Source organism: Vombatus ursinus, unplaced genomic scaffold (assembly GCF_900497805.2).
Source record: "Vombatus ursinus unplaced genomic scaffold, bare-nosed wombat genome assembly UNPS02014852.1, whole genome shotgun sequence".
Lineage (NCBI taxonomy): Eukaryota > Metazoa > Chordata > Mammalia > Diprotodontia > Vombatidae > Vombatus > Vombatus ursinus.
Genome location: NW_020954630.1, coordinates 1,031,496 through 1,147,902, shown reverse-complemented (window position 1 = coordinate 1,147,902; position 116,407 = coordinate 1,031,496). Strand labels below are relative to the sequence as shown.

At 38.2% G+C, this 116,407-nt stretch overlaps 3 protein-coding genes and 2 pseudogenes across 7 annotated transcripts in view; 2 read left to right on the top strand and 3 right to left on the bottom strand.

Moving 5' to 3' along the window:
* Nucleotides 1–12,393: 12,393 nt before the first annotated feature.
* LOC114027088 (GTPase IMAP family member 5-like) lies at nt 12,394–36,253 on the top strand. 3 transcript variants are annotated; one of them, XM_027840938.1, is made up of 5 exons: nt 12,404–12,472; nt 28,942–29,010; nt 31,792–31,862; nt 33,048–33,096; nt 34,313–36,253. In XM_027840938.1, exons 3-5 carry the CDS (start codon nt 31,827–31,829, stop codon nt 35,188–35,190), a joined length of 963 nt encoding a protein of 320 aa, XP_027696739.1. In that variant the 5' UTR covers nt 12,404–12,472; nt 28,942–29,010; nt 31,792–31,826; the 3' UTR covers nt 35,191–36,253. The 3 variants fall into 3 exon arrangements, with proteins under 3 accessions (XP_027696740.1, XP_027696739.1, XP_027696738.1); XM_027840939.1 differs by lacking the exon at nt 28,942–29,010 and having other exon boundaries at nt 12,394–12,472; XM_027840937.1 differs by lacking the exon at nt 12,404–12,472 and having other exon boundaries at nt 28,707–29,010.
* Nucleotides 34,453–88,899, top strand: LOC114027089 (GTPase IMAP family member 4-like). The gene is made up of 5 exons (XM_027840940.1): nt 34,453–34,522; nt 72,332–72,512; nt 78,675–78,747; nt 83,061–84,404; nt 87,866–88,899. The coding sequence occupies exons 3-4, from the start codon at nt 78,726–78,728 to the stop codon at nt 83,990–83,992; spliced, it is 954 nt and encodes a 317-aa protein (XP_027696741.1). The 5' UTR covers nt 34,453–34,522; nt 72,332–72,512; nt 78,675–78,725; the 3' UTR covers nt 83,993–84,404; nt 87,866–88,899.
* LOC114027102 lies at nt 46,827–50,435 on the bottom strand (annotated as a pseudogene).
* On the bottom strand, nt 54,312–56,709 carry LOC114027101 (annotated as a pseudogene).
* A 19,610-nt stretch (nt 88,900–108,509) lies between the features above and the next one.
* The window catches only part of LOC114027120 (GTPase IMAP family member 8-like), a 20,880-nt gene continuing 12,982 nt past the window's right edge, over nt 108,510–116,407 (bottom strand). For all 3 annotated transcript variants that reach the window (XM_027840975.1, XM_027840976.1, XM_027840977.1), the window contains 2 exons: nt 112,282–112,929; nt 108,510–109,298 (listed from right to left, as the gene is read on the bottom strand). In XM_027840975.1, the coding sequence (XP_027696776.1) occupies nt 108,703–109,298; nt 112,282–112,929 (1,244 nt within the window). In that variant the 3' untranslated portion in view covers nt 108,510–108,702. The remainder of the gene's footprint in view (nt 109,299–112,281; nt 112,930–116,407) is intronic.

The window sequence follows — 116,407 nt, the reverse complement described above, 5'->3', positions numbered from 1 at the left end:
TCTCTCCTTAATCTGTTCTCCAGATGTGTTGTTTTTCTGATGAGATAGTTCACATTTTAAAATTTTTTTTTATTTTTTTCATTTTTTATTATTGTTTGATGTCTTAAAATGTCATTAGCTTCCCCTCGCCCAATTCTAGTTTTCAAGGAATTATTTTCTTCCTTAAGTTTTTGATTCTCTATTTCCAGTTTGTTGACTTTCTTTTCATAATTTTCTTGGATTGATTTTACTATCTTTTCTAATTTTTCCTTAATCTCTCTTATTTTATTCTTAAAGTCCTTTTTAAGTTTTTTCAAGAACTCTTTTTGGGCTTGTGACCTTTTGATGTTTCTCATTGAAAAAAGAGTATCTTTTTTTTTTTTAGGTCCACTATCTTCCTCTGAATATGAACTCGGATCTCCTCTATCCCATAGTAGCTATCTATGGTTGGGTTCTTTCTCCTTTGCTTACTTATTTTTATTTTGTTTTGTTTCATTTTTAGCAGCTTATTATTATAGTCAAATTCTAGTCCTGAAGTGGGGGGAATGATGTCCCAGACCTCAGGTCCTTTTTACTGTTATTTTCTGAGCTCTGTCCCAGGGTCCAACCTTGGGTACTTCTCTCCCCCACTAGTGCATGAGTAGGGCCCACAGCCACACTATCCTGCAAATACTCTTGCTCCCTATGGTCCCTCTAGCAGCCATGAAGTACAACTGTCCTCTCTGCCTTTGAACTGAAACCAGAGATTGCTCTCCTGCAAATGCCCATAGCCAGCAGGGTCCCTGTCCCTCTGTTATCACACTCACCAGGCATGTGCCAGCTCCCAGAACCACATCTGGTCAGCACAGCTGTGCTTGGCATCCCTTAATAGCTGAAGGTCCTTCAATCTTCTCCTACTCAGCCATCAACCCCCACATTATCCTTGAGGTGAAAGTCCCTGAGGCTGAGGCTGCTTCCCAGCTTAGCTGTCCCCAGGGCTTATTGTTTGTTGATTCAGTAGAGGTGGCCTGGAGGCGTTTGCGCTTTACTCAGGCCAAACCTCCACCCCTGGAAGTCTAGTCTTTCCCAGGATCTTCTCAAGTTGTCTTAGAAGGACACCTACTTTTACCTTTTACCCTGACTTGCTTATTTTTGCTGCTCTGCATTCACTTTGAGGTAATATTCTGTCTTCTTTGTGGAGCAAATTTGGAGAGCCTAAAATTTTCTGACCTACTCTACTATCTTCCCAGAATCCTTTCAAAGAAATTGATTTTTGATATGGTGCTGAGGGGTAGCTAGGTGAGCCAGTGCCTAGGTAGGGATTGGAATCAGGAAGACTCATTTTCATGAATTTAAATCTAGCCTCAGACACTTACTAGCTGTGTGACCTTGGGCAAGTCACTTAACCTTGTTTGTCTTAGTTCCTCATTTTCAAATGAGCTGGAGAAGAAAATGGCAAAGCACTCCAGTTTCTTTGTTAAGAAAACTCCAGATAAGGTCGCCAGAAGTTAGACAAGGCTGAAAATAATTAAACAACAAAGAGACTGATTTTTGATATGCTACTGAGGTGGATATGAGAGTATGTCCAAAAGACTGCAAAGGGGAATGCTCAGCTCTTTCCCTTTTCTTGGTGGTAAGCAAAGAGGATGAGCTGCTGAGAACCTCTTCTAGGCAAGAGATGGACCTCAGCCCATCTGTGAGCCAAAGTCCACATGAACCTAAGAGTGCACAATCATGCTATTGCTGAGAAAAAGGTATAGCAATAGGGGCAGTGGCCTCATCCTGCCAGCTACCTAGCTCCCACCTGGTCTCATGAGGCTCATATTCTTTGCCTCTTTGTATTTTTTTGCTCTCAGGTAAAGGAATATCAGAGTAGGCTGCAACCTCATGAACTCTGAAGGGTTGAGAGGAGCCACCAAAGGTCTAGGAGCCGGAGTCCATGTCACATTTTGCAGACAGCTGAGATTGGTGGGGAACAGAGTCCCGAGTGATAAATGTTTGGTTGGCATAGTAGTTGCTCTACTGAAGGGAGTGACCACAATTCATCCGTTGACTTCAACTTTCATAAGTGAACTTAGAGGTGAAAATATTTAATAGAAACTGCTTTGGGGTTAAGCCCACTCTCTCCAGGGACAGAGCTATTATAGGGAAGAGTATTGAGAAGAAATGATTTGTAACTTCTGCCCTTGCTATACTTTCTCAGTAAATATCTCTTCATAAATGCTAACTGATATTAATTGGTTAAACGATTTGTTGTTTAGTCATGGCAACTCTTTGTAATCCCATTTGGGGTTTTCTTGGCAAAGACACTAGGAGTAGTTTGTCATTTAACTGCACCTATTGGTGAAGGCATCATTCCTGACCCTGCAGAGTCTAGAGGAACATGAACATCAAATACCTATGGAACCAGGCAATATGAGACAATGTTTCAAGCAGCTGGACTCCATTTATGAACTTGGTGTAATCCTTCAGGAAACCTCACCCAAGATCTTCTTTGCGGGTGAAGATAATGACTGTGTGCTTCATGACATTATTCCCAAAGATCTCCTTAACCTTCTTCTCGGTGTCCTGGTCCTCCTTAGTGTGGAGACCTTGGTAGGTCACTAGGACCAGTGTGTCTTGCCCTGGTGAGGAGAGGAGATGACATTGAATGCTTTCTTGAGAAGTTAGACCTTCAGTAGATACCTCTAAGTTAAGGATATCAGGGATGCCAATGATTTCAATTTCTTCTCTACCCCAGTTCTGGTTCCCTTTGCTGCAGATCTTAGTTACTGGTAGTGCCCCATAAACATGTTCTCCCTAAGGATGCTGTTTCCTGTCACACTGCTCCCAGTTCCCATTTTCCCCACCAGGAATTGCCTCCGCTTGGGCTCTCACAGGGGCTTTCTCTCTTCTCCTGAGTCTGCATGGAGCAAACACTATTACTGGGAGCTCACGTCTACCTTTTCAGGTTGATCTGGGTTCTCTCTGGGGCTCAGTTTCTCCATTTAACCAAAAAAATTTTTTTTAACAATAGAATACTCATTGTGAGGGTTAGCCCTCAGAATTGACTCCCCTGCCTTCTTCTCAGTGTCCTTACCCAGAGACCTAGAATTGCCTTTGCCGCTCAGGCTTGTGCCCTTCAGCAAAGCTCCATGCTATGTCCTGGGCTCTGGACCTAGTTCTGCTACTAACACCATATATAGCCTCCAATATTGAGTATCTTCTCCTCTCTAAATTATCCCAGGGGTCCCCTCCAGCTCTTACCTTCTTTGAGTCCACAGATATGTGCCTTGATCATTAGCTTCATTGTGAACTTGCATTAAATATGACTTTACTGTTAGTGATAAAAAAAATGATAATACATGACACATGACAGAGGCAGCTGAGTGATACAACGTGCTCTTTGTGGAGTCAGGAAGATGTGTGTTTGAATTCTTCCTCAGGGACTGAGTGGGTCTATGACCCTGGACAAATCCCTTAAACAATCTCAGTGTCAGATTCTTCACTTGTAAAAAGGAGGTTAATAGTAACACCTATATCACAAGATTGTCATGAGGATCAAATAAGATAATGTGGGCAAAGTGTTTTGCAAACCCTAAAAGGCTAAACCTTGCTACCCACTGCTAATACTGGTTTAGGTGGCCATGTTACTAACCTTGAATATCCCTCAAATATCTGAGCTGACAGAGAACATGCTGAATGGAGCACCTCTTCCTCAACATAGCAGTAGGTATTTCCTGTTAGCCTTGACATCTTGGGCTGGGAGGGGGGTGGACATAGTACCTAACCTAGAAGCTTTCTGCCACCTAAAATTCTAGCAGAAAGTGGGCATTTTCATTTTTTCAAAAACATTCCTTACCGTAGGAATTTTCTTCATCTTTTGTCACTTTTTCCCCTTTCATATTTACCTGGAACAGCCACAGAAACAATATGGTTTAAACAAATAGTGGAAACTTTGTGTGGAGTCCTTCCTCTTGGGATTATGGATTTGGACAGAGGAAGGGCAGGGTAGAGAAACAGTGGGTATGATCAGCAGTCAACTATGGATATTTCATGGACTGAGGCCATTATGCATAATAGGAAGCACACTGAGATTGAGGTTAGGAGACTTTGTAATCCTGCAGGACTTTGAACAAGTCAATCTTTCTATCTAGGTCTCAGTTTCCTCATCTGTAACTTGGACCAGATAATCTCTCAGAATCCTTCTTGCTCTATGATCCTCTTTTCCATCACTGTGTGCCTAAAGTTCAACCACAATTAATTCATTCCTTTGGGTAAGAATTATCATCTTTTAAAATAAAAATGCCCAGTATGGCTAATCCACTAATGCATAATACCTTATCAGATGGTAGGTGGAGATTAAAATCCTACAGCAGGCAATTAATAGTTATGTGATATAAAGCAAGTACCTTAACTTCTCAGAATCTCCTAACCTGCAAAATAGAGGAATTTGTTAGAGGCAATAGGAAGCCCCTAATGATGTTGGAGTATGGGAGTGACATCATTAGATGTCAGGAATTTGTCAGATGCTTTAGGAATATCAATTGGGCAGCTATGTGGAGGATTGAATGGAGGTGTTGTCCCTTATTAAAGGGAATACAGGGATAAGCCAAAAAGGAGAAGTTTTAGATCTGGGAAAGTTCCAGAACCCCTGGAATCATGGATTCTGACAGAACACCACTCTCATTCTATATAAAACTGTCCCTGTCAAACAGGAAAAATTTCTGATGAGTCAGTTTTTGCCTTATATCCAACATAAAACTGAGATGCTGGAGGCTTCTAAAAAGTGAATAGTAAATGTTACTCAAGTCCCTCTTGCCTAGATATCACATTTCAAGAAATTGTAAAAGAAAACTGCCCTGATATCTTAGATCCAGAGGATGAAATAGAAATTGAAAGAATCCACTGATCACCTCCTGAAAGAGATCCAAAATGAAGACTCCCAGGACTATTTATAGCCAACTTCCAGAGCTCTCAGGTCAAAGAGAAAATATTGCAAGCAGTCAGAAGGAAACAATTAAAATATCATGGAGCCACAGTCAGGATCACACAAAATTTAGCAGCTTCCACATTAAATGATCAGAGGGCTTGGAGTATGGTATTGTGGAGGGCAAAGGAGCTAGAATTACAACCAAGAATCCCCTATCTAGCAAAACTGAATATAATCTTTTGGTGGGGGGAAATGGATATTTAATGAAATAGAGGACTTTCAAACATTCCCTGATGAAAGGTCTAGAGCTAAATAGAAAATTTGACTTTCAAATATAAGACTCAAGAGAGGCATAAAAAAGTAAACATGCAAGATATGTCAAAAAGGAATCAACTAGGTTAACATGTTTACCTTCCTATAGGGGAAGATGATGATTGTAGCCTCTAAGAATTTATCAGTATTAGGGCAGTTAGAAGGATCATACATAGACATAGGGTATGGGTTTGAGGTGACTATGATGGGATTTCAAAAAAATAAAATTAAGTAGTGACAGAGATGCACTGGGAGAAGTGGGAAGGAACTATATGAACACAATTACAAAACACTTTTCATACAAATAAAGTCAGATCTAAAAAACTGGAGACATATTAATTACTCATGGACAGGCTTAGCTAATATAACAAAAATGACAATTCTCCCTAAATTAATTTACTTATTCAATGACATAGCAATCAAATTACCAAAAAAAATTTTTTGAGCTAGAAAAAATAATAGCAAAATTCGTTTTGGTGAACAAAAGGTCAAGAATATAAAAAGCACCAATAAAAAAAATGTGAGGGAAAGTGATTTAGCAGTAGCAGATCTCAAACTGTATTACAGAACAATAATCATCAAAACATTCTGGTACTGGCTAGAAAAAGAGTGATGGAGCAGTGAAATAGATTGGGTACACGATACACAGTAATAAATGCTCATATTGATTTAGTGTTTGACACACCCAAAGATCCAAGATTTGGGGACACAAAATCACTATTTGACAGAAATTGCCAGGAAAACTGGAAATCAGTTTGGTAGAAACAAGGTGTAGACCAACATCTCATACCATATACCAAGATAAGGTCAAAATGGGCATATGATTTAGACACAAAGGGTGATGCCATAAGCAAAATTGGAGAGCATGGAAGAGTTTACCTGTCAGATCTATGGATATGGGAAGAATTTAGGACCAAACAAGAGATAGAGAGCATTATATGTAAAATGGATAATTTTGATTACATCAAATTAAAAAGTTTTTGCATAAACAAAACCAATGCTACCAAGATTAGAATGGAAGCTAGAAACTGAGAAAAAATCTTTACAACAAATTTTTCTGATAAAAGCCTCATTTCTCAAATATGTGGAGAATTGAGTCAAATTTATAAGACTAGGAGACATTCCCCAATTGATAAGTGGTCAAAGGATATTTTCTTTCTTTCTTTCTTTTTTTACTTAATTCATTTTTAGTTTTCAACAATCACTTCCATAAGCTTTAGAGTTTAAAATTTTTCTCCCCTTCCCTCCCCACCTCCCTTCTCAAGATGGTGTGCAATCTGCTATAGGCTCTACATATACTTTCCTATTAAACATATTTTTACATTAGTCACGTTGTAAGGAAGAATTAGAACCAATAGGAGAAACTACAAGAAAGAGGAAACAAAACAAAACAGAAGAAAAAAAAGAGCAAATAGTATACTTCAATCTGCATTCAAACTCCATAGTTCTTTCTCTGGATGTGGATAACATGTTCCATCATGAGACTTTTGGAGATGTCTTAGATCCTTACATTGCTGAGAAGAGTTAAGTCTGTCAAAGTTAGTCATTGCACAACATGGCTGTTACTGTGTACAACATTCTCTTGGTTCTGCTAACTTCACTCAGAATCAGTACATACAAGTTTTTCCAGGTTCAAAGGATATTTTCAGGGAAAAAAAAATCAAAGCTATATATAGTCATATGACAAAATGCTCTAATTCACTACTGATTAGAGAAATGGAAATTAAAATAACTCTGAGATACCACCTCACACCTATGAGATGGACTGAAATGACAGAAAAAGAAAATGACAAATGTAGGAGGGGATGTGGAAGAATAGGGTCACTAATGCACTTTTGGTGGAGTTGTGAACTGATCCAACCATTCTGGAGAGCAAAGGGCTATAACCCTTTATCCCAGTGATACCACTACAAAGTCTGTATCCCAAAGAAATTAAAAAAAAAGAAAAAGGACTTACCTATATGTACAAAAATATGTACAGCAGGTCTTTTTGTGGTTGTGAAGAATAGGAAATTGAGAGGATGCTTTTTCTGCATCTACTGATGTAATCATAAGATTTTATTACTTTTATTATTGATATAATCAATTATGTTAATAGTTTTTTAATCTTTGTAAAGGTATTATGAACCCCTGAGAAAAAGGTGTATTCCTATTCCCACTGAATTCTTTCCAGATAGCTATCATATCTAGCTTGTCTAAAATTCTACTCATTTCCTTGACTTCTTTCATATTTCATTTTTGGATAGATTCATCTAGTTCTGAGAGGGGAAGATTAAAGTCCACTATTATAGTACTACTTTCTATCTCGAACTGTAATTCATTTAACTTTTCTTTGAAAAATTTAGATGCTATAGTATTTGGTGTATATAGGTTCAGTATGGATATTGCTTCATTGTTTATAGTACCTTTTATCAAAATGTAGTTACTCTGTTTACCTTTTTAAATTAAATTTATTTAGCCATAACTTTATCTGAGATCATAATGGCTACTCCTACCTTTTTTTTTTGCATCAGATGAAGCATAATAAATTCTATTCCAACCCTTCATTTTAACTCCGTATGTGTCTCTCATTCTTTTTTTTTTAATGGTGCGGTTGGGGTTAAGTGACTTGCCCACAATCACAACAGCTAGTGAGTATTATGGGTCTGAGGCCGGATTTAAGCTCAGGTCCTCCTGACTCCAGAGTCCGTGCCCTATCTACTGTGCCACCTAGCTGCCTCTGTGTCTCTCATTCTTAAATGTGCTTCTTGTAAAGAACATATTGTTGAATTCTGATTTTTAATGCATTCTGCTATCTGTTTCCATTTTATGGGTGAGTATCCCATTTACATGCAAGGTTGTAATTATTATTTGTGAATTTCCCTCCATCTTATTTTTATTCACTATTGTCCTTTTCAGCCTCTCTTTTTACTCTACCCCAGTTACCTTATCTTCTTCCCTTCCCTTTCTTTCCCTTATTCTACTCCACTAAGAGTCCCTCCCTTATCTTTCCCTCCACCTGGTCATATTAGCCAGACTCTGGCTAATATGGAATCTGAGCATCTGTGGGCTATAGGCTAGATTGTAAAAATCTGAGCAGTGGCTAGATTATAAGAATCTAGACAAAATAGACCTTATCTACTGAAAGACTATGGGAGGGATCTAGGAATGGCCAAAGGAGAATGGAGCCTAGAAAGGATTAAGGGTGGGAAGTGGCTGGGGAACATTGGGAGGTCTAGGCTAAATTAAGAGTAACAGAGAATTGAGAGATTGAGTGTTGCCACAAAGAAAGGCCAGTTGATGGGATTATAGCCTCAGGCAAATGCCAGAGATTTGGCCACGTGGGAAAGTCCAGAGTTTTTCCTTTTTGGGATTTAGCTCCCATCCTCATCATGCCTACTGGTTTACCTAGATTTCTTTAAATTCAGCTAAAATCCCATCTTCTACAAGAAGCCTTTCCCAACCCCTCTTAATTCTACTGCCTTCCTTCTCATAATTATTTCCTATTTATTCTGTATATAGCTTGTTTGTACATATTTGTTTGCTTCATGTCTCTTCCATTAGATTGTGAGCTCTTTGAGGTCAGGGATTGTCATTTGCTTCTTCTTGTATTCCCAGGGATTAGCACAGTACCTGGCATATAGTAGGAGATTAAATGTTTGACTGACTGAGAGTGAGAGTTGTGTGTGAAAGTGAAAAGACCCACCAGAGCGAAAGAAATGGCTACACCATGCTCAAATAGGACAATGTCTCTAATTGACCCAGTAAAATTGCAGCCCTCAGGAGATAGCAATAACTTTACCTGAAATTATATTGAGATTGGCAGGGTCCTGATGGCAATTGCTACACTAATGAAAGGAATTGCAATTTGTAAATAATAAACACAAACAAAAGGGAATGGAGTCTAAATAAAGAGGAACCAAACACAAGAATATATTAATGTTTCTTCATCATTGTCCCATAGGGTCAGGGTGGTAGAATGGGGAAAGAATCAAATTTGTAATCAAGGAAACTGGGGTTAACCAGGTATTCTGCTTACAGGCTTGTGACCCTGCACAAATCTCTATATGCCTACCCTTTTCCATCTATAAATTTTTAAGTTAAATTTGATGATCTGCAATGTCACAGCACTAAATTTTATAATCCTTAGATTCTAATGACTAATACCAATTACTGCTCAGAAATATCCATAGAGCAAGATGGGCAACTCCTCTAGCAATGACAGAGGGAAATTTCCTTAAAGAACATCTCACTACTTTTTCACAGTAGCAAAGAACTAGAAATAAAAAAAAGTTGGGGAATAGCTAAACATACTGTGGAACATGAATTTATGGAATATTACTGTACTATAAGAAACAGTGGTGAGAAGGGAATTATGATTTCATATTTATTGATATTACATATATATACTAATAGGTTAGATTTTTCAGAATTGCCTCTCTTGTGAGTCAGACTTACAATGCAATTTGAAAAGATTAATCAAACCCTTGACATTGCTCTCACCATCACTGCATTCTTGTTCCTGTGTACCTTAAATGAAGTGAATCAAAGATTGTAGAACCTGTTCCCATCATATACTCTGGTTCTGTGCCTTGGGAGCAGGGGGTTGGTCCCGACCCTCAGAGATTTCACTCCAAAATTGTTGTATTGTGGGATTTGTAGGTTTTTCATGGGACACCACTCTGGCCTTGGAAAACTATTGTTTGTAATCCACTTTCCCCCCTCACTTACCATTGTGATATACCATTGTGTGTATAACCTCTGTCTTCCTCTCAGCAAGGTGGAATTCTGATAAGGAGAATTCTCGATTTGTGAATCTGTTCCTCATAATGAAATTAATTAATTAAAGGCTACCTGGTTACTGCACTTTGTCTCTGGCCTCTGTTTCCTCATTTTCAGGTTAGAGACTGGCTTAGTAAAACCCTGTTAACAATGGTCATAATGAATCCAGAGAAGCTTGAAAATACATAAACTGATACAAAGGGGAAATGAGCAGTAACAGGAAAACAACATATATAATAATTACAACAAAGTAAATGGAAATAACAACCACTACAAAACAATTAAAATTGAATGATAGGAAATAATGAATAACAAGTTTGGCCTGAAAAAGAGAACAAGAGATCAACGTTCACAGGTGTGGAACATGAGATATGACATCTTTCCCCCCCCCCCCAATATGTCAATTGGTTTTGGTGAATTTCTTTTCCTCCTTCTTCCTCTATTTCTTTCTTTTTTTAAATGCATCTGTCTTGAGGTTTTACTCTCAGGAGGAGGAGAGGGGAAAGAGGATTTGGAGACAAGGAAATTTAGGTGATGAAAACACAAAAAGATACCAATAAAAATGTCATTTAAAAAAAGAACCTCCTGCTGTATTTGATCTAATCCCAAGTTCACCAAGATCACTTCTGATCTATAATTTGCTCTCCTTAATGAAACAGCTCCAGGAATTGTCAACCCAGAGGATCTGCATTTATTATCCTACTGGAGCAATCCCCTATTTGAAATCAATTGTCATTCTAATTTAGCAATTAGTCTCTAGTGAGTTTATGAATCATTCCCCCAAGGCCCAATTGCTCCTGACTCATACTGATCAAGTTCAGGTTTTTAACCTGGAAAGCTGAGGCCCTAGATCAGCTATGAAGCCACTAAGATTCACACAGTCAATAAGCCAGCCAATCAGCCAGCCTTTCTCTTTCTTTAATGGGTCTTTTTTTTTTTTAGGCCGGTAATTCCTTATTTATTCTTCACTTACAAAAAAACACGAGGACATTTTGAACAAATGACACAAAACGATGTGTAATATCACAATGGACAACAAGTTGTCTCGTACATATTTTATATAGTAATATTATAGTAGATTGGTCGTGAAGTATTCAGAAACATAATTACCCTTCCAACAGGAGCCCTCCCCCAAATGTATTCCATTATTTTCATTCCCCACAATATCTTTTCATTAGATACTCATAGTAGGAAATAAGGGACTGGCCTTGTCACCAATACATCCACGAAGGAACAAAGCGGGGATATGGTCTAGGTTGCACATTGCCACTGAAGTACAGTCCTTTTTAGCTGTTATAGTCTAATATCTTGCAACTTGTTTGGATAAGGAGTCTTTTCCATTCAAAACAACATGACAGACAAAATTGTTTTAATTAGGTAGTCACACATAGTATACACATTTTCCTGCCTAAATAGACAGCATACACTTTCATATAAGAATAGATGGATATCCAGTAAACATGCGATGAATTCTCCCAAAGCAGATTAAATTCTCTTTTCATATATCTGCCTTGAGGTGATACAGTAAAAGGTAGAGGATTTCCTTAATAGTTTAATGGGTCTTTTCCCTGAAGCACTAGGGTAGTTGGGGCAAAGTTGCCCCAAAGAGCAGAGGGTAGTTCTGATCACCTGGCCTTCTTAGGCTGACTCTGGTTCCCCTGTGCACTGAGTAAAGCTGCCGTTTAGATTCTGGGATAAAGCAGAGCAAGGCAACCCCCATCGGCTGCTACTCATCTGTACTACACTGAGGATCATCATGGAAGTGTAGAGTTAGCGCTTGACAGGACCTTAGACACAATGAAGTCCAAATCCTTTATTTTATAGATGAGGAAACTGAGGCCCAGGGAGGCCCACTGACTTAAGGTCATATAGCTTGCAAATGTCTGAGATAAGATTTGAATCCACATCTTCCTAGTCCAAAATTCTATCCATACGAAATTGTCCATTCTGTCCACACCAGCCCAAGCCCAACATTCCTTTGCTCTCATTCACCATACACTGCAGATCACACTAGGGTATTTCAAAGATTCATTTGTAAGAAAAAAGACAATATACCAATTCAGAAATAACACACGGGATAAGGCACTTAGAAGCATATATACAAAGAAACTGACTCTGAGCTGACTAGCTGGGTGACCCTGGGCAAGTCCCTTAACCCTGTTTGCCTCAGTTTCCTCATCTATAAAATGAGCTGGAGGAGGAAATGACAAAACATTTCAGTATCTCTGCCAAGAAAACCCCAAATGGGGTCACCAAGAATTGGACATGACTGAACAACAGCAACAACAGCAAGGCCTTGAAGAACTCATCACATCATCCCAGAAACACTGCTGATCTTTCCATCACGTATCATGAGGTTTCATTATGGTATACTGCCCCAGGAGGGCTCCAGAGTGCGTTGTTTAAGGCCACTCTGTGAGCATTCTGAAGGATAAACAGCTTGTAGTTTTGGAAGCAAAAGTGAAAGCAGCAGCTCAGATTGCTTTACCAGGCCAGTGGAGAAGACGATTCCTCCCTCTGTGGAAGAAGGTGAGCCTGCTCAGAGGCAGGGGAATAGCAGAAGACCTAGGAAAAGATTTGATGGGTTAGAGGAGTCAGGGGAGGGAATGCTGGAAGAAAAGGAGCAGGGATTTTGGGGCTTGGGATTGTGGGAGGAAGGGTGGGTTAGTTTAATGCAATGTTTGGTTAATTTGTCAGTCTACCTCTTCCTATTTAATAGTTTTCTTTCATTGTACATTAATGAAGGCAATGGTCTGTTACAATGATTTTTAGAAAAAAATATTCTCTCCATGATTACCCTTCTCCTGAATGATTTTTTTCTAGGACTGTACATATTTACTGATGCCTTATGTGGATGATAAATATGGATAGGATTTTGGACTAGGAAGATGTGGATGGATTCAAATTCTATCCCAGACATTTGCAAACTGTGTGACCTCAAGTCACTTAACCTTCCTGGGCCTCAGTTTATAAAGTAAGGGATTTGGAGTTCATAGTCTCTCAGGTCCCATTGAACATAGCAGTAGATGGGGGCTGCCCTGCTTAGCTTTATCCCAGAATCCAAATGGCAACTTTACTCAGTGCACAGGGGAGCCATAGAGCTTCTATTTCCTTGAATATCCATTTTTCACCCTGAAGGACTATACTCAGTTTTGCCGGGTAGGTTTTTGTTGGTTGTAATCCTAGCTCTTTTGCCTTCCAGAATATCATATTTTAAGCCCTCTGCTCCTTTAACATGGAAATGGCTAAATTTTGTGTGATCTTGACTGTAGCTCCATGATATTTGAATTGTTTCTTTCTGACTGCTTGAAATATTTTCTTCTTCCAAAGCCTAGGGGCTTTGGAATTTGGCTATAATATTCCTAGGGGTTTTCATTTTGAATTTCTGTTAGGTGGCATCTGTGGATTCTTTCAATTTTTATTTTACCCTCTGGACCTAAGATATCAGGTCATTTTTCCTTATAATTTCCTGAAAGATGATTTCTAGGCTCTTTTTTTGATCGTGGCTTTCAGGTAATCCAATAATTCTTAAATGTTCTCTCCTTAATCTATTTCCCAGGTCAGTTGTTTTTCCAATGAGATATCTTACATTTTCTTCAATTTTTTTTCATTCTTTTGACTTTGTCTTACTGTTTCTTGAAGTCTCATGGAGTCATTAGCTTCCACTTGCCTAGACTAATTTTTCAGGAATTATTTTCTCAGTGAGCTTTTGTACTCCTTCCCCCACCCATTTAGCCAATTCTCCTTTTTTATTTTTTATTTTTTTTTAAGGCAGTTGGGGTTAAGTGACTTGCCCAGGGTCACACAGCTAGTAAGTGTCAAGTGTTTGATCTGAGGCTGGATTTGAACTCAAGTACTCCTGACTTCAGGGCCAGTGCTCTATCCACTGTGCCACCTAGCTGCCCCCCCCCACTCCATTCTCCTTTTTAAAGAGTTCTTTTTTTCAGTGAATCTTTTATTTCCTTTTCCATTTAACCTATTCTGCTTTCAAAGACATTTTTTTCTTCATCGAATTTTTGTACCTCTTGTATCATTAGGCCAATACTTTTTTTAAGGTGTTATTTTCTTCAGTATTTTTTTTTTGTGCCTCGTTTACCAAGCTGCTAATTCTCTTTTTATAATTTTCTTGCAACACTTTCATTTCTTTTTTGAATTTTCTCTCTAACACTCTTATCCTTCTTTAACTCTTCCAGGAATTTTTGATGGCCTTGGGTCCAATTAGCATTTTTCTTTGAGGCTTTGCTTGTAGCTGCTTTCACATTATTTTCTTCCAAGTCTATGTCTTGGTCTTCCCTGTCATCATAGTAGTGTTAACAGGATTTTACTGAGCCAGTCTCTAACCTGAAAATGACAAAACAGCAGGCCAGAGACAAAGTGCCAGTAATCAAGTAACAGTTAAATTAATTAGTTTCATTATGAAGAACAGATTTGCAAATCAGGAATTCTCCTGATCATAATTCCACCTTGCTAAAGTGAAGACAGATTATATTCGTAAATTACAAGTGGGAAGGGAGAGGGTAAAATGGATTACAAACAATTATTTCCCAGGGCTTGAGTGGTTTCCCAGGACAAGCTCACAAGTGGAGGACAATACAACAATTCTGGACTCCTGTGGAAGCAATATTATTCAAGTCTTTGGGGATCATTACTTAGTGGCATATAGGATCAGAGTATAGTGACAGGAACAGGTTCTATAATCTTTCATTTGATTCATTTAAGGTACACAGGCACAAGAATGCAATGATTGTGACACTGTTGTCGAGGGTTTGATTGATCATTTCAAGCCATATTGTGAGCTTCTGACTCAGAAACTAGAAGAGGCAATTCTGAAAACTCTAAATTATTAGTATATTCATTACACATATCATATTGAATAACATGAAAATCACAATTCCCTTCACAGTAACTTTTTATGGTCATTTGCTCATTTTCTCAGTCTATTTCTTCATGAAGGATTTTGTTAAATTTGAGCTCTGCCTACCTGGGTTGGGGAGGCACTGTGCCAAGCTTCGGGTTTTTTTTTTTTTTTTTTTTTGGTGTTTCTGTTTTCAAAGCTTGTTCTTGAGGTCTGCAGGATAACACAGTAGTGTTATCCTGGGAGAGGTATGGTCACTACTTTCCTGGTTTGCACTCTGTTCTTTACCCAAGGAAGTCCTCTGTTCCTATGCAGTCACAATTACTAGCTCTCTTCTTGGCCCTGCAACAGTGACCAGATCCATTGCTCTCCTGCAGCTGCAATACTAGTGCTCGTCTTGGCTTGGAAATGTGACCAAGGTTCCTGCTCTCTTGTGACTGATAACAGTTGCTCACCTCTGTCCTTGAACTGCAACTCAGAACTATTTATGGGCAATAGAGTTGCCAATAAGCACCAGTTGCACTCAGTGCCAGCAAAGGGTCCCCTGTAATCTCTTTCTGCAGCTATTGTAATCACCTCCAAGGTCCACCACTGGTGCTGCTGCATTGCATTGTAGGTTGGCTTCCCCTGAAAGGAAGGATAGGATTTGGAGGAGAGGAGAGGAAGATAAACATTAAGAGAGGGAGAGGAAGACAGAATGAGCAGGAATGAGTCAGTCAAATATGAGGGAACAATGCAGAGACAGGTCTAGGCAGTTATGAGGATGTGTCTTGAGAACCATAGGTAATAAGATTGTATTTCATCAAATATTCATCAAGCTCCATGAAATTCACAAGGAACAAACCTGTGGGATCTGTAGTGGAAATATAATTGTGCCAGAAGGAAGTTAAAGATTATGCATTTTATAGATGAGGAAAATTGATTTCCAGAGAAGTTAAACAACTTTCCCAGTATTGCACAGGTAGTAAATAGTAAAGCCAGGATTTAAACTCAGTTTTAAAAACTGCTTCCTTTCTTTTCTAGCCTTATCCAATCCGTATTTTTTTCCTACTAATATTACTACTTTGGAAATATTTCCAAAGGATAAGATATTAATCAAATATTCCCCTGCTCCCCTTGATAAACTTCTCTTAATTCTTAGGGATGTATGTACCTTAGTTCTGGAGCCTGGTATAGAAGGTAATATTTGAATTACGTCTTTAAGGAAGAGAGGGATATTGTGTGGTGGAGGTAGTAAGAAAGTACATTCCAAGCTTGAGGGATAGGTGTTGCAAAGGCACAGAGTTAAGTGATGGACCAATGCTTTCTAAAATTTCAAGTCAGTTTTCTTAAGTGCCATTTATGAAGTCTGTGCCTTGCTTCTCCTGCTACCATTGATACGGCTGTCAGGAAACGATTATTACTCTTTTTATAGGGAGATACCTTCTTCCCCACACTATCCAACAACATGCCCCCAGAAAATAAACACGTCTTAAGCTCTATCAGTTCCACCAAGTTGGCACATCATTAGGATGTTACGTGCTTTGAGAGTGTTGAGAGCACCCAGCCCTTATTCTTAGTCAAGTTAGGGTGACTGAATTCCACTCACTTGTTCCCCTGCCTCATGATGCAGGCAGTCTTGTGCCTACACATGATCAGTGCCTTCTGCTGTGTTTCTTTGAGGCTAAGGATAAACCCCAATATCCCCTTTCTCTTAATCTTTTTAGCTTTTGTCCCGTCCTGTCATGCAAATATTACTTTTACCTCCTAATTTTAATCTTTAAATGCTAGAGTATAAACCAGGTAAGGGTTATTTGTAGTTATGTATCTCTGTAGCTGGTAGTTAAGATTTTCCTAGTTTTTGAATCCTAATGCTCTTCTGTTTTCTCAAGTAAATGAGTTGGTGGGGAAAAGGAACAATCCCAGGTGGAAGTCCCTCTTCACCAGTTCAGTCACATTCCAGGACTTTTTATCCCCAGAGACTAAGACTCTTGTATCTTGTTATTTCAATAAATCTCAGGAATGCATTAACAACACTCCTTTCTAGGCTCATTCCACATCAATTTCCTTTAGGCTGTCTGTTAACAAGTCAAATTGACTTTTGTATTCTTCCTCATAGATAGCACTGCTTCCAGCTCATCTGGACTGATTGTTCCCCACGCTTGCAATGCATTCCCTTCTTTCTGCCCCCTCTCAGAATTCCTAATTTCTATTTCAAACATTGCCTTCTACGTGAAGTCTTTCCCAAGGCTCTTTGCTGTTTGTGACTTTCCAAATTAGCTGGTATCTAATTCGACATCTACTATCTATTTTGTATATACTTCTATATGTACTTGTCTCTGACTAAAATGTAAGCTTTCTTTTTGTTTTTGTACCCCCATTTATTAATGCTTATTAGTACTTACAGAATGCTTGCTAATTGATTGCAGTAGAGAAGCAGCTACTATTGTGAAAAAGTTTGTCCCTTTCTGCCTTTACAGTAATTCAAATTAAAATATGATATTTGTGTATTTTTATGATCTTCCCCATTTACTAGACTGTAAGCTCCTTCAGGGCATGGGCTATATCTTGTTTCATCTTTGTATCCCATTGCTTTGTATAGGGTATTCCAAAATCTTAGGGCAGTTTTAACCTTTTGTAGCTATTAAAAGCTCAAAACTCCCTCAAAACTTTTGGCACACTATGTACATTGCATTGTACAGAGTAGGTGCTTAATAATGTTGTTTTGATTACAATCAAACTGAATTGGACTTCCTTTTCTATGACTCTAGTTTCACTAAGAGAATGATTAATATTTATTTGGTTTCCCCAAAGACTTCCTTTTAGAGAATGTACGGAACAGCAGAGTTGAGAATCCTAGGCTGAGAATCCACTAGGCCATTATGGGTCTTTGCATACTTTATTGAATTGTCTTCCTAAATCATCATACTTGTACCAATTAACATTTTTTTTGACCTGATGTGGAGGCTGTTTACTGCTGTCTATAAAAGCTGTGTGCAATTTGTAAATCAGGATTGGTTGTACCCTACTGCATTTTGCCTTGAGTGCTAATAAATTACCTTTTGCCTTATTTCCTATGTTTGCCTTATTGACCAGGCTGAGACCTGAACTTAACAATCTGGCAGAACTGTGGCAGGACCTTTTGCTCACATGACTGTCAGTGGGTGAGCCACTGTCTGATTCTGCAGCCAGCACACAGATTTTTGTCTCTTAGGGGACCCACTCAGTGGTTAGTCAAGTGTTTAAGGGGTCAGAGAATTAAACTTTCCAAACTCAGGAAAGATAAGTAGAAACCTATACTGAGTCAAAACAAAAACAAACCTGTTCTCTTTCATTGTGCACAAAGATATGGGAATGGTGCCACAAAAAGGAGAAGGCAATAATAAGTAACTGATCTTGACTTGGTGCTAGGTTGCCAAGGGACATGATGATCAAGGGATACTAGTATCATTATAGGATCAGGACAGAATAAGCCTCCTGCTAACTTTCCATTAGGCAAGTTATTAAGAACATGGGACAAGGGAAAACTTTCACTTCAACTGGGAATGTCCAAAACTCGAGCAGTAAAGCTCAGTTTGGACTCAACTTGGGACTTAGATAATTGTGGGAAAAAGATTTGGCCAGGTAAATACAGGACTTTCGATTACTGTCAGCTGCATATGCTAAAAACCGGACCTAGAGCCTAGGCAAATGTATTATTGGTACTGCTAGGTGGAACTTTCAAACCAAGACTACCCCTCATTGCTACTTACATTAGAGGTGTCAGTCTGAAACCACATCCCATATAATCTGCACCACTCCCATATAATCCCCATTTCTCAGAACCAAAGACCATGCCACTCTTAAGAATTACTTTTGCAGGGAGTAAGAAGAGGAATGCACAAGTTCCCTTTTCACCGGGTGACATTTATGGCAGGAGACACAATTACTTTAATAAATTCTGCTCCAGCCGGAGCGAAAAAACTATTAGTGAACTCAAGGGAATTGTGTCATATGTGTTTGGACACAGGAGAAGGTGAAAGGAGAAGGAACTTAGAAAAGAGAAGGAAGGTAAGTATAAGGTGAAATTTTGGTAGCCACCATGAAGGGGGCTATGTCAGAAGACCCAGAAGAAGGGATTAAGGACCCAAAAGAGAGATTTAAAACAAGGACTAGGGCCAGGATGTTTTCACTGTAAAAAGCAGGGGCACTTTAAGAGGGATTGCCGGAAACATGATTGGGATGAGGCCTCTGGAAGAGGGAGACATCCTCCAAGTTATCTAAAACACCCTCCACCCCCTACCCTGTGAAGAACCAGTTGTCAGGTAGACCCCAATCCTCACCTTCACCTTGGAGTCCGCAATCACCATGAACACACCAAACAGTCTGTACCCTGTTTCGAATGCTGAGGATGAGTATTTGCAGTGACTAGAGGAGGGAGATTGTTGGAAACTAGAGGTGTTTTTTGGGAATGTGTAAGGGGATGTGGTACAGTTAAGGAGTCCTTACTCGAAACCACTATTAATAGGACACCCTCTGTTTACTTGGTGGACACAGAGGGGACTTTCTCAGCGCTTCAGTACCCCCTTAGGGGTTTCCTGGTGTCGAAGTCTGAAAGGGCAATAGACATCTCAGGGAAAAGTGAAATGTGTGCTTTAATCACTCAGCTTAAAGTAATTGGAGCAGTAATGTGTTTTTACTTCTTTTTGTTAATGCCTAACTCTCCCATCTCACTGTGTGGAAGGGGCCTGTTATGTAAACTTTAGTCCGTTAGGCCCTTATTCACTAAGATCTGGGAGGGGTTAGGTTAGGATAAAAAAGAAAGTGGTTAGACTCATTGGGTGGTTTTAAAGGAACCTAACAAGTTTTTTTGGGGGCCCTCGTGTCTGATTTGCCTTCCTTGTTATGAAACTTACCTGCTGCTTTGTGGAGATGGAACCCAGTTCATGAAGTAGCCAACTCTGTGCAGATCCTCTCCTATGGAGGATGGACCTCCCCCGTGTATGCAACAATATAATATAATATCAATTTAGAAACTATTGAACCTATTGAAAAACTCATCAATGCTTATGGTCATCTGGGAGTGAGAATACTGTGTCAATCACCTTGTAATATCTCTGTGCTGCCAGAGAGGGAAAAAAATGAGTTGAATGAAGAAGGTCTACTTGCATACCATTTTTGTAACAGAATGTAATTGTTTAGGTAAAGTAGAAGCAAAGTCAGTGAAAGAAATTTGAAAAGACTTAATATTTGAAATTCAAGCAATATGTTTAGAAACTTCAAAGTAACTGTGGTTAAAAGAATAATTGGATCAAAATTACTCCATGTAGGTTTTAGAATGACAAGAGTGATAAAAATGAATACAGTGATTTTCTATGTAAGATAACGTGGAAATGCATTCGACTTGAATTGATGTCTTTTAACTGGCAAAATTGTGTTTCATGTTTTAAATACATGATGTTGTATATGCTATTATTGTGTTTCCAAATTTTCTTATATTGTGAATTTTGCCTTATTGACCAGGGCAAGACCTGAACCAAGATTCCCTTTTAAAATGTCTCTTACTCATAGAAATTTGAATCATTTCCTCATATACCTTAGAAATGAGATCTTTATCACAGAAATTGCAAATATTTTCTTCTAGCTAACTTTCTCTTCTAAACTTATCTTCACCAGAGGAATTTGTGCAAACACTTTTTATTCTGTTATCAAAATTGTCCGTGGCTTCTTCTGTGATCCTCTCTATCTCTCTCTGTCTTTCTTTTATTCTTTGCATTTGCTGTTCTGGGCTCCTCAAAAGAACTGCTTGGCTGAGATAATTTCTTAGTGACTTCCTGTCCTTCTGGTGCCCTCAGCCCCCTCCATCCTTTGCAGCTAGTTTCTCTTTCCATTCTTTTATTCTCCAGAGCTTACTAGAAGGAATTTGGTTTCTATGGTGATTACCTCGCCCAGTGAGTGACTTTGTCTAGAGGAAAAAAAAAGATACCTTAGGTCTTAAGAACAAATCTATAGCCCTTGAAGTGACCTTAGAAATTATCCAGTCCAATGCTCTAATTTTATGGGTGAGGAAACAGGCTCAGTGAGACTAAATGATTTACTTATGATGGCAAATCAAGTGAAAGAGCTGGAATTTGCATTCAGGTCCTCTGACCCCAAATCCAGTGTTCTGTTATCATTTCTTGCCTGAGGTGAGGTGAGGAAATAATAAAAAAGAAAAGAAAAGAGAAGAAACTGACATCTCCTCCTTCCTATCTAGATACCCTGGGTCATATCTCAAACCTGTTCCTACTGGCTATGAGGCCAAGGGCCAAACATCATCACTTGCCATGAAGTTTCCACAGTTCATTTCCCCTCATGTCTCATATTCAATCATTTTCCAAGTCTTGTCATTTCTATTTTCATAACAATTATACCTTAGATTGGGGTCAGGTTGAGAAGGGTTTTAAATACCAAACAGAGGCAATTTCAGCACTTAGCACAGAGCCTGGCACTTAGAAGGTGCTTAATTTTTATTTATTGATGATGATGATGATGATTTTATATTTAATCCTAGAGATAACAGGGAGCAACAGGAGTTTGAAGGGAGAAGAGGATAAGCATTTATGGTAATATCTACTATGTACCAGGCACTGTGCTAAGTGCTTTACAAATATTATCTCATTTGATCCTCACAATAACTCTGAGAGGCTAATGGTTTTATTATTCTCATTTTGCAATTGAAGAAACAGGTGAACAAAGTGAAGTGACTCAACTAGAGTCACACAGCTAGTAAGTGTCTGAGGCTGGATTTGAACTTAAGTCTTCCTTATTCCAGGCCCAGCACTCTATCCGCTGGGCCACCAGCTGCCTCTAGACAGAAATTATGAGACAAATAGCTGGCCTCACAAAATTACAGAATCTCAGTTGTCAAAACAACTTTAGAGGCTATCAAATCCAAACTCTCCCGAGTAGAAATTCCCTCTACAACATCCTCAACATGTGGTTAACCATCTTTCATGTGAAGACCTCCAGGAATGGGGAATTCACTACCTATTAATGCAATCCATTGCACTTTGTGATAGATAAGAGAGAAAAGCTTTGTTGGCAGAGTCCACCAGCATGTACCTTTCCCTTCCCTTTGCCTGATACCTTCTTGAAGCTAATCAATATTCAAAGACAATTGTCATAGCTGGGTACAGGAATTAAAAGGGCAAACAAGGAAGGACATGTACTTGTCCCTCTAGCCTTAGTAGAAGGTTCTGTGTAATAGTGGGGACACTCTGCCTATAGCACAAGGCAGGGAAAAGGTAAATTGAATTCAGTCTGATTCAGCCAAAAGTAAAGGATAGGGATTTTTCATTTAGAGAGGTAATAAATGGAAATATCATAGCCCCCTGAGCAATACCCATTTCCACATTAGCCATGTTGTAGGCGGAAAAGCAAGAAAAATAAAAGGAAAGAAAATATACTTCAATTTGCAGCCAGAGTTCCTTAGTTATTTTTCTCTGTGGATGTGAATAGCATTTTTCTTCATGCATCTTTTGGAGTTGTGAATCATAATGTTGATTAGAGTGGCTAAGACCTTCACAGTTGATGGTCATTATAATATTGCTGTTACCACATACAATGTTTTCCTAATTCTGCTCACCTCAATCTGTATTAGTCCATATAAATTTTTTTGCCAGGTTTTTCTGAAACCATCCTCTTCATCATTTTTTACAACACAATAGTATCCTATCACAATCATGCACCATAATTTGTTTGACCATTTGTTACTTGATGGACATTCCCCCAGTTTCTACTTCTTTCCCATCACAAAAGAGCTGCTATAATTATTTTTGTACATATAGGTCATTTTACTTTTTCTTTGATCTCTTTGGAGTACATACCTAGTAGTGGTATTGCTACATCAAAAGGTATGCACAGTTTTATAGCCCTTGGAACATAATTTCAAATTGTTCTCCAGAACGGTTAGACCAGTTCACAATTCCATCAACAATGTATGTGCACCTATTTTTCCACATCTCTTCTTGCAGTTGTCATTTTCCTTTTCTGTCATCTTAGCAAATCTGATAGGTGTGAGTTGGTACTTCAGAGTTGTTCTAGTATACATTTCTCTAATTATTAATGAATTAAATCATTTTTGTCTATTGATAACTTTAATTTCTTCTGAAAACTGCCTGCTCATATCCTTTGACCATTTATCATTTGGGGAATGGCTCTTATTTTTAAAAGTTTATTTCAGTTCCTTATATATTTGAGAAATGATAGCTTTATCAGAGAAACTAGCTGTAAAAACATGTTCCCATTTTCTTGCTCTCTAATTTTGGCTGCATTGATTTTGTTTGTGCAAAACTTTTTAAATTTAAATGTAATTCAAATTATGCATTTTACATCCCATGATTCTCTCTTTTTCTCATTTGGTCATGAATTCTTCTTTTTTCCATAGATCTGACAGGTAATTTTTTCTATGCCTTCCCATTTGTTTATGATATTATTCTTTATGTTCTTTATGTCTAATCATGCACTTATTTTGATAAGTGAGATGTTGGTCTATGCCTAGTTCCTGCCAGACTGCTTTCCAGTTTTCTCAGCTGTTTTTGTTGACTAGTGAGTTCTTGCCCCAATAGCTTGGATCTTTGGGTTTATCAAACTCTAGATTACTGTGATCATTTGCTTTTGTATATTATGTACCTAATCTATTTCATTGATTAACCGCTCTATTTATTATCAAGAACCTGATTGTTTTGATGATTACCACTTTTTAGTACAATTTGAAATCTGGTGCTGCTAGTTTGCCTTCTTTCACTTTTTCTCCCATTAATTTCCTTGATATTCTTGATCTTTTGTTCCTCCCGATGAAAATTATTGTTATTTTTCTAGCTCTATAAAATAATTTTTTGGTAGTTTGGTATGTCACTGAAGAAGTACATTAATTTAGGTAGCATTGTAATATTTATTATATTGATTCAGGCCATCCAAGAACAATTAATTTTTTTCAATTATTAAGATCTGTCTTTATTGTGTGAAGTATTCTGTAATTGTGTTCAGACAGTTCCTGTGTGTCTTGGCAGGTAGACTCTCATACATTTTATCCTGTCTGCAGTTATTTAAAATAGTATTTCTCTGTCTCTGCTGTGTTTGTTGTTAATATATGGAAATGCTAATGATTTATGTGGACTTATTTTATATCCTATAACTTTACTAAAGTTGTGGGGAGACAGGAGTAACCAAATAACTGGACCAGAAATTTTAAATCAATGCAAGGTTTATTGAGTTCAACAGTGAGGGTGACTCTCCTGCTCACATAGAGTCACATTGGTCAGGGAGAGCTCAGTATTTTTATAGAGCTGGAGAGAAGTAGTGTTGGGGGATCTTTTTCTAGGGCTCTGGGGCAGATCTTGCATCATACATTTTGTCCATAGAACTCAGGACATTGCTGTTAAGTTACTTCTCAGAATTGGGGTGCAAAATGTTTCTCATGCAATATTGAATAATAATCAATAATGACATCTTTGCTTAACTCCTTATCTTAATGGAAAGGCTTCTAATTTATCCCCATTACAGATAATGCTTGCTCTTGATTTTAGATAAATATTGTTTATTATTTTAAGAAAAGCTCCATTCAACAATGCCCAAAAGGCTATAAAGCTGTGAATACCCTTTGATTCAGCACTACCTCTACTAGGTCTCTATCCCAAAGAGTTCAAAGTAAAAGGAAAAGGACCTATCTGTACAAAATCTTTATAGCAGCAATTTTTGTGAGAGTGAAGAATTGGAAAGTAAGGGGATGCCTCTCAATTAGGAAATGGCTGAACAAGTCGTGGTAAAAGATTGTGGTCGAATATTATTGTACTATAAGAAATGACAAAGAGGACAGTTTCAGAAAAACCTGAGAAGACTTACGTGAACTGATGCAAAGTGAAGTGAGCAGAATCAGGAGATCATGATACACAGCAATATGCTAACAATAATCAACTGTGAAAGACTTAGCTATTCTGATCAAATAAAACAATCCAAGACAATTACAAATGATTGATGCTGAAAAATGTTATCCACCTTGAGAGAGAGAACTGATGAACTCTGGGTGCAGATTAAAGCATTTATTTCTCTCTCTCTTTCTTTTATTTTTTGGTAACACAACTAATATGGAAATGTTTTGCTTGACTTCACATCTATAATGGATACCATAATACTTGTCTTCTCAGTGGGAGAGGAAGGGATAGAGGACAGGAAAAAATTTGCAACTCAAAATTAAAAAGAATGTAAAATTTTTTAAATTTAATTTGTAAAAAAAAGCTACATTTATTCTTATTCTTTCAAGTGTCTTAAATAGGAATGGGTGTTGTAGCTTGTCAAAAGCCTTTTCTGCATCTATTGAGATAATCATATGATTTTTGTTGTTTTTGTTATTGATAAGGTCCATTTTACTTATAATTTTCCTAATGATGAATGAACCTAACAATTCTGGTAAAAATCCAATTTGGTCATGGTGATGTATCTTTGTGATATGTTGGTATAATCTTGCCAGTTTTAATTTAAAAATTTTGCAAACATATTCACTAGAGAAATTGGTCTATAGTTTTCTTTCATGTTTTTTTGCTGTCCCTGGTTTAGTTACCAAAACCATACTTGTATTATAGAAGGAATTAGTTAGGATGCCTTCTTTACCTATTTTTTTTTAACAAACAGTTTATATAATACTAAAATTAATTATTCTTTAAATATTTAGTAGAATTTAGTTGTAACTGGAGATGTTTTCTTAGGGAGTTCATTTATAGCATGTTCAATTTCTTTTACTAAGATAAGGTTATTTAAATATCCTATTTACCCTTCTGTTGATCTGGGCAATTTATATTTTTGTAAATATTTATCCATTTCATTTACACTGTCAGTTTTATTTACTTGTAGTTGGACAAATAGCTCCTAATAATTGCTTTAGTTTCATCTTGTTTGGTGGTGCATTCATCCTTTTTATTTTTGATACTGGTAATTTGGATTTCTTTTTTTACAAAAATCAAGTTAGACAACAGTTTATTTATTTTATTATTATTTAAAAAACCAAAATCAGCTCCTGGTTCTCCTAGTTTTTTTATTCAATGACTTTTTAACTTCCAATTTTATTAATTTCTACCTTGGGTTTTTAGAAATTTTAATTGGGCGTTTAATTTTGGGGATTTTTAGTTTGTTCTTTTTCTATTTATTTGCATGCCTGATTTGCTGATTTGCTCTCTCTTTTTTATTGATGTAAACATTTAAATGTATAAATTTCTTCCTAAATATTGTTTTGGCTATATTACACAAATGTTGTCTGATATTGCCATCATTTTTAATGAATTTATTGTCTCTCTATTTATTCTTTGACACACTCATTCTTTAGGATTAGGTTATTGAAAGTCTAATTGATTTTTAGTCTTTGCTTCAAAGGCCCTTTATTAAATGTAGTTTTTATAGCATTATGGTTTGAAAAGGGCACATTTAACGTTTCTGCATTTTTTGCATTTGTTTATGATCTTCTGCCCTAAGACATAGTTAACTTTGTGATGGTGCCATGTGTAGCTGAGAAAAAAGTATGCCACTTTCTCTACCCATTCAATATTCTCCAGAGATCTATCATATCTAACTCAAAATAAAAACAACAAAACCCCACCTCTATTCATCTCCAGAACTTCTTTCTTGTTTATGGTTAGATTTATCTAAGTCTGAGAGTGGGTAAAGTGAGGAACTCCACTAGTATAGTTTTACTGGCTATTTTATTCTATAACTTATTTAACTTTTCATTTAAGAATTTGGATGCTCTACTATTTGGTGCATATATATTCAGCGTTGATATTGTTTCATTATCTGTGGTACCTTTTAGCAAAATGTAGTTTTAATTAGGTCTATTTTTGCTTTTGCTTCATCTGAGATCATAATTTAACTCTGACTAACCCCTTATTTTAACTGAGTATGTCCTTCTCTTTGACATGGGAGCTCTGGAATTTGGGTATAGAATTTCTGAAAGTTTTAATTTGGAGATTTTTGTCAAGAGATGATCAGTGAATTCTTTCAATTTCTACTTTGCCCTCTGCTTCTATCTGAGCAGTTTTCCTTTATAATTTCTTGAAATACAGTGTCTAGGCTCTTTTTTTTTTGATCGTGCTTTTCACATAGTCCAATAATTCTTAAATTATCTTTCTTTGATCTGTTTTCCAGGTCAGTTGTTTTTTGATGAACTATTTCATATTTTCTTTTTTTTTCCCTTCAGTATTTTGATTTTGTTTTATTGTTTCTCAATGTCTCATGGAGTCATTAATTACCATTCAACCAACTCTAATTTTGAAGGAGTTATTTTCTTCAGTTAGGTTTTATGCCCCCTTTACCAAACTGTTAATATTCTTCTTAATTTTCTTGTACTGCTCTCATTTCATTCCCCAGGTTTTTCTCTTCTGCTCTTATTTGATTTTTAAAGTAATTTTTTTTCTTTTTATTTCTTTCTTTAGCAATCCTAGGAATTCTTGTTGGGCTTGTGCCCAATCTGCAATTTTTTTCCTTTGAGGCTTTGCTTGAAGATATTTTCAAGTCATCGCCTTCTTCTGGATCTGTGTCTTGAACTTCCTTATCACCATAGTAAGCATCAAAGGATAAAAAAATCATAAAAACAACAGAACAGGCAATCTCAATTATAGAAAATTCAAAAGCTTTTACCCAAATAAAATCCATATATCTAGAATCAGAAAAATGGTATGAATTTTTGGGGAAATCTTTATACTAAATTCTTCTGGCAAATGTTTGATGTGTATATATTATTATTGTCATTATGAATTATTATTCCCAGTTTAAGATAAGGAAATAAAGACTGAGAGAGGTTAAATAACTTTCCCAAGGTCACACACCTCATAAATATCTGAGGTGAGATTTCACATGAGGTCTGAATTTTGGGTCCAGTGCTTTTACTAGTTGTACCATCTGCCTACTTTTAATTCTTCTGTTTGCACTAGGATGTAAGCTTTTCCAGGGCAAGTTCTCTCCTTCCCTCAGTCCTCCTCCTCCTCCTCCTCCTCCTCCTCCTTCTTCTCCTCTCTCTCTTTCTCTTTCCCCCTCTTTCTTCCTCTCTTTCTCTCTCTCTCCATCTTTTTCCTCTCTCTCCCTCTTTTTCCTCTCTCTCTTTCTCTTTCTCTCCACCTCCCTCTCTCTTCTTCTGCTCTCCTCCCCTCCTCTTCTCTCTTTCTCTCTCTTTCTATCAACTTTCTCTTTCCCTTTCTCCCTCCCTCTCCCCCTTTTCTTTTCTCCTCTCTCCGTCTCTCAGGGGTGGGGGAAAGGGGGTAGTCTTTATATTCCCAGTGCCTTTCAGTGTGACTTAAACATAGTAGAGGCTTGATAAATGTTGCTGAATTAAATTCATAGCCAACTGACAGCAGGGCCCTGAGGAAAAGGGATATAGGATGGTAGTAGAGACAGAATCAGGGCAATTTGGAATTTAGATTTGGATCCTATCAAAGACAAACTTCATTGACTTCATAGGTTTCTTGAGATGGCCCCTATTTCGCAGAATGGCCTCTCAACTGTCAAGACAACACTCCTGAAAAGAAATCCTAGCATCCCCTCCTGCACCCTCTCTAGACATAGCTAGCCCTTACCTTTCCAAGGGTCATTTGAACAACAGTGATTAAAAAGGAAATGGGGGAACTTTGTTAAGGTGGCAGACAGAGGAGTATTTGCTGGACCCCTTTGAGGTTCTGATTTCTCCCTCTCTCCTGACTGAAGACCTTACTGAGTGTCTAACTTGATGGAGAGGAGGGAGTGTCTCTATAAAATTCCCTTATTTCTTTTATCCCCTCTCTCTGAAAACCAGAAACTCAGGGATCTTCTCCTCCTTAATGCAGCCCAGCTGAGGTGCAGGGAGAGCAAACATTTCCTGGTGAACATTTCAGCCTTCCCTCCCTTTCTTCCCCACCCACCTTGTGTCACCAGATCAGAGGTTGCTCTGCTTTTGGTGCTATCTTGTTCTGCTAAACAGCACTTGCAGAGACAGGCTACTGGGGAGGCAAGTTTTGACCTCAGTTAGCAAAGAGGCAGGTATTCCTGGGCTTATCTGGTAAAGATGAATCAGCTTGTTTTTAGGGTCTCATCAAAAGTCTAGAAACCTACACTCCGGTCCCTGCTGCTGCCACTCTGTCTCTCTCTGTATGATCTTGGACAATTGCTGGTCTCCTTTGCTCCTCAGTTTCTCATCTGTCAATTGGGGATAACCTGCCTACTTCAAGGAATCTGTGAAGATCAAAGGAGAATGAATGTGAGTGTACTTTGAAATGCATAAAGGACTTCACAAATGAGAGTTAGTTGTTTTGTTACTATTACTGTGCATAGCTGAAAAAAAATTTGACCAGGCTGGAGACAAAGAAGTGTGTATGTGTGTGTGTGTGTGTGTGTGTGTGTGTGTGTGTGAGAGAGAGAGAGAGAGAGGAATTAGAATAAGTGAGGCAGATATCCACTGATTAGTCCACTGTAGGGAGAAGACCCTTCTGGGACAAGAGGTAGAATTATAAATGTTTGAAACTGAACTGTGACTGAGCTATTACTCCCTGTAACCACATCCTCTTAGCACAAACAGGAACTTTGCAAACTGAAAGTTATTTCAGTTAGCAAAGAAGGAAGGTGAGGAGGATGGGGGAAGCCACAGATGGAAATCACATAACAATTTCTTATCTTTTACTTTTGTAGCTCACTGTGTCTGACCTCTCTCTCCCAATCTCTGCTGAAACTCACAGGCTGGGTCCTCAGGGGGAGATTGACAACTTCTCTCATCTCAGGATTCCAGGAGTAATCCTGAGGGATTGAGGTTTCTCATACTATTACTTATGAGTTCCAATTTGGTGTGTCTCACTCACTCACATATCAATTAACCAGATGATATCAGCTAGGTTTTTCCAAAGGATATTTACCAAGAGGGTAGAGCAAGGCCTGAAATGACAAAAATGTCCCTCCCACTCCCCCAACCCTCTGCACACACTTGGTCCCTGGAAATACTAGGCTCAAACTTGAAGCACAGAGGCACCTGCACAAGGAACACCTGTGGCCTAGGGGTGCCCCCTGGTTCTGAGAGTCCTGTTCTCCTTCCAAAGGGTCCTCACAATGACATAACTGATGGATGAATCACTCCCTCGTTTAGCTCCTTGTAAGGCTCATTGTCCCAGCTGTCCAGTCATTCCATTGCTAGACTGGATTAATCAGGTTTCTTATTGGCTGCCATGGTTCCTCATTGGACTCAATCGTTGCTGCCACTGACTCTGGACTGCAGTGGTAGATGAAACCTCAGAGGGTTTGATGAATTTCCTGGTCTCCCTAGTCTCCTGGGTGCTCCCCTCTCAGAATACTCATACACTGAAGATCAGAAAAGAGCAAACACAAAGGAATAGATGTCCTTCCCTCAGGGATACATGGCATCTGGGTGAGGAATGAGGTAATCGAAGCTGCTCCCCTTCCCCACCTGGAGGCCCATAGCAGCTCCTCCTCACTCAGACATGGCTGGGGAGAGAGAAGTGCATGAAGGGCCTTGTGGGAGACTACTCAGCTCAGGCTCAACCTCTGTTCAGTCATTAGTCCTTCCACTTCCTCAGAGACCCATGAGACTTCACCACCACAAAGCACCAGTCCCTTATTTACCCATGGCCAGAAGAAGTCTCCCCATAAGCCCACGTGTTGGGTGAAACCAAGTAGGGAATCATGGGCAAGCTCTAAGGACTGGGGCCTTGTGGGACAGTCTCCCATTGTACCTCTTTTTATATTTATGATAAAGAAACATCCCTTTTCTTATCCTTTTTTTTGTAACCCTCTTAAAGGACATTAGGATAGAGCTGTGAACATCAATGAGTGATCTTAACTGAGCACAGGCTTTAGACCTGGAAGGAACCCCTAGAGAACTTGTCATCTAATCCTCTTATTTTACAGATGAGGCAACTGGGGGCCGATGAGGTATAGTGAGTTGTCAAAGCCTGCAGAGCTAAGAAGTAGCATATGTGAGGCCCTTTCCCCTCAGCTTTCTGACTCCAAATTCAGGGCACATGCCACTGTCATCTATTGTTGTCAGTATCACTCATCCATAATGAGCCCCACCAGTCTATCAGCATGTTATACTTTTTAATGAACTTTCCTTGCTCATATTTTTAACAGAGATCATCTGATGACAGTGTCCTGACTTAAAGAAAGGACTTCAAAAACAAAGATTTTAGATACCACATTAGGCCAATAGAGGAACTATATTATGGGACAAGGGAAGCTTTAATTATTCTCTCATAAAAAGCCATAGAGGTAATTACCTTTACTTGATTTTATAATGAGCAGGTTGCATCAAATTATAATCATCAGATCTTAAGAGTTGGAAGGTCCTGAGTTCACCTTTTCCAATGTCCTACACAATACAGGAATCACTTCTGCAACCCACCTCATAGATGGTCATCCAACCTCTACTTGACCATTTCCAGTGACAGGGAATTCAGTACTTTTCAAACCATTCCATTGAAAAGCTCTATTAGCAAGAAAATAACAATGGGATTGAGAGACAAAGGATTTTAGAAATGTCATAGTGATTTTGGGCCTCAAGATATGGACAGTATTCAAAACTATCATGATGTTAGGAGTTAGAATTGGAGTAGAAGATTATAAGTCATTTTGTTTTTACTTGTGGAAGGACATGCAGAAGAATTCTCTTTGGGAGGGAGTGGGAAGAGATGATCAGAAAACCAAGGTGAAATGTCATTTTTATTTGAGAGACAGGTCCAAACTGGCTGATACTGCTACTCTATGGGTCAGACAGTCAGTTATTCAATCCTGAACCTCTTCCAAGATATCCTGGCCCCAGGACAGTGCTAAGCCTTGGGTTGGCTAGCAGCAACATGAAGGCACAGGATGTGAGGTGATGAGGACCTGTGCTGAAGTGTTGACAATGGAATGGAGAAGCAGAGAGGTCTTTAAAAAGAATGACCAGGAGCCACTAGTAAAATGGGGTAATATAGTTCTGATTCAAGAGTTTTTTTTTCTTTTTTGAATATTCTTTCTACTTGTGTTTGATTTTCAGAGAACACTGGTTTATAGTTTTCACTCTTAGAAGAAATGGTCGACTACCAATCCCTTGGACAAACTCTGCAGGTAAATACTAACTATGTACCCCTGGGTATTTTTGAGAGGCTGGTGAATTCCTCCATCACTCATAAATATCTCACATCTTTAAATTTGACAAATAAGAGGTATGGAACATGCTTGAAGGGTTAAGACAAGCTGTCAAAGGAACCATGAAAAGTCACCTATGCTCTCAAGGCAAGTTATGAAAACAATGGTCTTTGTGTGTTACTATTCGCTGTATACTTTGAATCTTCACTGTAAAACAAACACCTTGGCATATTATAATATAAAAGCTCATGGCCACAGAGAATGGAATTTTCTGGCACAAAAGTACATGAATCTATTTTAAAAAATTATAATGAGGCTCTTGTTTATCAGCAGTCCTGTCCCTTATCCTTTCCTAGGCAATTGCCTATTTTGCCTTCTCCTAGGCCCAGCTCTCTACTTAGTAGGGCTGATTCTTGGGGAAATTGTGGAAACATCAAAGTTTGTTTTAGACATCCCTCTTCCATGCCCCTTGCTTCACTTTTAGCATCATCAGTCCCAACATACACCCCTCTGCTGGACCCTGGCCATTAAGAGTTACTATCTTGGATAGTTTCACCATCTTCACTTACCTTCCCTTGTAGCCCAATCTGTAGAGATCCAAAAATCATTCCTATTTGTCTTTGGGGAATATATTTTACTTTCACTGTCTTCTGGGAATTCTCAACACTTCAAATGATCTAAAGAAATGCAACTGTGTAAACCTTTCATCTACATCTAGAAGAGTCATTGGGATGCCTATTGTTCTACTTTCATCTCCTACCTCAGTCCAATCTGTAGTAGTCACTTAAAAAAAATCCTTGCTGTCTGACCATTTCCCCTAGTCTGAAAAGAGCTAACCGCAGGCGAATGGCCTTCTCAGGTTCTCACCTTCTCTGGGGAGAGGGAAAGATAAGCAAAAGTTTTGATAAAATAGTCCTCCTGCTGAGAACAAAAGTGATGCTGAATTATGCCCTCTGAGCTTCTCTGCTTAATTTTACCCTGAAAATTAACTTCTATATTTTTCACCAGTGAGAATTACTCTGTTGGAATAATTATTCCCAAATTGAATGCTGCAATTCCTTCTGTATTAAGTAAATGGATTGGATTAGGTAGTTTCAAAGATTCTTTCTAGGTCTAATACACTGTGTAATAAGTACTTTTTTATCTCCCCCCCTTTATTTCTAGAAAGGAATGCACAAGATGAAGAAAGCAAAAGATGGAGATGTTGATGTGGGTAAGGAGACAATATCATTAATGTGTTAGTCTCAGTGTCCTCCTGAGAGACATAGAAACAGTGGAACTGGTGTGTGCACCAGTTTTTCCCTTGTGAATGATCAGCTGCAATCATAGAGATAGAGTAGGGCTGGACGTATAGGCAGAGAAGGTGACCATCTGTATGGTGTAGTCTGGCAACCTCAGAAGAAAGTTTCCATCTGTTCATAAGTATGTCACTGGCCTGCCAGCATGCTTGAAATTTATTCCTTTGAGTTAAGGCAAGGATACTCATCAAAATGTAACTGTCCCCAAAGGGGTAAAATCCTACCTACCTTCTAAGGTAAGATTCAAATGTGACTCTTCCTTCATAAAGCTTTCTCTGACCCAAGATAGCAATAACCTCTAGAATCTCTGAACTCTCATAGCACTTTGTTAGTAATCTCTCTTGTGAGGCATCATGTTTTGTTTGATATTATAGTTATTAGAGTTCATATGTTTCCTGCTAGACTAAAGTACTATTGAGGGCTTGGATTCTTATTAAACCATATCTCACCCAGAACCCAGCATTGGACCGTGTATATAGAACTGCTTTGTAAATGTTTGTTGAATGGAATATAATGGAATAGAATGAATTACTCAATAAATAAATAAGACCATAGCAAATGATAATCTCTTAGGTACCTAATTATCACCGCGGAAGACATAGAGAAGGACCCTGAAGAGCTAAGACCTAGGACAGGGAAAAAACTGATGAAGGGGAGTCATCTCATGGGATAATGCTTAGGAGGAAAATCTCAGGTGGGCACCCTTGGGTGGAGAGGCAGTGATCAGAACATTGGTCCATTGAGGTCTCTAGAAACACTTGATAATCCCTTCATCCATTCTTTTCACTCACTCATTCATTGCCTACCATGTGCCCTGACTCATGGAGAATGAGAGAGAAGGACCCAAATATAATGGCTAGGAAGGAAAGGGGACACAAAAAGTACAATGTTGATTGATTGTCATACTACACCTCACCTCACTTCACCTTCCAAAAGTATTTAGTTATGTATCTAACTGTGCAAGTTACTAGGCTCCTCACCATATAGAGAGAAATCTGAAGATAGTCCTGGCTCCTACTTTCCAAATGCTTATAGTTTAAGACAAGCAGTTATAGAGAACCAAAGATATTTGATGGGATCTGATGGGACTTGTTGGGATGTGTCATTTTGGAGAAATATTTTCTCTTACAGAAAGCCGTGACATCTGTCAAAGCACTGAGCCATTGAGGATCATCCTGGTGGGGAAAACAGGAGCTGGGAGAAGTGCTACAGGAAATACTCTTCTTGGGCAGAGAGTATTTGAGTCCAAGCTAGGATCCCAGGCAGTGACTAAGAAGTGTCAGCTGGAAACTGGAATGTGGAATGGGAGAAGAATATCAGTGATTGATACTCCTGCCATCTGTGAGTCGAGTGCCTGGACTGAACAAATGTATAAGGAAATTGGGGAGTGTTACCTTCTCTCCTCCCCAGGTCCCCACGCATTAGTCTTGGTGACTCAGATTGGCCGCTACACTACAAAAGATAAGGAGGCAATCAGGAGGGTGAAAAAAATCTTTGGAGTAGAAGCCATGAGGCATGTAGTTATGCTTTTTACCCGTAAAGAAGATTTAGGGGGATCTTTAGAGGATTATGTAACAAATACTGATAACATAGACCTACAATGGGGGATCCGAGAGTGTGGCAGGAGATTCTGTGCCTTCAGCAACCGGGCCACTGGGGAAGAACAGAGGGCTCAGGTGGCAGAGCTGATGATTATGATTCAGAGGATGGAGGAAGAGAATGGAGGCAATTATTACAGCAATGCCCTTTACCTTGATACTGAGATCTTCCAGAGATTTAACAATAGAGGGTCTGAAGAAAGCTATCAAAACTACCTGCAAAAAGTTAAATTCCAAATTGAAAAGCAGACATTGGACCTAATAGAGGCTGAGAGTAACTGTATTGTCCGGGCATTTTTTAGGGCCCAAAAATGGGTTTCTTCCCAGAACAAAATCTACTTATGTCTTTTGTTCTTTGTCTTGGCTTTTATTATCATTATAGTTGCCATATTGATTTCTCAAAAAGCCTGATAAGTAATTATTGGAGGAGGTCCTTCTCAGCATCTCTATCATGGAATTTTTTCTAAATGGGTTTCCCTAAGTTTTGGAAACATATAAGACTCTCAACTCCTATCCTTCTGTAGAATACTTGGCAAAGAGACATCTAAAAGAAGTCAATAGTTTTCTCACTTCCTTTCATAAGAATTGGGAAATTAAATGGATAGTTCTGGTATCTGGTAGTGTTAGTAACATGTTTGAGGGGAAGCTGTGAGCTACTTTAGGCATCTATGGTGACCTCTCTCCTGTTCTTTCTCTATATCCTCTGCCTTGACAATGCCACCCACTCCTATGATTTTAATGATCATCTCTGTGTAGATAACTCCCACATCTAGATCTCTAGCTCAAACTCTCCTACATTTCCTGTTGTCCATAGCACATTTCTAGCTGCATGTCTTTCCAGTAATGCAAACTCATCATGAAAACAAAACTACACACGAGCTTTCCCCCAAAATGTGCCTTTACTTTTCTCTACCTAAATTTATCCAGTCCCTGATATTTGAAACTTTGGGGTTTTCTCTAACTTTCCCCTTCTCATTTACCTGAACTGTCCAAACTCTGAACTGTCCATTTGACCTCCAAAATATCTTTCCATCTGTCGCCTCCTTTCTTCCCAAAGCTACTATCCTGATATCACCCACATAGGCTATTACAATGCTCATAGATCATTGAATCATTGATTTAGAGATGGAAGGGACTTTCTAAGTCATCTAGGCCAACTCTTATCATTTTATGGTTAAGGAAACTGAGGGCTTAAGAGATCTTACTTCCACAAATCTCTCCCCACTGCAATTCATTCTCCACTCAGTATTGTCAAAGAACACTTCTTAAAGCACATGTATGATCAAATGTAAATCTGTTGGCATTTGAAGCTCATCATAATCTGCCCCTCCTTTTCCAGTGTTCTTACATGTTATACCCCACCTCTGCCTCTCATGTACCCTGTGATCTGATAACCCTGGCCTCCTTTCTGTTCCTTGATTGCCCAACTTGGGGCATTTTCACTAGCTGTAACCTGTGCCTGGAATGCTCTTCCTCCTCATCTCTGCCTCCTAGCTTCCCTGGCTTCCTTCAAGTCCAAGCTAAACTCTTTCCTTCTACAGGAAACCTTTCCTGGTCCCCTTTAATTCTAGTGCCTTCTCTGTTTTGATTATTTCCAATTTATCCTGTATATATCTTGTTTGTGTATAGTTGTTTGCATATGGTCTTCCCCTTAAGACAGTGAGCTCCTTGAGAATGAGGACTGCTTTTTGCCTTTCTTTATATCCCCAGCTGTTAGCACAGTATAGAGTAGTACTTGATAGATGTTCATTAACTGACTGGCTTTCTGAAGGTCATATGGGTAGAAAGTGTACAAGCTTGATCATGTGCTTCTTCTCAAAACCCTTCAGTAACTCACAACATCACAGAATGTGAGAGTTGAAAGGGGCTGTAAACACCATCTAATACAACCCATACACCAAAGGAATCCTCACTAAAACAAATGTATTGTTTAATGAATAGAGACTAAACTAGTTTTTTTGACATTTCAGTCACCCTGAAATCTGGTATTCCTTTCCCTTTCCAATCTTTTTTCATACTACCCTTCTTTCACGTACTCTCAGTTCTAGACAAATTAGACTCCTAACTCTCCCCTGTTCAACTTACTTGTTCCCCAGTCGTACAATATCCTCCTCCATCTTATCCAATGGTTGAAATCCTAACCATTCTTCAAGATTGATCTCTAATGTCACCTCCTCCCCATCCCCCCTAGTATTCCCATTCATATAAGATATTTTACTTGTCAGACCTCATATTGCTCTTTATTTGTATTTCTCTCATGTACTTAATATGCTAAATTGTATAGTATAGTTATCTCTCTCTCTCTCTCTCTCTCTCTCTCTGTATATATATATATATATGTACATATCTTATCATTCTCTGTGATTATCTAGCACCTAGCCCAAGACCTATACAGGGTAAATGCTTATATTAGATAAATTAATTAAATATTACAAATCCTGTTGGCATCTACATTATGAAATTATTTTACTGCTTGGTTTGATAAAAGAACTAACTGCATGAATTTTTTTCAGTATATAGACCAGTTTTCTCCAAGAAAAAATTTTTGCTTCAATGTTAGACTGAAAAAGATTTTGTTCAGGAGATTAATTTACATGCTTTGGGTGATTTGGGGGTTCCAAAGAAAGGACTTAGCTCATTAACTGAAGATTAATCAGGAAATTATTCCAACTCTCAATGAAAATCTACTTAAATGGCTCAACTTCCTCTGCTACCTTTGTTATTAGATTCAATTGAAAAGAAATAAAAAGTGTTGCTTTGCTGATAGAGAATCTGATAAAGTCTTAGGATCATCTTTCTAGGCAGGAATTCTCATGGTCTAGGACTGAAGATGTTACTATAGATATAAAAGAGGAAGGGGAAAAGAGCAAATACACACACACACACACACACACACACACACACACGTGTGTGTCTATAGCCTAAATTTTGCTCTGAAGTCCTTGATGTCGTCATATGTTAAAAATAATAGCTTTTCCTCAGCAGTTCATGGTACCTTTACAAAGACTGACCATATATATATGTGTATATATATATATACATATTACATATATATACATATATATGTGTGTGTGTATATATGGGCGGGTGTGTGTATACACACACACACACACATATATATATATACATATTTCTTTTTTGGTGAGACAATTGGGGTTAAGTGACTTGCCCAGGGTCACACAGCTAGTAAGTGTCGTGTCTGAGGCCAGATTTGAACTCAGGTCCTCCTGACTCCAGGCCCAGTGTTCTACCCACTGCGTCACCTAGTTGCCCCCAACCACATATTAGTACATAAAAATTTTATACTTTAAAGCAGAAAAGCAGAAATATCAAAAGTATCCTTTTCAGATTGGCAATAAAGGTTATATTTAATAAAAGACCATGGAAACATAGATTGAAAACTAATTGGAGATTAAATAATATTAAGAATGAGTGGGTTAAAGAACAAATCATAGAGACAATCAATAATTTCATTAAAGAGAATGAGGAAAGATCATATAAAAACCTATGGGACAGAGAAAAAGCAGTACTCAGAAGAAAATTTATGTCTCTAAATGCATACATCAGTAAAATAGAGGAAGAGCAGACCAATGAATTGGGTATGCAATTAAAAAAAAAAACTAGAAAAAGAACAAACTAAAAGTCCCCAATTAAACATTAAATTGGAAATCATAAAAATGAAAGGTGGGATGAATAAAATTGAGTGTAAAAAACTCATTGAATTAATAAATAGGAGTTGATCACAGGAAAAACAATTAAAATAGATAAACCATTGGTTAATTGACTTAAAAAAAGAGAGAAGAAAAACAAATCAGTAGTTTCAAAAATGAAAGGGGTAAATATGCCACTAATGAAGATGAAATTAAAGGAATTATAAGGAGTTATTTTGCCCAATTATATGCCAATACATTTTATATTATATGCCAATACCATTTAAGAGAAATGGAAGAATATTTACAAAGATATAAACTGCCCAGATTAGCAGAAGAGGAAATAGAATATCTAAATAGACCTACTTTAGAAAAAGAATTTGAACAGGTCATACATAAGCTTCCTAAGAAAAAAGCACCAGGACCAGATGAATTTACAAGTGGACTCTACCAAACATTTAAAGATCAACTGATTCCAATATTAAGTACGTTATTTGAAATAATAGCAAAGAAGAGATCTTACCAAACTCCTTTTATGAAACAAATATAATATTTTAACCAGGAAGAGTAAAAACAGAGAAAAAATTATAGACCAATTTTATTAATGAATATGGATGCAAAAATCCTAAATAAAATACTAGCTAAAAAATTACAACAATATATTACAAAGATTAAATATTATAGTCAAGTTGGATTTATATCAAGAATGCAGGGATGGTTTAACATAAGGAAAGCTATTAACATAATTGATCATATCAATAATAAAAGTAAAAAAATCATATGATTATATCAATAGATTCAGAAAAAACTTTTGATAAAGTACAACACTCAGTTCTATTAAAAAACACTTGAAAGTATTGGCATAAATGGGTTTTTCCTTAAATTGATAAAAAGCATTTATCTAAAAACCATCAGCAAGCATTATTTGTAGTGGGGATAAACTGGGTGCCTTCCCAGTAATATCATGTGAAACAAGGATGCCTATTGTCATCATGTTATTCAATATTATATTGGAAATCCTAGCAATAGCAGTAAGAGAAGAAAAAGAAATAGAAGAAATCACAACAGGGAATGAGATGTTAAAACCATCTCCTTTTGCAGATAACATGAAAATATACTTGGTTTTTTAAAAGTCCTTTTTAAGGTCTTCTAAGAAATTTTTTTTGTGCTGGGATCATTTGATGTTTCTCATTGAAAAAAAGAGTGACTTTCTTTTTTTAGCTCCATTATCTTCCTCTGAATATGAACCCAGATCTCTTCTATTCCTATAGTAGGTATCTATGGTTAGGTTCTTTCTCCTTTGCTTACTCATATTTATTTATTTATTTGTTTGTTTGTTTGTTTGTTTGTTTTTAGCTGTTATTAATGTGACCAAGCTCTAGTCCTGAGGTATGGGGAATGATGTTCCAAGCCTCAGGTCCATCTTATTGTTATTACTGAAGTCTGTTCTGGAGCCCACTCTTGGGCTCTCCTATTCACTCCTAAGTCACTGCTAGAGCCCCCTGTCATGATCTTACTTCTTGCACTCCCTCCAGTGGCTGCAAACTACAGTTGTCCTCTCTTCCTTGGAACTAAAACCAGGGACTCTGCTGTCTTGCAAGTGCCTATAGCCAGTAGGGTCCCCACTCCTCTGCTACTGCACTCATCAGGTATATGCTAGCTCCTTCTCCCTGGGGATGGCTGCCCAGCCAGTGATGTGTCTGATCAGCATACCTATGCTTGGTGTCCCTCAACGGTTGTAGGTCTTTCAATCTTCTACTCAGCCATCAGCCCCTCACACTGTTGGTGAGATGAAAGTTTCTAAGGCTGAGGCTGCCCCTCAACTCCAACTGCCCTCAGGCCTTGTTGTTTATTGATATGGCAGAGTTGGCCTAGAGATGTCTACATTTCACTCAAGAGGAACCTCTGCCCCAGAAGGTCAGATCTTTCCTGGGGTTTTCTTAGATTGTCTTAGGAGAACAATTGCTTTACCCTGACTTTTGTTTGTTTCCACTGCTCTACATTTCCTCTGAGGCAATATGCTCTCTTTCTGTTGAGGAAATTTGGAGAGCCAAAAGTTTTCCAACCAACTCTGCTATCTTCCCTGAATCCTCTCTGAAGATGTACGTGGAAAATCCCAAAGATTCAACTAAAAAGTTAGTTGAAGCAATTAATAATTTTAGCAAAGTAGCATGATATAAAGTAAATCCACAAAAATCATTAGCATTCTTATATACCACAAACAAAACCCTGCAAGAAGAGACAGTAAAAGACACTCCATTTAAAATAACTCTAGACATATAAAATAGCTGGGAGTACAGATGGCAAAACAATCCCAGGAACCATATGAACAAAATTATAACAAAACTTTTTATACAAAATAATTAGATTTAAATAATTGGAGAAATATTAATTGTTCATGGGTAAGCAGTAGCAATATAATAAAAATGACAACTTTACCTAAACTTATTTATATATTTAACACTGTTACAATTAAATTACCAAAAAATATTTTACTGAATTAGAAAAAATAACAGAATTCATTTGGAAGAATAAAAAGTCAAGAATGTCAAAGGAATTAATGAAAAAAAGTGTAAAGAAAGGAGTACCAGATATTAAACTATATTATAAGGCAGTAATTATCAAAACTATCTCATACTAGCTAAGAAATATAAAGGTGAATTCATGGAAAAGAGAAGACATACAATTTACAGCAGCAAATAAATATAACAACCTTGTATTTGATAAGTGTAAAGACTATAATTTTGGTATAAGAATTCATTATTTGGTTAAAATCAGTAAAAATTGATCTTTTCTGAATGAGAAGACTAGAGAAGAGGTGGAAGAGGTGACATATATACATATTCATACACACATACACACATATACATGTAATTTGTGTAGCCATCTCTGGGGCAGAGGGGTAAGGAGGGAGGAAAAAAAGAAAAAAAAAGAAATTTACATGATAACTTTATTATATATTTAAAAGGAATAACAAGTTGCACATAATAGATTTACAGTTTCATGAGCAATCATTTTTTTCTATTCTACTATGTTATGGAAGTGCTTGTTTTATCCCATAAATTAAAAATGAAATAAATAAAAATTTAAAAATATATCTAATATTTACTTAACACAATGGTTTATGGTAAGCTTTACATTCACCATCTCATTTGGTTTTCAGACCAAACTGTGAAGAAAATACTTCAGGTGTTACTGCTGCTATTTTAAGGATGAAGACAATGAAAATCATAGAGGATAAGGAGAAAAATGACTGAACTATTAGAGCTAAGAAACAGAGATATGGCTCTTAAAGATGAGGAGAGAGATGGACCTCTGAGGTAAAAGTAATCATTAGTCCTCTATGGATGATTATATGCCTCCATGCGTGTTGTAAGGTGAGAGGTCATCTAATAATGGGTCAATGAAGAAGAGACAAGTAGTAAGGGTTGGTGATGCCATTTTGGGCAAGTTCTTGTTGACCTGAAACAATAAGGTCTGCTGTCTTGCCAGGATAAGACAGAGAACATCCCCAGTATTTGTCACAGTCATTGAGTTCTACCTATGCTTGTGATTCATCTGGGCACGAGTGATACTGACAGAAAATAGCTAGAAAATAATGGGAAATATTACAGTGTTTTGAAGAAGAAGCTGAAAGACTTAAGGCACATAGATAGTGTTTTTCTCATTGTTACCCATCAGAGATGGGTAGATTCTGAAAGGGAATAGCTAGTTAAGATGATGGTGTCTGAAAATGAGATTGGATTTCTGGCCATAAAACAGAAGAAAAGGAGGCCCCTGGCTAGTGGCAGAGGACAGCTAACAATAGCTAGGAAGAATTTATTTGCTTATAATTTTACTAATCAAAAGGGTTTCAAGAAGAAAAGAAGAGGAGTTGGGGGGAAAAACCTACCTACATATAATTACCAAGCTATATCTTATAAAGAATAGCTACAAGGTAGAAAGAAGCCCAGAAATTCATAAAAGACAAAGTCCAAAGAAAGAATCAGCAGAAAAGTCACGGTCTCAGATGTCTACAAACAAATATACAAGGCAAGGGGAACTAGACATCCTCATGCATGGAGGCGAATTTGACTTCATACCTATCACTGAGTCAATAAGAAGGAAAAATTCTAGGCTGGATCTGCTTCTTATCAACAAAAAAATAAATGTGTTGCTTGGGTAAAATATTAGGAACTTTGGAAGAAGAGACTATTCCAGGTTAGATTTTGTAAATAAAGAAGACCAAAACCAGTGTGGTTTGACATCTATCCTATATTCCAAAGGGTTCTGAGAAATGATAAGTAGGATCTCATGGCCTCTATGGGAGAAATCATCCTAAAAGGACTGAGAAGTTGTGAAGAATGAAATTTCAAAGACACAAAGGAAAACAGCTTTGATGATAAGGAAAAGGGTGAATTATCCAAAGTGACAGTGTAGTTAGATAGGAAGCTAATGCAAGGTAGAAACAGAGTATAGCTAGGACAGAAGAAGTTCAACTGGGCTACAATTATTGGGAAAGGAGGCACTTCATCAGATGATTTTCCATTTTAATTAATTATAATTGTTAATTAAATGTTAAGCTCACTTGTTTCTACCTACTAAAAGATAGTAAGTACTGAGAATGCCCTCTAAATTTTAGAACACTAGAACAAAGATTTTACCTCACTACTTTACTTATACTCCTGGTGGAAGCCAACATAAAATGGTAATATGATCTTAGATTGAAAAGAGGCATAAGGTGTTGGGCAAAGAAGGTGATGGCTGAAGAGCACTTGGACTTACTAAGGGCACTTCAGAATGCCCTGTGAGTCATGTGTAAAACCAGAGAATTCCTTCAGAACCCAAGAGATTAGAGAATAAGTGGAGAGCAATGACCTTTCCACCTACACCCCTTGAGAGAAAAGATTGTCTTAATTTGCTAGGTATTCTCACTACTTTGCTCACAGTAAGATCTTAATATATGCTTTATCATTCCCTTTTGTTAATTTAGAATGAAATAAGCAGAATCAGGGAAACAATATACATTATATATAGAAATGTAAATGGAAAGAACAAAAATAATGAAAAAGAAAAAATAATGAAAAAGAATGCTATATAATAATAATAATAATAATAATAATAATAATAATAATAATAATAATAATGATCAACTTTGGCCTTGGAGAAGAGTTGAGAAAAAGTACTTTCCTCCTTTGCTTTCAGAGATTGGTGATTACAATTATGAGATTTTGCATATACTGTCAAACACAGCAGATAAATGGGGTAGTTTTTTCATTTTTTTTCCTGAACCACTTTTTCTCTCTTTTGACATCTATGTTACAAGAAATGGCTCAAATGATATAGGTTAGAGAGGAGAGAATATATTCAGAAGTGATGCATTCTAAAAACAGAAAGTATCCATTAAAAATAGATAAGCCTTAGCCTTGTAAGAACATGCATCAATCAAACTATCACTCATAGGCTTTGGACTAAGAGTGAAATTTTAGAATGAAGTTGATACACAGAGCTGTGTTTTACATAATTATAATAATAATTGCTTTTTGGTATTGTTTTTAGTTCTTGTTTCTCTTATTGCTTTATTTTTTTTTACCTTTTATTACTTTTCAACTACTTGACTGTTTATATTGGTTGTTAGAAATTAAAGCTATTTTTTAAAATTAAAAAAAATATTAATAGTAGTAGGGTGGAAGACCATCCAAGATGGTGAAATAGGAGGAAGAAGTCCAGCCCAGTTCTCACCACAACTCCTGTAACAAAGATCTAAGAAAAATGGCATTTTGAGCATTGATCAGGAAATTGGAGGAGGAACCAAAGTGGATCATCTTTCTGCCTCAAAATCACAAATCTGACTCATAAGCAAATGACCAGGTCATGAACTGTGGAATAGGAGTAGACTGAAATCACAAACTTAGTATCCTGAGCCCCAAACAGGGCTGGACCAGCAGCATCAGAGTAAGGGGTCATCCAAAGGGGATCATGGACTCAGCCCCAGGACTTGAACAGTGAAATGTTAGCAGTACCCCCTGAGTGGATCAGAGAATCAGTTCCAGGCTAGGTTACCAATATGGTTGCTCAAAACCTGCTGAAACTTCAAGTTAGCCAATAAATATTGAGGCCAATTGGAGCACCACTTAGTGTCAGATCTGATGTGTTGTTTGTACCCAAACTAGGGTCTGGAGTTTGAACATCCAGGGAGTACTGTGCTCTCAGTAAGACAGAATAGGACTCATTCACGTGATTCCCTAGCCCAACTCTGTCCCAGGAATACAGTAGTCAATACCCCCAAGAACATAGTGGAAGGATTCCAGATAAGACAGGTAAGGAACATACAAGACCACAACAGTCCCCCAGAGGTACACAGAACCTGGCCCTAACACAAAGTCCCAATCTGTGAAGGAAGACTGGAGAATGAGTAAACAACAACAGCAAGAGATCAAGTGCTATTATGACGTCCAGAATGGCTAAAACACAAACACAGGAGAGGAGAATTACTGCAAAATGGAATAAGTCTCACATAAAAACATTGCTTGGCTAGAAGACAAATTATTATGAATGAAATAAGAACCCCAGAGGAAAAAAAATGGAAAAGAAATGAGAGATTTGAAGGGAAGGCTTGAAAAGAGAAGTAGCAGCTTAGCGCAAATGGTACAAGACCTTTTCCAGAGCAGATAGATTTGATCAGACATAGAATGCACCAAGGTCATCCATCGCATCCTGGACCATCAGTAGTGGTCTTGACTCTGTCCTGCCACTGGACTGTGATGACTGTGGAAGACAGAATGAGGTAAATGACTTCGTGCAACTCTGCCTCACTTAAATCCAAAGTATAAACAAATTTAAAGACATCAGTCATTCCATTTTTACCATTTTTAGTTATCTTAAAGTCCTGTGGCAATAGGCAAGTGATAAAGCAGCAGGTGTGGATATGCTGGAAGTAGTAGTTACAACCCTGCACAAAGGTACCCAAGCCATTGGGATGTCTTCTCTCTGGCAGCAGCAGTGGGATTTGGCAGCCCCTTGGTGATCTGAGCAGCCTTTTAAGGATAGCACCGCTCATCTCCTGGTACAAAGAAGAGGCTAGAAAAGGTGACCCCAAAATTGTCTGCTTACCCAATCCTGGCCTGATTACTGTAGCAGGTGGGGGTCCCACACTGTGGTTGAAACACAAAAAAATGTACAAAAACTTCTGCAAAGATGATTCCATTTACCATTGGTACATGGAATGTGCACACACTTATAGATAATAAAAAATCAAGTAGACCTGAAAGATGAACAGCTTTTGTTGTGAGAAAACTCAGCAGGTATCACATCCATATGGCAGCCCTGAGTGAAACAAGGCTGACAAATGAAAGCCAAATTACTTGTCAGAGCTGGAAACACAGTTTTCTGGAATGGGCACAGTGAAAGGGAGTGCTGTGAAGCTGGTCTAGGTTTTGCAATCAAACTAATTTAGTTAACAGCTTATATGCATATGGATGAGGAGTGAAGGACAGGCTCACAACAATGCAATTGTCATTTGCAGGAAAATGCCATGCCACCATCATCAGTGCCTATGCTCCCACCATGATGAATCCTGATGAGGTCAAAGAAAAATTTTATGAAGGCCTGGAGAACTTTATCATCAATGTGCCAAAGAGGACAAGCTTATAATTCTGGGTGACTTCAATGCTAGAGCGGACTCAGACTACCAGACATGGCAGAGAGTCCTTGGTAGGAATAGAGTTGGAAACAGCAATAGCAATGGTCTCTTACTACTGAAGACTTGTGCATCTCAAGATCTTCTCATCCATCTCATACCAACACTGTGTTCCTTTACTTAACTGCAATAAAAATTTGTGAATGCATCTTCACAACAAACATTGACATTTAATAGAGTATGTGAGGAGAAGAGACAGACAAGATGTGAGAATGGCAAAGGCAATGTATAGTACTGAGTGCTGGACTGATCATAGATTTATGTTCTCCAAGCTAAATATTTGCATTCAAAAAAGCAGTAGCCCTAAGGAAAAATGACTACCAGAAGAATTAATATTAACAGATTAGAGAAATTCTCTAAATGGGAACAGTTTTTTGTTGACTTGGAGGGAAAGTTGAGCCAACACATGATTGGCAACAGTGGAGCCGAAAAGGAGTGGGCAGCTTTCAGAGATTTGGTGTACAGCATTGCCTTTGCTCATCTGGGTCAGAACACTCACAAACATCGAGATTACTTTGATGAAAATGATGGGGAAATTCAGAAGCTGCTAAATGAAAAATAAGAACTCCACAGGGTTTAACAGCAGGATAGATCATCCATCTCCAAGAAGGCAGCATTTAATTCCATCTAAAGTAAAGTACAAGAGAAGCTTAGAGAGATGAAAGATTCTTGGCAGATGAAATGCAGTTTTATGCTGATAGTAACAATCCAAAGTACTTTTGTGAGGCCCTGAATACTATTTATGGGTCAACGACCCATGGGGTATCTTAACTCCTCAGTGCTGTGGGAGCCACATTGATTAGTGATAAGGACACGATCTTAGGGAGATGGGCCAATCACTTCCACCAGTTCTCCCACTAGGCTGTACATCTGATTGGTGCAGCTCATGCCCATATTCTTCAGTACCAGGCTCTCCACCATAGCTATCAACTTCTCTTTCTCTTCCTGCTCCCTCCCTGTGGCCCAGTTGTTAAAGGCACAGACCCAGCCCCCGCACTGTGCAACCAGCTCCTTCTGTGAACTGGATGTAATTCTGCAGGGAGTCACTCCCAGATGGAGACAATAATGAGGTGTTTTATGACATCATTCCCAAAGATCTCCTTCACTCTCTTCATGGTGTCCTGGTCCTTTTTAGGGTAGTGACCCAGCTGGGTCACCAGGACCAGTGTGTGTGGCCCTAGAGAGGAGATGATGTTACACTGAATGATTTCTTGAGAATTTAGACCTTTAGTAAACACCTCTAGGTTAAAGATATCAGGGGTGCCAATGCTTTCAATTTCCTCACTGCCCCAGCTCTGGTTCCCTATGCTGCAGATCCTGGTCACTGGCATTGCCCCAAGCTTGAACATAAACACATTCTCCCCAAGGATGCTGTTTCCTGTTGTACTTCTCCTAGTTCCTGTTTTCTTCACCAGAATTAACTTCAGCTTGGGCTCTTTCCATGGCTGCCTCTCCTCTCCTGAGTCTTCAGGGAGCAAATATTAGTATTAGGAACTCATATCTACCTGTTCAAGATGATCTGGGTTCCCTTTCAGTTTCTCTACTTAAGAAGACAAGTTAACAATAGGATACTCACTGTGAGAGTTTACCCTTAGAGTTGACTCCTCTGTCCCTTCTCAGTGCCCTTACCCAGAGATCTAGTACTGCCCTTGTTACTCAGGTTTGCCCCTTTCAGCAACCCTCCATGCTGTAAGCATGGGCTCTATACCTAGTTCTGCCACTAATACCCTATATAACCTCAATTATCGAACCCCTTCCCCTATCTGAGCTTTGGTGTCCTTATCTGTCAAATGAAGTCATACCAGCTCTCAGACTTTTTGTGTTGCTAACTGTTGACACCAGCTTCTGTGGTGAAGCATTTCCTACGTACTTTTCATTTGATCTTCACAACAACCAAGGGCGCTGTTATTATCCTCATTTTAGAGTTGAGGAAATTAAAGCAAATAGAAGTTAAGGGACTTACTCAAGGTCACACAGCTAGTGAGTGCCTTTGGTCATAATTAAACTCAGGTCTTCCTGTCCCCAGCACTCTACCCACTGTGCCATTTAGCTGCCTTTGCTGCTAATCTTGAATATCTCTCAAACATCTGAGCTGACAGAGAGCATGCTAAACAGAACACCTCTTCCTCTAGAAGTAGTAGGTATTTCCTGTTAGTCACAATATTGGGAGAGGGTGGAAGTATGACACTATCCCAGACTACAACATTCCTGCCATATAATATTCGAGGAGAAAGTGGACATTTGTGCCCTTTCTAAATTATTCCTATTCATAGAGATTTTCTTCATCTCTTTCCACCTTTCTTCCTCTTGTGTTTACCTGAAACAGTCACAGAAGCATTAGGGTTTAAACAAATAGTGGAAACTTTGGGTGGAGACATTCGTCTTGTCATGATGACTATCGACAGAGGATGGACAGGGTAGAGACAATGAATACAGCCAGCAGTCAAACTATGGCTGTTTCATGGATTGAGGCTATGATGCATAACAGGGAGTTTACTGAAATCAGAGTCAGGAGACTGTCTCTAATCTTGTGGGATCTTGAAGAAATCAGACCATCTGCTCAAGTCTCAGTTTCCTCATGAGGACTAGATAATCTTTAAGAATCTTTCTAGCTCTATGATTTTCAGTTCCATCAATGGGTTGATTCACTCCTTGGGGTAAGAATTATCATCTTTTAAAATAAAAATGCCCAGTATGGCTAATCCACTAACACAAAATACTTTATCAGAAGGCAGATGGATGTTCAAATCATAGAGCAGGCACTTATTAGTTATATGTATATATTATATGACTTCACAGGTAAAATGGGTATCTTATCATTTACCTTCTCAATGGTTTGGGGAGGGGCAGGAGAGAGAGAGAGAGAGAGAGAGAGAGAGAGAGAGAGAGAGAGAGAGAGAGAGAGAGAGATTTTAGAACTAAAAAAATGAATGTTAAGCAATCATTCGCTAGCTGTGTGACCCTGGGCAAGTCACTTAACCCCAATTGCCTAAAAAAAGAAAAGAAAAAGAAAAAAAAAGAAATCATTCCTTGTTGGCATTTTTACTTAGGAGAGAGGCATGAGTGATACATGTTTTCCCTATTTCAGTAGGAAAGGCAGAAAAGTACAATTTAAGATAGATAGTATTGGTCTACATAGAAGAATAATAAGAATCAGTTCAAGATTTAGGTCTATCAAAATATACCAATAATAGAATAACTGTCCAACCACTGGGGAGAATTCTTGGCCTAGGTGTTTGTTGACCCATTGACACAACTCTGGGAATGAATAACTGAGACATGATGTTGGGAAAGGGAGAATGATTAATTGGGTCAAGGCTATTGAATTGTCCTTAGACACTTGGATTTGTGGGTCTAAAAATGAAGAGACTTCTGGCTTGTAGATTGGTCATTCAGAGAGAAATGGGCATGGACAGAGACCAGAGAGCAGATTTACCAGTAGTATACTGACAAATGTTTAACAACCTGCTCTCCAGGTGAAAAATGTAGGCATCAAATAATTTCAAGTTTAATCTGTATTTTCTCCATAACTTTTCTAAAATCTAGACAATCAACAAAATAATATTTGTAGTTTTTGTTGATTTCTAAGGGATAAATGGTCATGATACAAATTGAACAACCAGGCTCTTGAGAATCAATTATAACTGGCTTCAGCTTAGACCTTGTTAAATTCCTAGGATAGGGAAAAACTGCTTATTCAAACAGTCCTCCTCCAGGAAATTGTTTGGCTACAGAGATGGAAGCAACTGTGTGGTGAAGACCCCCAGATCCAGCATCTTAGAGAGAAGAAGAAAAATTCCACCCCAATTTCTAGACCAATCATCCTGGGAAGAAGTGCTAGTATGTTTTCTTGAGAGGGATCCAGAAACAGAGGTAATTCCTATATGTTCCTATAGTCAGAGTTAGTGTCTTAAAAATGGAAAGACTCACATAGTGGAAAATGCTATTCACATCCAGAGAAAGAAATGATGGAGTCTGAATGCAGATCAAACCACACTAGGTGATCTAATTAGTTCAAAGCAAAGGTATTTAATGAAATGGTTTGTAACCAAAGTAGCAACAAAACGTAATATTGTCTATAAACTGTGGCTTGCTCTCCAACAGACACACACAACTTTAGTAGGAAGATTGGATACAAATAGAGAACGCATGTAGAGAAACACTGTCAATCAATAACACTTGGAAGGAGATGGATTTCAATTCACATCTCTGAAGATGTAAGGACACAGGTTGCTTTGTAATGGAAATGAGTCAGTGAGAGCCCAGTCCTTATGAGCATGTCCAGCATGCTCAGCATTAGATGATTCACCACATGGACTTTCGAGCATGTTCAGGTACTCTGTTTCTAGTCCATTAACCATATGATGAAGAGATTAATTTTTTTATATACTGCTGAGGTGGATATGAGAGTGTACAAAAGACTACTGAGGGGGAAGCTCAGTCCTTTTCCTTTTCCTGGAGGTAAAAAATGGGGATGAGCTGTAATGAGCCTCCTTCAGGCAAGAGAAGGACTTCAGCCTATCTCTGATCCAAAGACCCCATGAAACTAAGAGTCCATGGTCCTGCTATTTCCAAGAGGAGGCATTGTAATTGTGGCAGTGGCCTCATTCTTTTTTTTGTTTTTTGTTTTTTAACATATTTTCACATTAGTGATATTGTAAGTAAGAATTATAACCAATAGGAGGAACCACCAGAGAGAGGAAACAAAACACAACAGAACAAAGAAAAAAGCAAATAGTATGCTTTGATCTGCCTTCAAACATTCTTTCTTCTTTGTGGATAGCATTTTCCATCATGAGGCCTTTGGAGATGTCTTAGATCCTTGTATTGCTGAGAAGGGTTAAGTCTGTCAATAGTAGTCATCGCACAATGTGGCTGTTACTGTGTACACCGTTCTCCTGGTTCTGCTCACTTCACTCAGCATCAGACCATACAAGTCTTTCCAGGTTTTTCTGAAGTCAGCCTGTTCAACATTTCTTATAGCACAATAGTATTTCATTACATTCATGTACCACAACTTGTTCAGTCATTCCCCAACTGATGGGCATCTTCTCAATTTCCAATTCTTTGCCACCACAAAAAGAGCTGCTATAAATATTTTTGTTCATGTGAGTCCTTATCTCATTCATATGATCTTTTTGGGATATAGCCCTAGAAGTGCTATTGCTGGGTCCAAGGGTATGCACATTTTTATAGCCCTTTGGGCATAATTCCAATTGCTCTCCAAAATGGTTGGATCATTTCACAACTCAACCAACAATGCATTAGCGTTCCAATTTTCCCATATCTTCTCCAACATTTATCGTTTTCTTGTTTTGTCTAGAGCACTTTTTCTTTTTTTTTAAAAAAAGATTTTTTTAAGGCAATTAGAGTTAAGTGACTTGCCCAGGGTCACACAGCTAGTAAGTGTCAAATGTTTGGTCTGAGGCCGGATTTGAACTCAGGGCCTTCTGTCTTCAGGACCAGTGCTCTACCCACTGTGCTACCTAGCTGCCCCTAGAGCACTTTTTCATATAACTATAGATAGTTTTAATTTCTTCATCTGAGAACTGCCTGTTTATATCCTTTGACTATCAATTGGGGAATGACTTGTATTCTTATAAATTTAACTTAATTCTCTATACATTTTAGAAATGAGGCCCTTATCAGAGACATAGGTTGTAAAAATTCTTTCCCAATTTTCTACTTTCCTTCTAATCTTGGTTGCATTGGCTTTGTTTGTGCAAAAACTTTTCAATTTAATGTAATCAAAGTTATCAATTTTGCATTTCATAATGTTCTCTATCTTTTGTTTGGTCATGAATTCTTCTGTTCTCCATAAATCTGATAGGTAAACTCTTCCTTGCTTTCCCAGTTTGCTTACAGTATCAGCTTTTATATCTAAATCATGAATGCATTTTGACTTTATTTTGGTATATCATGTGAGATTTTGATCTATGCCTAGTTTCTGCCATGATCTTTTTCAGTTTTCTCAGCAGTTTTAGTCAAAGATTGAGTTTTTATCCCAGAAACTGGGGTTTATCAAAACAGTAGATTATTATAATCATTAACTACTGTGTCTTACATACCTAATCTATTCCACTGATCCACCATTCTATTTCTTAGCCAGTACCAAGCAATTTTGATGATTGCTGTTTTATAATAAAATTTAATATCTGGAATGGCTAGGTCACCTTCCCCTGCATTTCTTTTCATTAGTTCCCTTGATATTCTGGACCTTTTGTTCTTCCAAATGAATCTTCTTATTATTTTTTCTGGCTCTATAAAATAATTTTTTGGTAGTTTGATTGGTATGGCACTGAATAAGTAAGTTAGCTTAGGTAGAATTGTCAATTTTATTATATTAGCTCAGCCTACCCATGAGCAGCTGATGCTTTTCCAATTATTTAGATCTGACTTTATTTGTGTGAAAAGTGTTTTATAATTGTGTTCATATATTTCTTGTGTCTGTTTTGGTAGGTAGCCTCCTGAATATTTTATAATGTCTGTAGTAACTTTAAATGGAATTTCTCTTTCTATCTCTTGCTGTTGGGCTTTGTTGGTAATATATAAAAATACTGATGATTTATGTGGGTTTATTTTATAGCAGTGGCCTCATTCTGCCAGCTACCTAGATCCCCACCTGGTCTCATACTCTTTGTCACTTTGTCCTTTCTTGCTCTTGGATGAAGAAGTATTAGAGTAGGCTGTAATCTTGTGAACTTTGAAAGGCTGGGAGAGGGAGCCACCAAAGATCTGGGAGCTGGAGTCCATGCCACATTTTGCAGACAGCTGAGACTGCTGGGGTCAGAGTCCTGAGTGATCTGTGCTTGATTGGCAAAGCAGTTAATCTAATGCAAGGAAGAGGGAGTGACTGTGATTTACCCATTGGCTTTGCCACATTCTCAGTGAACTTAATGGTGAAAATGTTTGGTAGAAATGACTTTGAGGTTAAGCCCAATCTCCCCAGGGACAGAGCTATTATAGGGGAGAGTATGGCCACCAGTTACTAGGAAGAAAGGCCTTGTAACTTCTGTCACTGCTATATTTTCTTAGTAAATATTTTTTCATAAAAACTAACTGATATTATTCATTAAATGATACTAAAGCACTAATAACTAGAGGGCATCAATAATGTAAGAGAGATAATAACTATAACTGGCAATTGATAGTGAGGAGTACACACCAGAATGGGGGCTTGAGCCAATAACATTAGGGAAGATACTCCTTAAGCCTTTCAGGGATGATATCTCTCTCCTGAGGAAGAGACACAGCTACCCTCACCTCTAGAGACACAACTCATTAGTGAACATGGGAGATGGGATGAGAATCCCCAGTTTACAAAGCTAAATGCAGTAAATCACTCTGAATATAAAAGGCTCTAGATTTGTGTCTATAATCATCAATTCTCTTTAAAAATGATCAGCCAAGAGACTTGAGATTACATAATATATCCTTTTATAGAAATTATAGGTTTCAATTAAATCCAACCAGTGTTTATTACCTGTCTTGTAGATATTTAACCCTGGGCCCTGTGGGAAAACAGAGAAAGAAGAGGAGCAGCTTAGGGAGGTAGAAAGAACACTCCACATCTAAAGTTGGAAGATCTGGCTCCAACAATTGTAGCTGTGTTACTAGGAGCAAGTTGACTGCTCTAAGTCTCATTTTCCTCCTCTAAAAAATACTCATACTCCCTGCCCCACAGAGTTCTGGGAAACCTTGAAGTGCTGTGCAAATGTGGGCAAATGCGGCTATGGGTGAAGGCATCATTCCTGACCTTGCCGAGTCTAATGGAGGAGCATGAACATAAAATACCCATGGAAGCAGGAGGGTGCCAAGCAGCTGGACCCTATGTATGAAAGATAGTCAGGGAAGGTGTTTCATGGATATAGACCTTGGAGAGACCTTAAAAATCAACTAGTTCACCCTCCTCATTTGACAGAAAAGATAACTGGGGCCCATAGAAATTAAATGATGTGCCCAAATTCAGATAGACCATGAGGGGCAGAACTAGATTCTGAACCCAGGTTGTCCATCTACAAATCTGCTATTTCTGCAGTATTAAGCTTCTTTTCACCATGAGAGCTGGCATTGGTGAGGGAAGTTTCCTGAAGGAGGTGAGACCTGAGCTAGACTTTTCAGGCAAGGCTTCCCATAGAAAAGAAATAAATAGTGTGAGGCAATCAAGTTCAGAAGGCATTGATCATGACCAACTTCCCTGGTGACTAATAAAGATGGGAGGAACCAGCAGCTATTGAGGATTGGCCATGCCCAAACCAGCCATTATAAAGACTGCTAGGGATCACTAGCCACAGGAAGAAGATGCTAAAGATGGTAATACTGAATCTTCATAGTTTTGGGTGGAATTTTCTTGATTCACACAAATCTCTGAGTGCTCATCTCAGGAAGGTTCTTGCTGTCTGGGACCTCTTCATCTCCTCCTTGCCTTTGGCCAGTTTTTCCCCAATTTTCCTGAGCCTCTCCTCCTGGCTGGACTATTATTGTAGTTCTCCCACTAGGCTGTACACCTCATTGGTGTAGTACTTGTCCCTATTCTTCTGTACCAGGCTCTCCACTATGTCCATCAGCTCCTTCTCTTGCTCTTCCTGCTCCCTCCCTGTAGCCCAGTTGTTAATGGTACAGACCCAGGCCCCACACTGTGCAACCAGTTCTTTAAGGGCCCTGTTTTCTGTGAACTGAATGTAATCCTGCAGGGAGTCACTCCCAGGTGAAGACAATAACTAGGTGCTTCATGACATCATTCCCAAAGATCTCCTTCACTCTCTTCATGGTGTCTTGGTCTTCCTTAAGGTGGTGAACCAGCTGAGTCACCAGATCCAATGAGTGTGGCCCCAGGGAGGAGAAAATGTTACACTGAATGATTTCTTGAGAAATTAGACCTTCAATAGACACCTCTACGCTAAAGATCAGGGGTACCAATGCTTTCAATTTCCTCACTGCCCCAGCTCTGGCTCCCTTTGCTGCAGATCCTGGTCATTGGCATTGCCCCAAGCTTGAACACAAACACATTCTCCCCAAGGATGCTGTTTCCTGTTGTACTCCCAGTTCCTGTTTTCTTCACCAGGATTAACCTCAGTTTGGGCTCTTTCAGGGGCTGCCTTTCCTTTCCTGAGTCTGCAGGGAGCAAACATTATTGACAAAGCAAATCAACCTTTTCAGGATGATCTGGGTTCTCTTTCAGTTTCTCTACTTAAGAAGACAAGTTAACAATAGAACACTCACTGTGAGAGCTTGCCCTCAGAGTTGACTCCTCTGCCCCCTTCTTAGTGCCCTCACCCAGAGACCCAGTACTGCCCTTGTTACTCAGGTTTGCCCCTTTCAACAACCCTCCATGCTGTGAGCCTGGGCTCTATAGCTAGTTCTGTCACTAATACCCTATGTAACCTCAATTATTGAACCCCTTCCTCTATCCGAGCTTTGGTGTCCTTATCTATCAAATGAAGCCCTACCAGCTCTTAGACTCTTTGTGTTGCCAACTGATGACACCAGCTTCTATGATGAAGCATTTCCTAAGTGCTTTGCAAATATCTCATTTGATCTTCACAACAACCAAGGGCATTTTTATTATCCTCATTTTAGAGTTGAGGAAATTAAAGCAAATAGAAGTTAAGGGATTCACTCAAGGTCATATAGCTAGTGAGTGTCTTTGGTCATATTTGAACTCTGGTCTTCTTATCTCCAGTCTCAGCACTCTATCTGCTGTGCCAACTAGCTACCTCTGCTGCTAATCTTGAATATCTCTCAAACATCTGAACTGAGAGAGAGCATGCTAAACAGAATCCCTCTTCTTCCAAAAGCAGCACATGTTTCCTGTTAGCCACAACATTGGGGCAGGGTGGCAGTGGGGCATGATGCCAGCCTAGTTATTCAACATTTGGGGACCAATTATTCAAGCTGAAAGTGGTCATTTGTACACCTTCAAAATTATTCCTAGTCATAGAAATTTTCTTCATCTCTTTCCATCTTTGTTTGTCTTCTGTTTATCTGGAACAGAAATAATAAGGTTTAAACAAATAGTGGAAACTTTGGGTGGAGTCCTTCTTTGGATCTGGGCAGAGGAAGGACTAGGTGGAGACAATGAATACAGCAAGGAGTCAAACTATGACTGTTTTATGGACTGAGGCCCTGGTGCATAACAGGGAGTTCACTGAAATCAGGATCAGGAGACCTAATCAATTTAATCTAATTAAATCATTTGATCTTCACAACAACCAAAGGCACCATACTCATTTTAGAGTTGAGGAAATTAAGAAATTAAGCGACTTGCCCAAAGTTACATATCTAGTAGGTGTCTTTGGTGATAATTCAACTCAGGTCTTCCTGTCCCTGGGCTCAGCACTCTACGTGCTGTGAGATCTGATGCTAACCTTGAATATCTCTCAAACATCTGAACTGACAGAGAGCATGCTAAACAGAACCCCTCTTCCTCCAGAAGCAATGGGTGTTTCCTGTGAGCTACAACATTGGAGGAGGGTGGAGGTGGGGCATATCCCAGCCTAGAACATTCAAAGCAGAAAGTAGGTGTGCCCTTTCCAAATATTCCTTACCATGGATATTTTCTTTATTCCTTTCCACCTTTCTTTTTCTCATGTTTACCGGGAACAGTCACAAAAACAATCAGGTTTAAATAGTGGAAACTTTGGGTGGAATCATTTCTCTTGTTATGATGAATATCAAGAGAAGTTGGACAGGGTAGAGACAATGAATACAACCAGTAGTGAAATTATGGCTGTTTTTGTGAACTGAAGCCATGGTACATGATAGGGAGTCCACTGAGATCAGGGTCAGGAGACTGCCTCTAATCCTATGAGACCAGCCATACGCCTGAGCTTCAGTTTCCTCATATGTCTAGTTGTACTAGATAATCTCTAAAAATCTTTCCAACTCTATGATTCTCTGTTCCTTCAATGGGTACCTAAAGTTTAACCATGGTTGATTCATTCCTTTTGTAAGGATTATCATATTTTAAAATAAAAATGCCCAGCATGGGTCATTCATTAATGCATAATACTTTATCAGATGGGCGATGTATTTTCAAATCCTACAGCAGGCACTTATTAACTATGTGATACAAGGAAAGTATCTTAATCTCTCAGAGTCTCGCCTGTAAAATAGAGGAGTTTGTTAGAGGTAATAGGGAGCCACTAAAGATGTTTGAGTATGGGCATGACATCATCAGATCTATGTTTTGGGAATATCAACCAGGTAGCAGTATGGAGGACTGAATGGAGGCTTTGCCCATTGTTGAAGAAATTCAGGGATAAGTCAGAAAGGAGAAGGATTTTTAGGTCTAGGGAAGTTCCATTTCCAAGGCTAACCCTGTCTGTGGCCTCATTCTTATTTTCTGAACCCACTTCCTCAGCCTTTAGTTTCTGATTCACTAACACCTAAGTATCCTCTAGAGTGCACTAGAACTATAATTATTCTCTAGAAGGTGGGTAGTCATTTAAACCATAGCTGTAATGGAAAAGATTTCAGATTCCTTGGCTTCAGTCAGCTGGTGGCCTTTTTGCGTTAGAGTGTTGTGACCTCAAACTCCTAATTTTGTCTCCTTTTGTATTTCTTAGTAAGCTTTCCATAAGCTCCTGCCTTTAAGTGTGAATGAATGAACAACGATGACTTTTTTTTTCTTCTTCTTTAACATCTTGTAGCCTATGTATGAGAAGTTGTCTTGGAATGAGTTTAGATTATATTTTGTTAAGTTAGACCACTCTTCGCAGATCTGGACTCATTCTCAAACCACCTTACTCTTTGTAACAACTGGTCATAATCAAGCTTTTCCAGTTTAAATCAGTAGGAATTAGATGCCTCCTCAGCTCTTGATGGAGTATTATGTCCTTGCTTGTTAGTATAGTGTGACCTCTCCAGCTTCATGAAGTTTTACTGCTCCTTTCTCTTATAGTAGTTATCTGCCCATATATATCACAAAGACATAGGGCATCTCCCCTTGATGATGAAGTGCAATATGGAGAAACAAGATCCCTTTATGACAAATTAATCTGTTTATACTTCATCATTGACACAATCATTTTCAACCATTCTTGCTGTGTGACTGCAGGATATACAGCCTTTGAACTGTATAAATTCAAAAGCAATTGGTTAAGGCTTTGCAGCAATCTATCTTTTTTCTTACCTCAATACTGCATTAATTTCATCAGATAACCAGTCTAAACTTCCAATTGTTCTTCTTCGAGGATCCTGTGATCTTCTGTAATATATGGTATCCAGATCCAGCACTGTCCAAGTCAAAATATCTTTTTCAACCTTATTTCATCCACTGACAAATCTTCTTTGTCCATTATGATTTCAAACACTTATAAATCCTCCTCTTTAGAACTAAATTTATGACTCCATTTTCAAGTACTGTCTTATTGCAACTACATTAGGAATTTCTGAAAAATTCATTTCTGACAACTTAGAAAATACAGGTTGAGTGGTGTTTCCCATACTATTGTTGTGAGGGATAAATTAGTAGTTTCACAAATCTCTTATAGTACCTGAACTCAGTGGCCTTCTAAAGTCCTTACATTCACACAAGACGAAGGAATAGGGTAGGAAGAACATAATTACATACTGAGTTTGAGAGATCTATGGGCTATCCCATTCAAAATGTGCAATAATCAGGTTATGATGTTGAATTAGAGCCCAACAGAAAGACTAAGACTGGATCTCAAGATCTGGGAATCATTGCCATTAAGATAGTAGTTGAACATACAAGAGCTGATGAAGTCACCATGAGAGTTGTTGTTGTTGTTATTTGTCCTTCATTCTTTAAAAGGACCATGACATCAGGAATGTGATCCCATGACTTGCAAGTGAATTAGATTTAAGTGAGGGAGGGCAGTGCAAAGTCACCAGCCTCACTTTCTCCTCCACAGCCATCTGGGTCCAGTGGCAAGCTATAGATCATGATGACTAGAGATGACCTTCTCCAATACAGCCTAGAGAGACTGAGAAGGAATAGTTAGACAGGAGAATAAGTAGCAGAGAGCGGTGTCATGAAAACAAAGACGGGAAAGAATATTACTTGACAATGGAGTGGTCATTAATGTCAAAGGCTGCAGAGACGTTGAAAAGGATAAAGGTGAAAAGGATCATTAGATTTGGCAACTAAGAGATCTTTATAACACCAGAAAAAGTAGTTTCAATTGAGAGAAGAGGTCAAAAGTCAGACTGAAATGGGTTGAAAGTGATTAGAGAGGAAGTGGAGGTAACCAAGGGTAGATGGGTTCTTCAAGGAGTTTGACAGAAGAAGGGTGAAAGAAACAATTATTAATAACCAATAATTTGGAGAGATCCAGATTTCTTCCATTCTTTTAAAGTCTTGACTTTTAAAAGTTCAGTCTCTTGATGGACATTGCTGATAATTAGATTTGACTAGGACCTCACCCTGGTAGTGAAGCCATTGTGTTCTGCTCAGACTTGCCTGGGGCATACATTCTTTGAATAGTTGCCCCAAGGCTGGGGGTGGTCTGGGTATAAAGATAGTGTGTTTAAAAATGACATGATGTCACTTTCATACCCTCTTTTTAATATAGCCCACCTCCCATTGTGTTAACTAATCAGAGTTGATTGCTATCCCTTAGGAACACCTATTCTTCAAAAGGTATATAAACTGTAAGCTCACTGCTATGATGGTCTATGGCACAAGAGGGATGGCCAAATGACCATCCTTTTATTAATAACATGCTGGCATTATTAACAAAATGATTAAATCACCCAAAAACTATGTCTCGCAAACCCTTTTAAAAGAGATATATAGGAGGGGATAAAGAGTACATTAAGGTGAGTTGGTTTTGCTGAGGAGAAGGACCATCTCTTCATTAGACCCACTGGAATTAAAGAAGAAATAACAGGGCATGATGTCAAGGAATTGTAAGAGGAGGATATAAGAAGAAATGCTTGATAAGTGACCTTGATTTTTTCTGTATACAGTGTATGAAATGTGGACCTCAACTGAGAGAACAAGGTAAAGGATTCTGTGGGAGGGTTATGGATGGTGAGATAGGGAAGATTTAGGAAGGAATGAGTGGATTGCTTCACTACAGTGAAGGTCCAGTTGAGATTAGATAACACAAACTTGGAATGGATCTATTAAGCAGGGTTATGTGACTTCCTCCAGCTCCACTCAGCATCAGTACATAAGTAGAAGCATCAAAGGCCTATGATGGGAGTGATTCAGGGTTAAAATTAGCAAGGAATGATCAGTGTATAAGGCATGGGAATAAAGACGTCAAGAAAGGAGAGCATAGAAATGAACGGGTTCACTTAGGGGTTGAGATTGGGAAGGAAGAAGAATGTAGTCAGAGCAAGAGTGATGGTCTGGCAAAATACTGAGAGGTGGAATGTTTGCAGATCACAGAAGGGATGAGTAATAGTTTTAGGAGGAGTGAGGCATAGGGAGAGATGGAATGATAGGAGATTGTGATCAGATCATAGAATTTCATTGTTCTTGATCATGAAAGTGGAACCATTATAGGAGATTTCAAGATCAAGGTTGTGGTTATTCTTATGTGTAGCTGAGGTAGTGTAGAGAACTGGGCCATGGGAACTGAGCAGATTGAAGACCTTGGAAATGAGGTTATTTAAAGGAACATCACTATGTATATTGAAGTCATCTAGTATGAGGGCAGGAGGTGGAGTGGAGGGAGACTGAATGAGGCACTGAATTTAATGGAAGAGTAAGGATTGGTAGATAGTTGCCACCAAAGTATGGAGTGACTGATATATTTGGGTTATGGGAAACCTCAAGGGAGGAGAGGCTGCTGAGTGAGGGTGCTAGAAGAGTCTGTTAGTGGCAATGGGGGTCAATGAGTATTTAGACTCTCACTATAGGATGAATGAATTGGGGGAGAGAGGTATAAGAGAAGGAACAGACAGTACCGGAAAGGAGGGTAAGGAATGAAGTGCTCTCCTTGGAGAGCCAGTTGTTAATGAGAACAGAAAGTGGAAACTATGTGAACCTGTCCAATGAAGTAGATGATTAACAAACCCAAAGAGAAATACCATTGTGCCTCTCTAATGAGCCAGATAAGAAATGCGGAGGGAGGAGTAATCAAAAGCCAGTTCTTCACAGACATCTCCATTCAGTGCATGTACCAGCTCCAGCCACATCCTCCCCAGCCTAGATTTTGTACTTTCATCTCCACGACCCTCAATTCTGACTGATAAGCATTCACCCTCTCTCTCCTGATTTCTGGTATGCCATGCCACTTCCTGGCCATCTCCGCGATGCTGATGTGTACAGCCCTATCTAACTGTTTCTTATTAGTTTCTTTTGTTAGATCTTCATCTAGACACTCCAAGATTCTTTACAGGGCTGTCTTCTCTTCTTTCTCTATGATTTCACTTGATGATTTCTTAACCTTCCATGGATTGAGTTATCATCTCTATGTTGATGATTCTGAAATCTGCTTATTCAGCCCTAACCTCCCTCCTAACCTTAAGACTCTTCTATTGGACATTTTAAACTGGCTGTCCTTTAAATAACTTAAACTTATCATGTTCAATACTGAACTTATTCAATCTTTCCATCCATCTTCCACTCAGCTGTCAAATTACCTTCCTAAAATATCTGTCACTCCCCTATTCAATAAACTCCAGTGGCTCCCTATTACCTCTAGGATCAAATATAAAATCCTATCTTTGGTATTTAAAGCCCTTCATTAACTGGCCCCTTTCTATTTTGCCTCTCTTTTCATATTGCCCTCCCCTCCACACACTGTAAGCTAGTCACATTGGTCTCTTTGCTATCCTTTGCTCGACACTTTGTTGTATCTCCAGATTTTGTTGTTTTTAGGTACTGTCCCCCATGCTCAGAATTCTTTTGCTCCTCATCTCTACCTGCTAGCTTCCCTGGCTTCCTTCAAATCTCAGCTAAATTGCTGTTTTCTCCACGATGGCTTTTGTAGTCCTCCTTAATCTTAGTGTCTTCCCTCTGAGATTATCTCCAATTATCCTTTCTCTCTCTCCCTCCCTCCTTTCCTCTCCCTCCCTTCCTCTCCCTCCCTTCCTCCCCCTCCCTTCCTCTCCCTCTCTTCCTCCCTCTCTCTCTCTTTCTGTCTTTCTCTCTCCCCACACATACATATACACACATATTTATACACATGTGTATATATTTAATGAAACATGTATATATGTTTATATAGAAATGTGTGTATACACACATATATACATATGCACACATATACACATATCTATACACATACATCTAAATATACAAACATATGTGTCTATGTGTGTGTGTGTACACACACACACACACATGTGAAAATTTGTTATCTACTCCATTAGACTGTGAGCTTCTTGAAAGCACAATCTGCAGCTAGGTGGCACAGTATAATTTGCTGGACCTGGAGTCCAGAAGATCAGAGTTCAAATCTGGCCTCAGACACTTACTAGATATGTGGCCCTGGGCAATTCACTTAACCCTGTCTGCCTCAGTTTCCTCAACTGTAAAATGGGAATAATAATATCACCTACCTCCCAAGGTTATTGTAAGAATCAAAGCAGATAATACCTGTAAAGCTTAAAGCCTTTAGTGCAGTGTCTGACACATAGTAGACACTACATAAATTCTTATCCCCTTTCCCTTTTTTGCCTTTCTTTATATCCTTAGTGCTTAGCACAGTGCCTGGGATATAGTAAATGCTTAATAAATGCTTATTTAATTGACTTGACATATCTCCATTTACCCTTCCCTCTCACCTTTCTTACACACTGTCTAGCTCTGACTCTGAGTAATTACTTCAACACTGGAAAGAAAATGTCAATCAATCAATCATCCTGTGAAACTAACCATCATTTCCTGTGACTTCACTGTCTAAAACACTTCTCTTTGGCCACCATTCCCCTATATGCATTTTCTTCCTCTTACAATGTAAGTTCTTTGAAGACAGGGACTATCTTGCTTGTGTTTTTATCCCCACAAATAATTTTTTTTCATTCTCTCCATATAACACACCTTTTAATTGATGTATCATTATCATCCAAGGCAGATGACAACTTGACTACTATAGCTTGTTTTCACTGGAATTGTCAGAGCTTTCCAAGGCAGATGCTGGTCCTTTTCCTCTCTCACTTTAAAAAAGATTATTTTTATTTTCACATTCATTACCTCTTACCATAAGGAATGTGGTTTCTCTGTCAGCTGAGCCAGTGAGAAAAATAATCATTTCCTGCTCACAGTGACTGAAGAAGAAAAACAAAAGTTTGAAGCAAGGGCTGAGGCTAACATTAGGTGAAGTACATACACATCTGTCTCTGTTTTGTGACCTGAACCATGACCCACAAACTTCTTTCCCTGCTCAAATGCATCTCCCCCAGGTCATGACCATGCATCCTTCTCTCATAATGAAAATTTCTAGCATTCAAATTTTTAATGTACCCCCGAAAAGCAGAGCGCTTGTCTCCAGCAGCTCGTAGTAAAATGTGCTTTGTCTTGTCCCCTCTTCTCTTCTTACTTTTTCTTTTTCTTGGTGATCTGTCAGCATCTCGTAGGTTTATCTCTATGCAAATGGCTCACAATATACATAGCCAACCTTCATCCCTCTCCTGAGCAAGTATCCTTCTCCTCTGACTACCTGCTGCACACCTATCTCCATTTGCATGTCCCATAGACACTTCAAACCCAATGAAAGAACATGGATTTAGAGCTGCAATGGAGCTCATTATCTTCCCTTCAAAGCACATGGTTTCCCTTTCCTAACTTTCTTGTTTACATCCATAGCAGCAACAACCTTTTAGTCACATAGGTTCACAACCTTGCAGTGAACTTCAAATCTTCAGCAATTTATCTTTCTGAAAGATTACATCAACTCTGAAACTCATATCTCTTTAGTATCTACTAGATTTGAGACTTCTCTCTCCTTCAGATTGGAAGGTGGAGAAGGTAGATATTAGAGAGGTCCTCCCAGATCTCCCACATAAGGAAAGAGCTCAGGACAGTCATTTCTCTGTTCTTCTCTCAGCTTGACATCTTTTCCTCTCCCTCTGGGGCATCCAGGACTTTCCCCTAGATGCTGGAGTATCTTTCTTTTCTGTAATGGTCTGAATACCTCCATGTCCATGCCTCACAATTCACATTTCTCCACCAGCTCTCATCCCTATGAGAAAATAAGTACCTTGGGAGATGTAACAACTTAGACTATGAGCCAGTAGAGGTTGGGGGAGGAAGGCAAAGGGATCAGCATTTCTGTCTACCCAATCTGACTGCTCTCTGCTGCCACCACATTAACTGTTTTTACCCTAGAAGAAAAAAAAGTAGTTGCACCTGTGCCCAAGGGCATAAAAATATATGTGACAGAATTTCAATTTCTAATGACAAAAGTTACTATGTGCAAACTCTTGGACCCCTTCTCAAATGCAGACAACTCTTCATCCCTGGCTATATTTTTATTCATTTTTTATTGTTTCCCCAATTACATGTCAAAACAATTTTTACCATTCATTGTTGTTTTTTTTTTTATAAATCTTGAGTTCCAAATTCTATCCCTTCCTCCCTCCCCTTCCTCATCCCTGAGACATTAAGCAATCTGATATAGGTTATACAAGTACAATCATGTAAAACATTCTATCTGAGTCATTTTGTGCAAGAAGACAAGGAAGAAAGAAAGAAAGAAAAAGAAAGAAAAAGAAAGAAAGAAAGAAAGAAAGAAAGGAAGGAAGGAAGAAAAAAGAAAGGAAAAAAGCTTAAAATAGTATGCTTCAGTCCACATTCAGACAGTATAAGTTCTTTATCTGGTGGTGGATACCATTTTCATTATGAGTCCTTTGGGATTGTCTTGGATTATTGTATTGCAGAGAATAGTTAAGCCATCCACAATTCTTCATTGTACAATGTTGCTGTTACTGTGTAAAATGTTCTCCTAGTTCTGTTCACTTTGTATCAGTTCATGTAAATCTTTCTAGGTTTTTCTGAAGTTATCCTGCTTGTAATTTTTTTATAGGACAATAATATTACATCATAATAATGTGCCACACCTTGGTTAGCCATTCCCCAATTGTCTAACTTCCCCTCAATTTCCAATTCTTAACCACCACTAGAAAATACTGTTATAAATATTTTTGTATGAGTAAGTTCTTTTCCCTTAAAAAATAATTCTTTGGGATATAGACCTAGTAGTGGTATTTCTAGGAGAAAGGACAGTTTAATAACCCTTTGTACATAGTTTTAAATTGCTCTCCAGAATGCTTGTGATCACTTCACAACCCTACCATGACAGAAATGATTATTAATAACTAATATTTTGAGGGAGACAGAGTTCTCCCCTTCTTCAAATTACTGATTTTAAAAAAGTTCAGTCTCTTGAATGACATTACTGATAATGAGATTGAATTAACTCTCCTCAATCTAAGTCAGAACCCACCCAACCTAAGATGAGGAAGCCCATTATGTTCTGCTCAGGCTTGGGTGGGATATACATTCTTTGAACAGATAGTCCAAAGCTATGGATGTCCTGAGAAGGAGATGATTTCTCTATCTAGGGGTGACATGATGTCACTCTGAGCCCCTCATTGAACAGCTACACTTCTAAGGGTATATAAACTGTGAGGCTGCCACCATGATTGTCTTTGGTCTAAGAGAGATGGCCAAATGACCATCCTTTTAATAATCTGCTGGCCTTCGTAATAAAATGATTAAATTATCCAGAAACTTCTCTCAAATCCTTTTAATCTTCACAGCCAATAGTGCTTTAGTGTCCCAGTTATCCTACATCTCATCCAACATTTATTATTTTCCTTTTTTTTGTCATATTAGCCAATCTGATAGGTGTGAAGTGGTATCTCAGAGTTGTTTTAATCTGTATTTCTCTAACCAATAGTGATTTAGAGCATTTTTTTTCATATGACTATAGATAACTTTGATTTTCTTCTGAAAACTGCCTGTTCATATCCTTTGACCATTTATCAATTGTGGAATATTTTGTATTTTTATAAATTTGACTCCATTCTCTATATATTTGAAAAATGAGGCCTTTATAAGAGATACGTGCTGTAAAAAACATTCCCCAGTTTTTTGCTTTCTTTCTAATTTTAGTTGCTTTGGTTTTGTTTGTGCGAAACCTTTTTAATTTTATATAGTCAAAATTATCCATTTTACATTTCATAATGCCCTCTATATCTTGTTTGATCTTAAATTCTTTCTTTACCCAAGATCTAACAGGTAACCAATTCCATTCTCTTCTAATTTGCTTATAGTATCAACCTTTATGTGTAAATCATGTACCCATTTTGACCTTATCTTGGTATATGGTGTGAGATGTTGATATATACTGAGCTTCTGTCATATTGTTTTCCTGTTTTTCCAGCAGTTTTTGCAAAATAATGAGTTTTTCTCCCAAAATCTTTGCATTTATAAAATGTTTGATTACTATGGTCATTTACTACTGGCATTGTGTACCTAATCTATTCCACTGATCCACCACTCTATTTTTAGCCAGTACCAGATTATTTTGGTAATTACTGTTTTATAATATAGTTTGAGATCTGGTATGGCAGGTCATCTTCTTTCACATTTTTTTTCATTGATTCCTTTGATATTTTTGACCTTTTGTTCTTCCAGATGAATTTTATTATTGTTTTTTCTAGGTCTATAAAATACTTTTTTGGTAGTTTAATTGGTATGGCACTGAATAAATAAATTAATTAAGGTAGAATTGTTATTTTTATTATATTGGCTCAATCTACACATGAGCAATTGATAATTTTCCAATTATTCAGATCTAATTTTTTGTGTGTGTGTGAGAAAAGTGTTTCATAATTATGTGTATTTAATTACTGGGTTTATCTAGGCTGGCAGACTTCCAAGTATTTTATATTATCTACAGTTATGTTCAATGGAATTATAGCATCCTGAAATTTTTCCAAAATTGTTAATTATTCCAGCTCTCCAAATATACCATCGTATCATCTGCAAATATTGATATTTTCATTTCTTCTTTGCCTATTTTAATTCCTTTAATTTCTTTTTCTTCTCATATTGCTATAGCTAGCATTTCTAGTACAATATTGATAATAGTGGTGATAATGGGCATACTTGTTTCATGCCTGATCTTATTGGAAAGGTTTCTAGTTAATCCCCATTACAGATAATGCTTGGTGGTAATTTTAGATAGATACTGGTTATTATTTTAAGGAATGTCTCTTTTCCCCTAAAATCTCTAGTGTTTTTAAATAGGATTGGGTGCTGTATTTTGTCAAAAGATTTTTTACCATCTCTTGAGATAATCATATGATTATTGATGGTTGTGTTATTGATATATTCAATTATGCTAATACTTTTCCCAATAATAAAAACAGCCCTGCATTCCTAGTATAAATCCCACCTGGTCGTAGTGTGTGATATTTGTAATCTATTGCTATAAGCTCCTTGCTAGTATTTATTTAAAAATTTTCCATCAATATCCATTAGGGAAATTGGTCTACAATTTTCTATTTTTATTTTTGCTCTGTCTGTTTTAGGTGTCAGCATCCTATCTGTGTCATAAAAAGAATTTGTTAGGACTCTTTCTTCACCTATTTTTCCCAATAGTTCACTTGTGAATCTATCTGGTCCTGGGGATTGCTTCTTTGGGAGTTCATTGATGGCTTTTTCAATTTCTTTTTCTAAGATTGTGTTATTTAAGTATTCTATTTCTTTTTCTTCTAATATGGGCAATTCATGTTTTTGCAAATATTCATGCATTTCATTTACATTGTCAGATTTATTGGCATATAATTGGATAAAATAGCTCCCAATAGTTGTTTTAATTTCTTTTTCATTGGTGGTGAATTCACCCCTTTTGTTCTTGATACTGGTAATTTGGATATCTTTTTTCCCTTTTAAAATTAAATTAACCAATTATGTATCTAGTTCATTGATTTTTTTCATGAAATCAGCTTCTAGTTTTATTCAGTAGTTCAATGGTTTTCTTACTTTCAATTTTATTAATCTTTCCTTTGATTTTCAGGATTTCCAATTTGATGTTTAATTGGAGTTTTTTAATTTGTTCTTTTTTTTAAAACTGTAAGCCAAATGCATTGTCCTGGTCTTTCTCTATTTTAATGATATAAGCATTGAGATCTGTAAATTTCCCTCATAGTACTGTTTTGGCTGCATCCCATAAGTTTTAATAAGTTGTCTCACTGTTGTGATTCTCTTTAATGAAATTATTGATTCTTTCTATAATTTGTTCTTTGACTCTGTCATTCTTTAGGAATAGATTACTTAGTTTCCAATTAATTTTTAATCTTTCTACTGTTTTTATTGAATGCAATTTTTATTACATTATGGTCTGAAAAGGATGCATTTCATATTTATGCTTTTCTATATTTGGTTGTGAAGTTTTTATGCCCTAATAACCTGGTCAGTTTTTGTGTATGTTCTTCAGAATTGTCATGGATCACTGTATTGCTGAGAATAGCTAAGTCATTCACAGCTGATCATCTTACAATATTGTTGTTACTGTGTATAATGTTATCCTGATTCTACTCCCTTCAATTTGTATCAGTTCTTATAGGTCTTTCCAGATTTTTCTGACAGAATCCTTATCATCATTTTTTTTTTTTTTTGCTTTTTGGTGAGGCAACCAGGGTTAAGTGACTTGCCAAAGGTCACACAGCTAGTAAGTGTCAAGAGTCTGAGGTCGGATTTGAACTCAGGTCCTCCTGACTCCAAGGCCAGAGCTCTATCCACTGTGCCACCTAGCTGCCCCATTATCATCATTTCTTATAGCATAATAAGACTCCATCACAATCATATGCCACAACTTGTTCATCTATTCCCCAGTTAATGGGCATCCCCTCAATTACCAATTCTTTGCCACCAGAAAAGAGCTGTTACAAATGTTTTTGTATATGTAGGTCCTTATTCCTTTTTGTTTTTTTCTCTTTTGGGATATAAATCTTGTAGTGGTATTGCTGGGTCAAAGGGTATGCATTGTTTTATAGCCCTTTGGGCATAGTTCCAAATTGCTCCACAGAATGGTCGAATCAGTTCACATCTCCACCAACCATGCATTAGTGTCTCTATTTTTCCATATCCCCTCCAACACTTGCCATTTTTCTTTTCTGTCCTATTAGTCAATTTAATAGGTATGAGGTAGTACCTCAGAAGTGTTTTAATTTACATTTCTCTAATCAATAATGACTTAAAACATTTTTTAATATGGCTATAGATAGCTTTGATTACTTCATCTGAAAACTGTTCATATCTTTTGATCATTTATCAATTGGGGAATGGCTCTTATTTTTATAAATTTGTCTCAGTTCTCTATATATTTGAGAAATGAGGCCTTTATTAGAGAAACTTGCTTCAATTTTTTTCACAGTTATGATTGTTAACTGTACTTCCCTCTATCCTATTCCTCTCACGTATTCTATTCTCTCTGCTTTCACTCTGTTTGTCCTCACAAGTGTTATGCTTATGACTACTGCCTCTCCCAATCCACCCTACCTTCTATCACCACCCCCCCCCATTCTCTTACACCCTTTCCCTTCTACTTTCTTGTAAGGTAAGATAAATTTCTATACCTAATTGAGTGTGTATGTTATTCCCTCTTTGAGTCAGTTCCAATAAGATTAAGGTTAAAATGTTTCCTGCCACCTCCTGAATTCTCTCCCCCATTGTAAAAGCTTTTTGTTGCCTTTTTTTATGTGAAATAATTTACCCAATTCTACCTCTTTCTTTCTCTCTCAGTGCATTTCTTTTTCTCACCCTTTAATTTTATTTTTTTATGTCATCCCATCATATTCAACTCACACCTGTGTCCTTTGTCTACTTCTAACAGCTCTAATAATGAGAAAGTTCTTATGAGTTGCAAGTATCATCTTCTCATGTAAGAATGTAAACAGTTTAACCTTATTAAGTCCCCTATGATTTCCCTTTCTTGTTTACCTTTTTATAATTCTTTTGAGTCTTGTATTTGAAAGTAAAACTTTCTATTCAACTCTGGTCTTTCCATCATGAATTCTTAAAAGTCCTCCATTTCATTGAATGTTCATGTTTTCTCCTGAAGGATTACACTCGGTCTTATTAGGTAGGTGATTCTTGGTTGTAATCCTAGCCCCTTTGCCCTGTGGAATAATAAATTCCAAGTCCTCTAATTCTTTAAGGTAGAAGCTGGTAAATCTTGTGTTATCCTGTCTGTGGTTCCATGATATTTGAATTATTTCTTTCTAGCTACTTGCAATATTTTCTCCCTGACCTGGAAGCTTTGGAATTTGAGTATAATGTTCCTGGGAGTTTTCATTTTGGGATCTCTTTCAGGAGATGATCAGTGGATTCTTTCAATGTCCATTTTAACCTCTGATTCTAGAATATCAGGACAGTTTTCCTTGATAATTTCTTGAAAGATGATGTCTATTCTCTTTTATGATCATGGCTTTCAGGCAGTCCAATAATTTAAAAAATATATTTCCTGGATCTATTTTCCAGGTCAGTAGTTTTTCTAAAGAGATATTTCACATTGTCTTCTATTTTTTCATTCTTTTGGTTTTGTTTTATTGTTTCCTGATGTCTCAATAAAGTCATTAGCTTCCACTTGCTCAATTCTAATTTTTAAGGAATTATTTTCTTTTTTAAAATTAATTTATTTTGAATTATCAACAATCACTTCCATAAACTTTTGAGTTTAAAACTTTTCTCCCCCTCCCTCCCCGCCTCCCTCCCCAAGACAGTGTACAATCTGATATAGACTATACATATACAAAGGAATTATTTTCTTTAGTGAGCTTTTTGTACCTGCTTTTCTCTTTGGCCAATTCTACTTTCTAAGGAGTTCTTTTCTTCAGTGAATTTTTGTATATCTTTTTCTCTTTTGCCAGTTCTATTTGTTCTAGGGTGCTATTTTATGATTGTTTGGAGGTGAATATGGGAGAGCTACAATGATTTACTGCTTAGTCTGCCATCTTGGCTCCCAGAAGTCCCAAGGGAGGATTTTGAGTCTTCATATTTATGTCACAATTCATTTTCTGCCCAAAGCTGTTCACATTCCATCTGAAAGCTATGTTTCTTTGTATACATGTAATGAAGGACTGGTCAATAAACTCGTGCAGTTCCTCATGTGGAAGAGGCAGGGGAATCTGCTTTGGGAAAATTGTGATGATTGTATAATGAAAATGCATTGGGAAGACTTTGGAGTGTGCATAGACATTCTTTCACTCATTCCCCAACCCATTAATCATATGGTCAATGGCAGTTTCTTTGAGTGGCTGCATTTGGACATGAATTAGGTGGAAATTTTGTTTCTAGAAAGTTTATTAGGTGTGTGAGCCCACTGTCTCCCCAGAGGTCAAGGAGTTATTGGGGAGAATAAGTGCTTGAGGTGATGGGGTGTTTGTATTTGTTCTTATATCTTGAAAGTAAATATTTCTTTGTAAAAAGCTAATTGATATTAAGTAGTTAAATAGAACTGTGGCTCTAGTCACCATAAAAAGGATACCCCAATCCTGAGGGTTACCTCTAGGGAGATGTAGCAGCCTAGTGCTAGGAAAGTGGGCCTAGAATACTTGTTATATATGTATTTTACTAGTTTTGTTTTTTGTAGTCAGAAGTTCTTTTCTGACTCATTTTAGGCATCCAAAGGTGTGTTTGCAGCAATGGCAATATCTTATATCCCTCAAGAGTTGTTTTAAATCTTTTCTTTATACAAAAATACATTTTTCTTCACTTTTTCTTCACAAAACTGTTCCCTGTGAAGAAGGCCTTAAAGGAACTTTTAAAGGTACATTGCCTCAGTTCCCCATTGTTCCCAGCCCTGCTTATCAATCAGTGACCAGCCTTCAATGTGTTGCTACCTTGACATACTTATAATACAACCCATTTAATTCTGTTTTTCCTGAGTTTTGCCTCTTTAATCAGTGTGAAAGCCCAAATGAAGAATTTTTCTTTCATCAGGACAGTGTAGCTTATAGAAGAAGAGAAGGGGGATAGCTCACTTATCAGAAGATTTTAGTGGAAGGGGTAGGAGGAGCTTGAAAATCATGGCCAGGTAAGCAAGCAGGAAAATGGTCCTAAGGTAGGAAGGGAGACAGCGAAGGAGGGAGAGTGAGCAAAGGTCTAGTTAAGCCAGAGATCTAATAATTAAGAGCTGCTTACATGTTAGTTGAGAGGAGTATTTCGTGCCCAGTAAAAATCTGTCTCCTGGTTTCTTTATTCAGTGACTCTTTTGCCTTAAAGGGGCTCAGTGGGGACAGCACACCCAGTCAGGTAACATTAAAGGTCTCTTTTTCTTTATTTCCCCAGTTTCAGGAAATGGGCAGTCCTTATGTCAGACAACTTTCGCTTTCCATCTGCCTTTTGCTGCTCACACAAAGCCAGGCTCCAGGCACACCCTACACCAACGCTGATTCCAAAGCTCAGATCTTTGAGAAGGGAGACAGAAGGCTGTGCATTTTGGTAAAGCCACAGTGCCCGGATTGGCCAGGTAAGGGGTTGATGGCACCTCTTCAGGAGGGTGGGCTCCCTGCTTTGTCCAGGGGCAGACCTTCCCCTCTCAGACAGTCTGCTTTATTTCTCTGATTGCTTAAAGTCATAACTTGGCTGCTACTGAGTTTGGGTGAAGTACATGTGTGTTGACTGAATCCCCGTTCCCTCCAATAGCCCCCTGAATTGGTTTATGGAGGACCATCCCTTCTCAAGTGAATGATTGTCCTTTCATACTTTGTCAAATTTGTGAGTGAGGGCTGTTCTGGGGGGTGGTGGGTGAGGGAGGAAACCTGTGCTTGATCTGCAAATCTGAAGGAAGGAACAAACAAATCTGCCTATAGAGTTGAGCCAGGGTCATTATTGAATTGAAGTTTGGGTCACTATAAAAGAATAGGGACTCATAGACAAAGTCATGACCCCAAAATGAGAAACCAACCTCACTCTCTTCCCACCCCCTTTGGTGAGACAATCGGGGTCAAGTGTCTTACCCAGGGTCACACAGTTAGTGAGTATCAAGTGCCCGAGGTCAGATTTGAACTCAGGTCCGCCTGCCTCCAAGGCCAGAGCTCTATCCACTGAGCCACCTAGCTGCCCCTTAACCTTACTCTTAAACAGAGAAGGTGATGTCCTGAGTGTTATAGTTGAAAGGCAAATTTCAGTTTCCCTAAAATGTTCCCCTTTCTTTTTTGTGCCTCATGTGCCTGTTCTGGATATCTATCTCATGATTAGATGTTAATTTCTTTGTGGTAACCATTGCTTTCTCCAGGTGTCCTCTGCCTCCATTTTCTTCCTAGAGAAAAATTTACTTAGACTTCCCCAAAAGAAGAGAAGAAAGCCAGCCCAGGCTCACCTTCCTTCCTCTGAACTTCCTGGGGGGGGGTGCTTTGCCCATTCCTCTCCATTTCTGGGTTTTTGCAATAGTTCCCAGGGAAAAATAAAGGGGGAGAAAAAGGAGGCAAAGAGGCATCAAAGATAGCCTGAGCTCACTTTACAATTTTGCTGCATTCTGCTGTGAGCCAGCTAAGAGTAACCCCAACATGGCTGCTGTGATACTCGCAAACAGCACCTGAAATAATAGGGGTGGGCCATGTCATGGAGCTGGAAGGGCTCTGCAGGAGCAGCTATGTGGGGCTGGATGGCTCCATTTCTCCAAACTAAGAAGTGTGTGTGTGGGAAGGGAGGTGGGGGAAGGAGTAGAGAAGATTGGCCAGATCTGCCACCAGGAAGGTAAGGGATAGGATGGAGAGTCAAAGCTGACCCCCTTTTCCTTATGATGAACTTGGAGGCTTTCTTTCTTACTCTCCCATATCTCTCTTGTGGTGAAGACAACTTTCAGGTCTTCTCTCTGGGAATTCTGTGACTATACAGTCTCATCTCCCCAGCAGGGTCAGTGTCCCAGGGAAGCTGACATCTGAGCAATTTATCTTTGGTGGCCCCACCCTCCTCTTTCTGTACTTTCCTCCATGAGCTTCCCTTCTTCACCAGCAACCCAGGGTCCTAATGCTGTCCCATTTCTCCTGTCAGAGAGTAAAGTCATTTAAAAGACTCACACATAACTGCTACAAAAGTATTAGAGTTACAGTGTATTATCATCCTGCCCACAAACCATTTGTCCTCTAAAACAGGATCTCAAGGAGGAGGCAAGGCTAACTCAAAAGAATGCCCTACCAAGGAGAAAATTGCAGGAAGAGGAAGGGAGACATTTTAGGAGAAGAGGTTTGCTTGGTGTCCTTTAGACCCCAAGATGTAATGTAGCTAGACCATCTGCTGTGTTCATGAATAAGGAACACTTTAGATAGACAGACACTTTCTAGTTGTGAAGGTATTTAGGAGATAGTTTCCATCACCTGTCCCTACCCATCCCCCAGAGACTGTTGGGAGCCCTGGACTTGGGTAACACTTGTCCTTCCCAAGGCCATAGGAAAAACTGAGGGCCTCTGCTCTAACTCGCTGCCAACCCTGGGGTAGACTAACCTCTGGCTTTAGACAAGTCAATTCCTTCCATCCCTGGTTTACTCTTCTACTGTTTTTGGACATTGAGGATTACACTGAGAAGCAGCAAATAAAACGAGGGTTCCAAATGTTTCCTCTTTAGGGTTTTTATTTTGTTTTGTTTTGTTTCTGTTTGAGAGAAGCGGCTGCATTTCCTGTTCAGTACTTTCCTTTGACTCCAGAATGAGGCTGTGTATGGCAGCAGCCTAGAAGCTTCTAGAGGGTGCATCTATAGTCTTCTTTACATCTCCCTTTTTGCATGGATCTTTACATTTGAAAACGAACAGTCTTGCTGTCACATATACTTTACTCTTTCTATCTTTTAGAGAAAAGCCAAAAAAGCAAGAAAGCCATTCATGCCACATGAATATAATCCATTTGACAGCACAGGACTGGACTAGATGTCTCTTCAGGCTTCCTTCAGCACGCAGAGCATTGTTGCTGCTCTCTGTGAAACCTGTCACCCTCCAAGAGTTTGGTCTGAGAAAGACAAACATGATTAGATTATGGCTATCATTTTATTTCTGTCAAAGCGGGCAGTCATGCACTGCATGGGAGCTAACAGTTTGGAACTGAGAGATCATTTTGGGTCCAGGTGTAGCTTATATGTCCTTCAAAGAGTAGGCGTTCTCAAGGGGTGCCAATAAATTCTTATTGGTTAACACACTGGAAGTTGGGTATATTAAAATGAGGGTCTTGGGGTAAGTGACTTAGGTCACATAAATCTTGGTTAAAGAGACATCAATTTCCATATCACCTGTCTTGACAATAGAGAGAATCAACATTTTTCCAGACCTGTCAGAGCAAACACAATGAGCAGGAGTATGCCCATTAGCCCAAACTGAAGAGTTTCTTTTACTATCTGATTAGATCTTGCTTTGGGTAAATCTTTAAGAAAGATTTCCCACATTGGTTGGTTTCTGGATAAGGAAGCAGATTAAACTACTTTCTGGCTGTGAGTTGGGTTTTGACCAGGACAAGGAGAGTAAATGTAATATCATTAAAAGTAATGTCCTTCTGAAGAAGGAACTGAACTTTGAAAGAAGAGGCTGGGGAAAACTCTGAATCTCATTTTTCACAAACTCCAACATTGATTTTTACCACTTGAAAAGGAATGATTTTTCTACTTTCTTAATAAAGAAGGAAATAACCCTTTTCCCAAAAGAAAGGGATTTTGTAACCTCAAGTTTGCATATAACAGCTTCTTAGCAAATGGGGTTTTCCTTAGTTACCAGCCATCCTTGGTTACACATGACTTTTAGCCAAAGAATTTCAAACCAATGAAGATATTTTTAAACTACACTGAAACAAAGATTATTTGGCCCTTTTCAAATTGATCACATACTTTCTTTCAGAGATGGAATAAGAAATGTTTTCAGCTTCATATTGCAGAGATTACATATTTGGATGCAGTAACAGCAACATGTAGCAATGCCCACATTAGGGGCAGATATGTTTAAAATCTAAAAATCCCTTTATTCCTGTACTGTCTCATATTCTCTCCTTTGAACTCTGTGGAGAAGTGAAGACACCTAGAAGTTAGTTACCTGTCTTAGATCACACAGCTAGTGAGTGAGGAGACTGGGAATGTAAGCCAGGATTTCTGACTCAGTCTCAGATGAACTAGTTGGTAGATATACTGTCATAGCCAGTAGCACTGTGCAAGAATGTCAAGTTACTCATAACTAAATTAGAAAGTAATCTTTGTGCATTCAGTTAAGTTTTTGGTACAATATTTTTTTGTGTCCATTGTCAAGAATGTTGAATGCAGCCACCAGAGGGGCTACCTGGCTCTGATTCCATGGTTGGAGCCTGTCCCCAGCCCACTGGTTTTGTGAAACTCCTCCTTGTTGCACCTACAGCCTACTGTCCTGTGGGCTCCCCAGCCCTCTTTATGGATCTTCAATTATTATGCAGAACAACTAATGTGACAGCTTGCAAGGCTGTGCCTTCAGTGAGACTTCCTCCCTGTTGAAATGTATTTAGACCCTGCAATGTCTGCCCCTCTTTGGCTCCCTAGTACTTTGGTCCTGGAATGGTGCCCAGAAATGAAATCCCATTGCTTCAATTGAGGACCCTAGTTTTTGCTACTCTGGTAGTCCTTTGTATTTCATGTTGACAGATAAAATCTTCATTTGGGCCTTGCCATGGTTAATAAGACAAGCTCAGGAAATAAGACAAAAGTCATTTATTGTTATACCCATGCAGTAAGGAGCACTGATTGCAAACTGCCACAGCTCCTATAGACAGGAGAAAAAACTTCCATGTAATGGCAAAAAAAAAAAAAAATGCTGATTGGTGTATGCATGAGGAAATGGGTTTTATGTCATGTTATCTTTTCCCCATGTCTAAGTATGCGTGCTCAAGACTTATTTCCAGACTGCTGTTTCTCATAGACTGGTTGCCTAAATACCCAATGGTAAAGCAAGGTTTAAACATGGAGTCACTTAGGGTAACGTTGCACACTCATAAAACTTTAATCCCCCAAATCCCAAAGTCAAAATATGGGAATTGCAAGTCTACTCTTAAATTCTCAAAGTTTTAATAGGATTATGACATGTTATGGGAGAAATAGCTCCTCTTTGAGGTCCCATTGTGGGTAACTTCTGCCAAATATATATTTACCACATTGCAGAACTTATAGAGGTAAAAATCTAGATTTTATTATTATGCTCAAGCATAAGCAAAGAAGATCTGAAAGCCAATTATAACCCTAGGCTTCTTATAGACAAAATTACATTAGAGTTACAGAGAAATAATTCTTTTATATATTGTAATTCTGTACATTCCTCTTAGGTCAGAAAGTTAAAGAGAAGATTGATTCATAACCCCATACATCCTTCAATGTTATGAAACTTGAACAAACTTAGTTACTCATCACATATCTGTGTTTTAGTCTTAGAACACTGCACTATCTCTAAGAAATGAGTATCATTTTATATTTAGCTTCACCAAAAGAGGGAAATGCAAAGCTACATAGAATATTGGGTAGACAGCTGGCCTCAGAGATAAGGCACAAGGAAACAAGGAGACAAGGAATTTTGGTAGAAGGACACAAGATCTCTGCTATCTCTGCCATATACTGATCATGTGACCCTGGGAAAGTCATTTAACTTCTCAGTGTCTCAGGACAACATCTTCAGCTTGCACCTTGCAGAGTGGGTGCTGATGCACTAGTAGAAGGAGGTTCGTCCCCAGGAATTCCCTAACCCCGATGAAAACCATTGATCGTCTTCAGAAAAATAAGAGGAAAGTGGGGAGTGCCAGACAAATTGAAACCACAACTCTTTCCTCTGACAGAGATTTCAGCAAAGAGTTAAAGTACTGGGGGTTTAAAAATCTCAGTTAAGCCGTTCTGGATTGGGAGCAGGGGAAGCCAGAGTCAGGGCACTCAGGGCTGGCCAGAGGCTCAGCAGCAGCTCTTGGTAGGCAAATCCTGACCCTTAGGCCAGTACAGATGAGAGAAGGGGATGAGGCACAGACATGGCCTGGAGGAAGTGGCTAAATGTCAACTGGTAGCTTTAGGCCACTGTGCCATAAGGGAATAGGTCATGGCTGGTGAAGAAGTTATGGTCATTTTCAGAAAGGGCTGCCCTTGGTTGGCATCATCACAGCAGTGATGGGAAAGGCAAGGAGCAAGCGGTTCCACTGGAGACTTTTGGAGAGAGGACCAGGCCAAGAAAACCACACTTACAAACCCTGCATCTGCTCTCTGCTACTTGGTCTCCCTCTGTTTAGCCTCTCCCTCCTCCCGTCCATTCTCTAATAGTTGTCAAATTGATTTTCCCGAAGCACAGTCTGAGCAAGTCACTCCCTTACTCAATAATCTCTGTTGGCTCCCTACTGTCTCTGCAGTAAAATATAAAACCCTCTGTTTAGCATAGAAATCTCTTTGCCACCTGGCCCCAACCTACCTCTCCTATGATATCTGTAGTACTCCTCTTCATGAATTTTCCAGTCTAGTCAAACTTGTCTTCTTGCTATTCATCGCCCTTGCTACACTATCTCCAGTCCAGGACCCAGTGAAGGCAAGTGATGTGGCCAAGTCCAAAAAGCCAGTTAAAGGCAGAAGTGTGGACCAGAACCTAGGTCTCCTGAACCTGAGTCACAGTCTCTTTTTACTTCAACACAATTGACAATGACTTCAGTTCTCATTCTTTTTCTACAGAAGTTGCACCCTGTAATCATCAAAGGCTATAGTGAAGACAATCCTGACAACATGAGTGAGGAGACAAGCCATGGTGAGCACACACCCAGGACTCCCCTGGATAGGGTTGGAGTGGGAGGTGACTGAAATCAGATAAGGTTCCCATTTTATTTTTTGCAAGTAGGATTTTGGTCATTTTCTAAGTATACCAAAGCTTCTCTGAGCAGCATTCTCCATTTGCCTGGCCTTCACTCAGTTTCTCTTCTTTCTTTATTTTCCTTTTTCCTTCATATTCTCTAATTCATTCTCCTTTTTTTCCTTCCTGTATGTTTAACTAGATCCCTCATTGTCACAACAATAACAATAGGAAAAAAGGGGGGTAAGAGTCTGTTTATTTCCTCCATCACTAAAAGGGGCTCTACTGGATGAGGTTGGCCATAGCCAGGACATCTAGGGTTGCCATTGTGGGTCTAAGCTATCCATTCATTCTGACAAGATGTTGTGCTCATGTAGTGTGATATAGGGAGAAGAAATGAGAAGGTGGCTGCTATAGCGACTAATATATTCTTTGTGGGAAAATATTCCCTGCTTGTTTGAGGGCATGGCTATAAATGAACTGAATCAGCTGCTGACATTCAGGAGACACCCTTCCTTCTTGTATATAACTCCATACCTCAGTCCTCTACTAGTGTCTACCCCTGAGGGGAAAGAAGGGTAGTGGAAATGTCAACAGTGTTAGGTTGAGGGCCAACAGAGGATGGGAGAGGAGGGTAATTGGATCAGTTACCTCCTCCACCTAATTAGAATGTTGGTGTGATACCACCCTCCAATTTTCATCTATCACCTGTTAGCTGTTTTTGTTCCAGGGGAAATATACTTCAATGTATTTGTCCTTAGGGCTTAATAATTTAATTGCCAGAGCATTCAAGGTCTACCAAGACTGGTTACTATTATGTGGAAAATCTTAGTGACAATTGCAGATAGCTCTTCATCCCTGGCTCCATCCTTGGGATATTTGCTGCTTACTGGCCCTAACCCTCTCTTCTCTTTTTTGCCCATTTTTCCTCTTGGCTTTTGCCAACCAATCAAAGCAATGTTGGATGTGATATTACAGCATTTGACTTTTTCAAGTTTTTATTATGGTTACTCAGGCTATGCTTAGGTATGGCTTCTTTTTTTTATGAAACTCTTTATTTTCCATTCACGCACACAGTTATTCACGCATACACACATAGCAGTTAACATTTACATAAAGGCTTTAGGGTTTGCAAAGCACTTTTCACAGGTTTTCTCAGCTGGTCTTTATGTGGTAGGTAGTTGGTCTTCTATGTGGTAAGTAGTTTTATTATTACCATTTGACAGAGGAAACTGAGGCTGAAAGAGTATAGATGACTTGCCTAGGACCACATAGGTAGTAAGTATCTGAGGAAAGATTCAAATTCAGGTCTTACTGACTCCAGTTCCTTAGTTCTATCTATCATGTCAGCTAGCTACCTCTCTATATAAACTATTTCTGGATATAGATCTGTTTTAATTAGGAAAGGATTCACTGCATGTATAAAACTAACTGCTAGTACAAGGCAGGTAGGACAAGTACCAAAAGAATGACAAAAACAAAAAGCCCTATATAGGTTTTGAGGATGAAAAGTTCACCATGAGCTGAGGTCATTAGGAAAGATTTTAAGAAAGGGCTAAGCCCTGAATGAGGTCTAAGTTCTAGAGAAGTAAAGAACAATCTGACATTCTTTATGTGGAGAATGGAGTGAACAAAGTCTTGGCAATGAGAATGCTGGCAGTGAGTCTTGAAAACAGTGAAGAGACTCACCTGATTGGATAATCTACAAAAGATTGGGTTACAAGGTTAGAAAAGTAGACTGGGAAAGCATTATGGAGAATGTAGAATGTCAGACTAAAATATTGAGTCTTTATCCCATATAATAAAGTGTCATGAAAAGTCATGAAAGGTTTTAGAAGATGGAAGTGATGTGATAAATATGGTGTTTTATTTTATTTTATTTCATGATAGTATTTTTCCCACAATTATAAGTGAAGAAAATTTTTAGCATTACTTTTTAGTAGATTTTGAGTTCCCAATTTTCTACCTTCCCTCCTTCCCCTCACCTCTTCTTAAAATGGTAGGCAGTTTGATATAGTTTATACATATGCTATTATATAAAGCATATTTCTTTATTCACCACAGTTGTGAAAGAAGAAACATAAAGAAAGCCATAAGAAAGAATAAAGTAAGTGGAAAAAAGATGCTTCGATCTGTATTCAGAGTCCATCAGTTCTTTATCTGGATGTGGATAGCAATTTCCTTTGTGAGTCCTTTGTACTTGTATTGGATCATTGTGCTGCTGAGAAGAGCTGAATCATTCATAGCTGATTATCATACAATGTTGCTGATACTGTGTACAATGTTTTTCTGGTTCTACTCATTTCACTTTGTATCAGTTCATACAAGTCTTTCCACGATTTTCTGAAATCCGCCTGTTCATAATTTCTTATTGCACAATAGTATTTCATTACATTCACATACCACAACTTGTTCAACCATTCTCCAATTGATGGGAATCCCCTTAGTTTTCAATATTTTGACACCATGAATAAGGCTGCTATAAATATTTTCGCACACATAGGTCCTTTTCCCCTTTTTGTGATCTCTTTGGGATACAGACCTACCTAGTGTATTGCTGGATCAAAAGGTATGCATAGTTTTGTTGCTATTTGGGCATAGTTCCAAATCACTCTCCAGAATGGTTGGATCAGTTCACAACTCCACCAATGGTTCATTAGCATCCCAATTTTACCACGTTCTCACTAATATTTATCATTTTCCTTTTTTTGACAGATTAGCCAATCTGATAGGTGTGAGGTAGTACCTCACAGCTGTTTTAATTTCATTTCTGTAATCAAAAGTGATTTAGAGAAGGGCTTCTTAAATTGTGTGTTGTGACCCCATATGAGGTCATGTAAGTGAATGTGGGGGTTGTGAAAAATTTGGCAACAGTAAAAGATTTCTGAATGTGCAGAGACCAAAATCTGATTCAAAATCAAACATGTAATGAATCTGAGGTGTTTCTGGCAGTGCTTGCCCATGTTGCATCATGCAACTTCATTACCCCCTTGGTTCTGAACATACAGCATGTACACTTTACACTGTGCATGCCATCATGCCACTCAGTGCCATGAATGTTGCCAGAAACACCTTGGCTCAGATTCAAGATTTGTATATTATGAATTGCAGTATTTTTACTGTACATAAACAATCATTAAATGAATTTTTGCTTTGGATTAGGCCAAAATTTCCAACAATTTCTGAAATGGCCCTAAACATACTTCTGCCTTTTTATACTCAGTATTTATGTGAAAAGGCATTCTCAGCATTGATAATTACAAAATCAAAATATCGATCAACTATGAAAAATGTTGATGATACTCTATATCCTACAGTATCAAATATTCCACCAAGATTTAATTCTTTATGTAAAAATAAACAAGCACATCCATCGCATTAGTGTGCAAATTTGCTTTCATCTTTAATAAATGGTAAAATCATATGTATACCAAAGAATTATCTTAAAATAAATTTCTTTATGATTTGTTATCAGTAAATGTTTGATCTATATACCTGTTTTATGTACCTGTATAACCAGGGTCACATAAAAAATTTCTCAGGTGAAAAGGGATCATGAGTAGAAGAAGTTTAAGAAGCCCTAATCTAATCCAACTTCCTCGTTTTACATATTGGGGAAACATGGCTCCCATAGGTGAGGTGACTTCCCCAAGATCACACAGGTAATAAGAAGCAAAGCCAGCATTAGAGCCTAGGTCTTCTGATTCTGAATCCAGCACTTTTTCCATGACACCACTCTGCCTCTGTGAATTGAGAAAGAGAGATTAGACTCCACTTATAGAAATACTATAATAATACAGGTCTGAAGTAGGGTATTAGGAATGGGAATAGAAAGTTAAGGACAGAAGAGAGAAACACGTAAGTTCATTGACAACATGGTCTGTGAATTATTTACCTTTATAGTTCTCTCCAGGCTCAGTGCAGTGCCTTGCACATAGCAGTCACTCAATAAATGTTTTGTTAAATTATATTAAAAAACAGAAAGTTTTATGAAGATAAATAAGGTTAGTTCTAGAAGCATTTGAGGGATACAGGATGGGCAGACCAACAAAAGAGTCAATATTAGGTGTCAAACATCAATAAGGTGAACTTATACCTGAGCCAGAGAGTTACATGCTTGTTACTACTGAAGGACCTAATGCCAGAGTGCATGTGACTCTGAGGCTGGAGCTAAGAGCAGAGACATGTCTGTCCTGGGTGGAAAGTGAGACTGAAAGGACAGCAGTTGAAGGTAGAGCTTAACCCTATCACTCTCATTACCCACATCTCAGGTTACGGACACCAAGAACCCAGCAAAAAGCAACTGAGACTTGTCCTGGTGGGTAAAACAGGAGCTGGGAAAAGTGCAACAGGGAACAGCATCCTTGGAAAACGAGTATTTGAGGCAAGACTAGCAGCAAAGTCAGTGACCAAGAACAGTGTGAAAACAAGCAGATTGTGGAATGAGCGAGAAATTGTAGTTGTGGATACTCCTGGGATTTTTGACACTGATGTGTCTAATGTGGACACTTCAAAGGAGATCAGTCGCTGCCTCATTATGTCCTCCCCTGGGCCTCATGCCATCATCCTGGTGGTCCCACTCAGTCATTATACCAAGGAGGAACAAGATGCAGTAAAGAAGATCCTGAGGATTTTTGGTTCCAAAGCCAAGAAACATATGATCCTTTTATTGACCCGGAAGGATGATTTGGAAGGTGCTGATTTGAATCAATACTTAGGTGAAACTAAGAATGAAGCTTTGAAAGACCTGATTGGCCAGTTTGATGGAAGATACTGTGCATTCAACAACAGGGCCACTGGAAATGAGCAGGAGAGCCAGCTAATAGAACTTCTGCGATTGGTTGAGCAAGTAGTACAGAAGAATGGAGGCTCTTGCTACACAAACCAGATGTATAAACTGGCAGAAAAGAAGATTCAGAAAGAAACTGAAGCATTGCAAAGATCCTACTTGCAAGACCTGGAAAGACTGAAAAAGGAAATAAGACAAGAATATGAAGAGGCAATCAGAAACTTAAAGGATGAGCTGGAGCGAAAAGAAAGAGAAAAAGAAATGCATAAGGAACTTGCAGAAAAAGAAGCTTTCTATGAAAATAAGCAAAGAGATGCCAGAAATGAGGTTATGAACTTTAATGAGTTCTTTGAAAATTTCCTGAAAATCTTGGGAGTAGCTGCTGACCTCATTAAATTTCTATTTAAGGATTAAGGAACTTGATAAAACTATTTTATGTTTTCTGCTGCTTTCCCAGCATCTTCCTTCTCTATTGGTTATTAATGAATACTCAGGCATCGAAAGTCTATCCTACCAGTCATGTGTCCAAGAAGAAAGATAGTTGCAAACTTTTGCTCATAACAACTACACTAATATTTAATAACTAACATCTCAGTCTGAAAATAAAAGGACAGATTATTTTCCTGTGAAAATCCAGAAAAGGAAATTCTAACTCATTCTGAACTGGAAAATTTCCCTCCAAGATTCAGAGGAGGAAAAAAAGAACAATAGTCAAGAGTGCAAATGGATTTTAATATTTCTTCGTCTTCTCCTCCCTAGAAAGGGAATGTATTCTCTGTGTGGTGACTCTCACTCAATTTCAGTTGCTGTCATCATCAAGGAACATGTAATAACTAATAGCTAATATTTGTGTAGGAATTTAGGGTTTGCAGAACACTTTACATAATGTTTACTTACAAACAGTTACATATAAATTGTGTCATCTGATTTTGTTCTTATAATAACCCGGTAAGATAGATACTATTATTATCCACATTTTATCAATAAGGGACACCTAGGAATTTTGTCAAGACCTCAGTTAGATGGTCTTATTCACTGAAGGAATCATAAAAGAATTTTCAATCAGAAGCATTTGGTTTCTTACCTGGAGAAAGTGACTTTTATTATTCTAGTCCATTGAGATCACTCTATATCATACATATATACATACATACATATATACACACATACATACATACATACATGTGTATATATATATATATATGTATGTATAAATAATTATTTTACTTCCCATGATAACTATTCCTCCCAACTTTGGGTGACCAAAAAATTGTATAAACTTGAGATAGATAGATAGATGCATTCATCAAAGTAATTGATACCAATATTAAACAGCACAAATCCAAAGATAGATTCCTAAGGACATAGTAATACAGAATTACTTTTGGGTTGAGATTGATCCGTTAATGAGTACTCTTTGGTTCCAGTTATATAGCCACGTCTCAAACAATCTATCATCATATAACTCATATATCTCCATCTTATCTACTTGAACTACATGAATGATATTGTCAGAAGCTTTGGTGAAATCCAGTCATGCTGCGCTTAGGGGATTACTCTGACATTTTAGTCAAAAGAGTATTATAATTAGTCTGGTTTGATCTGTTCTTAATAATGCCGTGCTGACTCCCCTTTTTCAGATACCTTGAAAATCAGTCCCCCAGTTCCCTCAAAATTGTTGCCATCAGCATAGGCACCTTCTCTATGTATATTTGGTTCAGCCCAGCTCTTCTTCTCATCTTTGTTCTCTCTGGTGCCATTTCTATATTCTCAACAGGCACTATGATGTCATGGGCAGTTAGATGGTGGAATGGATAAAGTGTTGGGCCTGAAGTCATGAAGACTCATCTTCTTGAGTTCAAATCTGGTCTCAGACACTTATTAGCTTTGTGACCCTGGGCAAGTCATTTACCCCTGTTTGCCTCAGTTTCTCATCTCTAAAATCAGCTGGAGAAGGAAATGGCAAACCACTCCAATTCTTTGCCAAGAAAACCTGAAATGGGGTCATGAAGAGTCAAACACGACTGAAAAGACTGAACAACAAAGTGTGATTTCAGAATCCACATATGGTGACTGTACTATAATTAATGCTAAAAGAGTTTATTATAAAGCATTTTTATAGATATTTTACTTTTTTCCCCCACTTTGTTGTCTTCTTTCTAGTTCCATCCCTAAATGCCATCTGGATTACTTTGCTTAACGAGGCCTCTCACCAAGCTTATTTTTCTCTTCATTTCTTTTCTAATTGTTTCTGTTAGTAGTCTCATTTCATTCATACAATCATTTGCAGCTCTTTTTAGGAAAAAAAATCTCTTGCTTTTACTTATCCACAAATTCTAGTTGAACTTGTGCTCTGATTGTGTTTTTCTTTGAGGCTTTTCTTGCAAATGTTTTATAGTCCTTGTCATCTAGGTTTGTGTCTTGAGCATCCTTGTCATCCTAATAACTCTGTTTGTTGTTGTTGTTTACTTGTTTTTCCAGCCTGACTTCGTGCTTTTTGTCAGGCTTAGTTGCTGAACACTTCTGAAGGAAATATCTGAGCCATGCTTTATCCTGTTTTGATTACTTTTAGGTTCTTCTGCTGTTTTCTTGGGGTACTGAGTATTGTGTTATTCAAGATCTATTCAGCCACACTCTTATCAATGGGTACTCTTTACACATGTGTGTATTTTCCCCTCCTCTAAGCAATTCAGATTAAAGTGAATTTCAAGTATCACCCAGGCTCCTCACTCTTTCGTTCTTCTATACAAAATCTATACAAAAGCTTTTATTTGTGTGTCCTAATTACGTGAGATGATTTCCCTTCCCCTCCTCCCACTCCAGTATATTCCTTCTCCCCTTTCTTTTCTACTTCTTTTAAGCTTCTTCATGTAAGAAAACCAATCCCATGTGGGTAGTGTCACTGGCTCCCAACTCCTTTCAGTTGTGACTTTCTCTTTAGTCACACCCTCAAATCTATCCCTTAGGGGCATGGATTTCTTTAATCTGTGCAGCAATAACAATAGCCTAAAGCAATTGGCCTTAGCAGAACTAACTCCAGCCCGCCCTCCAATAATGATTGCTGTAGAACTCAGTTATGCCTTGGTTTCTTTTGAAAATCTTTCTCTATTTGAAAAGTCATAAAATATAAATCAATAAGAATCCTTTTTCATCTCTCTCTCTCTCTCTCCCTCTGTCGGTGCTTTATTCACTGTACAACCTAGAGGTCTCAAACAAGGACACATAAAAAGCTATTAAACATTTATAATAACCTCTTGATGTTTGAAAAAGCAGTACCTTTACAACAAGTGACAAAACAGTAAATAATCTCTTGATGAAAAAGGATTGGTAAAGCAGATTCAAATAGAGAAAAAGCAAAAGAGAAAGGAAAAGAGAGAGAGAGACCGTTGGACAGAAGCAGGGTTGAAGGTGGTGTAGGAAAAGAGACTGAGCATGGAAGTGTTGAATCCACTGAGTTCTGTCTCTTTAGCTCGATGAATGCAATACCCTGTATCTCCATCTTATACTCAGCACTGATTAGAGTCTATCAGAGTCACAGCAACCTCCTTTCTTCACTCACCATATCATCAAAGTTGAAGCTAATTGGCAGGCTGTGGCATAAAGCAAACAACAGCTCTTGTCCCCACTGTCATGGATGCACTGTGTACCCCTGCTGCATCCCCATGCTTCTCCAGTGCAGTAGCACTAAACCTTTTCCAATCAGTGCTGCTGTAACTTGTCATCTCCTACCTTCAGAACACTTGCTCATTTCTTGCCTCTCGTGAGGTTTCTGGTCTCCCCTTCATTTTGGATGAGGGTGAAGGTGAAGGAGACTGCCCTTTCTGACACAGTCACAGCCACCAGGGGCTCAAATAGACAGGTATTAAATAACATGTCTACCAGTAAACACCAATTTCTGATGTACTGATATATAAATAATGATTATAAATCATCCTCCGACAAGTGATCTCTCACTCTTTTTCTTCCTCACCCAAGCCCTTCTCATTCTCACCAAGTCTCCTCTGTTTGAAAGGCTTTCTCTCTGGAGCTATTGAAAGCCATGATTCCATGTTGGTTTGCCTGGAGGACTTCACCCGAATCTTGAGCAACAGAAAAATGGAAGGGTAGAAATGATAGAAATCTTGTTGAGACTTTACACTAACGTAGGAGACAACCAAATCATAGAAAGGACTATATATTATTAAATTAAAAAGACTATATATTTTTCTAAGGTGTATTTTCAGGGCAATATTATTAGTCAATAATTCATCATTATGAAAAAAAGATTTTTTAAAATTTCTCCAACAGGTCCTCTGACTCTCATTCTTGTGGGGAAAAGTGGAGTTGGGAAGAGTGCAACAGGAAACAGTATCCTCAAGAAAGCTGAATTTATTTCCAAACTGTCAGCACAACCTGTAACTAAGGAAGTAAATGAAGGTTATGGGACATGGAAAAGAGGGAAACTGGTTGTCGTGGATACTCCTTCCATCTCAAAAGATGTAGATTTGATAAACAGGTGGAAAAAGGATTTTTGCATTCTAATTATGGTGATTCAATTGGGCCGGTACACAAAAGAGGACAGGAAAGTCTACAGATCTGTGAAAAAGATTTTTAAAAAGGCCCGTAAGAAAATGGTTCTGCTTTTTACAAGGAAAGAAGATTTAGAGGGGGGCAGTCTGAGTGATTATGTGAAAAATTCAGACAATAAGCATCTTACGAGGCTCATTAAAAAACATAAGATTCCATACTGCGCTTTCAATAACAAAACTGCCGAAGAGGAAGAGAAGCAAAGTCAATTGGATGACCTGATGGGAAAAATTGAGTCTCTCAAATATGTTAAAACTGTACTCCAAACACAGTAAGATAGGCAAGTTCTGCCTTCTGCATTTCCGCACCCTCTTTTCAGAGCTCTTCTCCTCCTATCCCTGCTCCAAGTTCTTTATTGTCAGCCCCCTGACAGCCCAGGGCTCCTGACTATAGTCCCTCTCCAGGGAAGAGAGACTTTGTGTGGCACAGAGAGTTCTTGGAGACACCAAGGACATCAAGAGCTGTAGTCCAGAGTTATGAGTTCCCCTGGCATATGGTTTCCCTTATTTATGTGGCCTCCCTGCCAGGTTTCTCTAAATCTGTCCTCAGTCTCCTCTACAGACATTGCATGCATTAGTGCAAGAGCATGACTCAGATTCATGTATGGACTCAGATGTTCTGATCATCCCTGATTATGCCTTTGATTGAATAACTGGTGTTTGATTATTACTGTTTGTTCTCTCTCGTGAATAATTGCTATGATTATTCCTAGTTCTGTTTTATTTTCGAAAAATAAATATATGTGCAAGAATGCATAACGTCATGGTTACTGGTTTCATTTAAATGGAAGGAAGGAAAGAAGGAAGGAAGGAAAGGGCAAACGAGCAAAAGAATGAAGGAAGGAAACAAGCATTTTTAAGCATTTACTATGTGCCAGGCACTCACAAGCAAAAAGAAAACAGTCCCTACACTCAAGAAGATTACATTCAAATGCAGACAGTCAACACACCAAAGGAAGCTGAAAAGGGAGGAGGAAAAGGTACTCTGCTCACCAGGGTTCAGTCTGGGAGGGGAAGGAAGGCTGGCCAGGGCTCTCCCCAGGAAATGGAGGCTACAGGAGGAACTCGTCAATGGGACAAGGAGGGCAGGAATATCTGAAGTTGAGGAGACTGCAGGGGTCACACTGGATGTTCCATGGCAAGGAGATTCCAGGTACCGAGGGAAATTATAGAGCAGGACAACATATTTTTGAAATCTGAGAGCCAGGAACAAGGTTGGGAGGTGACTGAAGATCAGCTTGGATCCATCCACAAAGTGCAGGTTCCTGGAGGGATTCACCAATGTGAGAAAGGGAACATACTCTTCCAGGGGGAGATTTCAGGTTGAAAGGATCACAGGCATGATTGGATATTTCAGGTAAAAGAGGCTCTAAGTGATTAGGGAAATTCCAGGGTGAGACAAGGTGATTTGGAAGGGACACTCAAGGAGACACAATAGCTAAAATAGGAAGTAGTAAGAGTATATCTTCCCCTATAACCAGCTTAACCCTAGGATCCAGATAGAGTATCTTGAATTATGGCAGCATTGCATAACTGTTTCTGTGAGCTCCAGAACCAGAAGCCTAAATGCAAGTTGGGTGAGCAAGGCAGCCAAGAAAATGAGAGTTGGAGTACCAGTGACATGTCTCCTTCTCCCTTGCTACAAGGGCAAGGTATTTGTTAATTGATTTCATTTATAATGGCAACCCTCCTCCTTCTCCAATTTACATGCCTCCCAGAGAACAGTTGCATGTTAATCCGAAAGAGTAAGTAATGAGAAAACTTCAGGCAATTCCAGTGTTCCCTCACAGTAATCAATAAGACTAAATCATTGCTAAATGCTAAGGATACAAAGGAAGATTTAAATAGTTCCCACCTTCAAGGTGCTCACAATCTATTAAGAGAAATAACATGCAACTATGTGCAAATATGACTATATACAAACAAGATATATACTTGATAAATTGGGGATAATCAATGGAAGGAAGACACTAGAATTAAGAAGAATCAAGAAAGGATTTCTGTAGAAGGTAGGATTCTACCTGGGACTTGAAGGAAGTCAGGGAAGCCAGGAGGCAGAGATGAGAAGGGAGAGCATTCCAGGCATGGGGGACACTGAGTGAAGATGTCAAGAGTAAGGAAATGAAGTGACTCCAAGACCCTCAAAAGGGATTGGGTTCTGATTTCCTGAAGGCCATGTATGTCAATTTTCTCCCATCCTCCAGGGTTTTTGGTAACCTTAAACAGATTATCAGGTCCAGGTCCTCTGCCAATGGCTCCAGCCTCAGTTGACAGTGTTTGCCCAATTATAGGGGTTGGTCCCCTGCACCTCAGTTTCATTTAGTCAATAATAGATTAGTTTTTACAGAAGAATACTCATATCAAAGGCATAATCACATATATTACTCCATAATACAAGGGGCTTAATCTCTCTCTTGCCCCAAACCTCAGTCTCTGGGGAGAAAAAGGGAATTAGTTTCACAGTTTAGCTCAGGGCCTATACAGCTCAGTCCTAAGTTCCAAGTCTAAAACCCAACTTGGACTCAAGTCCCAGGCACTCTGGTTTCTCTGGGATCAACTGCTATAACATTCTACCTGGAATCCTGGCTTCGAGATCATCTTGGCTTGCGCTCACATTCAGATGGGGATTTTACTGCTTATACCTGAAACTGAGGGCAAGTAAAGGAACCAAGACAAACACTTCAAGGAAGGAGTAAAAAAGAGAAGAGTGAAGGGGGAAAAAATCCTCCTTCCCCTCATTCATTCAGTTCATGGTGCCTGTGCTGTGAATGAACTTTGTGATCCTCACCTTCTAGACAGAGTAAGAAAGAATGATGCACAGAAAAGAAAGATTCTCCCAGTCTATCCAGTTCTAAAGATGTGGCCTGTTCCAGCTATGTAGTCAATCAGAGCAGGCTACATCCACTCCCATGGTAAGAGAAAGCAGAATTCAGGGTGCCTCCATGTTAGGCAATCTGGGCATTCTCAAGGCAAGCTTCTTTATAAGGAGATAATTGGTAACTTTGGAGAGAGAAGTTTCAATTGAATGAGAGGACAGAAGTTAGATACAGAATTAAGAAGAGAGTAAAAGCACAATGTATAGGTCATTGCCCACTTTTTGTAGGAGAAGGATCAGAAAATCAATATCACATGTTGTTCCTCACACATCCATTCCCACCTGGACATTAAAAGAAAATAAAGTAGCAAAGAACAGTTAAGGTGAAATTCCTTCTAAAGGAGTAGAGAGAAGTTTGAGTCTCCCTCTAAAGGGTGAGTCTTTTTCAAGTCTGTAATAAAGTGAATTTTAGTGTGTAAAGGTGGATTTTTTGTTATTCTTTCTTAGAATTTTCTTCCCAGGACACATAACCATAAAAATCTCTACTTCCCAGATGTTAGATATGACTTCTCACTATCATGGTTGGAAACAGTTGCTGCTGCACAGTCGTGGTAGATATAGGGATGAAATAATGTAAAATTGTGAGTCTATTGCTGGCAATATGCCTTCTTTGTCTGTTGCCCTTTAGAGCAAGTGGGCACTGGTCAGTGACTGGGGACCCCCTTAGGGGTGAACGTGCAGGCTGAATGCTGTGTGTGCCTTGATCGGCCCCCACCAAGGCTTGGGAGAGGGAATCTGTGTGTTTGCCTCAACTGACCCCCATTAAGGCTTGAGGGGATTAAGGGGAGTGCTCAAGTTGTGCTTGTCTCAATTGACCCCATTAAGATGGAGGGGTAGTTGTGGCCCCCCTCCCCCCACCTCACACCAGCCCCTGTGAGAAGGGTTGTTAGGGAATGCTATAGGAATTGGAGCTCCCATTATCAGCAAACTCCCTTTGAGAAGACTAGACTAGAATAAAGTAAGCTTATTTAAACCCTTATTATGACTCCATTCCTGTCTTCCTGTCTGACTGGATCAAAAGTGAACCTGGTAGTGAGAGAGGTACTAGAAGCCCTCTTGTGTCTCCTACGTAAGAAATGGTGTAGTTGGCATGTTTACTTGTCTAACAAGGTCTCAGAATCTGCAATTGCAGATTCAAAAAAGCTAAAGTGAATCCAAGAATGATATAACGATAAGTATCTAAAACGCTTATGCTAAGCCTCTTTGACAGGATATGGTTTTCCTATTATAAAAGCAGCTTATATCTTTTTTAGATACATTAGACCTCCAGTTATGACACTGTCATGATTGAAACCTGAGAAACTGAGGCAAAAAGCTGCAAGTAAATCAATTTATTAGCAGTAACTAGCAGTTTGCCAATGAAATGTTGAAGGAATTGAGGGGAATGGAGCAGCAAGTGGTAGTGGTTAATTGTGGGAACTGAGTGAACCACATTAACTCCATCTTGTGACTCAAATCTGGAGCTTGCTCCATCCCCTTTCTATTCAATTATGAATCTAGAGCAATCCCTATTTTGCGAAAACTTTATTCAGTTGTTAGAATTGGGAGAAAACCTTATTACATTGTTTGAGCTTAGCCTTGTGTGACTGGTAAGTTGGATCTACCTGCTGTTTAGAGACCCTTAACCAAGGAAAGAGACAATGCTGACCAGAAACCCAGTCACATTCAAAGAATGATGCAAAGAGTTTTCTCACAGTCATAGATCTCAAGTAACCCATGTGTCTCATCTAAAAACTGGCCCCATACTGATCAATCAGGTATTGTTTTCCATGTTCTTTTGATAATTTGCAGGCACCTGGGGGGGCGGAGTAGGACACCTCCTTTTCTGATTTTAGAGAATTGCATTTGTTTGTTCTTCCCCTCCCAATTTGGAAAATCCCTAATGTTTCCTCCACTTAGAAATCAGATTACCTAATGTTGTATCCTAGTTAATTGTTTCCTTTTAATTAATTGATGTTGTTTGACTAATTGTTTTGAATATATGTAATCTGTCTCCCTCTGTATTTGGGATCCAGGCCTAAGCCAAGGAGGTCTGGTCCTGGTTTATTGAGTAATGGACATGCATTCTTAATGAATCAATATGCTCAGAAATTCAAACCTTGGTTTCCTCAGTCATTTCACCTTTCACCCATCACAGTGGGTCCAAGACCATTTCTGTTGGTTAAAGGACCCAGAGCAGAGTTCATAGGGCATTTAACAGGCATAAATAAGGGTATTAGAATTGGGAATATAAACAACAAACGTTGAACACAGGTCTCAATCTGAGGAATGTGATATTGATTTACATGGGCATTTATACATTCTGATTGGTTAGGGTAGCTTTGAGGCTTTCCATTGTCATCATGTAAGTCTGTTTCACATAATTATTTTTGAGGAGAACAGAGAATTTGCAATGGCGACAGGTGAGTAAAACTCAGGATGTTTTCCATTCTCTTGTGTTTGACCATGGAATAACTATGATTGTGACAGGGGGTGAGGATCTTAAAAATAAGGAGCTAATGCTGACAGAGACTTTTAGTAGAAACGAGGAACTTGGTCTGACAGTTGAGCTGCAGAGGCTCAGCTATGCAGAAAAGGGCAAGTTGGTTATCAGGGAAGCTTAGCTGAAAACCAAAACCAAAACCAAAAAACTCTGCCCTGTCAGCTTTAGGCAGAATTCCATACACACTTCTTAATCCACGATGATTAATAAGAATCAAGCACTGTAAGTACTTAAAAGATGTGACTAAATATGTGATTGATCAATAATTGATTAATTTTTCACATCATTACCTGCAAAAAGCAGTACTCTACTTTAGTTTCTGGGTGACTTTAAAAAACCAAGAGTATACATACCAAGAAACACTACTTGTAGTGCAAATTACAGCCATTGTTGCTGCTGTGATGATTGTTACATATAGGTTAATGTCCTACTGATGTCTAAAACTAAGCCTCTCTAAAATGGAACTCAAGAGAACAAAATTGAAAGCACCTAGCTATAGTTAAGTACCTTATAGTTGTTAACAGGATTTTTACTGAGCCAGTCTCTGACTGGGAATGCTCAGAGCTGTACAAAGCAGGCCTAGAGATGAGAGTGCTAGTAATCAAGTAGTGGTTTAATTAATCAATTTCAGAATGAGGAATGCTCTTTAAGCTGAAGTGAAAGTACAGCTTATATACACAAATCACAGGAGGGGAAGGAAGGGAGAAGGTGGATTACAAACAATCATATCCCAGGGTCTGAGTGGTTTCCCACCACAAATCCACAAATCCCACAATACAAAAAATCTCTGATTATTTCAAATTTGGGGGGTCTTGACCAGCCTCAAGGCACAGAATCAGGGTTCTGTGATGGGAACAGGTTCTACAATCTTTGATTTGATTCACTTAAGGGACACAGGTACAAGAATGAAGTGATTGTGAGAGGTTGTCAAGGGTTTTGATGGATCATTTCAAACGCTTTGCTAATTCTGACTCAGGCAAGAAGGGCAATTCTGAGAATCTAATCTGTTAGTATATTCATTACAATATCATATTGATTAATATGAAAAATCATAATTTCCTTCACACACTCTGGTCCTAAATTGTTCAGTCATTGCAACTTAATCTAGTCTTGTCTTCCTCATTCCCACCAACCTTAAGTAAAACGCTTTGCATTCTGGTCAAGCCAAACCAGGCACCAAAACAAAAAGATGGCTGACACTTTACCCATACTTTGCCCCCATTCCAGAACCATGAGTGATGGAAGATCTTTTTATAAACTACTCTAAGGAGATGAAATTGCACTCATTTCACAATGTGTGCTGATTTCATTTTCCTGTTACTTTGCTATTTTTTCAATACTGATTTAATGTTTTATTATTTTATTGATTATGATTTTAATGCTATGTCTGGATCTTAAAATGGCATCTAATTGATTATATTGACCTGGCTTACCTTGAGCAATTCCTAGTGTGACATTTAAAAAGTTCCAGAGACACAATTTCTGGTTAACCATTTCATTAATGATGTTAGCATATTGCAAATAAAATGGGTCAGTGACACTCCCTAATGCTAAAGACTAATCATGGTGGTGGGCTCAAAGTTTATATGCCCTTAGAAGACTAGGTGTTCCTGAGAGTGACAATCAACTGGGATTAGTTAACAATTAATGAGAAGCCCTTTGACCCTGCAATACTACTACTTGGTCTATTTCCGAAGATAATTGGGGAGAAAGGAAAATACTTTGTAAAATGTTTGTAGCAGCTCTTTGTGATGGCAAAGAACTGGAAATTGCAGGGAGGCCCTTCAATTGGGGAATGGCTGAACAAGTTGTGGTATGTGATTGTGATGGAATGTTACTGTGCTGTAAGAAATGAGGAGCTCAATGATTTTAGAAAAACATGGCAAAATTTGAACAAAATAATGAAGAGTGAAATGAGCAGAACCAAGAGAACCTTGTAGATAATAACAGTAATACTATTTTAAGAATGACTATGAGTTAATTTTTTCACTATTATAAATACCCAAATGAACTATAAAGAACACATGAAGAAAAATGCTATCCACTTCCAGAGAAAGAACTGATAAATAGGATATATAATATATATAAAATATAATAATTTTACATATGTACACCTATTTGTGTCTGATGGTAGCCTTCTCTAGATGGGGGTGGGGAAGGAAGAAAAAAATAAATTTATCTGAAAATTTCATTATATATTTGAAAGGAATAGCAAGTTGTACATAGTAGATTTTCAGTTTCATGTGCAATCACCTTTTTTATCATAGTATGTTATAGATCTGATTGTTTTATTCTATAAATTAAAAATAAAATTTTTAAAAATGAGAAGAATAAACATTATAATGAGAGGTAGACCTATTCTAATGAGGGGTTAGAGGACTTTGATCATGTCATTTACTCCTTAAACTCCCCAGCCTTGGGTAATCTAATCAAAGACTTTAACCCCACCCAAACCTATGTAGTGCACAGTGGCTTCTCCATCTGGGTAGGGTCTGAGCAAAATGGAGGAGAAAATTAATTCAATCTCATTATCAGCAATGTCCTTCAGAGACTGAACAACCTACAGGCTTCTGAAAAAAGTCCTGATCCTAATCCAATAATTGATTATTAATATGAGAGAGAAATAATCATTTCTCTCACTCATTTCAAACAGTGTACGTGCAAAACAAACCAGATGAGATGAGTTACCATAAAACATCCCATAATTTGAACCAAAGTTTAAAATGATCCAGAGCTGGTCATCCCTACAGACTATCATTTCACTGATTGATACAAACTGTTCTTTTTTTGTACTTTGATCTCCCTGACATCACCTGCTACTGACTCCTGTGAGGAGACAATAGGTGATCCTTGTCCTCCAGGAGTATGCAATCTAATGTTATTAGCTCCCTTCCTGCCGCCAGCCAAGCTCTCTTATCTGATTGCCTTGTGAGCTCTGATTTAATCCAGAGTTACATCTAGTTTACATTCTCAGAACATCATTTGAACCACATCTTCTTTTCCCTAGAGAATTATTTTTCTTGGCCCAATAAACTGCTTTAAGTCCCAGTTAAAACCCCACCTTCTATGAGAAGCTTTTTCTAATCCCATTTAATTCTAGTGCCTTCCCTCTGTTGATTATTTCCAATTTACCATATAAATTTTTTTTTGCATAATTGTATGAATGTTATATTCTTCCACTAGACTGAACCCAAGAGCAAGGGCTATCTTTGCCTTTCTTTGTATCCCCAGTGCCTAGTGCAGTGCCTGGCACATAGTAGGTGCTTAACAAATGTTTATTGACTGAAAAAGAGCACAACTTCTCCTTGACTTCATGGAAATGGTCCTCAGCAGTTGCCATGACCTGTTATGTACTATATTTTACATGATACTATATATTAAATCTTTTATATCTATGTTATGTTATACAATCTGTGATCTCAATATAAGTATTCCTTAGATTGCAACTCATCCATGCCACTGTATACCATATGTTACTTGGCCATTTAAGAGATGCAAGCCAGCTCAGTTTATGAATTACTGAATGGAAGTCTCAAGTCAATATGAATAGTTTTACTGCACCTATATAGATAGAATGCTTTAGCATTTAGAGACTGGGTTAAGAATTTAGAATTATCATAAATTCAGGCCATAGACAAACATCCAGTTCTAGGGTTATAACGAGAGACAATTTGGATAAACATTAAGCCATATTTATATATTCTTTGCTACTTGACATGTGTGTTCATTGTATAGCCTCTTTTATGTGAAATGATTTATCCCATTTGACATTTCCTTTTCCCTTTCTTCCAGTACATTTCTCCCTTTTTTTTTTTAGATAATGATCCCATCATATTCAACTCACACTCATGCCCTCTGTCTGTGTACAGACCTTTAACTGCCTTGAGAATGAGAAAGCTCTTAGGAGTTACAAGTATTACCTTCCCATGTAGGAATATAAACAGTTTAACTTTTGTTGAATCCCTTATGACTTCTCATTCCTGTTTACTTTTTTATGCTTTTATTGAGTCTTGTATTTGAAAGTCAGACTTTCTCCTTTGCTCTTGTCTTTTTATCAGGAATGCTTGAAAATCCTCCATTTCATTGACTATCCATTTTTCCCCCTGAAGGATTATATTCAATTTTGCTAAGTAGGTAATTCTTGGTTGTAATCATAGCTCTTTTGCCCTCTGGAATATCATATACCAAGTCCTCCAATCCTTTAATGTAGAAACTGTTAAATCATGTATTATCCTGACTGTGGCTCCATAATATTTGAATTGTTTCTTTCTGGTTGCTTGTAATATTTTCTCCTTGACCTGGGAGGTCTCAAATTTGGTTGGGAGTTACCATTTTGGGATCTCTTTTAGGAGGTGATCAGCAGATTCTTTCAACTTCTATTTTCCCTCTGGTTCTAATTTTTTTGAAGGATGATGTCTAGGCTCTTTTTTGTTCATGGCTTTCAGATAGTTTAATAATTCTTAAATTATCTTTCCTGGATCTATTTTCCAAGTCAGTCTTTTTCCAAAGAGATGTCTCACATTTTCTTCTATATTTTTATTCTTTTGATTTTGTTTTATTGTTTCTTGATGTGTCATGGAGTGATTACTTCCACTTGCTCAATTGTAATTTTTAAGGAATTTTCTTTTCAGTGAGCTTTTGTACCTTTCCCCCACCATTTGGCCAATTCTACTTTTTAAGGAATTCTCTTTAGTCAATTTTTAAAATATCTATCTCCATTTGCCCAATTATGCTTCCAAAGGTATTCTTTTCATTGGATTCTTGTGTCTCTGTTATCATTTGACCTATTCTGTTTTTAAGGTATTATTTTTTTCAGTAATTTTTTTGTGCCTCCTTTACCAAGCTATTGACTCTTTTTTTTTCATGATTTCCTCACATCACTGTCATTTCCTTTCCCAATTTTTCCTCTACCTCTCTGATTTGACTTTTAAAACCTTTTTGAGCTCTTCTGGGAAATCTTTTTAGACCTGAGGCTAATTCACATTTTTTTGAGGCATTGGACACAGCAGTTTTGACTTTTTTGTCTTCTTCTGAGTTTATGTTTTGATCTTCTCTTCTCTTTCACCATAGAAATCTTCTGTAGTCAAGATCTTTTTTTTTTAGTTGTTGTTGTTGTTGTTGTTTGCTCATTTTTCCTGCCCATTTCTTGACTTTTAACTTTATATTAAAGTTTGGCTCTGCTCCTGGGGTAGAGGGGGCACTGTCTCAAGCTACAGGTTTTTCTGTGTAGCTAGTTCTTGGAGTCTGTGAGCTATCAGTTCTTCCAAGGTGGTATTTTCTAAGGATTGGTGTGTTTACTACTCTTTTGGCCACTTTTTCTGGTTTGTGAGTGACCACAAGCACTCTTTTTTTTTTTTTTTTTTTGCCCCAGAACTGTGAGAAAGTCCTTACTCTCCTGGGGCCACAATCTCTGGTGTGCTAATTCTCCTCACCCTGGGATTGTGACTCAAGACTTTGACTGGGATCTGAGTATGGGCAATGCAACAGAATCCTGTACCAAGTGCCAGCAAATGGGTCCCTGTAATCCACTCCTGACCAATTTTCCAACCTCCTTACCATCTGTGGTCTGAGAGTTCTAGGAGCTTTTTTTTTGAAGTACTTTTAAAAGTTTTTTGGATGAGAGTTTGCAAGAGCTCAGGTGGTACCTCCCTTTTCTCTGACATCTTGGCTTTGTCCCAGGAGTTTCCATTCCCAAGGGGGAGAAAAAGCATCTAATGAACACATATAAAGAGATTCAGGCTGCCTTTAAGTTCTGAATCAGTATCCTGCTAAGTTCATGTAATAGCATATCCTCAAATGAAGAAGTGATCCCTCTATATGAGACTACTTTGAGAGAATTGCAGAAATTTCTAATGTTTTGTCCATTCAATTTATGGATGCTGAAATCCTGAATGCTTTTGGAACAATCACATAGTGATCACATATTTGTCTTGGTCACCTTTCTTCTTGCAAATAATAAATTGTAAAAAGCTGTTGTGCTCTTGCTTTCCTTTTTTAATGTTTTGATTGAATTTTATTTTGGACTCAAACACCAGAAAGAAGAAGAAAAAAACATATCCTAAACTTAAATATTGGAACTTAATTGAAAAGTAAGAAAAGAAAAAAAAAAAGCATGTCATGAGTATAGTAGAACATAAGAGATGATTCAAAATATGTAACAAAAATTTTCATTTCAAGAAATCCTGTATGATCTTGTGTCAAGAGCTGTCCATCTTTTCTTTACTTCCTTGTAAGTTTTCTTTTGTTCTCTGCTGTGCACTTTTTTTTACTTTGTTCTTTCTTTTCTCCCTGCCCCCCTCCAAGAAGGCTACAATTGAGTGTGGATATATTTATAGCTATAAATACATACATATACACATATACACATGTATACTTACATGTAGAGACATATACATTCCCAAACAAATTCTACTCCTGATCTTTGTTCTTATGTTTGTACATATCTCTTGTTTCCTAACCCTCCTGACTCCTCTACTTTACTTCTACCCACTACTTTGCCCTTTTATTACTTAGCCTACCCCTTCCAAGGATCGCTCCCCTATCATCCCATTCTCATAAATCTAGGCACCCTTCTATAGCCCCCTATAAACTATTCCCTCTCCTTCCCCTTTAGAGATCCCTCTCTTGTCTTCTACCCCTCCCTATCCCCTCATCATTTTATTTCTTCTAAATTTAGAAGACTTTTATGCTCTTCTAAATATATATGCATCATTCCTTCTTAAACCCATTCCCAGTGAAAGTAGGTTACCAGAACTACCAGCTCTCCTCTCCCATTTAATTCCCCTGAATTGATTCTTCCTCTTGCACCTAATTTGTATAAAATAATTACCCTTTTTAGCTGTTCCTAAATGGCTTTAATTTTTAAAGTCTTATTATACTCAGTTCTACTCCAATCTTTTTTATGAGCTACCCAATTATTAATAAGAATCTTAGATATACATTTTGCATTTTACATACATAAAAAGTAAATAGTCTACCCTTATTGAATCCCTTGTATCTTATGTTTCTCTTGGCTCTTATATGTCAAATCTTCTATTAAGTTCAGGTTTTTTTTAAAATAAAATCTTGAAAGTCTGAAAGTTGATCAAATGTTCATTTTTTCATTCAGGATTATGCTGAACTTCCCTGGGTATGATATTTTTGGCACAAGCCCCAGTTTTGTTCTTTGATATATAGTGTTCCAAGACCTGCAGTTCTATAACGTCTCTACTGCTAAGTCTTGTATGATTCTCATTGTGGCACATCATTTTTAAATGGTTTTTTTTTCTTATTGCTTTTAATATTTCATCCTTGAGCTGGGAGTTTCAGAATTTGACTATAATATTCCTATGAGTTTTCCTTATAGGATCTCTTTTAAATGGTTTCTTCAGATCTTCTCCAATTGTCCCATGAGGACCCCTGTTCTGAGAGACAACATACTATCAACTATGTACAAACTGTACACAGGAGATAATCAATTGGAGAAAATTGATAGGAGCAGCTAAACGGCACAGTGGATAGAGCACTGGCCCTGAAGTTAGGAGGACCTGAGTTCAAATCCGGCCTCAGACCAAACACTGACACTTATTAGCTGTGTGACCCTGGGCAAGTCACTTAACCCCAATTGCCTAAAAAAAAGAAAAGAAAAGAAAATAGATAGAGGAAAGGCACTAGAATTAAGAGGGATTAGAAGGGCTTCCTGTGGAAGGTGAGGTTTTAGCTGGGACTTGAAGGAACACAGGAAGTACAGGAGCAGAAATGAGAAGAGAACATTCCAGGCAGTGGGAGAGCTAGTAAAAATGGCCTAAGTCAGAAGATGGAATGTCTCATTCAAGAACAGCAAAGAGGTAGTTTCACTGGATCTTAAAGCGTGGGGAGGGCTCTGCTCAGAGTCTAGATTCCAGTTGTAGCTGTGTTCCCGACTGAGAAGCCTCGTAGCAGGACATCCAGGATGCATTCATGGAATAGAAATCATTGGATCAGGACTAGCAAATCACTTTGGAGACTGGTTCAAGAAGGATACAAATCTAGTTCATCTCAGTGGATACTCAAGGCCTGAAATAGGTAATTTACAAGCACCAATTGTGCACCCTGTCAGTGACCAAACACTTTATGCCCCTGTAGTCACACAACCTTCAGAATCTCTTTCTCAACATTGGGCTTTCTTCTATCAACTTCTTGTGTTTTTCCTATTAGTAGTCATCATCTGCATTCCTTGGCACTTTGACTTAATCTAATGCTCAACCACCAACATCAGGAAACTTGATCATGCAAGTATATCCCTGGTGCCTTTCCAAACTATGACTTAGAACTGATCTGTGGCCCCTGAACCTACTCTTACTACCAATAACACCAGCAGTTAAAGCAACTCCAAGGTACCCAACTTAATGCCATGTTTCCTGCCTTCTTCTTGGTACATGGGGTGCCCATCTTCCAGTACCAAACACAGCATGACCAGCACAGAGGCTGACCAGACCCCTGAAAAGCTTAGCCAGTAACTTGTAAATATCCCAGTAGAGAAGCCAGCAGTAGCTACTCTTTTTTTTTTAATATTTTTTTGGGTTAGGCAATGGGGTTAAGTGACTTGCCCAGGGTCACACAACTAGTAAGTGTTATGTGTCTGAGGCCAGATTTGAGCTCAAGTCCTCCCGATTCTAGGGCTGGTACTCTATCCACTGTGCCACCTAGCTGCCCCAGCAGTAGCTACTCTTGACTGAAGTTTCAGTGCTCTCATCCCTTCAGTCCTCTTCCTAGAGAAGGAAATTTTCAAGACACCACAGCTTCAACCTGGAAGCTAAGTTTGAACTGACCAACAGAAAATCTGTAGAATGAAGTGATTCCCTCTCCCCCCATCAGTGATTGGCATCAAGGGCTGAAGGAGGGGGAAGCAATCTAGTCACCAGATAAAGGGGAAGTCCCTGATATGCAGGGAAAGAGAGGCCACCAGCAACTGCCTGGGCCAATTGCCATTTCAGCCAGTCAAAGCCACTTTTGAAACTATCTTTCTCTCTGTAGCTGCAAACAGTGCAGAAAGAGATCATTGCTCCAGGACCAGGCACTTTACTTTGGGGACTTGTACAAGATGAGGCCAAACTTAGCTCATTTCAGTGGATACGCTCAAGGCCTGAAATGGAAGATGAGTGGTCTGTGACTTTCACCTTTAGAAGTAGCCAAGAGCTTATCGACCTTGTTGTCCTCAAGTCACAACTTCCAGAACCTCTCCCCAGAAGTTGCCACCACCTCTGCCAACTTCTTCACTTGGCTCTCCTGTTGCTGGTCACTTCTGGGATCTTAGGGCAACTCAACAACACTGCTTCACCACCAACACCATGAAACTCACTCAGGAAAGGATATCCTTGATACCTGTAGAAATGATAGACTTGTACCAGCAGTTAGAGCAGCACCAACTGCCCAACTCACTGCCATGTTTCCTGTCTGCCTTAAAGGTGCATAGGTTAAGACTGAACAACTTTCTCCATGAACAGACCAGCAGCCAACCAGGCCCCTGACATATTCATATATTTAGCGGAAGATTTTTTAAAAAAACCTGGCACAAGATCTGCCTTTCCATCAAGTCTGAAGCAATCTGAAGCAGCATCTCTTGCCTGGTACCTCTCATCATTCAGTTCTCTTTGTAGAGGAGGAATTCTTCAGGGCACCACTACCAATTTCATAAAAACAAGGCTTTTCGGATCCATTTTGAATGGATCTGAAGAAGAGATTTGAGAAGACACCTGAACCTAACTTGGCTGCAGAAGTGGGAGGCCAGTGGAAGCGGGACATTGCACACATTTACAGATTTTTTTTTTTTGATGCATTGATCAGTTTTGTTGAGTTTTTTTTCCCTTTTCCAATTTTTGCCCCTCCATAATAAATATCATTTATGTGGAATGGCTCTCTGAGGATGTGAAGGAGGAATACTGGGAGAAATTCTGGTGATGGGGGGGTTAAAAAAAGAAATAAAATGTGCTTTAAAGAAGGCTAAAAAAAGAGTGGGGAGGGAGAGGAAGGAGGGAGGGAATTATTTGTTTTTGTGAAATTCATGAAATTGTACTGTTCTTGAGAAAATAAGAAAAGAATTACTATATACGTGGAAGAAAATTCAATTATTCTCTAAGAAACCAATTTTTCAATTATAGAGTTTTAGATTGTGACAAAATGTTATGTGGATTATGTAAATTTATATGTTAGTATATGAACTTCTTTATATGAATACTTTTTCTCCATAGATGGAAATAAAGATATCCTAAGGATATCTGAGTTGTTCTCCTTCAGGTGGATGGTTGTATTATGTCAATTTATAAAGATTTAACACACCAATAATAATGATAATACTTATGCAATGATTTAAGGTTTGAGACATGCATTACATATGGTATCTCATTTGATAGTCACCCCAATCTCTATGAGGTAGGTGCTATTATTATTCCTATTTTACAGATGAAGGAACTGAGGCTGAGAGGTTAAGTGACTTGCCTAGGGTCACATAGATAGTATGGATCTGAGGCAGGATTTGAACTCAGATCAAATTTGAACTCATATTCCAAATTCAGTATTCTAAGTACCATGCCTTTATTCTAAACTTCTAATAACTGGTTTGAAAGATTATATAGAACTACTTTTAAGATAAGAGTCTTCAAAATAGCCAAGTACCCAATATAAGAGTATGGACTATTAATAGACACCCCCCCCAAAAAAAAACAGTTCAGATCACAAGAGCTCAGAATATTTTAATATAATGAAATTGTAAAACTTGGGTATTTATTCAATGGTTAAAATGCATGATACTATCTCTTCAAGGCCCTTTTCACATGGTGTAGTGTAAGGACTGAAAGGAGTCAAACAAGTATTTTTCTTTCTTCTCTCTTTTTTCTTCAAGTATTTTATGTGACCATTTTGATGCCTACAAGCGGTAGGAAAAGAACTTTGATGTAATAATAACAATTCAAAAAACAACTAGTAAAATGTGAGTGAAGAAATAGAATTCAGATGAGATTTGAGAAATTTGGAGTAGAAGATTAGCTGTAATGTAAGTATAAATACTTAGCCTAACCTGTAAATGATGTAGTATGATGCTTCATTTATAGGTGAATAGTTTGATGGTTTAAAGAAGCAGAGACATTACTTTTTTATTAAAAACTAGAAGAATATGCATATGGAGAAGTAAATACAGCCCAGGGTCACAAAATAAGAGAAAGGACTGTCATGAAAACTTAATAGTTGCAGAACCTTGGGGATCCTCAACTTATCAGCATATGATTGTTTTATAAGTATGGAGAATAAACAAAAAATGAAAAAAAAACTACTTTTTGAAGATTGGGGAATAATTTTTAAAGGACCATTAGTTTCTTAGGGAAATTAAGTCAAAGATGATTCATAGAGAATGAGGAAGGTATGAGTTAAGCCATTGAATTATATAGGAGCTAGGAGATGAGGATGAGGCTGAAAACTGAAGAACTATCAAAAAAAGGAAAGAACAGGGTGCCAAAAGCAGTTTCTTGCAACTGTTTGAAGACACCAACAGTGAGTGGGTCAGCTGATCAGAAGGCTTTAGCTCCTTTTCCTGCTTAGCTAAATAAAGATTGTAGTTCTGGCTATTGCTTTTTGCTGTTTTTAAGACTTGTCCACTCTTTATGACTCCATTTGTTTTGCATTTTTTTTTTTTGGCAAAGGTACTGGAATGGTTTGCCCTTTCCTTCTCCAGCTCATTTTACAGATGAGAAACTGAGGCAAACAGTCTTAAGTGACTTGCTCAGGGTCACACAGCTAGTAAATGTCTGAAGCCAGATTTTATCTCAGATCCTCCTGACTCCAGGCCCATCACTCTATCCATTGTACCACCAAGCTGCCTTCAGTACCATCAACAGTTTAAGAGAGATGAAGCTTCTCAGAAGTATATGTTTCCCTTTCTGCTCCCTCTGATTTGAGTGGGAGAAGATAGGTATTGCTCCAGGTTTGCTGTATAAGAAGAGCAGGTTGATTTAGTCTACCTCAGCTATTTGTTGTGAGCTGTATTCTTATTATATGATGCAGTATCCTTATAAGTAAAGAGCTTACTGAACTATTGTAGATCATACAGAGATAGCCAGCCTGATGAGTTTTGCAGTTGTCTGGAACGAAGGGAATTGCTATTTAAATTAAGAAGTTACACATTCTAAGTGCCTTTTTTTTTTAAGGCAATGGGGGTTAAGTGACTTGCCTAGGGTCTCACAGCTAGCTAGTAAGTGTCCGAGGCTGGATTTGAACTCAGGTCTTCCTGACTCCAGAGCCAGTGCTCTATCCACTATGCCACCTATGTGCCCCTAAATGACTTTTTAAGAGAGCCTTTGAGTTGAAGGAGATTGTAAATGTTATGTTGGAATATAGAAGAAAAGAAAATGGCTGAAGAGTGGGTAAAGATAACCAAGTGAGCAGAGAAGCTGTTTCCTGCTGCATAGTTAGTACTAAATGGATGGATGACATCAGAGCCTGCCAGAGTTGTGATTTACTCTGAGCAATGTAAATCCGTTCTTCAATTCCCTTCTGTATTAATATTGGCACTGCCTCCATACATGTGAATCATGCAAACATGAAATACCTACTCTCTTGTTCTTGTGGATGTTCCTGTCATATTGTTAGCTCCACTCTGACCATTTCATCCCTCTAAAATGGCAGAAACACCCAGAGAAATGAGAATCACAGACTGCTCACAATATGTGGTGATTTTCATAAAGTGTTGGTGTGGCTAATAAGGACAAGAATGTTTTAGTACCCTGTCCCTTTTTCCCAATGTGTCCAGTGTTTGAGGTTTGTAGAAAATAATTGAAAAGAGGACTTGGTCAGATTCTATTCATATTATTTTCTCCATTTAGCAGCAATTGTTTTCTATTTTGTGATTAAGTGACCTAGGGGAAAAATTAAGACACAGGCATAGAACTCATTATGCTAAAAATATTTATTAAAGCATATTCTTTGTAACCAGTGGAAGTCTGAGGAAAGCTGGAAATAAAATGGGAGACTCTTTAGACCTACGTGTCAAGGTGCATTACACCCCATCTCCACCTCACAACTATCTAAAAAGCACGGAGTCCTGGAGTCTCAGGTCATTTAGTGAGGAAAAGGGATTGGGGACATGGAATGGGGGAAGGTAATAGTTGCCAAACAGCTAGTAGGGAGTTAGGTGGCAACTTTTCTTAGTTCTTGAGAGAGTTGTATTACCAAAGATGGTTTTTCATGTGCTAGGTGGGCAACACAGAGGCCCATAGTCTCAAAGCAGCAAGTTGAAGAAGCATGAAGACATTGGCATTCATTATAGTTCTAGGTGTTAGAACCCCTAGATTTTACTTTCGCTGATGGCTATTGGGCACAGTGGAGAAAGTAGCAGTTCGCCACCAAAGATGGCTGACAAGCTCCATTTTTGAACAAAAAGATCCCATCTTGGATGCACATTAGAGTTGTTTCACTTTTCTAGTTCCCTTTGTTTCTAGGACACTGATTAACTGAATGTAATGACCAATCTATTTATACATGTATATGTATTATATGTATATACGTAATTACCAATCTGTAATGATCACCTTTTTAAAAAATTTCTGCTTACAATACAAAAATTTGTTATATATGGGAACTAGAATGTTACCAAAAAAATCTCTTTCACTTGGATTGACACAATTTTGGAAACAGAGATCTTCCCAACAGTTTAAGGTATATAAGTCAAAATAGTGAAATTTAAATAAATTCATAGGTGAATGAAAAGCAAAATAATCAAAGTAATCTAAACTGTTTCCTAGCTATAATTAGCTTCACCAGCTCCAAGGATTTAGATCATAGATTTAGAGCCAGAAGGGACCTCAGAGACCATCTACTCCAACCCCGTTATTTTGGAAATGAAGAAATTGAGGCCCAGGGGGACTAAATGACTTGCCAAAAGTCATACAGATAGTAAATATAAGGAGCAGGATAGTGAATACCAAGTACTCAGACTTTAGAGTCAGAAGTTTTCCCAATATGCCATGAATGGTCGTGAAGTATGTTCTTTAGGTCAGAGAAAAATGGGTCTTTGGCTTTAAGGAGTTTTAGCTTGAGTTTCAGCTCTTCAAAACATTTCTATGAAGCAATGTAAATTCATTCTTCTATTCCTTTCTTGGCTCTTCAAAAGATTATCTCCTTCAACCAAACATAATCCATGCCATAAATTTTGAAGTAAATATTCCTTTGTCAAAGCTAAACTGACTGGTAAGTGGTTAAATTGAACAGTAATGCAGGGACCCCTAAAATTGAGGGAACACCTTCAGTGGAGCCTGGAGTCAATGGTAGAGAGCCTAGATACTCCCAAATCCCCTTAAAGGTACTATAGGGAAGTTACCTTAAAAGTCCCCTGAGAAATAGGTGAAATGTAATATACTTGGCCTTCAATCAGTGAGGCCAGGGTGATCACTGTTAGAGAAGGAATAAATGAGATAATAGAGGAAGAATGAAGGGGCTGGCCAATGAGGTCTCAGTCCTTAAAACAAAGACAAAGATGAAATAGCCTCTACCCTAAGGCAGATTACATTCTACTCAAGCAAGTATACCATATAGACAAATGAGTAAAATACAAGATAATTTGAGGAGAAAAAGACTGCTAAGTCCAAGGGGACTCAGAAAGGGTTGACAGGAGGTAATGACTGAGCTGAGCCTTGAATTACAATCTGCTGGATATCATATCCAGACTGACTACCTACTCAGTCTTCATTTTTACTTATCAACTGAAACATCGTAAGTGTAGTACAAGTTTTAATTCTATACTCTCAGGATAAATAGAGTTTTCTAACTGACTGTCCCAAAGAATATCCTCACTGTATGTAGGGAAGGGTGGCACAGCAGATAGAGCATAGGAATCAGGAAGGCCTGTGTGCGATCCTCCTTCAGACACTTACTAGCTGTATGATCTTAGCAAGTAAAATAAGGTAAGGTAAAGATAGGTGAGCACCCTTCTATGTCTCAGTTTCTTCAACAGTAAAATGGTAATGATAATAACAGCATCTACCTCCCAGAGTTGTTGTGAAGACCATATGAGTTAACATATGTAAAGAGCTTTGCAAACCCTAAGGTGCTATGTAAAGACCAATATTATTTTTTAAATGGATTCCCAGGTACTCCAGCAGCTGGAAAATAAGTGAAATTATTACAAATTTTACTTCTATGACAGTATATTCCACTGCCTCTTTTGGTGATTTTGATTCTTTTGACATAAGCTTCAAGGTTAATTGAATGCAAAGCCTTGGCCTCCATGATACTGGACCAGTTCATCAGCCATTTCCAAAAGTTCATTTACCTGCTTTTCCTGGGCCAGGCCACTTTCTTTGTTGTTAAAAGCGCATAATCTGTATCCACATTGTTCAATCCACTTTTTAAGAGGTTCATTAGTGAAATTCTTGATGTAATCTTCCATTGTATAAGGTTCTAGATCATCCTTTCTAGTGAAAAGCACAATCATGGACTTGGTGACCTCTGTTCCAAATATGGCTTCTAATACTTCAATGGTCTTCTCATCTTCTTGAGTGAATTGTCCCATCTGAATCACCAGAATAAAAACTTTGGGTCCTTCAAGCAAATTAAGGATGCGAATGATCTCTCTTCCTTGTTTATAGAGATCTTCTTCACTCTCTAATGGAAGGTAAAATGATGGGGTATCAACAACCACAATAGTACTTTCCAGGTCCTTAACATGTTTTCTACAGGTTTTGATGACTGGCTCTCTTTGAACATGGTCTAGAAATTCCTTCCTTCCAAGAATGGTGTTCCCTGTTGAGCTCTTCTCAGCTGCACACTTTCCTACTATGATGAGGTTCAGTGTATCTAGGGGAAGAAAAATGAAAGATTCACAACTATGACCTAGCATGGAATGCTACTGTCTGTCAGTCAATAAAAATTAGTTAAGCCTCTATTATGCATCAGACATTGTGCTAAGCACTGAGGATACAAAGAAAAAGAAAGGCAATCCTTAGTCATCTTGTTCTAGAATGGCACCCATTTTATTTCCATTTCCAGTGTTCTCCTTGATGCTTCAAAGACTTTCAGAGCAATACCAATTGTGTTGATCTTCACCTCCTTCCTACCAAACCACCTCATAAGTGTGTGTCTGTGTGTGAGAGAGAGACAAAGAGTGACAGAGAGAGAAATTGTTTCTGTTTCTATATATGTGTGAGTCCACATACATGTATATGTGTATATATAGATATATACACATTTATTTTTCTATGTTCATATACACACATATTTGGGTGCATATATATGGACTCACATGCATATAGTTATTTATGTGTACCTACATATTCTGTGGTATACTAATGCCAGTTTGAATCAAACAGATCTAATTGTTAAATTTTTAGTGTAAATAATACATTATTGCTAGAGATATGGAAGAGTCCAACCATTTCTGGAATTATGCAAATAAAGTGACTAAAATATCCATACCCATCAGATCAGAGACTCTATTACTTGCCTTATACCCCAAGAAACCTATTAGTAAGAAGAAAGTCCCCATATACACCAAAACATTTATAGAAGCGCTTTTTATGGTCAGAAAGCATTAGAAACAGAAGAGATGCCCATTGATGGGGAATGGCTAAACAAATTGAGGAACATAAATGTAATGGAACATTATTGTCATGTAAAATATAATGTATGTGATGAACACAGAGAAGAAAGAAAAGATCTGTATGAACTAATGCAGAATGAAGTAAGTAGAACCAAGAAAACAATGTGCATAATGACTTCAAAAATGTAAATAGAAAGAACATCTGCACAGGAAAAAAAATCAAAGGTGAATGCAATAAAATTATTAAGATCAAGCATGACTTGAATAAAGAGACATGAAAAGAAACTCCCAAACTACCCCTTCATGGAGGTGGGGGGGAGTCCACAAAACATTTTACATGTTTTCCTGTACTTTTTGAATGTATCAATCACTTGTGATGATTTTCTTCCTCTTTAAAAACTTCATTACATGAGAAATATTTGTTATAGGAAAATATTGTTATATAGCAAATATTAAAATATTTATTAAATGGGAAAGTTCATTGGGAGGAAGAGAGGAAAGGATATTAGGCATAACTATGATGGAGTAAAAACAGAAAGTGTAAATAAAAATTAATTTGAAAAATGTTCAATGTATTTATAACTCTGAAACTGGCAAATGCTATGAATCAGAGCTTTATTGTTTTGATTGTCCAGACTTGAGAAATGATGGAGAAAATGTTAATAACACAGATTAAACTTTTAAAATGCTTCATTCACAGAGAAAGAATTGTTAAGTATTTGCCAGCATAGAACTGCTTGTGTATATGTATGTGTGTGTGTGTTTATGTGTATGTGTGTGTGTGGGGGGAGAGAGACATAAAGAGAGAGACACACACAGAGACACATCAAGAATCTCTTATCTCTCTTACACCTTACTGAATGTGAGCTATCATTGGATTTTTAACTCCTTAAAGGTAGGGAATGTCTTTTGCATCTTTCCCCCCCCCAGTGCTTAGCACAGTGCCTGGCCATAGTAGACACTTAATAAATGTTTATTGACTGACTGACTGGCCCAATGTTATCAGGAGAGGCAGAATTACATGGTTAGTAAGAATGAATAGCATCAAGGGGGTGGAGCCAAGATGGTGGAGAAAAAGAAGGTACTCAACTGAGTTCTCCCTAAAACCCCTCAGAACACTTACAGGTTCCCAGAAATATATCTGAAAAGAGCTGATCAACTTTAATAAATTACTGAATGAACTATTTTAATAAAGAGTTAAAAGTCAAGAAATAGGCTGGGAAAGTGAGAAAACAACAACAAAAAAATCTGACCATAGAAAGTTACCATGGTGATAAGGAAGATCAAGACACACACTCAGAAGAAGATAACAAAGTCAAAGGTCCTACATCCAAAGCCTCCAAGAAAAATATGAATTCAGCTCAGATCATGAAAGAGCTCAAAAAGGATTTTGAAAATCAGAGGTAGAGGAAAAATTGGGAAAAGATAATGAGAGTGATGCAATAAAATCATGAAAAAATGAGCCAACAATTTGGTAAAGGAGACACAAAAAAATTACTGAAGAGAATAACACTTTAGAAAACAGACTGGGCTAAATTGTAAAAGAGGCACAAAAGGCCAATGAGGAGAAGAATGTCTTAAAAATTAAAATTGGCCAAATGGAAAAAGAGGCACAAAAATTCACTGAAGAAAAAACTCATTGAAAAGTTATTTTGACTATCATAAATGCCCAAATTTATTACAAAGTACATAGGAAGAAAGATGCCATCTGGATCTAGAGAAGGAATTAATAAATAGAAATGTGTATGGAATACTTTTACATACATATATTCATGCATACATACATATACGTATACACACTCATTTGTGTCTGAAGATAGCTATCTCTAGGTTGGGGATGGAGAGGTAAGAGAAAAAAAGAAATTTAATGACAATTTTATTGTATATTTAAAAGCAGTAGCAAGTTGTGCATAGTAGATTGCAGTTTCATGTACAATCATCTTATTTATTGTACTATGTTATGGAAATATTTGTTTTATTCCATAAATTGAAAATTAAAAAAAAGAAATGAGATTGACCTACATAAAATAATTAGAAAACAATAGAGGCAAGATGTAATGAAATGTTAAACTGTAGGAGACAGGCTATAGGAGGCTGATGGCAGAGAAGAGATTGGTGAAAAGTGAGAAGAAAAATAAAGGCTTCATTTGGAAAGATTTCTTTCCAATGTGTTCATTCTTTCTATTCCTCTTTCTTCCCTCAGCCCCCTTTCTTTAGAGTTTCCACACTTTATTTTCCTACCAGGTCTAGTAGCAAAGATACAAAGTTGGTCTCCATTGTCACACTTCATTTTGTTGATCTTCTCCAGAAGCCTATTCACTTGGAGTTGTTCTTCCTCTTCTGTGACTTGGTAACTGAAAGCATAGTACTGAAATCCACATCCCCAAATGAGGTTCTGAAGAGGTTTATCCATGGTCTTTATGAACTCCATCAGGTCCCTTCCCGCCAAATCTTCTTTTCGGGTGAATAGAATGATCACATGGTTCCTGAGAGCTTCCTCTCTGAAAACCTTCTTGAGGTTCCTCACCACTGTCTCATCTTCTTCTGTGTAGGAGCCCAGAAGGGTCACTAGGAGGAGGGCATGCAGGCCTGGGTAGCATAGAGAGGCAAGATGGTGAAGCTCTTTCTGGGAGTCCATTTGGGAAAAGATATCTGGAGTGTCAATGAGCACAACTTTTTTTTGTCTCCAAATCCGCTCTTCTTTGCTACACACTTGGGTTACTGGTTGCTTACTGAGTCTGGACTCAAACACACGCCTGCCCAGGATGCTGTTTCCCGCAGCACTTTTCCCTGAACCATGTTTCCCCACAAGAAGAATCCTCAATTCATCCATCTCTTTGTCCTGCTTGGGCTGTATCATGTGCTTGGGCTCTATCATGTGCTCAATCCCTGTTGGGATAAAACAGACATGTTAATTAAGAGCCTTTTCCCACAAATGGCAACCAAGTTTGTCATTACTTAGGCAGGACTTAGGATCTGACCAAGGGGCCTCACTTTATCATGGTCAAAACAGAGGCTATGGGAGTATTTGAATCCTACAATTACAGAGTCAGAAAGGATCCCAAAATTGTCATAAGAGATTTTCTTTTTGTATTGACTTTAGTACAGCAATTTTATTTTTAAAGAAAATCATGTAACCTATTGAAGCTTTTTGGAATTTAACTGAGATTTGGTCTGTGTGTTGGGGAATGGAGAGAGAAAGATAGACACACACACACACACACACACACAGAGGGGGGAGGAGGAGAGGGAGGGAGAGAGAAATTATTTCTCTTTCTATATATGTGTGAGTCCATTTATATACCATACATGCATTTATTTTTTATGTTGATATATGTACATGTGAATCATATATATGAACTCATACATATATGTATGTATTTTACATACATACATTCCAGGGTGTGCTAGAGCCATTTTGAATCAAACTGGTGCAGTTGTTAAAATTTCAGTGTGAATAATACATTGTTGATGGAAGTGTGAAAGGATCCAACAATTTCAGAAAGTTATCTGGAATTATACAAAGCGACTGAAATGCTCAAATTCTTTGAACCCATTACTTGCCTTATACCCCAAGGAAGCTATCAATAAGAAGAAAGGCCCCAAGTGTACCAAAACATTTACAGCAGCACTTTTTATGAGAGCAAAGAATTGGAAATAGAAGAGATGTCCATCAATTGGGGAATAGATAAACACATTGTGGTACATAAATGTAATAGAATATTATTGTCATATAAGAAATAGTATTGTGATCAGTACAGAGAAGAATGAAAAGATCTGTGTGAACTAATGTAAAGTGAAGTAAGCAGAACCAAGAAAACAGTGTGCATAATGGCTGCAACAATGCAAATAAAAGAACTACCACATATGAAAGAAATCAAAGGTAAATGCATAAAAAATTATTAAGATCAAGCATGACTTGAATGAAGAAATATGAGAACACACCCCCAAACTACCCCTTCATGGGGTGGAGGGGTCCACAAATGTTAAACATTGCATATTTTTTCTTGCACTTTTTGAATCTATCAATTACTTGTGATGATTTTTTCCTCTTTAAAAAATACTATTTGTTATATGTGATAGCATTGTCAGAATGAGAGGAGGAGTGATATTGGGAATAACCAATGTGGTATAAAAACAGAAGAAATCAATAAAAATATGTTTTAAATATTTTCAATGTGGGCATTAACACCTCTGAAATCAGCAAATACTATACATCAGGGCTTCAGTTGTTTTGTTGATTGTCTAGACTTAAGAAAATGATGGAGAAAAGGTTAATAATGCAAATTAAAGTTTTAAAGAGATAGTTGTTAAATATTTGCCTACACACCATCCCGTATATGTTTGTGTTGTATGTGTGTGTGTGTATGTATGTAGGGGGGACAGAGAGAGGGAGAGAGAGAGACAGAGACAGAGAGACAGAGACAGAGACAGCAGAGGGGGAATCTTTCATTTCTCTTACACCTCACCTAATGTGAGCTATCACTGGGTTAACTCCTTGAAGGTATGGGATGTGTTCTGCCTCTTTTTGTATCTCTAGTACTTAGCACAGTGCCCGGGCACTGCTTATTGACTAACAAATCTAATGTAGTCAGAGGAAGAAGCATTACATGGTTAGTAAATTCCATAAGGATGATTGGCATCCTGGACAAGTAACTAAAGAGCTGTACGGCAAATTCTATAACAATATGGTTGACACCTTTGTGATGGTGTTTGGTTATAATCTATTAATGATGTTATTGTGAAAGAAGAGATGGAACAATGATATACAGAGTAAGCTGGTAACCCAGTTTACCTTGTGGAAGCAGATTAAAAACTTCTGCTTTAGTTCAATTAAGAATATTAAGGAGTAATATTTCCCATAGTTCTAAATGCTTTCCAGAATTTTCCCTTTAAAAATATGTGTAGAAAAGGCAAAGACTAAGAGTCTGGCAGTTGGGATTGAGGAGTGTTCTCCAGGGTAGTTCCAAAAGATCAAATCACTCTTGTTCCATTAGATGAAGCAGAATGCTAAGGTCAAAACAATGATTTGTCATTTTGTGACATTCTCCATGTTCAACATTCCTATAATTGTTACCTCCAATAATCTTGGAGTAGAGTGATATCCAAGGGATTTAGGATGGGAGAGAGAAGAAGGAACTATGTCAGTTTGAACTTTTCTTTTTCTAAGCTAGAAATGTTTGGATTTAGATCAGTGTTAAATGAATAGAAATTGTTTCTGGTAGAAATGTGCCTATAACACAGAGTACAGTATTCATTGTTTTCTTTGAAAACATGATAGGGATTATACAAGTGTGTCTTATCAAAGAATTCTCAACTTTCTAAAATTAAAATACACTAAGAAGTACTTCAGATGGAAATATGTTGAACATAATTAAATTCTTTGATGATTCATAATCTCTAGGTCACTTCAAGTCATCATGATGAATGCAAACTATCACTGTAAATGACAAAGAAAATTTGAATTATTTGAGCTTTGGAACTTAGAGGTGAAGAATTTTCTGTGCTGCATTCTTCTGTGTTTTCTCTTACGATTGCCCTAGTTCTTATCCACGAAATCTCCCTTTAAGATAGACTTCTGCTGTAGAATATTTAGAAGACCACTTTGTTTTTTTTTTTGTTTTTTTCTTTTTGGTGAGGTAATCAAAGTTAAGTGACTTGCCCAAGGTCACACAGCTAGTAAGCTTCAAGTGTCTGAGGCCAGATTTGAACTCAGGTCTTCCTGACTCCAAGGCCAGAGTTCTATCCATTGTGCCACCTAGCTGCCCCTAGAATACCACTTTGAAGCTATCCTAAAGGCAATCAGTGATTACCATTTTCATCACTTTTGAATGCAAATTATTAATGTTGTTATTATCACTATTGTTGTGGTTGTTGTTACTACTGGTCCCCATCCTGGCTATATTATGCTCAAACTCAGATCATGAAAAAAATCCAAACATTTCTTTCTCAAACAATGCTTTCACCCAGTCTGCCCTAGAAATGAAAATGACTCTTTTGTTTGTCTGATAAAGTCCAAAGTCAAGTCACTTAATAATTTATGTCCAATATAGCTACCTCATAAATATTATCCTTCTGCTCCAGTCAGAGAACTCTCCTATAGGTCTCCTGAAAAAGTTATACTTTCTCCTTCCTCTGTTTATGTGGTCCCCCTGAGCCTGAATAGATTTCCCTCCTAAATTCTCTCCCCTCTGCCCAAATCCTACCTGCCACTTGAGGCCTAATGATACTTTTAAGTCAGCTTCTCCATGAAGCCTGCCCTATCCATTAAACCAAGAGTGATGGTTCCTTTCTATGGACTCCTAATTTAGGTTTCCTGTTATAGAAACTTTCTCTTCTCCTGCATACTATTTTCTTCATCTGGGTA

What these genes read in the sequence shown, in the direction of transcription:
- LOC114027088 (XM_027840939.1), top strand. Translation starts at nt 31,827, where the DNA reads ATGGTCGACTACCAATCCCTTGGACAAACTCTGCAG. An exon ending in CCCTTGGACAAACTCTGCAG is followed by an intron (nt 31,863 to 33,047) that starts GTAAATACTAAC and finishes CTTTATTTCTAG; the next exon opens with AAAGGAATGCACAAGATGAA. An exon ending in AGATGGAGATGTTGATGTGG is followed by an intron (nt 33,097 to 34,312) that starts GTAAGGAGACAA and finishes TTTCTCTTACAG; the next exon opens with AAAGCCGTGACATCTGTCAA.
- LOC114027089 (XM_027840940.1), top strand. Translation starts at nt 78,726, where the DNA reads ATGAGTGAGGAGACAAGCCATG. An exon ending in GAGTGAGGAGACAAGCCATG is followed by an intron (nt 78,748 to 83,060) that starts GTGAGCACACAC and finishes CCCACATCTCAG; the next exon opens with GTTACGGACACCAAGAACCC.